General features: G+C 37.9%; 8 protein-coding genes across 8 annotated transcripts; 5 read left to right on the forward strand and 3 right to left on the reverse strand.

The window, feature by feature from the left end:
* Positions 1 to 9,070: 9,070 nt before the first annotated feature.
* Positions 9,071 to 45,963, forward strand: LOC145779700 (phospholipid-transporting ATPase VD-like). The gene is made up of 27 exons (XM_082591337.1): positions 9,071 to 9,189; positions 9,599 to 9,997; positions 18,334 to 18,544; positions 19,518 to 19,603; positions 21,600 to 21,749; positions 22,977 to 23,068; positions 25,026 to 25,162; positions 27,219 to 27,471; positions 28,145 to 28,192; positions 29,042 to 29,141; positions 31,056 to 31,176; positions 31,511 to 31,660; positions 32,830 to 33,027; positions 35,265 to 35,425; positions 35,821 to 35,995; positions 36,549 to 36,693; positions 36,985 to 37,118; positions 37,503 to 37,651; positions 38,438 to 38,600; positions 38,685 to 38,859; positions 39,260 to 39,436; positions 40,116 to 40,318; positions 40,964 to 41,164; positions 41,412 to 41,492; positions 42,320 to 42,424; positions 42,753 to 42,940; positions 43,501 to 45,963. The coding sequence occupies exons 1-27, from the start codon at positions 9,071 to 9,073 to the stop codon at positions 44,231 to 44,233; spliced, it is 4,854 nt and encodes a 1,617-aa protein (XP_082447463.1). The 3' UTR covers positions 44,234 to 45,963.
* A 1,096-nt stretch (positions 45,964 to 47,059) lies between these two features.
* Positions 47,060 to 53,396, reverse strand: LOC145780119 (uncharacterized). The gene is made up of 5 exons (XM_082591830.1): positions 53,268 to 53,396; positions 51,632 to 51,834; positions 50,797 to 50,938; positions 48,677 to 48,876; positions 47,060 to 47,700 (listed from the first exon to the last, which is right to left on the reverse strand). The coding sequence occupies exons 1-5, from the start codon at positions 53,393 to 53,395 to the stop codon at positions 47,150 to 47,152; spliced, it is 1,224 nt and encodes a 407-aa protein (XP_082447956.1). The 5' UTR covers position 53,396; the 3' UTR covers positions 47,060 to 47,149.
* A 5,697-nt stretch (positions 53,397 to 59,093) lies between these two features.
* Positions 59,094 to 62,771, reverse strand: LOC145779701 (uncharacterized). Its single transcript, XM_082591338.1, has 6 exons — positions 62,407 to 62,771; positions 61,321 to 61,622; positions 60,778 to 60,964; positions 60,230 to 60,365; positions 59,673 to 59,878; positions 59,094 to 59,230 (listed from the first exon to the last, which is right to left on the reverse strand). Exons 1-6 carry the CDS (start codon positions 62,769 to 62,771, stop codon positions 59,128 to 59,130), a joined length of 1,299 nt encoding a protein of 432 aa, XP_082447464.1. The 3' UTR covers positions 59,094 to 59,127.
* Positions 62,772 to 65,787: 3,016 nt separating this feature from the next.
* LOC145779702 (uncharacterized) lies at positions 65,788 to 95,598 on the forward strand. Its single transcript, XM_082591339.1, has 14 exons — positions 65,788 to 65,965; positions 76,864 to 76,993; positions 80,832 to 81,161; positions 81,721 to 81,903; positions 82,237 to 82,347; positions 84,226 to 84,294; positions 85,415 to 85,643; positions 85,941 to 86,213; positions 87,010 to 87,141; positions 89,078 to 89,242; positions 89,905 to 90,210; positions 90,773 to 91,125; positions 93,447 to 93,652; positions 94,305 to 95,598. Exons 1-14 carry the CDS (start codon positions 65,788 to 65,790, stop codon positions 94,598 to 94,600), a joined length of 2,961 nt encoding a protein of 986 aa, XP_082447465.1. The 3' UTR covers positions 94,601 to 95,598.
* Positions 95,599 to 98,396: 2,798 nt separating this feature from the next.
* On the forward strand, positions 98,397 to 104,183 carry LOC145780050 (fatty acid hydroxylase domain-containing protein 2-like). Its single transcript, XM_082591757.1, has 6 exons — positions 98,397 to 98,528; positions 99,524 to 99,645; positions 100,334 to 100,536; positions 101,224 to 101,329; positions 102,102 to 102,268; positions 102,971 to 104,183. Exons 1-6 carry the CDS (start codon positions 98,432 to 98,434, stop codon positions 103,125 to 103,127), a joined length of 852 nt encoding a protein of 283 aa, XP_082447883.1. The 5' UTR covers positions 98,397 to 98,431; the 3' UTR covers positions 103,128 to 104,183.
* Positions 104,184 to 108,053: 3,870 nt separating this feature from the next.
* LOC145779953 (fatty acid hydroxylase domain-containing protein 2-like) lies at positions 108,054 to 113,469 on the forward strand. The gene is made up of 6 exons (XM_082591646.1): positions 108,054 to 108,256; positions 108,970 to 109,091; positions 109,540 to 109,742; positions 111,242 to 111,347; positions 112,093 to 112,259; positions 112,995 to 113,469. The coding sequence occupies exons 1-6, from the start codon at positions 108,121 to 108,123 to the stop codon at positions 113,149 to 113,151; spliced, it is 891 nt and encodes a 296-aa protein (XP_082447772.1). The 5' UTR covers positions 108,054 to 108,120; the 3' UTR covers positions 113,152 to 113,469.
* An 8,772-nt stretch (positions 113,470 to 122,241) lies between these two features.
* On the forward strand, positions 122,242 to 141,476 carry LOC145779704 (uncharacterized). Its single transcript, XM_082591341.1, has 13 exons — positions 122,242 to 122,597; positions 122,833 to 122,962; positions 123,255 to 123,332; positions 129,173 to 129,333; positions 130,021 to 130,108; positions 137,693 to 137,888; positions 138,314 to 138,491; positions 138,661 to 139,195; positions 139,456 to 139,642; positions 139,874 to 140,116; positions 140,310 to 140,481; positions 140,624 to 140,772; positions 140,982 to 141,476. The coding sequence occupies exons 1-13, from the start codon at positions 122,371 to 122,373 to the stop codon at positions 141,176 to 141,178; spliced, it is 2,541 nt and encodes an 846-aa protein (XP_082447467.1). The 5' UTR covers positions 122,242 to 122,370; the 3' UTR covers positions 141,179 to 141,476.
* An 85-nt stretch (positions 141,477 to 141,561) lies between these two features.
* LOC145779594 (uncharacterized) lies at positions 141,562 to 142,909 on the reverse strand. Its single transcript, XM_082591222.1, has 2 exons — positions 142,433 to 142,909; positions 141,562 to 141,955 (listed from the first exon to the last, which is right to left on the reverse strand). Exons 1-2 carry the CDS (start codon positions 142,639 to 142,641, stop codon positions 141,562 to 141,564), a joined length of 603 nt encoding a protein of 200 aa, XP_082447348.1. The 5' UTR covers positions 142,642 to 142,909.
* Between the last annotated feature and the right edge of the window lie 1,270 nt (positions 142,910 to 144,179).

Consider the following 144,179-nt stretch of genomic DNA (forward strand, 5'->3'; position numbering starts at 1 on the left):
AATTAGGTCGCATCTCCAGGTGGCTATGGTTGGAATAACATCGCTATTGGTCAGGGTGTTGTGTGAACAAAAGTAATACCGAAACGATGATTTATTGATCTGAAATATGCTATTAACCTGAACAAACAGCTCGGCTTTGTTATGACTATAGTAAGTTGTATCATAAGTTGTATTTTGTTGTAATTTCAGCTGTGTTTTACTTCAATAATCCCAATGTTAAGATGCGACATACGTTTTATGCCCTGATGTTACTAAAGAGATTCTATTTGAATAAGCTTAACTGAAGATGATCTAGCTACTAGCTGATCGGAATCGATTTTTAGCTATTTTTGATTGAACCGACTCGTGTAAGGATTAATTCCTTTGCATTACAAGACATGTAACCGAGTCGTTCATATCAAGCATTGTTGTGGGTTTGACACCTGTCAGAAGATATTTCATTTTCTTGATACTGTAGATTCCATTGTCAATATTTAGCTGCAACATAAAGAACAGCAGGAGTGAGATTATGCCTTTTCTTAAATAATCCTGTATATTCTTGTTTCGCTTTCTTGCACGTTTTGCATAATTCAATTCAATTTATTTTTCTTTGTCGGAAAACAACAGCAATGATAAAGTTACAAATAGTGAACGGGAACAAAACCAACAAAAGGAAAAGGTGGCAAAACTACAAAAGTTTAAAACGTGCATGCGATGCAAATTTAAAGGTTACGTACACGAAAGTAAATTAAGCACGGCCACCAAACCTAGCAGTTTAAAGTAGATCAATTAGTTGGAAGAACCAGTTGGCTCCACATACCTAAAGCAACTGAAGGTGTGCCAGTTGATGAAACCATGCGGGGACGACTGAACCTTACAACCAATATAAAAAAATAGAATACAAGAATACACTGTGAAATAAAAAAGAAAAATCAACAACACGAGCATTTAAGAATTAACAATGAACATACGGCATATTGTTACATATTAAACATATTACATATTATTTATATATTAAACATATTACATAATATACAAAATACTATGTACACTGTACAGTGCATCGTTTTAAGTAAAATGGAGTGTTCGCAGCAACGACAGTGGTGTGATGTTGAATAGGAATTGATAACTGATGGGTACAGGAATTTAGATTAATTAACTTATTATTTGAGCATGATATTAAACTGATGTTCATGAATGATGGTTGGCATTAGCAAATTGCTAATCGAAACTTTTTGCTGTCGAATTCCAAAATTGAAATAGGTGAAAGAAGATAAAGCCTTGGAAAAATATTTCATGCAGGTCTCTGTGGTTTTAAAAAGCTAGACATATGTTGGGTGGCAGAGAGCTACTCCTGCCCACGATTGTACTAGCCCACGATAAATAATTAATGAACATATTGTCTAAAAGCTTCTATTCAAGACTAAAGAGCTACTACCAGACTTTATGTCCAATATCATTATTGTTTTTCTTTTTTTACATTTCTTACGTCCGTATTTGTATTTGATTTTTTTATCTGTTTTTTTTCTTTTTCTTCTTCTTTTCCTTCTTCTTCTTCCCCCAATTTGCTATTTAAAAAAGCAATACTTGCTTTCCTATAACTGTTTGAATGAGATAGTGCAGACTCGACGACCTCCTACGCCTTCAGGGCTACGGTCTTTCGCACTCTCTCATTGGATGCACACTTTACCTTTTTGATTTATGTACGTTTTGTTTTGTGTTGCATCCACACAAAAAAAATTGAATGAAAGATTAATGTAGCTAACTGCTTTTGATTAAATAACGTAGCTATAGAAAGAAACTTTTATGGAGTCAAAAGCAGCTGTTTGGGGAAGCAAACATCATTCAACATAAATTAAAATGCTGTTATGGTATTAACACATTTTGATTGGGGAGTGGGGGAGATGAGAAGATAAAATTTGGGGGACGATTGCCGCCCAAGCCTCGCGGTAGCTACGTTACTGTTTCGATTATTTGTACAAGTTTACAAGCGATCATTTTGATGCTGAATTTAAGAAAAACCTGCATCTGTCATGGAGCACAGCATAGCTAAAAATTAGCAAGTTTTATCTACCAGTGCTTCTGAATATTGAAAACCTCACGAGCTTTGCACCCCCAAAATGTTTTTTTTTTCTCCTACGGTTATGATTGCAAAGACCAGATTGTAAGTGTAAACAGAAAAATAAAAATAGAAACTCACATTCTCATTCGATTTTCTGCAGATTCAATAGTTTCTCTGTTAGTTTTGAAAAGTTTTGTCGGTTATTGATGGATGATGATTTTTGATTGTTGCCCCAGCCTTAGGCTGCCTCGACTGCCATGGCAACAGACACATTACGAAGAGGAAGCCGACGAAGACTTGGAGCCCGACGCGCAACTGCACGCCCGAAAGCGCAAACGACGACGAATTATCTTCCCCAAGTCGAAGTACCAATTGTTGACGTCACAGGACAGCTACGACAACTACCTTTATGACGTTTCCTCTGAAACAACAACTAATTCTAACCATGGGTCCAACCCAAACGAATTTGTATCATTTAAGCGCCTTACCGATGCTTACAGTAAACAATATGAAAACAAATCAAAAACCTATAAAAAAAACAAGATTAGGACTACAAAATACACTTTTTTGTCTTTTTTTCCCAAGAACTTGTTTGAACAATTCCACCGTTTTGCCAATTTTTATTTTTTGATAATCATCGGTTTGAACTTTGTTCCCCAAATAAATGCGTTTGGCAAAGAAGTCAGCATGCTCCCTTTACTGGCTGTACTTATTATCCAAGGCCTTAAAGATGCGTTTGAAGATTTTTCACGCCGCAGAAGCGATAAACGAATCAATAATTCAACCATCGGAGTCTTCAAGTGGTAAGTCCTTTGTTGTTTCACTGAATCTTTTACTGTTTTACTGATGATTTAAACTTATTTTTGTTCTGCATTATGATCTTTGCTCGTTTGCGTTTTTCTCGCTGAATCGTGAGAGTGCGGGAACAGATTTTGCTTCTTCTTTTAAACATTGTGTTTTGTTGCCAAACCAGTCTTCATGGTTAGTCTTCAGTTGAAAAAAAGGACAAAGGAAAATTACCGAATTTTTTTTTTCAACTGCAGAAATTTCTTGCACGCTACAGTAAAACACCGAAATCCTGAGATCTTGTAAACAAAGTCAATGTTGTTGAGATGTACTGTCATAAAAGTTATTTGATTGACCCCAACAGCCTACTCGGCACCATATCTAGGAACAGACTTTGGGCATCATCAAGACGAGTTGTCGTACTGAAAGTTAGTTGTCCACTGCACAGGCCAGAGATTTTCAAGCATTTTTTGGTGCGACGCAGTTTGAAGAATTTTTGAATTCGCGACGTACTTATGACAATTAATGACATAGATGTGCATTGACTCAGTTATGTCATAAGGAGATAAGCTATGTGTAGACACACAGGACTAAAAACTAATAATATGTAGGCTATGGCTATGCTAATTCAATGTCTTCTGCAAGTTTTATCAAAATTTAATGTGAAAACCTTCGACCTTAAACAAGGGATTTTTCACTCTTTGCATTTGTAGGCTAATCAGTGTCATTGCAATTACAGTCATAGCAAATCTGTGAGCTGCTGCTGACTGACGTTTGCGCTCTTAAATGAAGCATTGATCAACAACCGTCTGCCACAAAAGGAATGAAGTTAAACATACATTGCCTATATTAAAAAAATTAGCTTTTTTATAAGCTTATTTTTAGTCAGGAACCAAGCCGTTGTGCGACGCCCTTTTCAAATTACAAACGACGAATCGGGGCGTCGCAATGTAGGCCTACAGTTCGAGAACCACTTGCGGAGGCCGTAGACGATTAGACGTCGCTATAATAACATCTGGACTGTAAGCCAAACGCTGCCGTCCAAGATGAGGCCGAAAAAGGATTGCCATTTTGGCGGTTTTAACGCCAAATTTCTGGACGGCAACGTTTGAATTCGTCCAGATGCTATTATAGTGACGTTCACGCATAGGCGTACGAGCCAGGAGAGCAATTGCCCCATTTGTTGTCAAACAGCATCGTAAATTTAAACAAGCTGGGCTCGGGAAATAAGCAAAAACTGCTGTTGCCTACAAAACGCCGTAAAATTGTATCAGTTAGAAATATGACAAGTCGCACAAGGTAACTTATGTAGGCCTACTGCTGTAGAGTTTTCATTTGGCACACTCATAATGATGTGGTCATTGTTTTGTATAGGAAGTAGGCTATAAAATTAAGCTCTGGGACGACACTTCAAAGGACGTCAGTTCGACACCGCTCAAGAGCATGCGGCTGTGTCTTTGGCAACACACTTAAAAGCATCCCTGAAGGTAGACACTTCTTTGCGTTCTCGTCCACTAAATCTGAATCGCCAACCACCTGGCGTACGCTAGGTGCGCTAGATTTTAACAATCAAATTTTCTAATTTAGATTTAAATTCCAAGAATTTTCGATCCTAAAATCTTAAAACTTTCTTTCTTTTTTGCTAATTTCGAGTGCTAGATTATTTGATTTCAACTCTTAAAAGAACTACTTCAAAAAAGGTCATAAACTCCGGAAAACTTGTATGAAGACATAAACATTAATTATTGAATCTATATTTGTAGAGAAAGCAAATCCAACTAAGTCATTTGTCAACATTAATTCAACGTCTGTTGATGTTGAATCAATGCATAAAAAATTAAAAATAACTTGTTTTCTTGCAAGAAGAACGTATGTTTTAAGCTTTTGAGTAGTTTGCCAACAAAGTCAGAAGGGCATTCCTCGTGCATGCTTGCTTTTTCAAAAAAAAATCCACCAGCATTGTTCAAAGCAGCCTTTTTTTAAATCCGAAAAAAGAAAGTTATTTTAAAGACAATGGAAACAATTTTTACGAAGCTCGAAATAAAACAAAAAAACTGCGGTATTTTTAAATATACATTGTATCCTGAATAGACTGCCACCACTGCGGATACTATGAAAGAAAATTATTTCCGCTTTCAGGCGCTAGTGACTTGCTTTATAGTTTTGTACCACAGTCACTACTGTTGTATCACTATCCGAATGATTTTTAGGTTTTACTTTGCCATAGAGTGTCTGTTTTATTATAGAAAATAATACAGTAGTTTTACTTTAAAAAAATAGTGGAATTCCGTGTTGGTTAAAATAGATTTTTTAGAGGTATAGTGTGTTGTCTCAATGTATTCATCTGCTTTATTTTTCAAAAGTTACATTCCATACTCATTACTTTAATCTAAGCTGTTTTATTTTGAAACAAGGAAGCGAGCAAAAATTGCTGTTTAATTGTGGGATGAACCATTTTGATATACTGTATATTATGCTTTAGCTGTGGCATAAATTAAAGCCTTTAATTTTTTGTTGTAAACAAAGTATCCACAACCTCACGTCTGGCAACACTCTACGCGTTGCAAGGAGAAAAGGAAAGCTGTCACCAAGAATGCTTTGCTTTCATTCATTGTGTTGTCATTGTCAGTCCAACTCGAACGTGTAGGGTATAGACTGGAATGACTGTTTTCGCGACGGTTGAGTTAGAATTTGCTCAAGTGCTGTTTGTTGTATGATTATTATGCAATCTTTGGACACAACACACCATTAAAGGCTTATAAACTTGTTGATTATTTCAGAAGCTAAATGAGTTTAGTGCAGATTGAAGTCGTAATAGTAGACTAGCCTACCGGTATAGCCTATTATGTTAGACTACATATGAAAACCAATAGTCTAACGATTTAAATTTTGTGAAAAGTTGTGACAATAAGATTTCAACAATCTTAGAATAAAAAAAGGTTTTTAGGACGACCTAGACTTAGTTCCAGTGAAAGCCTAGTGTGTGTAGAAAACATGACTAGGCACTAAAATGTCACCATGGAATTACGCTATGGTATATATAATACACTTTTTGTGCTATTTTTAGCTTAAAGCTGCTATTCTGAGTTCTGGTAGCTGATTGTAATATGGTAGACTGGATCAGTGATTTGTGTGTCATTATAGGTACAGCATAATGTTTGCATATAAAACAGCTAAACTTGCAGTTAGGTCAGGTTATGTTAAAGAAATTACTTGATATATTCTATTATCTGTAGATAAACATTATCTGTGAATTTTAAACTGCTGTGTGCACCATTTCAAAAGTATTTTAAGCAATGTACTATTACTGAGAGTAGGATATCTACAAAAACAATTGATGGACATTTGCAATACGCCTATTCAAATTTCATTTTATGGTGCACAGTTATCAAAAATAAAAACAAGTCTGATATTTATCCTGTGAAATTAAAACTGGTTGTTTTTATTGAATGGTTGTTTTTGTTGAGAAACTTTGGCTGACATTGAGTTTTTGTAGTTTATAAATGCTAAGAACGGAACTTGTTTCATCAGCACTAGAACTTTTATGTAATACTTTCAAGTACTGTACGTTAGGGCGGTCCTTATTTGGGGCTAAAAAATTTTTTTTATAATCTTTCAAGTCTCACCCCCCAAAAAGGTTCCATTTACCACAAAAAACCCTGTGTAAAAAATTTTTTAAAAAATATTAACATTTAGAGGTTCCTCGAGGCCTCTGAAAACTTCACGTTTTTATGCATGTATATATGTCATACCTCTGTAAGCTTGGTTTTGCCATGCGGATTTGAAATGCACAAGTGTTATGGCTTGTTTTCATCAGCATGGCATAAATAATAACCCAGTTTGGTATACCTAAGACAAAAGTTCTTTTTTGTGATCTTGATGATAAATATTATTATATTAATAAAAAAAAATGATAATGTTCACATGTTTGAAAGTGATGAAGCAAATTTAATTGCTTCGAAATATTGCGCAACAAACAGTGTAAAGCAATAGCTATGAGTGAGCCTTTAGTTGCAATAAAAATAACAATACACGCTGAATAGATATAATTATATTGGATGTGTAACTTAGAAAAATTGGGATTCATGCGATATTGCGGTCCTGTTAAAACAAACTTGCTAAATGCAAATTAATAGTCATTGGTTAATGGTTATAATGGTCAACGCCTCAAAAATGGTAAAATGTCACATCAAAGCCTTTTTAAGTGGTTCAGAAATGCATTTTTGATGTTGTGAAACTACTTGAAGAAGATAATGCAACTGTTTCTCATCTTTAGTGAGGCGCCCAGAAAAGTTTTAGATAAGTGCTATAGCTCTTTCTGCATGATCATTGGTCACAGCTAGAGATTTACATAGTTCTCGAGCAGTCTGATAAGCACTGTTTTCTTCCCACTCTGATGCAGGAAGATGGAGAAAAGAATCTGGAAGGCTTAATTTTTTGAACAACAACTTTGTGTTTGTACTGGCAAATGAAGATAGTGTCTTAGTTTTTAAGCTGTTTATTGTCATGGTGACTCTTTTATTGGGTGCTTTCAAATTTTCTTCTCCAATTCTCATCACTTCCACTATTTCTTCTTTGATGTTTGCTGCAACATCATCATCAAACAGAGAAAGGGCAACAAGCTCTTCCGAAAGATACCACAGATCACCACCCATCTTTTCAGTTGTTGCTTCTGAGATACCTTTGTTAACAGTTTTATAAGCTTCCAATTCTTTATATCAGGACAAATCGTTGTTGGGAGCTTTTATAGCCAAAGGAGCTGTTATCCACGCCTTGATATAGATACGTGTAAAAAACACACATAGGTCATGGAGACCGTTTGCTCACGGCCCGTCAGGTGAAACTGACTTCGAAATAACCACACCTTAAAGGTGTATATCACTTTCATCATCCACCGTGCATGATGGCTTGCACCAGGTGCTTTAAAATTAGCTTGCCCCAGTGTAGTATCTCCAAGAAAAAGCAATAAGATTTCCATTAGTTCACGATAATCATCTCGAGGTTGCTTTTCCTTGGCCAATACTACATGAATGAACTGAATAAGGTCATCCTTAATATCTTTAACACCCGCTGCAGCTTCTTCATCAGTGGAAGAATCTTCATAATTCTCTTGAGCTATGTACTCTTACTGCTCGTTGAATATAACCGATTTAGAAGGTACTTCCTGCAAACATCACATGCTGTGACGGCGGAAATGTCCGCCATGCATTTCGAGGCCTGCTATTGTGTCTTCTAATTATACAACTGTGTTTTGTGAGAATTGTGCAATACACAATTACACATTTATGTCGTAGAGTGGAACAATTATGTCTTTTGAGAATTAAGCAATACAAATTTGTGTCTTAGAGTGGAACAATTGTGTCTTGTGATTGCTGTTAAAATACTGTGATTAAGAGTGCTTTCAGGTGTTTTCATGTCTGCACAAAGTTGTTTAGAGGGGTTTCAAAAAATTTATTTCATACCGCATCACACCCCCTATACATAGTGTATGGGGAAATTTCTAGGGCCTTGAGGAACCTCTAAACATTAATATTTTTCAAAAATACTTCACACAGGGTGTTTTTATCCAAAATGGAACCTTTTGGGAGGGTGAGACCTAAAAATTTCAAAAGTCAAAAAATAAGGACCACCCTACTGTACGTTAAGCAGACATAGCAGTATGTAAGTATAGTACAGACCACTAAAAGGATACATGCAACAGTTTGAAATCCACTGATATAAATTAATAGAGTCATATCTAGGCTTTAAAAAAATAGAAAGTATATATGAATAAAAACAGTTCAAAAAATGACTACTTTTGTTGCTTAATTTTTACTTTAGATTAATACAATGGTTTTTACAGATGAGTTGGACTTCAAGTTTTAAATACTTTTCTTGAATAATATGCAAAGTTATTATGAAATGACAGTTTAAGGCTTTACGCATTCATTGTTTTTAAATGTGGATTCATTTAAAAACAGTTATTTTTATTTGATTGTTATCTGGCTTATAAATGCAAATGTTAGGGGACATACTATAATAGGCCTATTTTATTGTGCAAAATTTCCAGTACAAATTAAAGAATGGTTGAAGTGAGTCTTTTCAAATCACTCTGAATACTGTATTTTCTACTGATTTTAGTTTGTTTGCCCTAATGATGAAATGTATTTACTGAAAATACAGAGCCATTAAAAGCATGTGCTAACTAGGTATATATATGAATTGTATCTGGATACCAAGTTGATTTTTTTTTAAATTTTACACATGACTTCCACATCAAATGGAGGCGTTTCAAGCCCAAGTTCTCGAACAAATAGTTCCCATAGTGAAAGAAACTCAACAGTTCTAGCAAGTTTTCAAGATTTCTTGCAGTTTAAAAAAAGGTTTGTCGTTTAAAAATTTTGTTGTTTTCATTGCTTTTGCATAAAACATGCGGAGCGGCTTCGTGTTCTTACTTTGCTGCGATTTGATTTCTTAGATCCCATTAAATCCTATTTGATGCAAATTTGTCAAATAATAAACATAAACAAATGATACTTGTTATATATAATATTTGTATGATTTTGAACTTATGTGCCATACCACAGATTTAATATTTATGTCTAGTGTCCTTCAGCCATATGGACTGAAGATGCACTATTTTATGGATTAGTAAGGTAGACAGGATTAGTAAATATGATATCGTAAGATTTTGCCTATTTGATGCAGCCAAGCTTATTTTTGTCTGCTGCAAGTTTGTAAAATTAAAAAAAAAAAATATATATATACCGGTATATACTTTTGTATTTTCAGGCGAATCCATGGTCAGCAGACTGTACGCACGCTATTGCCTCGGCATCTTTTAGAAGATGAACAATTGCAGCAGTGTTCTGAAACTGAAGAGAATTTACAAAAAATACGAAAATATCACAAACATTATTCCAAAAATAAAATTCGTACAACCAAATACACAATTTTGTCATTTATTCCCAAAAATCTTTTTGAACAATTTCATCGCTTTGCCAATTGTTACTTTGTATTTGTCATTTTATTGAACTTCATACCCCAAATTGGTGCAATTCAACCTTTTCTATCTATGGCTCCCGTTATTGTAATATTATTAGTTCAAGCAATCAAAGATTTATTTGAAGATTATGGAAGGTATAAAAACGACTCTGAAGTCAACAATGCATTATCTGAACTTCATTTAAGGTACATGGCAGTTTCACTGTTCTAAGTTGTGTCATTTGAAGCTATTCAGTAATTTGAATTTTATCATTATCAAGCTTCCAGTGAATCTATTTTAGCATCAAGTTATAATATTACAAAGAAAAATGAGCTAACTTTCCATTTCTTTATTTGCAAGATATCATTTAAGTATTTTTGTGCATAGCAGGCCATAGTTTTTGTTAAATATAAACAAAACAATATGTTTTGTTGATTATTATTTATATATATATAAAATTAATGCAAAAAAGAAGACTCTTAAGCAATTATAAAATATTGTGTTTTTTGAAAAGCAGCTTTAGGTGCATGCGACAATAGATTCCACTATGGTATGCAGTGGTTATCCTGTGGTTAAAACTGTGGCGGTTAACAGTTTTTAAAACAGTGGTGAACCTTTGGCTCAGTGGTTATCGCCTTCGGCTCTGGTGCTGGTGGCCCTGGGTTCGATTCCAGGTCGGGTCATACCAAAGACTTTAAAAAGGGTACCGATTGTGTTCTTTCTTGCATAACGCAGTGAGGATAAATCGGGTAACAATCTGGTGACATATCACCCTCTTCCAATCTGCCTTGAGCCAGCATGGAAGCAGTACGGCTCATAAAATCACATGGAATCCTGTTAAATAACCCATGTTGATGCACAATCTGCTGCAAGCGGAGATAGCGAATGATTACACTGGTCTACACGATTTTTGCTCTATGAACTTTGAAAACTGATTTAGAGTAATTTTTGGGTGCTGAATCCGAATCTGACCTCGGATTTATGCTATCACGTCAGGTTTGTGAGATATGATAACAGCATATTGTTACTTTTGTCAAAAGTGGAAGATTTGACGTTGCGTTTATTGCACATACACATTGTGCAAGATCCAGAAATCCAGGCCATGTGGTGCATAAGTAGCTGAAATACACCTACCAATCATAATTTTGATACCAATTTGTTTTCTAAGCAACATTATTAACAAGGCAATAATAACAAGCTAAAAGGGAGGCTATAAGTGTAACTGACCCCCTCCCCCGGTCAATGTTTTGCATGAAACCACAAAGATTTAATCAAGCCTATGACAATGCTTGTTCAGTAACCATATTTAGGCTGTTTTGGCCTGTCTAACACTAACCTTTCGCTACAGCACTGCATATGTTGGTGGTAAACGCAACGCCAAATCTTCCACTTTTGACGAAAGTAACAATTTGTTGTTATCATATTTCACAAACCTTACGTGATAGGATAAATCTGAGGTCAGATTCGGATTCAGCACCCCAAAATTACTCTAAATCAGTCTTTAAAGTTCATGGAGCAAAAAAAAATTCTTTTTTTGTAGACCAGTGTTATATATTATTAATATTATTATGGTATGCAGTATGCACTGATGGTCACCCTAGGTTTTGGGATAACTAGGTTGGTTTGTATATAACTGCCATAAAAGTTGCAGTGTGGTGTGTTTCTTTTATAATGGCACTTATAGGCTACTAAGTGGAAGTTATCCAGAAGACAATTTCGATTACCTTGTCAGTAAGAAAATAATTGTTTTCTGTAAGCTATATCTATACTGTGCTGAGTTTACAACCATTGTGTTAGTTTTATGGTTAAATTACCTCATTTTGCATTGTTCCCAGTTTAATCAACTTTCTATAAGATTTCTTACTTGTAGTATTATATACTAATTTAGTTTTGTGGCTTGAAGAGTAAATTGTGTTGTGGTCGATTTAATTGCATGTAAATTTACATAATTTTTCGGCAGTCGATTATAGCAAGAATTGACAGAGTTGTTTCATTTCACTGTCTTGTGTCAAACCAACATCCCTTTTGTTAGTTTGTTATAGATTCATTTTCGTCTCTGAATGTGAGAAACCAATAGAATATGAAGTGATTGGAATTCCTTGTTATTTTGAAGTAGCTACCTTGGTCTGTTTACAACAGCACACAATTGACTATCTGATTGCACGTATACTTTTAGTGAATATGTTTTTGAGTGCAGCCTTGAGTGTTTCTATGCAAAATCTTAAAAGCTTGTTTAATAATTTGCATACTTTTTCATAAGTTTTATTGCAAGTTCAATTAATTCATCGGCGTTATATTTAGATTTTGACTGACACTACACTTAAAATACCAACCGCTATGGCTGTGGAGCTTTTTCGTTTCCATTTGAACCTTGCCGGCCATATGCTGGTGCCTTTTCGTTTGCCATTTCCTGTGCTGCTCTGTACATGGTTCTTGCGATTGAAAAGAGCTTCGCTGATAATATCTTATGTCATAAAGGGTTAACAAAAACATCTGTGTTGACTTGTCACCCAGTCTTGACAACGTGACTATTAGTAACACAAACAGCGTGATGAAATATCTTAAGGTAAGGTATTAGGTAAAGGTATGCATGTCGTTGTTGGGCTTAGGGGTTATTTGCAATATATATATATATATACGGTTTCTTGTAAATTTACAAATCGGCTCAATTGTTCTATTTTTGAAAAGGATTTCTAAGATTTACATAAATCTTCATAAGTTTTCTACAGAAATGAAAAACGTTCCATGTATTGTTTTGTTAAATTAAAACCCAATTCTACTGTTTAAACTATGTGGTGGTGTTCATGCAATGGTTAAACGTTTTCATAGTGACTAATTTTTTGTTTTTATCATGTTTACTTGGAAGGAAAGGAAGTAAAAAAAAAGAAATTGACATAATGATTTCCGCAGTACAAGCAGCACGAACATACGGAATAGTTGGCGATTTTGCGTTTGAACAAATATATACAATGTGTATTCTAGACTCTTATCATGTTCCAAGGGCGTTAACTTTAATCTTAAAAGCGTTTATTCTACCAACGTAGGCTGGTGACTTTTTACATTGTAGTGTTATGTTTTTTCAGGCACACATTGGTTGGTACTTGAAAATTATTAACTAGGATCTGTGCGTTATTGGTTTTTCGCCACTACGTGGGTAGCTCGATATTTCCTAACCCTGATGCTCGGAGTATTGTGGTTGGTATCCGCTGTGATACTGTATTTTTAAATTATTGAGTTCTTATTTTGCATTGTAAACGAGTTTGTAATCCTTTAGTTCTAGTCATTTCTGCTTGATGTTAAGGCACCAAACTAGCTAGCAAAATTGTTCTTGTTACATTGATTTTACCTTTTCATACATTGAATTGGTGTAAAAATGAGGAATTTCGTTGGCTAGGAGTTAAACGCTTCAGATGATTTGTTAAAATGATCATTTTCGTGCACTGTGCTATTGTATGAAAGCTACAGTCGGTCGAATCAACTCATGTAGAATTTTTTTTCATAATACACGTCCTATAATTAATCTATATATACTATAGCTTTCAGTCTGTTTAGCCCAACACCCACTTTTACTGACATTTTTATCGCACCGTAAGATATGGCGCAAAAAGGAAAAGAATGAAAAGTCGAAAACACAGACCAATGTCTCGTTTTTTCCAGTAACTGGAGTCATTGAACTTTGCAACTGAAGCAATTTTGCATGAATTCCTATCATGTTTAAAATGATGGGCATTGGGCACATTATTTTGTTCAGGCGAATAGAAAGTTCCCTCATATTGACTATGATTGTCTGCCTACTCGCGAACCTCGCCCCTCTGGATTGCGACTTTCTTTTTAGTATATATCTGATAAATCAACGAACTGAAACTGACGTATGGTTTAGTTTTGAAAACGCCTCATCATCTGTCAAGTTCTTTGGACAATATTCACTCACAGTTTGCCTTGTCATTGTTGTTTGAGAGTACAGTGTTTCACAACAGTTTGGTTTGCTGAAAGTGGGTTTAATGGCCGTCGTATACTTTATGGAATAACGACAACACTTTTCGTCATGTTTGTTTCATCCTGCACTAAAACTGAAAGAACTTGTTGCTCAGTGCCATTTTAGAAGAATGTTGCCTGCTTGTTTTGTGTGACGTAACAAAACCTGGCTGATCGCCATTAACTTGTCTGGGTGCTCAGATGAACATCTTTGTTTTGCGATGACACCATGACAAGCCAAGTTCAAGTGCAAAAAATCAAATCATTAGTTTGAAGTTTGAGCCCACTGCGCTATAGCAGGCATTGCTTACCACAGTCAACCGATGCTGTGAGCTTTGGACTTCCAGCGTTATGATCAGCAGGTTGGATTTTGTAGGCTGTCGATGTTTTGTACGACTAAACGTGTATGACTGTATGTATATAATAACTGCTGTTATGAAAACATCGGCATTGCTATGGTGTGTTTTTTCGGTTTATCAGCCAAATTGAACGCTTGAAGAACAGTGTTTTTGATTTGTGATGTAAACACACGTTGTTTCATGCCATGTACAGGTACAGCAGATGTTTGCACAATATGTTTTTTCGAACACTATATCACGTTGCTGTTTGCTTTTCATGAAAATTTTCTGAATGCTTTGCTACCGTACCGGTTCTGTAGCACCAAGCACACTGCCAAGTTAATGCACTTTAACTCGATTCATATCTTAAACGCTTCTGAGTTAAAGCTCAGGTTATGCATTAATTAAAAATATGATGGAATTCCGTTTCGCTTAATTTTATGCTTTTCATTGACAATCTTTTCCAAACGGAACATTTTTCACATTTCAGGGTTAGAAATGTCACTTTCAAAGGGTCGTTCACATAGTTAAGTGCATTTCTCATCCCAACCCTTCAAAGGGATAGGGTTGTGATACATGCTTTCTTGGCTTTTGTTTGACTGATTTCTTGTTGCTCTATGTCTCTTAATTTACCATCTCAGCGATGGCCAACACAAGTAGACAGAACAAACTATTTCCATTGCAGTCACATCAGTGAAATGCCACACAAAGAAGCGTATTTGGCTTGAATGTAGTTTTCTCCTTTTGTCTGCTCCATTTGACTTTCTTTGGTTTGTCACACCCTTTTATTGGAACAGCGCTGTCCTGTTATTTTTACCAAAATCCTTATGTTATTCTTCAACGTGACGTAGATTACTTTTCATGAACTTGTCACGCATGGCCAATCAGCTTGGTGGCTCACTTTACGTTTCTATTTTAAGTTATTTATCTATATAATCACGTGGTTTCGTTTTAACGTATCGCCGTGTAGCGTGACCAGTGGATACTAAGGTGTTATCGAACCTTGACCATATCGCCTATCAGTGGTTCTTAACATTTTGCGTTGTTAGCACAACCTTGGATTACCAACCATTTCTTGAACCCCCTCTTAGAATTGCTAAAACGTAACAGTCGCCTGCAGATCAAAATGTTTGTTGAAATCTGGTAAAGCAACTTTGCTTACGTCATATCGTAACTAACCTTAATAATCCAGCATCTCAGCACCGCCTACAAACAAGCCTCACACCCCTGGTTACGAACCACTGGTCTATCTGGAGATTTAAACGCAGTAAAAACTGAGGAACGTGATAATATTCTACCTTGCTTTGTTTAGCCAAATTTGGTGGTCGCTTCGAAAAACGTTTTGTGGGCTCCTTTCGGGTAACTCATTCTCCGTTTTTTTGTGACATCTAAAAATCTGGTGTTGAATATTTCTGAATAAATCTTGCAGCAAAAAGATATTTTTTTGGTTCTTAGCCTGGTCACGTTTTGTGTTCTCATTATCAGCTACGGCAGAAAGTTGACCGGAATTTCCATCTGCTGATCATCATAATGTGTCACTGTGCAGCAAACGTGATAGGCCTGTATCAACCATACACAAACAATGCAGTGCATTGGTTTGGATTTTAAACGCATTCGTAGGACGGATGCAACAAATCGTCTCAAAGGCCAACAGTCGCTCATTCCGTTTGTAGTTGCTAAAAATGCAAGCGGCAGGATAGCTTTGGTTTGTGTTTGTGTGGTTGTGACCTCAGAATGTATTGCTGGAGATTATTTCTTCTGTGAAATGACGCATTAAAGTTGAATTGTAACTATCCAATCATAATTGTTTAATTGACCCATCAAGTATCACATGAACAACCATTACAGTAATACTATGGTCATATTTTAAACAGTTAACATATAACATATAATGCGAAATCTCTCGTCCTTTGGGAAATCAATAGTTTCGAAGCATCTACTATTCTACTGAAAAGCTTTTCCATGAACTTGATATACATGGCCTTGTTGATTGAAGAAAACGTACAGTTAAGCAAAATCACCTTTCTGTTGGGCAAGCTGGTTCTTATTTACGTTGATTCAACTATTGTAGGCATTGAAGCTATGTCAAAAAGTCTTATTTGCTAGCAGAGCAATTTTCTTGACCGAAAAAAGCAAAAATTGTTCACGTTGCTCAAACGATTTTTTACCCATAAGACTTATTGTTCTTTTTTTACCAATTCGGCGTTGGCAGCAAGTTGACAAAGATCGGTTGCGATGTTTATGCCGACATTGCACACAATATTTATGTCGTTGCCTGTAAATGTGAAGTGTGACCCGTGGGGTTGGCACGCTGCTGGTTTTAGGGGCAATTTTATTTCTTCAGCTCTCCCCTACAAAAATGTCGATAAACTAACTGAGCGATGGCACGAAAATTCTTTATGTAACTGTTCATAACTTCCGCTATTGTGTCAAGAAACGTGTTATACTGCTTTGTCATGTCACTTGGTTTATTTATGTTAAATTTCTTGGCTTCTGTTTCCGATGACGTAGTTACATTTTTAGAAAATTGAAAAACAGTTGAACAATCTCAGGTTGACATCTTCTTGCATGTTGAGAAAAGTAATCCCGAAGAATGGTGTGAAACGTCATTGACTTGTTAGTAAGGTGTAAACTCTAACTGTTTGGCTTTGTCAGTACCGTAGTCACTTTTAATGCTGGTTGGAGTTTCCTGGTTTACGCTGAAATTCGGCTTCTGCACTACAGGATGCTTATCAGGCTTGCGCGATATTGCACGTTGATTTTTCTTGATTTCAGTGATGGCTATTTTTTTTTAATTCACAGCTTTTGATTTTTTAAGTCATTATAAGCATTTTGTATTTAACTCTCCTTCATTTGTTGTAATTATATATATTACCTTTATGCCACAGATCCAAATGACCTTCATGCGTGACGCGAGCAGTCATTGCAGTCGTGTTCGTTTGTAATTTTAACTCTAAATTGCAGTTTGAACTGCTTATTTGCAATCTACGACGAGCACATGCAGCTTTATAAAAATAAACCTGCATGAAAACCATATTTTGCGTTTTCCATTGTTTCGGTCATCAAACAACCAAGCACATTGTTGGGCCTATATGACGGAGGGACGACTGTTGCATTACCAACTTAGCGTTCATTTCAGTGTTTTCTGCCAACGTTAAATCGATGTAAAAGCAATGACTTGTGGGCCGGGCTGTGATTGAGCCTCACCAGTCTATAAGAAGTGCATTGCGACGAAAACGTTGTAAACACCTTCAGACTAGTCCCTGTTATACGTTTGGTTTCTTGAATGATATCATGATGATTGCCTGAAGAGCGTTGTTACGTTTATGCTTAATAAAGCGCCAGCGTGGCCTGACCTACAGGCATAACGATTTCCGTTTGTAAACCAAAATTCTTAATGATTCATTAATTTTTTGCTGTCGAAACTGAAGCAGTATGATAACATTGAGCTGGGATTGTATTGGTCATATGAGCATCAAGAGCGTTTGCCTCAGGCGTTCCTACTTGCATAAAATATTTTCAAATCCCATGACTTTTACATGAAGTACAGGTTCACGTTCTGTCAAGGCAAACATGATACAATATGGCATTGCTTTCCATTGCTTCTGATTCGCTTTTTATGAAGATAACTATTGTATGTCGAAAGATATTGAATCGACGCGAAGTTATTTGAATTCCTTAGTCATCCTATAGGGAACTTTTTTGTTGTTTCTAGTCTCAGCAGTATTGAATTGCTGTGAAAGGTGTAACCTGACTCGATTATGTTGCTTAGAGGAGATCACTTAAAGAAAGTTTTATGCTAGCTTTCTCAGCAGCATATTTGACAAAACATCGTTTGGTATTCACAATATGAATATCGAAAATTTATAGCAAACCGTATCTAAATATTTCACCACAACGAAAAACCTGCATTCGTTGATTCATATACCCATTTGTCAAACGAATCTAGTCAAGTTATTAATCGTAGAAACTCTGTAGCTTGTTCACTGTTCAGCCCTAGAGAATGCTAGAAATCCTTTGTAAGTAACATTACTGTTGAAAAGCTGAGTTGTCCGTTACGTGTATTCACTTTGCTGGCACTGCTCGATGAGTTAAGGAAGACATTGCTATATTGGAAAAAAAACTATTTTATAAATTTTTTCATTCATTATTTATTTTCTCAGACTGCCAAGTCTCATTGACGACCTAACGTTTAGGAAGATTTCTATAAACAATGTTTTGTTTTGCAGCGAGGATAAGAAGTATCATACTGTGCCATGGTCGGAACTTCAGGTTGGGGACATTGTGCGGGTGGTTTGCAACAGTGTGATACCGGCTGATGTGCTGCTTCTTCATTCGTCGGACGTTGATGGGAGATGTTTTATTGAAACTTCGAACATTGATGGGGAAAGTAACTTGAAACAGAGAACGGTGGTAAAAAGGCACTGGGGACTTCAAAACGTGAGTTCACAAGTGCCATTGCATTGCTTTGGACATTGGTAGATTTTAAGATGAATTCAAAACTTTATCCGAACTTTTGTATTCAAGAAGAAGGTTGAGAGACGTTGATAGTTATGAGTCATGGTTGACTGGAAGGGTCTTACCTGCCACACATTGTTGCAGTAAATAAAGCAGCATTGCTCAAGACGTTTCTCAATTCAAGCCACAAAAGTGCATGCTTAGTAGGTATAGAATGGTTGTGACCAATATGATATTTACTTAATTGCCGCAACTGCATTTGTATAATTTGTATAGTGTTGTGATGTCACTGCTTCACGCCAAGTTGACTTTTTTCTATGTATTCCGTAGTTTTTTTTCGGTCAAGCTATTTTCATTTTTCTGGGTTTACTTTTCACCATTAGCATAACAATACATATATTTTACTAGTTTGAATCAAATAAATATCGATTTATATCTACACTGATGTTGTGATGCGTATGATGTGATATGATGACGGCTGTGATGCGTATGATGTGATATGATGACGGCTGTGATGTGTATTGATTTTTGTCGAGGATTGATTTTTGAACAGACTTTGTTGCCGATGTGTTATTGACGCAATTTGTCTGGCGCCCTTGTCAGCGTCTTAAAGTCGTTCAGATCACCCCCTTCCGCTGAGCGGTGAGCGTATGGAGTGCTTGCTCGATGTCGATCGGAAGGATGCCGGTCGGACACCTACCGAGAGCGCTCGGTTGTATCTTTGGCAGGGCACTTAAAAGGCATGCTTGAAAGTGGACACGAAGATTGCCTTCCTTGCCTTCCCGTCCACTTCATCTAAATTGCCAACCACTATGCATTAGTCCAGATGCAACAAAAATTAGCACTGTGTATGGAGATGTCATGCAAATGAAAGGAACAAAACCTTCGGTTTGTGACGTCATATCTTTACGTCATTTGCCTGGTGAGTTGTTGAAACTTGTCATTCTTGTTTCAGCCCAACGAATTTCTACCAAGTGAGTTTAAAAGCATAATCGAATGCCAGACACCCAACAATGAAATCTACAAGTTCCACGGAAACATGTGAGTATTCCATTTAACTCATCCTATAGAGCTTTTCGTACCTGTAATTTTCATTGTTTCTGGCATTGAACCATAGGATGGAAGTGGAACATATACAACTACACAATAACATTCAAGACTGTTGTTAGTTATAGTTGTTTTCTGGATTTCTATCTGTAGTCATGAGGTGTTGCATCACATTTCATTTATGTGGTTTCGATTATCTTGTAATATATAAATTACATTTCCAATTGCACAGAACTATTTGTACGACTTAGTAATTTGACGTTTGTTACAACCCCAGCCTGCATGTCTGCTTAACATTTCGTTCTTATCGGGAAACATTCTCCTCATTTGCAAGGCTTGATCGCATCCCACAGAATCCATCTTTTTTTCATTGATTTAACGTTTGCAGACTCTGACGGGTTTTACTGCCTGGAATGTTATCAATGATTTTAATTGTTGTTGAACAATGTATGATTGTGTTTTGTGTCGACTACATCGCCGCACTACGAAAACTACAATCATAGTGCACAAGTCGTGTTAGTTAAAACATGATGTGGTTGAATGGCTGGCTTTGTAATCTTTTATGTTTCAACTTTTCACTGTACCGGTAATTCATAGAGAAGTAGACAGTAAATGTCATGATGCAAGACAATTGCACATGAGAACTCTTATCGCGCCAAGCCAGATACGTCCAACTTTGGTAACGAAATAATCACATTAATTAGCTTTGCTTTTTTTTATATATACTAATATAAATCTTCTGCGTTTAGTGCTTTTTATTTAGTGTAAGTTTTGGTAAATTTTTTAGCATGAATCATGATTTGAAAATCTATTTTAGTAAGGTTAACTTGACTGGTGTGAGCATAGTCGATTTATTATTTCTAGTTATTCTTGCTCCCAATCTTACAAAATAGATCAAAAGTATCTTGCTTTACAGTTAAGCTTAAAGATTGGTCTTGTTTGCTCAAAGTCAATCATTAACATGGATGCTATTGTCTTTCTGTGTGTACTGAGTGCCATTGGCCGTTTCCAAACGAACCAGGAGAAAACGATTGCTATTTAAAGTTTATTTTTTTATTCTAATTAATTGTGACGTAGAGGTCACATGTGTGGCTGCCTCATGTTCAATTGCGAACTGTTACAGCCACAATGTAATACAAACAAGTTACTTCATCGAAGTTTTGTGTAGAAACTCCCCACTTGAGACTTCGCCGTCATGAAATTGATTTTTTTACCATGTTAAAATGTACACATTGTTTCCTAGTTACGACCCTATTAATAAACAGCATCAATTTCATGAATATAATAGGCTACTGGTTTTCACATCTGAAACTTGACTGCTCTATCTACAAATTTAAATCTTTTAAAATCGCTAAAACGAAAGTGGTTTTGCGGTGAATCTAGTAAACGTTGGAGGTCTTTTTATTGGCATTTTGGACATTTTATATAGTTTTGTTCTCGCGAAATTTAGCAATAAACCGTCAAGGCGAGATTTCTAGATGGTAAAAAGCTTTGTATGTCATTGCCAACGTATTAGCGAAGTACGTTTTCGTAGTTTTTTTTTCTTTTTTATCTACATGAGGGTGGCAGGTGACTTCGTTGACCCTGTGGTCTTGCGCTGTCATCCCAGTACTAGCACCACATTCAATGTATTTATTTCTGTATCTATATATGTATTAATTGATGTATACGTGCTGTAGTGCTAAACCAAATAAAAAAGAGTCTGAATGCTGTGACTCTTGACTCAAGACTTTGTTTTCAACGCGTAGACCAACAAGCCTATGGGCTGCACCAGTGCACCACAGACATTGCGACAACACCATTAAACTGTGGAGCTACTCGTAAGGGAAGCAATATTTTGTACTGCACACGCAGTGCTGGGATCCGAAATTAGTGCTTAAAATCAATGGCCACTTTTTACTTTAAAAGGTTTTCAAACCCCCCCACAAAGTCGCTCATGTACTCAAAAGAACTAATAATTTATTTCAATAATCCCACCTTTTCACTTCAGCATTCCTCCCGATAATGGAGACAAAATCCCAATCAACAACAACAATCTTCTATTACGTGGTTGCGTTATTCGCAACACTGACTATGTCGAAGGAATTGTCATCTATGCAGGCCACGAAACCAAAGCTATGCTCAACAATAATGGACCAAGGTATTGTAAAGAGTTATACTTCAAATGGACCTCAACAGCTTGCCGACTTGTTTGTTGTCATGGATCTACGTTAAGTCTCTATGCTGTTCACCTGTGCCGTGCTGTTCACTGGCAACAAATTTCATCTTTCATACTCACCTTGAAAATACTACATACCTGCATGCTGTATTATTTGTTCCCATGAATGTTTGATACTTATGTGCACACACCAGGGTTGTCGGTATTTTACCCGACCCAAAAAACCCGGGTGGGTTTTTAAAAAAAAAAATACTTAAAAAAACCCAAAAAAAAACATAAAAAAAAACAGAGCATCATATTTGTCCAATTTTTATCAAAAGATTGAAAAAATGAACCAACGTACTACAAGGTACTTAAAACAAACTTCAAATTAGGACTTAAGGATGTGATTGTGAAGGAAATTTCCAAGGATAAATTGAAAACACCGCGGATATTTCTGTACACAAAAATCAAGTAATGTCACTTTGTACTACACTAAAACTCATTTATATATATATGCAAGAAGGCCTCATAGTTAAACAGCCCTAGTGCATTATTTTATTGAGTTATGCCAGCATGTGCTGTGAGTGAGAGGCACTTCATTGGTAAAAAGTAGTATTTGAGGTGAAATAAGCATGAATTTACCTTTTTTGCATCTTTTTTAAATAAAACCCAAAAAAACCCGGGTTTTTCTCAACTCTGACACACACACTACTTCATAGTGTGCCGGGAGTGTGATGCAATTGTAACCTAACACATTGTTTTCTGTGTATAAAGTGTCAGTGCCACCATTAATCGTGGTGCTATTTAAGTTTACTGCGAGTTCTTCTTTGCTGAAATTGATGTTATTGTTTCGCGTCGCTGCTAGACCAGATGTTAATATTCGCATATATATACAACAACGTCAGATGTATAACTTAATATAACGTTGTATAGCCTATTTCTACTCCTATTTATTCTCTGTGCCGATGTTGATCGAAATCTATTTGCAGTTGGAACGAAAAGTTAGGATTTCTGATTGTGCTGTTGGCATGATCGGACAATCGGACATTGTAAATCATTTAATCCCAAAACTGTAACTTAAAACTTAATAATAAATCTCCAAATGTCAACTATGCACCGCAACTCAGCCGGCAAATTTCGATTTTTTTACAATACAAAAAACAAATAAGTTGCTGACTTCAAGGAAAGATTTTCTTATTTTCTGTTCAACTCTTTTTATTGTTTCAGACACAAACGTAGCAAGCTGGAGCGGCGGATGAATACTGATGTATTGTACTGTGTGGTGTTGCTCTGTGTCATGTGCATCATTGGAGCTATAGGTGGGTTACCGGCTGGGACGTGAATTTGTTGTGAACTACTTGCAAGATCAAGAGCAGCACGAGATAACAATCTGATCCGTCATATCATTTTAGTTTTCCTCATTAGCAATATTTGCATACAGCTTCATTTCGTACCGTTTTCTCAGAATATAATTTCGCTTCGACCAAAGAAAATTCGTTTCGAACATTCTTGTTGTTCACCTCTTTTACACGAAAACAAAATGAAAGTAATACATCTTTATTTCCTTGAGTTAAAGTAAAGTTGCTTAGCTGCGCCTCATGGCACTGATGGAGCTAGTGAATACACAAAGTTATCAGAGTACATGTTGGGTGGTAAAACGATAGACTATCATCCGCAGAGTCTTAAACGACCACAACTAGAAGGATATTCACCTATAGTGACGTATGCAACCGCTTGAAGCAACGGTGTTGCCAAAGAACAAATGAACGGACATTGGTGGCAACGTGCACTTCACAATTACAGAACTATAACTTTTTCTTTAAAATTTAAATTTTACGAACAACAAATTTGTTTTATGTAAAACAACTTCCGTTTTCCTGCCACCATGTACTGGAAAAAGTACTTATGGCTTTCTTGAACACAGCAGACTATCTTGCCAACGACATCCGCTTCTAAAACACTTGGCTACGTTGCAACTTGTGCAATACCTTTCATCAGTTTCTGCCGTCACTTGACTCACTTCTCAACTGTCATACTTTTTTATAATGTCTACAAACGTTAAATTAATGCCAAAAACAGATTTTTGCTAGCCGACGTGCCCGCCTCTTGCTTAAAAACGGTCAGGCTTGCTTTTTTCTCATACTGAATATTAGAAATTGTTGTCTAGAGCAGGGACTCGAACCGAACCCGAACCGGATTTTTGTAAACCGGTTTTGGTGCGATTTTGTCTGAACCTTAACCGGAACTGAACCGAAAATTTGAGTTAGCTTAAACCCTAACCGAACCCGAACCGGTTGAAAAAAGCGGTTCACTCCAGCATTACGTCATTGTTCGCATTGTGGTAAGTGAAGTTGTACGTAGCATGTTGTTATCTTGGAGGCCACATTGTACGGATGAATTATAGCCTATTCCGTAACACACGATCCACTATCATCGATGCTTTGGAGAGGAATTTTTTGAGGTAAACAACTTCTGTTCTGTGACATCATAGACAATATAGTTTGATTGTAACTTGTGCAACAAACAACAAAGGCAAGTTAATTGAGCAAAGCAGTGTTGAGTCAGTGTTGCCAACCTTGCGGTTTTCACGCCCAATTTGGCTAGTTAGTAGTTGGGCAATAGTAGGCCTAGGCCTAATTTTATCGAACCCGAACCGGAACTTATAAAACCAGTTTTAAGTTTCTTCGAACCTGAACCGGAACTGAACCAAATTTTGAAACAATCTTTGAACCAGAACCGGACCCGAACCGGAAAAATCAAACGGTTCGACTCCCTGGTCTAGAGTAAATATTGTATCTATCTTCATATCTTCTTCAGGTAGAAAAGTAAGAATATTATGTACTTAAAAAAGTTATTTTAAAAATCAATATTTTGTGTGTGTATGGTTTCTATATGGCAACTCTTTGTCATCAATATTTCATAAAACAAATAGCAGCATCCACTGACTCCTAGTTTGTGTTATACTGTTTCAACGTCAACTAATAACACCGAACGGATCTAAACGCATTGGACACTCGCAGACGACCCTTATGTCACATAAGAACATGACGTCCCTGTGCGTTAGAGCTCAGTGACATCATAATTTTTTGAAACGCCCAGAATGGTAAAAATTTTTTATAGCAAATATTTGTCCAGTTCTTTGCTGCAATAACACAACATTCAGAGCAGAAGATAGCGACGTGTGGATACAATTGACATGCAACCTTTGGCTCGGAGATGGCACAAAATGATGAATAAAACATTAAAACAAAACATTTTTCATTTTCTCTTCCACAGGCAACAGCGTGTGGGCGGCTAACCAAAACTCCATAAATCAAAGCGAACTTTACATTCCACGAGAAAATAATGGAGAATTTCTTGATCCTGCTCTTTCTGGGTTCTACATGTTTTGGACAATGGTTATTTTACTTCAAGTACGTCTGATAATGCTTTTTTATGTTTGAAGTAAAAAAACTGTTCGAAATGACTTTTTTCAGTTTAGTCTTCCAAGGACACGACCATCGAAAACAAGGTTGCTTATTCATATGGTTGTTAGATTCTGCGCAACGTAAACAGCTTGAAATTTACTTTCTACAACTAAAAGAAGCATTCAGAGGCTCAAACATAGCCCATTCGACGTTTGTATGCTTCAAAACTATAAGTTCAGTTCAGTTGTTTTTATTTCTGACCATCATATCAAAAACAATACACGTCAACATAGCAAAGGTCGAGAAAAAGGTAGAAGCGACAAAACGCGAACGTTAAAACGTGCTTGTGACCAAAGTAAGTTATTGAGTTGAAAAAAATTTGGCACGGTCGCAACACCTTCAGAAAAATTTAAGATGTAAAGGGAAAATAAAAAAATAAAATAAGTGAATGACTGAATGTGTTTTAAGATAGTTTAGTTTTGCTCTGCGTTTGAAAGACACAAATAGTAAACTGTTCGAAAATCCCAAATGCAGTTTAAAAGATATAACACGTTATGATGTGACATAGTCGGCTACCGAGACGACTAGTGACAACCCTGGTACGACCTTTGAAACGGTGCCAGTTTAACACCGCTTAAGAGCACGCGGATGTGCCTTAGAAAGAAAGGCATGGTTGAAGGTGTACACGAAGATTGGCTTTCTTGCTGTCCCGTTCACTTAATCTAAATCTTCAATTACCGGGCATAAGCCTGGATATGACAAAAAATGTTCATGCAGTTAAAATGTTATTGGCTACAATCACTCACCTGCTAGGATAGACTTGAAAGATATCGTTAGTCGTACCTTTCTCAACCAACAGGCTGTTACCGCTGGTGAACCACGATTGCCGTGAACTTTGTATGAGCATCTGATAGGTTGTTACAACGTCTAAGTGTGGCGCCACAGACCAGACAGTAGATCATGTCGTCCATGACTGCCCAATTCATCAACCACCACATGGAACGCTTGGACTGAAAGCCCTGGATGACGAGACTGTCGAGTGGCTGATGACATCATGCCCAAACATATAGTCCGGAAGAACAGCTCATACGACGAAGAAGAACGTCTAAGCATCTGATTTGAGTCTTTTACATTTGATTTGAAATTTTTGAACCGTCTCAGTCCAATCTATGAAAACTAGTTTCTCGGTTACCACATTTAAACAAACAATGAAGTGGAATATCATAATTCATCCCAATTCCAATGAACCGCCTACAAACTTTTGTCTTTGTACGTTTTGACAACTGGTCTGGTACTTTTGATTCAGCTAGCTGCTAGCTGAAGAACGCTTTTTCCTATTCCTTTTTTCCTGTTCGTATACTTCAAGAGTTAATTTGTGGTGCAGAACTTGAATATTGCGAGGAGAAAGTTTGCCGTTGCTCGAAGTTGCAGTAAATTTTGCCAGACTCTCTTCAGGAGCTATAAATACCTCATCACATTTAGGTGGCCACCTAAAGATACGGCCTGATTTGTCACATTTTGCAGAAATTTCCAGGTTTTTCTAACTTTGGGCGAACGTTTAAATAAATTTTTCTAAAAATTAGATTTTTACGCTTTCTTTACTCTTTTCCCCAGATGACACAATAGGTTTTAACATCCTCACATGATGAAAAACAAAGAAAATTTGATTTCGAAGATTTTAGTCAGACTGCTAATTTTTCAATAACAGTCTGATTTTGCGTTTTTCAGCTTACTTTTTCTCATTTGCTACTGCTTCCCCAAGGCAACAAAAAAGTTTTATGTCATTAGGAAACCGCAAAAAGTAAAAACATCTCAAAAAATGTCAGTTAAGCACTAGCAGTAGCTGTAATCAAAATCTGCAAAATGTGACAAATCAGGCCGCATCTCCAGGTGGCCATGGTGGACTTTGTTCTGATGACAAGCTTATGAAGAGAGTCAAACAAAAAGCTGCAGCTCCGAGCAACGAAAAACTTTCTCTTCGCCACGTATTCAAGTTCCGTACACTTCGCCACATGTTGAAGTCGTTACTTGATTGCAACTATAACGCCTTGCTGTTTTCCAGGTGCTTATTCCAATCAGCTTGTACGTTTCCATAGAGATGGTGAAGACTGCGCAAGTTTACATGATCAACTATGATCACGACTTGTATCACGAAGAAACCGACACTCCAATAAAGTGTAGGGCTTTGAACATCACCGAAGATCTGGGACAAATCCAGTATGTTTTCTCCGACAAGACAGGAACACTCACCGAAAATCAAATGGTTTTTAGGCGGTGTGCCGTAGGGGGTGTGGACTATCCCCATGCTGCTAACGGTAAGATAAGTGACTGTAGCAACTCCTATAATTCTTATTTCACAAATGTTTACAAACGACCTGTTTTAGCCTGATGCTGCGAGTTCGCTGTGGCAGTAGCGGTTTGCACTACCTTTCGGAACACAGTTTTCTAATCATGGGCTATTACGACATTCTTACTTGTTTTGCCATGTTTCTTTTACAATTTTGTTTATTAAAGGATTAATTGATAAATAAAATACGTAATTACCGTTGATGCAGCTTATAATTTGCTTATTTTATTGACATGTGTGTTTGATTTTTAGGCAAATCACTTAGTTACTAGCCAGTTTTGATAATTTTGATAGATAAGTTTCCAATCCGTTGATAGCAAACGTTATGACACGGTGTGCAAACTTGGATTGTGTTAACCTGGTGTTAAAGGCGTGCCACATCTAGAAACTCTCAGTGCATAGCCTCAAGTTTCACTTGTGGCAGTAACGTAAGGCACTCGCTATTTTTAATTCCGAACCTTGATTTGAACACAATCGAATTTTTTTAGATAAGAACATGGCCTACAGTAGTCGAATAGTTTTTTTATGCTTATTAATTTTGGAGTAGAAGGGTTGTTTTAGATTTTTAAGATCATAAATTACACTAACTTGACATTATTTAACATTGCATTAACCATTAATTTGATGTTTTTGATAACCAGCTGCTCGCATAGAAAACATGGAACCGACTCCTGCAGAGATTAACCCGAGTAAGTAGCAACTATTTGGTTTGATTTTGAATCTTTATCCTCGGACTGACAAAGCCTTGATAAATTTTATTCCTGATAGTTTTGTATACTTGTAGAGGCTCTTGACGCAGGGCCGGTTACCGAGATTGACAGAGTGAAGTTTTCCGATTGTTGGAGTGTTGTTGCCAGGGAATTATTCCATCCATTAGGTGCCGTTGAATGGAGAGCAGTCCTGAAATGTGTTGCTCAAGCGCACACCTCGAGAGTCGAACCAGCGCCGCGTGATCTTGAGCCTGGCGCGTAACCACCGAGCTAACGGGGTTAACTTGACTATTTATTGGTGTTGACTGGGATACCGTGTTCATAATAATTCATTCTGCATGGTTCCTGCAGTGTTCTTGACCCAACCTTACAAGTTAAGTCAGCCCTTTGAGCGTTTCAGTACGTCAGCGATATTTTCCAACCTTCGTTATTTTGGTTTACTTTGAGGCACGGTAAAGGAAATGCGTTATGACAAGTTTCGCATGGATTGTTGTGTCATTCAACGTTAAAAGTATATGATATTGACAATTTTATGGGGTTTTGTTGTTGGTTTGATGTGGAGCATTTTAAGTCTGAATGCAAAATACAAATAAAATAGATCAAAAAATAAATTGGTGTAACTGTAACATTACATGTTCGTTATGCTATTGTAATAATAACGTGTGTTTTTGTATAGCGCTGTAACAATTACGGACATCCAGTTTTAGATCATTCATTTTTTTAATTCTGTAAATAAACAAATTCGCCCCCATGATGTCATTAAGAGTCATTGTGACTCAAACAATGCGGTTCTTTCTTTCACTCGACTCACCATCGGTCGTCTTCCAGGTCAGCAGGTGAAGCACCCGGAAGGGTTTCCGGCAAGAGAGGACTCGTCACGTCAGAGCTATAGAAGACCGGCCAGTGGTTCAATCAAACCCCACCACAGGTTGGCGCAGTGCAGTGATCTCTATTCCTAAAATTATTGGCTTGAGGATTCCTTTGTTTTCAAGGAAGTGCATGATAAATAGCATTTCGCATTCGGTCGGAGGATTCCCAGATTTTTCTCTTGGGAACTCTGTAGGCCCTCTGGGCCCTTGTAGAAACCAATGGTTTAGTGGATTATGCTTTGTACATCTAAGTCATGAACGGTTGGAAACTTTCAACACGACTTTTACGTTGTGTATCAATCGCACCAGTCTTATGTCAATGATCTATATTTACATTACCCCACATCAAATGACCCTCTTCTACAACTGGGTTGGCCGAGAAGCGATACTTCTAAAGTTAAAGTCACACCACGGTGTGATGCAAAGATTCATGGCATCGACAGTTTTTATTTAAAGCGAGTCTGACTTTAAATTGTGTGCGCATAATATGCTGCTGACTATATTGTGAGTTGTTTTATAGTCAGATAATTTATATTATCACTTATTGCCATGTAGTGATGGTGATGTTGCTGCTGTAACGGACAGTGAACTGTAAGTATCACTGACCATACAAATAACAATCAAAGATTATAAATTAATCTCTAATTCAGTAACAGAAATATTTTTCATCTCGTGCAACATTTTTGCGATAAGAAAATTATAAGAACTTTTATAATTCTTTAATTCCTGCAATGAAAAAAACATTTCCTTGCAAAATGGTTGAAAAGTGAACTTACAGTATATGATCGTTTGATGTAAAATTTATTTTACTGGCTTTTGATGATTACTGATTTTAAATTAAGGAATACGAAACTACATTTGTTTTTGGATTATCTGCCACACTAGAAGAGTTACTTTTTTAGCTTACAAAATGTTATACTTTTTACAGGCTATAAAGGAGTAGTGAAGTTAGTTATAAAGCAATTTAAGGTTTCTTGTACAAAACAAACTTGCAACGAGACGTAAAAACTTTTTCAAATTGAGAATTAACTCCAATAGTGTGGTCGGAAAACCAAAGTTCTGCATTCCTTGGTGTAATATTCTATTCATGAAGCGGTTTGAGAATCCTCGTAAAATGTAAATGTAACATCAAATGATTTATCATCAGCAGCACAAGTTTTTCAATTAACCGAAGATTTTTGCCATGACGTGTCCCAAAGCAACTGTGCGGTTTCCAATTATAAAATTGTTGAAATTGAAACTATGAAATGGTTCAAACCCGACGTGCTGAAATCTTATCTCCTCATCATCTCATCAGCATGTAACTAACCAGCATCATTCTTCCAATGAAATTTCTGCAATCTAAAGATAATTAACTTCGTTGATTTATTTGATACTGTTTGATTTTATTTGTCAAGATTTAAGTAGAATAACAACACTTAGCTTATCATGCACGCATCTCGTGCGTTGTATGCCACAAGGTGTTCGGAAGGATGCCTGTTCGACACCCAGGGTGAACAGCCGGCTCTGTCGGCAAAACGTGTTGGTGTTCCTTAAGGGGTCATAAATGGTGCAATACAAATCTTTAGAAAATGTTTTACGAAGTGTTTTCCACAACTATTTAACGAGTTGCATTTTTGGGTTAATATGTAAAATAGTTTTTGATCACAGGTGTGTTACCGGTGCCATAATAAATTGTTATTTTCTTATCTACTATAGTTCGGTCAACCAGCATCGGTCAACCAGCATCAGTTAATTGCTTAACCTCGATTCCTCATGAATCACGATTGTCACTCAATTGTTCACCTTCAAGTTGTTTGAAACTGAGAATATGTTTCGTATGCTTAGTGGCTAACTGTTTGTACCTTTCACTTCGCACTTTTTCTGAACATATCAGCTTCTGATTTTGGCCAGCAATCCAGCTGCTGAAATAAAAGTAAAACTTCCAGGAAATGCATCTCCAGTGATGTACTAATCATCCTCATTGTCTTCAGGAGAAATTTAAGCACCGTGTCCAAGCATCTTGACGATGGGATAGATAATACAGAGGATAGAGCTCATCATGTCATTAGTCGATCTGCACCAACTTCTCCTGGAATGTCCAGAAAGAACAAGGTAGCTAGGCGAGAGATATTGACGTGTCGATTATTGCAACTATCACCTTAAGAGAATTGCATCTTACATTACTTGTATTTTAAAGTTTTTGGAATATTTGTCAGGGAGCCTGGCCAGGTTTGCACACGAGTGCAGGCTTTGGACCACTGATGCAGTCTTCGGGTTTTCAAGGTTGAAAGTGCGAAATTTTGACTTATTGCTCAACTTTATTACACCTGTTGCTCTAAACACATTACACATCTACACTTTCTATCCACCAGCTTCTTTCAACAAAGAACTGTTTTTTCGTTGATTCCATGTTAAAATACGTTAATTTTTTATACTTGTTGGTTAGGCTAGCACCAGGAGACCGGCCGCCCATCACAGACGCAACATCAGTTCCGTGTCCGCAAAGGAGGTTAGTGCAACCATTGCTCACGAACCAGCAGAAGTACCAATAGAACCACAAGAACCATACGACGAACCAGCAGTCAACGACGATTTGGTACGAGAGTAAATTTATTGACATTTTTAAATTTTACACATTCTATCATTCCCTTTTGCAGTGGTGGAACGAGTATGCAAAAATAAGGAAGAAATAGCGACACATTTATTGGCAATGGCATATATTACCTTGTAGAGAGATCTTACTGCTTGCTTGCCTCAAGCTGAGTGGCAGCAAGCGCATCGATCATGCGCCTCGCTAATCATTCATGGTGTGTTGTGGCGAAATGATTACTGTTGCACTGTTGTTAGAGCCACACTGCACTGACTAACGTGCGACGGTAACTCTAAAATTTTGATCCGCTTTAATCTAAGAACATTTCGGTGATGTCACAATGCATCTAATTGTGATGTCACAATAACCGCGTTGTCACAAGGAAAACCTTTCTGTTTGGTCAAGGTTTGTTGCCTATCGTCACATCCGCGGTTTATAAGAAAATCGGCAACCATTACGACGTAATAACCTCACATCATGATATCGGCAGCGCTCTCTGTGAAGTACAAGCCGCTATCTTTTCGTATTGTTTGATTGGGGAATGAATTCGAACGATTGGAACGGCTGTGTTCCTTTCTCCTTAATTGTCCGCAAAGCTCGGTGCGCCTGTGTTTCGTTTCTTTGTTTACAATGGTTTGATTTAGATGGAAACTTACGGTGAATAGATTCCGACTTGAATGACCAGTCCAGTGTTTTGTAACCACCTATCCCATTCATGATCCAAGAAACTTGTAATTCCATAGCAACTGTTCAATATCACTCAAGTGTAACATGCCGCTCTATGTTCAGTAACTAATTCAATGCTCAATAAGAATACAACGTACAGTTGGTAAAGCTTTCGCTTTTGCTTGCGCTTTCGTTCCTCAGTATCTAAAATACATAAGTCGATAGATAAAGTTGAGATCACTTGTTACAATTTTTATTTTACATTCCGCTTTGATTAAAACAAATTTTGTACGCGCCTACCCAGACAGAAAAACCCGTCATTTTTGCATTGATTTAATGTCTGCAGACATTATTGCAACGTGCAAACATGTGGCTTTGAGGTGGCGTAAAGATGAAGCATTGTTCTGTTTGCGTGTGAATTTGATCCATTTGTATTGTTTATGTTCATTATTTTGTTTTCAATATTTAGTGACCATGTCCGTTGTTAAACAACGTTCATCTCTTTCTAGGAAACCGACGTGACCCCCGACCCTGTGCTCTTCGCTCAGCTCCAGTCCATACAGAACCCCATGCACCACATAGGCGACGCTAGCATGCAGCTTTCTGTTAAGAAAGAAAGAATATTAGATTTCTTCATTAATTTGGCAATATGCAACACAGTCATCATATCCAGTGACGTCATGGAAAACCACGAAGCAAACAAAAAGGTAGCAAGTTTGTTTTCAACATTAGTTTTCTTTTAATGTGTTGCTGTTTTTAACTTCATCACAGACTTAGTTTGTATTTTGTAGCATAGTAGTTGACGTATTTACAGGTTTATGTCTACGGTAAGGGCAAACTTAATTGACTTAGCCCAGTTAGGAGATGCCCCTGGCCCTTTACGATCTGTCAATTGAACCCCTGAGTATGACCTCTTGTAGCTTAAGCTCGATAGAGAAACAACGCAACTGAAGCGACGCGAGAAATTTAACGTCATTTTTAGCATTTCTGTGTTGCATTGACACGCAATTCATTTTCATAGGCCTACTTCTCTACGCAAAAATGTGATTGCATTGCTCATGAACATATTACTCAGACAAGGATGCTGCTCAGTTTACTTGAGTTGGTCGTTCTACAATGTCACGTTGCTACCCCTGAGTTCAGTGACATAACAAATGTGACTTTCTGTAGTTCTTCTGATTGAAATCATGTAGATCACAATAGATTGTCAAAAACTTGAAAAAATGAAATTAAGCTGATGAAATAATATTAACCCAGGCAGGCCCGAGTAAGCCTTCTCAGACGTCTATAGTCTCGCTTCCACAAGTCTTCAAGAAAATATCTTCAAAAGTAACGCTTGTGTGTTCCAATTGACGCTTTGGCTTACAAAATCTGTCATTTCACTACAAACTGGAGTGGGGTAGCTGATCTTCTAAGCCGGGTTGTGCATGGTTTTTAGCACGGAAAATTTGTTAATTCTTTTGCTTTACAAGCGTGTCTTTTGTGAAGTTTCCACACACACACTTTAAGTTTTCAGTTATTGCCACTTTGTTGTATATTTAATTGCTATTCTAAAAATGTTTCAAGATTTATTTTTGTGAATCATTTTTTCCCAGTAATTTAAACCCTCAATCGTTTCACATTGGGCCGTGATTCTAAAACTATTTATTTGTGGACTTAAAGACCATTTGTGGAATATTGAAAAGCCGAGACTTGTTTCAACCATGTTTGTAATTGCTTCAAGTTTGCTCGTTTGCTGTGCTTCAGAAAGAGGAACCGAATTTTGATGCTATTCGTCACCATAAGCGCAAGATATTTTCACTTCGAAAGTGCTTGTACTTACAAAGTAATTGCACTTGTCAACATGGTTTCGATGGATTGGTCGCTGGGTTGAATTGAGGCGACACCTTGTCGCTTTAGTTCGTTTTTGCTTGTTTGCTTGTTGATTGATATCAAATCAACCAAACTTACTTTGTTCCATTTCCGTTGCATTAGAACTTTAGTATTTGATGCATTTTATGCGGTTTGTTTCGGCCAGCAGCACAGTGCTGAGTGCTCAGCTTACGACTGGCCAATGACCATCCATGAAGCTATGAAGACTGCATTGCTTCTTTGTTGCGAGCTGACAGTCAATAAGCACTTTTTGTATTCTGTGGAATTGGTACATCTGGCATTTATTTTTGAAATTGATCTTCGAAGAATGATACACTTGTGTCGCCGAATGGCTACGAGCCTGTTTTTTTCTCGCCGTCACTTCTGGGACTTTTTACCTCTTAACTTCTGACTTATCGTTACAGTCCCATTGCCACATATTTATATGCAGATCGATTTTATTGTTTAGGAAAGTAAAATAATTGTTCAAATGACTAAGTTATAACTTTCATGCTGATTCCCCAAGTGACGTTTAAATAGAAATCCAGCAATTTGTTGCTTTGTTCTCGGTTGCTCGGAGACGATGGCCATTGCGTGAAGGCGATTGTCTGATTGAAACTTCCCTTCTCCAATTCATTGATTGGTCATTTGTGATGTAAGCTTCCTGTGATGGCATGTTGTCATCCCTTTGGCCTGTCATCGAATGATATATTAATGTGCAGTTGCGTTGAAATTACGTTTACACTTTTGATAGTACTCGGTTTTCGTGACATAATTGCAGAGTTTGCATTGCTTCTCATATTTTCTTCCCCTGTATGTTTGAAGACTGCTTGGAATATCGTGTTTTCCGCACAATTTTGGTCACCATGCCACGTGTGATTGGAAAAGTAACAGTTCCGGAAACTTCATGCTTGACATCAGACTTCGTGCTGCAATGTTTTCTATTTTTGGCTTGTGCATTTGTTTTGGCTCTTGAATATTAAACTTCACTTTTTACCTTTGGATGTTATTTTATACTAAGATGGAAGTTATTCTCAATCTTTTAAGACCATTCAATTTATTCCATGTTTGTCATTTCATTTCCTTCCGACAGCTCTCCTTGCCTTCCGGCGACAGATACGCAACAATGTCATCTGGCGGTTCCACTCCAGAGCTTCCCCGTCAAAAAAATGAACACGCAGAAAAAGTGGTTCACTTTGAAAATACCAACAGTAATAATTCAGCTGATGTCGACGATTCTTCTGGAAATAGAAGGTAACTTTTAGCACGTTTGCATTCATGGTATTCATGATCCCCTTTATTGGTTTGATCCCATTATTCGGCGATAAACATAGTTTTTTGGGATTTAAAGGATTTGATTTGATGCTGTGAAATCACAATCGAAGTGTATCACCTCATATTGTATGTAGTTGGTCTCAGATTAATGCACTCAGCAATATAAGTATTGTACCACCACAGTTTTTTTTACATTTTTGTGTTTTCATTGTCGAATCTATTGAAACGATGACAAGGAATGTCGTGATATCTACGCTTGCCATGCAACCAGTGACGATGTTGTGTGGGCGTTAGGTTATTGCTGCTTTAACGCCTTGTCGTGTTGATTAAACGTACAATAGGAAATCAAAACCAACCTATTGCCTCCATCTCAGGTTCACCAGTGAGGAGTTAAGTAACCTGAGATACGAAGCAGAATCCCCCGACGAAGCCGCCTTGGTCTACGCCGCCCATGCTTATGGCTGTGTTCTGGCACACAGGTCGTCTTCTGGCGGTGAGGAATCCGTCACTATCACTCTGCCCCGTGGAGAGGGTACTATGAGCTTCCAGGTGGGAATTTTGCCCTTTTTCAATACATCTGTCGTTTGATAATTTTTGGAATGTGTTATAATACCTTGGTTTTGTTGTGAAATTAATATATTTGATTTTAAAATACAAATATTTCGTTTCCTTCTCGTAATCCAAACATACCTCGTTGAGCCCGCGCAGAAGCAAGCTAATCCCAGACACCTAGAGCAGAGTGCTCAGTAGGGTGGGTAAAAAAAACTTTTCTTTCAAAACATGGCGGCAACCTCCTCAAATTATGAGGTTGGTCCTAGAAACTCCCCCCCAAAAAAATGAGCAGGTTTGTTCAAGTATTCGCCAAGCAATGGCCTTTTTAAATTTTCTGTATAGGAACATGATAGCTGCACACTGTGCTCAGCGATTGCGAACGACGTTGGGTATAGAAACCCACTTCTATGCCGAATGCCAAGCAGGGATAAAATGTAGTACCATTTTTAATTTCTTTTGGTCTGACCGGATGGGGAATCGAACCCTCATGTGCCGACGCAGAGGCGAGCACTCTTACCGCTAAACCATTTTGCTGCTGGTGTTGTTGCAGGTTCTCCACAAGTTGCCTTTCGATTCCGCCCGCAAACGAATGTCCGTGATCGTTCGCAATCCCATTACCGGCCAGGTGACCCTCTACTGTAAAGGGGCAGACAGCGCCATTTTGTCTCAGCTTGCCGAACCGAGCGTGGAATTTAGTGAGTGATTATTAATAAGACTAAATATTAGAAAACTTTATTGCTGAAATAACAAGTTCTCTTGCATCTTGAGGTTATATGCAAATTTCATTCAAGCTCTGTAAACCTATCTAGGTTTTTAGAAGGAAAGATGCCTATTGTCTGCGTATAATAATGTACACACGATATACCTCCACATCCACATGATGGTATTCCAGTTTCGTTGATAAAGATTCTCATTGAGTCATATTGCGCATTGGAGATTGTTTACGATTTGGCATCATCGTTCAAATAACGTGATTTTGTTTGCAGATCTCTCTGCCGATTCGTACGCCTCAGACATATCAAAGAAACCCAGCAATTCCTACGACGTTGTGGAAATGACCAAGAAATATCTCGACGCCTACGCCCGCACCGGGCTGCGCACTTTGTGCATATCCAAGAGGGTGAGGCATTGTTTGGCGAACAATGACATGTTATTTCTGCATTGTTACATTTCTAGACAACACAATGGCTAGAGAAGCAACAACCAATATTTGATATAGATGATCACCCAACCTTGAACAAAGCATATAGCTATGAAGATAAAAAAAATAGTGAATGTATTTTGACCATCATCTGCTCGAAGTTGTCCAGTCCATAGCAACTAGCGGCCATTGCGTCTATTATTATCTCACAATTTAGATTGGACCCAATGCAATCACATACTTATCGACTTTAGAATTGCTTTGTAGTTTTGTTCTTTATGAATAAAGTTACTCCTTGGCTTAAACAATTTCGTTTTCACAATCAACTTGATGACGTCTCACATTTTTCAATTCACGTCACAGGTGCTGAGTGACGTGGAGTACGCTGAATGGCTGAGCGAGTACAAAGAAGCCGACCGTGCGCTAGAAAACAGAGACCAGCGGATCACGGATTTGTTTTACAAGATGGAGACCGACTTGGAACTGCTGGGCGCTACTGGAATTGAAGACAGGTAACCACCAAACCTACAAAAGAAAGAGAAACAAGAAAACTTTTATTTCGTGGTTGTAAAATAGGCCTACAATCAACACTTGCAAGTGTAACAATGGGCGATGTAACATAAAAGAAATTCATAAAGTGACAAGTTTCTCAAAGTTTTTACTTTGACAGTCTCGCATTCAAAAACTTCTTTGTGATGTCATAAAAGACTCGGAAAGGTAAAAATTGCAGGAAACCGGCTCAGTGTGACCGTGCGGATTCAAATTCAAAACATCCAAATTCATTATTGAGATATTTTTGTGTTGAAGGCCGTTTTCAATATTTGGCGTAGTTGCTGCAGGAAAGGCCGCTTAAAGAAAGGAACCACCCACCCCACTCTCATTAGTGCCGAAAGTGCAATGAGAGCCCAATCTTTCCCAATATTAATCAAGAAATTTTGTTTTGAACCTTAACATTAGCAAGCTTACTTCGGCCATGGGATACCGGTGACCCATGTCTGATCAAGCAGTTTGTAGCTTTGCTGTTGCTCGTGCCAATCTTTGTCTCATGTTGTACTTCCGGACAACTGCGGAGATTGAAAAGCGTTGACAGAAAGTCACTTTTGTGATTGGTACAGCGCTAGATTAAAGTAAACACTATTATTGTGCCTGGTTTTATATTTGCTCATATGTAAAACCAAAGAACTAATTAAACATAATACAGCTCATAGTTTGCGTGAAGAGCTTTTGCCACTCACATTGTTTGCAGTAAATCCTTAATCAAATAAAAAGTTCTACCAATCCCGTCTGTGATTATCCAGGCTGCAAGAGGGTGTGCCAGAGACTATCGAGGCGCTCCGGCAAGCAGGCATTCAAGTATGGGTGGTCACTGGAGACAAGCAGGAGACCGCCATCAACATCGGCTACTCTTGCCGCCTCATTCACCAACGGGATGAGGTCATCACGCTTAACGCTGAAAGCAAGGTCAGTTATACACGAACAATGACCTATTGTTTTAACTGACATAAAACAGTTTGTTGTCACAATGACGCATGTGTTACGTCACAGGACGCGTTCGTGGAATTACTTGAACTCCATATCAAGGAGCAGGATACAAAGCGAGGCAAGCATCCCGACTACGACCAGCCAACTCCAACTCTTTTGAACTCTTTCAGCATCTCTTTCATCCTGCCAAACGCCACAAGCTACCCGACGATAGATGACAAGGACCATCCAGCACTCGGTAATAACAATTTGCAATTTCTGACATCCATGAGCAAATAACTGCTTCCGGCGAGAATACCTCACCGGAGGTTTTCTCAACTAGAGTTATTTGAGATATCTTGAATTTTAATATGTCTTGATGCTTCTGCATTCTTTGTCATTTTTATAACTTAAAAACTAACAATAAAGTCATCATCATAATCCATCGTCGGTTTGTTCCCCACTAGTGGGGGTGGCCGATTGTTTCCGCGCAGCAATTGTCTTAATCCCTTTTCTCCATTTCACCCTGTCCCTTGCATCTTCCTCCTTCAGTCCGACTTTTTTAAACTCATCCTTCACTTGTTGTTTCCACGTTCTTTGTTCTTATTTAAATGTTTCCTTGTTCTTATTTAAAGTGACAGCTTTAAATATTCTTTCAGTGCTTGTCATTGACGGTAAGACTCTGGCGTTTGCCCTGCAGAAGGACGTCCAGAAGAGATTTGTTTGTCTTGCCCGCCGCTGCAGGTCTGTCCTGTGTTGTCGGGCCACACCGCTTCAGAAGGGAGAGGTGGTCAAACTTATTAGAGATGAACTGAAAGTTATGACCTTGGCTGTCGGTAAGTAGAGTTGGCTTTAGAATATTAATTCTGTTTGAATTGTGGTTTTAACAAAACAACATCTGAAAACATTTCATTTTTTAGTCAGTTTTTGTGAAACATTATTTTTGAGATAATGAACAACTGTAAAAGAGCCAGATACGCTTAATCATTTTTTTTTCGAAAAAAAAAAATGATTTAATAAATTCTCGTGAGGGCAAAAGAAATAGTTTCGCCTACAATAAATTTTAATATTTAACAATTCAACAAATGTTTGCTGTTACACCCCTTTTTTTTCTTTTAGTTTTTATACGTATTTGTGCTTCTAGTATCCAATTTCTTGAATTTTGGATCCATCTCAGGTGATTGTTATGCCCTAGCTTAGCGACAAATTCTTGCCTTTCAAGTTTTTATTTTTAACAAATTCAAACGACTTCTCAGCACAACTTTTCTGACAAAATCATACCTCCTAAGTGGCGGAAAAATTATGTTTTTCTGGCGTCCGAAATAAAAAAGTAAAACGATTCTTAATGAGCTTGTCGATCATTATTGAAAACCATTATCTCATCTGAAACTTCTACGCAAGCCAAGACAACTCACTACTCTCATTTCACTGCAGTGAGAAGACCCGTGTACTTTAGAGGTGACTGATATTTTACTCGTTTATTCAAAAGAGTCACCAAATCTACTCCTCCTGCAGGTGATGGAGCAAATGACGTGAGCATGATCCAAGTGGCGGATGTTGGGATCGGATTGAGCGGACAGGAGGGGATGCAGGCGGTGATGAGCAGTGACTACGCCATCGCTCAATTCCGCTTCCTCCGCAAGCTCCTCCTGGTTCACGGACACTGGAACTACGCCAGGTTGGCATCCATGGTGCTATATTTCTTCTACAAGAACGCGGTAAGCCCAGTTTCATTACTTGATGCGTCAGTGCAAACGAACCGAATTGTCTTTATGTTGTTATAAAAAGCAGAGAAAGCTCAAAAGCTCAGTATTTTTAAACAAGATCATGGTGATACCGAAACTACCCAATTGAGCAGCGTGAGCACTTTTAACAATTAATTCAGGAAGTTTTTCTTTTGATTTTGACTTTGCAACGTTAGTTTGAAGCACTCACCACGGTAGAACTACTTTCATCGATGTCTGATCTTATAAAAAAAAAGCCAAATAATTTATACATAAGTAGCCCATACGTAAGTAGTTCACATTAATATCGTTATTGCTTTTTTTTCACACTATTGTTGATGTGACTCGTACACCATTACCAACTTTCGGAGTGATCGTACATTAAAGAACTTCTTGAAGCAGGTAGCCGAGTCAACCCACAAATAATTCTCTTTACCTCACTGTTCGTAGCCTGCCACAATGGGAGAGGTCGTTCCAATGTTCTGTCCAATACTAGCAAGCCAACCATGCCATGAAGGTTGCTTAAATATTAGGAAAACCACTTTATTAGCAACCTCGCCATTAAGCGTGTGTTTGGTCTCTATGAAAGTCCAACTTTTAGTTGATCTCCATCAATAACCTCTTAACTTGTTGTTTCAGGCTTTCATATTTCTCATATTTTGGTATCAAATCTTCTGCGGATTCTCCGGGAGCAACATGATAGAGCAGTGGTATCTCATTCTGTTCAACTTGATTTTCACAAGCATTCCACCTCTTATCAATGGAGTTCTTGATAAAGATCTAAGTGAGGAGACTCTTCTTAAGAAGCCCTCTCTTTACATGCAAGGCATCACAGACCAGGTATGTCATCGACCTTTTGAACAGCTCATTTACTGGATTATTTATCATATTTTCAGTGTAAAATATCTGTGGAAGAACGTATACTGCTAGCTGTGATCAGCACGACCATGACGAGGAAAGCCGTACTTTTTAATAGCTGCGTGTTATTGTCCGATCTCTAATTTGTTCAGTTACTCTGCTGAACTTAGGGCACTAGTCTATATGCTGTCCATTGCGCATTTAACAGTCATTCCTCATGTGATTTTAGTTATACCTTCGACGAAGCTTTTGGATCAACATTATCGATGCTTTGTACCAAAGTGTTATTATATTTTTCTTCATATATTTGGTAAGTAAAGATCACTTGTAGCTACATCTTGGTTAATGCATTTGTTATTCTAAGCTTTATTTTTCGACCACGTCATGTTTCAGATGGCCGACAGACGAATTTTTGTTCCAATGTTCTTGGTCTGCCTAGTACAGTTTTTGCTATGTTAAGATGTATGTATGTATGTATGTGGTTATATCAATTTGGCGCGAGCTTGCTTGCATTGATAAACTCATGCTCTGACGTCATGCCTATGACGCAGGCATATGAGCCTCGCTATTATGACGTGTGAACCTCTCATTGTCATGAGCTCGCGCCACTGCCCTCTTTCAATGTTGACCATCTCTAGAGGACAAAACGTTGAAATGCCATTGATGTTGGGATAGGCAATAGAACATCATAAAATAATAATTATCTGCACATAACACTAAATGCACATGATACAGCATATTGACATAATTTAATACCAACACAAAATGAGTTTTCAATGCCAAGGGCAATGTTGAACAGAGAAAATTCAAGTAAACAAAATCACTATTATCAAGAAACCTTGATTCAAAGTTAACCTCTGGAATTCCCACTGACACAGGTTGATAATACTTGATGATGATAATAGTGATTTCATTTGCTGATGTAGCAACGCAATAGGCTTATGAAGGATTTTAAAGCCTTTTCCGTGTGCATGGCGGATCCGGGTTATTGGGGTGATCGCCCCCTCTAAAACAACCCCCTCCCCCATAAAAGTTACTTGCTTGATCCGCCCCTGTTCATGTAAATGCTATTACGTAAAAGCATATAAAAATTTAATTTCTGAAATGACTTAACCGAATCCTGATTTTGGTTGACAGGTCTACGAGGACAGTGACGTAGGCATCATCGAGTGGGGTACAGTGGTGACGTCAGCGGCTGTGTTTGTCATTCTCATCCATCTGGGGATTGAGACTAAAACTTGGGTGGGTTTGATTGAACATTATGGTTATTGTGGACTGGTTGCGCTTTGTAATCTTAACACTTGAGCTCTTATAATTACCAAATAGCTGTTGCACCAATTTAAGATTTTCATGCCTATCAACTACACAAAAATGTTTAATGTCTCCGCTGAAGATAAAAGCAGTTGAGTTTTAGAAACCTTTGCTGGGTCGTGAGTTTTGTGTCTACATTTTCGTTTGTGTACTTTTTAATTAGATTTTCCAAGCGCTCATTCAACCATTCATCCCAATTTGTCTTATCAAAGAGACATGGTACTTTCTCATCAGTCGCTAACCGTCGTTTGCATTACAGACTTGGATCCATTGGTTGTGCCAGATTCTCAGCATTGTCGTATTCTTCGCGTTCGCCCTCATCTACAACATCATATGTACCGCCTGTAGTCCTCCATCGAATCCTTACTTCATCATGGAGAGGGTCATCCAGACTGGCCGCTTCTGGTTTTCTATCCTCCTCGTTACCGTCGTTGCACTCTTTCCCAGGTACTTGCTGTTGCTAGGCGACGATGACGTCACGTTTGATGACGAAAGATTGAGCGAGTGGGCATTTTGTGTCGAAGTTGTTCTGTTGCAGTCATTAGAGTCACAATAGTTGTCGCGAATAACTTCTTCCATCATTCCAGTTTAAACTTCCGCATAGGTTTCTTTATTGGGAAAATTCACTTTCTAAAAAATGATTGGCTGAATCCTGACATAGATAATTTCGTGGAACTGCCAATATCTCGTAGTACGTAGTTATGAATGATTATGTATACGGTTGTATGCATTGTTGTTTAACAATGCATCGGTTGAACTCTTATGTACATTATATGCTTTTTGGTCAACTCATTTTCTGCTCCGAGTTTGCTCAGGGATTTGGTTGTTGAACGGATTTTGAAGTTTAGTTTTGGTCTGAATAATTCACTTCTTTTTACTTGAAACATATGAACTAATGCAACCTACATGTGGTGTTGTATGGCTTTGTATCTTCGTCTTACAAAAATATCAAACTGTTTCAAGCTCTTTCTTTGGATTTTTGTTTAACCAATTTATTCCATCTTCAGGTACACAATTCGTGCTGTGCAGTCGAACCTCTTTCCAACAGAGTGCCAACGAGAGAGGGTCTTGGAGAAGTCGAGGAAGGAAAAGACTACACCTGTGGCCACATCAATGGCTCATTTATCCTCAGCCAGCAACAGCAGCACTTATCAGAACCCAGCGTTTCAAACGCGGACTGCGAATGCTTCTGTGCCACGGTCCACCCACCTCGAACCCATGCAAAGACCCAACAAGCTCTCCTACAGCCAAAAGAAAGGACATGAACCTGGGTTTCTGCATTACGGGGGCTCCACCCCCGATTTGTCAACCTCAGCCCCCTATTACGGGGCTCACAATTCGAACAATTCTTCCAACCGACCTCAACAAATTCCCCAAGACTATGCAAAGGCGAGCGACGCCTACAATAGTTACGTCAACAATGTCTATTACGGCCTGCACGACGAATCCGACATGGAATCGGATACCGGGGAGAGCAGACCTTCAGCGACATCTAGCGCTCTTAGAAGACGTAGTTTAAAATACGCTTTTGGCGAAGTTGAGCCTTATCCGACAGCGATGGCCTCGGATCTAACATCTCCACCTTTAAACTCGACATTTCAACCTGAAGTGCAAGTTACGAGTGAAAGTCGGACAAAAATGACGTCAGAACTTGGTAGTGACGTCAGCGTTGCGTCATCGAGCAACGGCGGGCCGCGAACCGCAGATAAGATTTCTTTTATTTCCAACATTCCAGTATAGTGATTTTTTTTATTTTAGAGCCCGTAGGACGAAGTATTATAGTATGACGTAGCATTGACGTCGTTGCCCGCGTTGACCTGACGTGACGACAGTGACGTGTTTGTGAACGCTTTACGGTTTTTGTTGACATTTATGATTTCAGCTATGTTGTTGGTGGTATTGCTTTATCTGGGTCGCAAAACTAACGTTTAGCAAACGTAATTCATAGCAAGCATTACTAGTTGATGAGGTAATCCTCTATGGCCTTGCAATAACTACTCACCCTCATACGTTTCAGCTCTATGCAAACACGTAACCATTTTCTCTAGACAGTGAGATAGGGAATTTTAGTTTGTATCTTGACGTTAAAACACGCTTTTGTTTTATAGGCTGGGTGTAGATTAAAAATTATTTGAAGTCAGCGATATCTTTAGGATGGTTGAATTAAGCGCAAACCTCTTTGTTGAAATGCACAACTATTTATTCGATTCGTTGTTTCTTCGTCAATTTTACTTCGTGTACTTCTTGTTCCGCTTCACTTGTGTTGTGACGTCATAGTCTACATCGAATCATCACCGGCCATCCAATGCAAGCGCTCGTGGGCCACGTTTTCCTTTCTGTTACGTTGTTCGTTGCCCGCTTTGAGTGGCGGTGCAGCACAGAAACATCGCGTCGTTTTAAAATGTCTAACTGTCACTCTTTTGTCCGACTGCTGCTCTGATGATTTAGATTTTAGAACAATCACAGAAGAACAAGGCGAGTGTTGCCGGAACATCAACAATAGAAAGCGTCTTCTATTCGTTAGGGCGTGAGGCTCTATATGGCGTTATCCGGTTTTCTGTATCTTTATCCGTTTTTCTGTCGTTATTCAAGTTTGTGAAACAACAGAGCAAACTTTTGTTCCAGCATTCCATTCCAGAAGTTAACGTTGAGGCTTGTGACACGTTTTGACGTCATGTCTGATGACGTAAGCATATGATGACGTCACACGCGCGTTGTTGTTTGCTGCGCGAGATTACCAGCAAAATGAAGCTATTGATGTAGAACTAGACTCCTATCATTGCACTATAATGCGTTAAGCCTTAGTTAATTGCGGTTAAATATTGTTCTTTTGCGTTGAAACAGCGTCCAACTCGCCCATCTCGGACGAGTATATTAGTTCATATTCCCGTGCCTTTTTTACTCTTGGTGAAGTCGTGACGACTTTCTTGCACTGACTTTGACGTAACATTTCCTTCCAACTTCGCCCGATCACTTCTGAATAAGCATCTTCCGCTTGGGTCGCGACTCGGGGGCACAACGAAACATTCTTCTATATCTTACGTGCATTATGTCAATACTAAGTTTATATAGTTTTTGTTTGAAAAACGTCGTTTAGAGTTTTAAAGTTCTGGAATGGAACCTTTTCAACCGACAATCGCATTTCTATTGTCGAACCCACGGTGCAAACTATTCCTGGGCTCCTAGGTCACAAACCGCTCTTCTCTATTTCTCTGGTTCTAATTTTTTTAGTTGGATTTTAATTTTTACTGGTCATTCTGCATTTGTTCGAGCACATCAGTAACGACCAGCTAAAATGAGCTATCTCCGAGCGACATGGTTGAAACAAATTTTAATTTTTTTTTCTGTTTTGTCTTTTCACCCTGGCGCTTAGTGATGTGATTCCAACGTCACTGTGACGTCATTCGTGTGGTTCACCATTACCAATGCAATTGCGTCATATGTAATTGAATATACCGTTGAGTCGCTGACAAGAATCTTGAGTTAACAAATTAAAGAAGGAAAGGCGGAAAAGAATTGGCGGAATAAAATATCCGCTCAAGCAGATAGGTAAAAGCTTATTTGGTAACTCTGCGAGGCTCAAAATGTGGTAGACTGTCTGCAAGTGTATCAAGAAGCAAGTTGACTTTAGTAGACGTTTATACGACATCCAATGACATAAAAATTAACGTTATATGATTTATAACATAATGACGTAATAATTGTCAAGCTTCGATCAATAAGCTATATTCAATGTGTTAGCTAGAAATGGGCTACCATACGGACTCCGGTAAACTTCAGCCAATAGCTTTGTTGCGCAAACTTGTTAGCCACAACCAGGTTTGAGCTGTTTGGTTGGTTTAAATCTTTATCCTTGGACTGGCAAAGCTTTGATTGGTTATTCCTGATAGTTTTGCATTTTTGAACCACTGATGCAGGGACGGTCACCGAGATTGACAGAGTGAAGTTTTCCTATTGTTGAAGTGTTGTCGCCTGGGAATTATTCTATCCATTAGTTGCCACTGGATAGAGAGCAGTCCTAAAGTGCGTTGCTCAAGTGCATATCCCGAGAGTTGAACCAGCGCTGCGTGATGTTGAAGCTTCTTCATGTACATGGTCGGGTGTTTAACCAACGAGCTTACTGCAGCGACAAGAGCCTGGACAATTGGGCATCATCATGGCTGTCTGCAGCGATGCGTCGTCCGTTGTTCTCTGTTGTTGGCGTCACCGATAGTTGGTTGGTTTTGAATCTTTATCCTCGGTCTGACAAAGCCTTGATAGGTTATTCCTGGTAGCTTTTCATACTTGTAGAGGCTCTTGACGCATGGCCGGTTACCGAGATTTGCAGATTGAAGTTTTCCAATTGTTGAAGTGTTGTTGCCAGGAAATTATTTCATCCATTAAGTGCCGCTAAATGGAGAGCAGTCCTGAAATGTGTTGCTCAAGCGCACACCCCGAGAGTCGAACCAGCGCCTCGTGAACTTGAGCCGGGCGCGTAACCACTGAGCTAACGGGCGGACAGTATGGTGGAACTCAGTCTGTAACAATTATTGTTCACATCCTCCAATACAGTCGAAGTTGAGATGTTTGCAATTCGTTTATTTTCCAACAGTAAATTAATTGACAGAAATTTTACAAAAAAAACGCTGTTTTGTTGTCTTTCCATACAACTATCAACTATACAACATCGGAGCAACAATAGAGCCACGAAATGAAAGACAATACTGAGCTTTTCAAGTCAGAAATAGCGACGCACAGAAGAAACGAATTGACGATTTCAGAAAGAATCGGAAGAACGTCGACAAAGACCAGTGTCGCTTCATCAACGGTCGCTTCGTCACTGTGATGTAAGGTTATGCTTACGCTTATGCTGACAACATAGGCAGCCCCACTGCCAGCAACGAATATTACAGCTATCAACACAAGAAACAATAAGTTTCGTTTGAGACGATTCAAAAGAAAAACGTTCATATAAACTTTGTTAAAGTCGTTTCTTTCATTCTCTGCCGTTGCTTCCTTCTTAGCTTCAACGCCTGTCGTGTCGTTTGGTGAGGATTTTTTCAAGACTGAACTTTTCTGCAAAGATATCTTGTACTCCGACGTAATGGTAGCGTATTTGAAAAATGCTCTGGACAGCAGAAAGATGTTGAGAATGATGAGAAGAATCCACAAAATGGTGATGGTTGTGTTAGTGTAGTCACTGCTTGGCGCCCAGAAAACGTTGCATGCTAAATTTATGAAAACACAGCAGTAATTACAATAAGAAATGATTGATGTTCTTCTAGAAATGCAATAGCGTATTCAAGAAGTGCCATTGGGCCACGCCCCTCTTATTGTTTTACACAGATAAGTTTAGTACAAATACTGTATAGACTCGAAACACAGTAAGCACGACGCTAAACGGTTAGTTTCTACAACACTATCTACAGTGCAAACCTTTGTAACAAACACAAATTTTTCACAACAAAAACGCATGCAACATATTTATCAACCGGAATAAAAGCAGATTGTCGCTTTATACATCTTGTGATAGTTTAGCTTAACTTGCACCAGTAGAACGCATCATGTCATTTAACTAAATGCCTGGTGAACAGCCTCATTCAATTTTCAACAGTTCTTGTTGCTTTATTCCTTTTAAAGATCAACATGCAGGGCCGTTGAAAAAATAATTTGGGCCCGGTACCAATGCGATTCTCAGACCACAAGTTAAGACACTGCTAAGAAAAACGTAGCCTACCCTATCCAAACGTACCCTATCTATTGGTTTCTTCAAATTTCTCTCTTCTTGAAAGGTTGCAAACCCCTAAAATTATTCCTGACCCGGATCTAAAAGTAGGCTACCTCTGGAAACCCCTGGCAACGTAAATGCCACGTATAACCTAATGCAGCGGTTCTTAACATTTTTGCCTTGTCGGCACTACCTTGAAATTACCAACCAGTTTTTGCAGCCCCTCTTAGGATTGGCTGAAAAGTAATAGACGCCTACAGTTCGAAATTTTTGTTGAAACCTGGTAAAAACAACTTTGCTTATTACGTCTTATTATAACAAACCTTGATAATTCAGCATCCCCGCTCCGCCTAGGCACAGGTCTCGCACCCCTTAGTGGTGCGTGCACCCCTAGTTAAGAACCCCTGGCCTAGTGTGTGTAGTTATACCGCACATTCTTTATCCTCGACAGTAAATATGGACCAAGAATGGCTTACTTGTCCTGTTGGTTGGGCAGGCGCGTTCATTTACATTGGATTTCAAAGGCACGTATTCAAACAGACAAATGCAATTCTCCAAGCAATCCGTGTCACGGAAGGTAGTCACCATGGCAAAGAAAACCGGAATAAACCAGTTTAAGAAAATGAGAAGTTTTGTATTCCGCTTTTGCAAAACAATCAAGATCCAAGATTGCAATCTAGAAGAAAGCAATACAACAGAGCTTTGGTAGAAAGTTCACTCAGTTGTAGCCTATCACTGACATATAAAAGCTATTAACTTTGAAGAACGTTGTATTCTAGCACAGCGTGGTCCAACTACAGGCTCGTGGGCCGCATGCGGCCCGCGGATAGAGTTTTTGCGGCCCGCGAGCTTTCACAGTATTGATTTAATTTGTATTTATGTTACAGAAAGTAATTTCAATTATAACAAGTATATATATAGCCTATAGCATTTGGATAAAAAGTGTCAAAAATTTAATTCAAACTTGTAGACAGCAGGGCTTATACTGTTTCAACCTAATCAGGCCTCGTCAGTACAACTGGACTTCTTAAAGGCTGATATGTACCTAGTGTTCCGGACGTTTTTGTTTCCTTTAAATATTCATTTCTTTGGTCTTCGGAAGGAAATACTATTATTTTTTCAAACAGAACAATTGGGTGAAACACAAATGTACGAAACTCAGTTATGCGACAAAAACTTCCTGTGCAATCTTGCTTTCCTTACAGACAAGACAATGCACTTCAATATGTTAAACCTAAATTTGCAGGGGCGAAAGCAAACTATTTCAAATTTAGTTGGACACATTGAAGCTTTCCAGAGGAAACTGCGCCTTTTTGCTATATGCTTGAAAAATAACGATCTTTCACACTTTGATTCTTTGCATGCACTTGTGGTAGATGATTATGAAGTAGAATGCTCCCGGTTTGTGAAAGATATTAAGGATTTATCTTGTGAATTTGAGAATAGATTTAAAGATTTTGATAGATTAAAATCTAATCTCCATTTGTATAACAATCCTATGGATGTTAATATGGAAACACAGCTACCAGAACTTCAGCTCGAACTCTGCGAGCTTCAGTGCAACCAATTCTTGCTGTCAAGGAAAAATGAAACCTCAGAGTGCTTCTGGAAATTAGTCAGCAAGGATAGATTTCCCAAACTGAAAAACTTTGCATTAACAATGCACTCAATGTTTGGAAGCACATATATGCGTGAGAATACATTTTCTAAAATGAAGCAAGTCAAGTCTAAAAACAGAAATCGAATGATAGACAAAACACTGGAAGATAGTCTCTAACTTGCTACCACTAACCTTGAAATTGATGTAGAAACGATAGTATCAGAGAAACTTCGACCACAGGCATCTCACTGATAGAGATTTGCAATAAATTTCTATTTGCTATTGTTTAACAATTTCGATTACGCACTCACTATCATTTTATTGGAAATGGTCCGCAGTTGTCACGTTTTTGTCAAGTGGTCCGTAGCCTAAGTCAAAAGTAGTTGGACCACGCTGTTCGAGCACACAATCACAGATTAGTTGTTAGGTTGCTGGTTTGAATTTTTATCCTTGGTTTTCTCAGTTTGAGGCTGAAAATTCAAACCAACAGCCGATTGTTGTTTCTTAATGTCAGCAGCTAAACCCTTTTTATTTACTGAAGTAGTGTGCCTGCTTCTGCACACCCGCGTGTACGAAGTATCAACGTCAAAGGTTTCAACAGTGAAAAAGGTCATCATCATCATCAGAATAATAATAAATCATCATCATCATCATAAAGGTCAAACAATAACAAAGGTTTAGTTTAAAAGTTGGTACTTTTTCAAATCATTTGGGTGTCATTTGACAAAGGAAATCTGCATACGGTGGCATCACTTATGGTTTGCGTTAGGAGTGATCAAATAAAATTTGGACCACAAATAGTATTTGTGATGTAAAAGTTGGTTTGACAGCCTATAAGTTACTTTGACGCCAGATATACTGTAGCCTACATGCCAGTTAGTTTTCTACAAGGAGGTGTGTCTCTGACTCTCTTAGCCACGCTCTTTGCTACAGTCTATTCATTGGAATTAAAGATGGCGCAGGATACTGTAAAACTTTTTTTTTCAGATTACTCACCTTTTAAGATGGTTTCTCTTTACATTTTTGCTGCATCTTCTGTTTCCTATCGTAGTGTTACTCAGTCCTGACACATTGCGGTGGATTTGAAACAGGCTTCTTTGTAGTGACTGGATCAATAAGCCAATGCTCAGAGGAATCACTGCAAGTGTTCTAAAAGTTAGTCCAATAATGAGCCACAAACAACAACCATCAATAGATAAATTACTACACTTTGAAAATTCATTGAAAAAAGCAAAACTTTACCAAAACTATCAAATGTTTCTCGGCAGCCGATTTGTAGCAAGAACTGACAGCGATGTTTCGCTCATGAAGCTGGGCTCGTCAGTATCACACCGTATTCTTGCCATTATTTTGTATTACTGCTCGCTGTACTAGTGAGTTCTCAGCAGTGCTGTATTCGAGGGTATATGACGGTATACGCAGTATACTTTCTGCTTTTTCGAGCAACTATAGTAGCCTATGCCCTCTGGTTTTCCAGAGAGAGTGCTTATGTTATCCTTACTGATTCTTGACAATTACTAACTAACTACTTAACCATTTCAGGACCAATGGTATACAGGTGTACCATGAACTTAATTCCGTACCGAGGTACAAAAACAGGTACAAAAACAATTTTGTTCCTCTCGTCCAATTTTGATGTTGATAATTCATGTTATAGTAGAATAAAGATTAGTGTTTTGCAAGTTGTGTATTATTTATCATTTTGGCAAATGTGACAGTATACCCTGTGCTTTTTTTACGAATACAGCACTGGTTCTCAGCCTTGTGCTGAGAGCCGGGAAGAACGCTCCTTTCTTCACAAATGCATAAATATTGCTAATTTACCACTCACCCAGAAACATAATTTCATAAATGTTTCTCAGCGCAAACCAGACGTAGAAAGCATTAGCACCGTCATTGTAATTGTATGAACTTATAGGTGAGTGGCCAATTAGTCCTGTTGTTGAGATGATTAGTCGAATTGTGTTTGAGACGAAGTGTGCAATTACAACATTGACGGCGAAAATGTTGGTAACTTTTCGGCGCAAATTTGCCCTTCAAAATACAAAAATTGTAGTTAATTGGACTTGAAAAGACAAGTTGCCAAGGATAAAGTCGGTTTTGACTAGAGGAATGCATTAATAAACAGACAAACAGCACTACCACAGTACCACAGGCTATTACTATAGTTGTTTACACAAAGACTATCTACAGCATATTGCAATCGCTCATAGGCCTACTGCCGGACATTTTCAGTAAAAAGAAAATAATAAACTCCATCGTCATTTTTTTAAGCCCATTTTGAAAGATTGCATTATTCAGGTTCTTTTTTCCCGTTAAATACAGTGTACCTCCAAGTTATAAAACAATAGGCTATATCCTCAGTAGCTTAAGCTAACACCTAAAACCATCATTTTAACCTGACACATAATAAAGCAGTAGGCCTAATACAGTATATTGACTAACTCGTAAACATAATGAAGCAGAGTTTATTGGTATATCATTTTAAACGTTCAATGACTTTCAATAGCAGGATCACGAATATAACCAGCACTTCATAACAGTAGGACTATTTATAAACTTTAGTGTTAAAGCTGTGTCTGTGTATTGCAAATAAGTTTCTCAATCCAGCAGTGGGAACCTATTGGACAAGCACACGGGTAGTCTAAGTCTTGCTCCACGTGTACCCCTAAGAATATCTCTGGAAATCTTCTTGTAAACCCCTGAGGGTTTGCGCACTCCAGGTTGAGAACCTCTGCTTTAGGAGACTAGCTCCACACCATATTGCGAGGCGGCAGAAGTGTACGTACTTATTTGATTAAACCTGTTGGGTCTTAACCTACTTGGTCCCAACAAAGCTAAATACGAAGAAGGGTTTGTCGACTCCATTCCAGTTTGCACGAGTGGACTATGTCTCCTTCAACGCCTTGCTAAGGTGCCTGGAAGAACAACCTGCTAACCATAACATCTTTTACTTCCTTGTCCATAAGGCACCAAGCAGGTGCATGGTATGTCCACAGCACAAAGCTACCTTTATCTGGCTTACCATGACCAGCCCTAACCTTTGAAAATCTGTCTCCTGCAATAATAGGAAAAGGATTCTGGTAACTATCGCTGACTTTCACTTTATTCAAATCTTTTCAAGAAAGAGCACACTTTTTCGACGAAACGTCGCTTTACACAATGGTCAATCCGCCGAAAAGCACCGTCAGTTTTTCGTCGTTGTGGGCGGCACGACTCGATTAATTCATCGTTTTGAGCTTCGAGCGCTGTCCAGTAAATACTTAGTCTGTGCACTCGAATTAAGTTAGCCTACTAGAAATCGAAGACTCGGTGGCTTCATCTTGAATGCTCCGCCGCTTTTGCCACATCTTAACAGTTTTTTTTTCTTGTAGATTTAATCAGAAGGGACTTAAAAGCTGAACAGAGTTTGTTCATGTCGACATGTCTATTATTGTAATTCATAAACCACATCCTTAACCGTTTACCTGTACAGAAACATAGCCAAGCACAAAAATCCATGCAGTGGAAGGCATACTATTGCAAGTATAAACGTCACTATTCTGTGGGTGCTCTGGTCCAACTCACACTGATAAGGTTCAACAGACCTATTCATTTTTCACCTGGTGAACAGCCTCATTCAATTTTCAGCATCATCAGAAAAAAATATGGCAATGACCTATTCATTTTTAGTTTTTTAAAAGTTATGTCACTGCAATTCAATTGGCGCAAACATGTAGGGAACGATAAAGTAAACACACGAATTTTACACCAACAAAAGTAAAGATGACAAAACCAAAAAGTTTAAAATATGCATCGATAAAACAGTGTTTGAAAAACATAATCTTAAAAATGCACAGCCACCAAACACTGCAAAGCTAATTATTCATCAGTGGCGAACGGTGACCATTTTTTTTTTGGATATTCAATTTTCGTCATCAGGCTTTAAACACACTTGGTTTGCAGTTTGCTCAATAGCTGTTTAGACCATATCAAAATAAACTAATGTAAAACAAAGAATCACTGTGAAAATCATGGATGTGTTTGAAAGTTTCTAAAAAATGTGAACACCCAAAAAAATGATCACTATATGCCACTGGTATTCATAAGTAAGATGGTAGAGCTGCAGTTACATAGGTTACAGGGATTAGGTGAAATGGTTGTTCATAAACAAGCAGCAGAAGCACTAGCAGCTAGAGAAAGAGGACAAATATAAAATGTTCAGTTTTTGTGCTAATGACTTAATTTAACGGCATAGGCTATAGAAGGGGTTCCCAACCTGGGGGTCATGGCCCCCTAGTGGGCCATGAGCCTTTTTCAAGGGGGCCTAGGAAAAATTAAAAAATAATAATTTTTTTAATTTATTATCTCTAAGTCCACTCCAACACTATATAACAAAAGAAATAAATTAAAATTTAATAAAAAACTAGTCGGCTACATTTTTCCCAAATCTTCATAAAATGGTCTTTAATTCCCGGTTGTTTCAAAAATAATAACATAAGATTTCTATGTAAAGTTGTAAACAGTTGCAGCTGCTGTGAGTCTAATAAACTTCACTGAACTTCTGAAGACAAAGCAGCGCAGTGTCTTGGATATTTAATATGGCATGCGACTTGCTCGTTCCACCACCAAACCAGCCATTAAAACAGTGGCAGCAAAGGAAAGCTCAACCATCACATTAACTGCATAGGCTATGCAATAACCAATTAATGTAGCCTACTATCATGTTTAGTGTGTGTTGTATTTATATCATTCTAACTACCGGTTACGGTAAAAACAATTTTTTTAAATTAAAATGACGTTTCTTAATCTTTTTAAAAGGTTAAAAAAAATAGGGGGCCATTGATTTTTCAACATTTTTAAAGGGGGCCACGGTGTGAAAAAGGTTGGGAACCCCTGGGCTATAGGCTACTTGAAGATGGGCACAGATATTAGCATCTTTAATACTTTCGACCCACTGTATTTATTGTGAGCTAAATTTTCTACCACAGAGCATAAATCTGGATACCACAAAATGCAAGAAGGTTCGTGTATCAAATTTTAAAAGTTTTTTTTACCCTTCACTAAAGTATTTTACTTTCCCTTGCTTAGCCGATGCAATACATGAGTTTAAGCTGCTTGGAGATTTCCTTAAACGAACATTTCCTGGTTTGTGAGCCTACAGTAGGTCTTTACTCTTTATAAACTTGTTTTTGCAGTGACCTAATTTTCTCAAATCGTTTTACGTCTTTCCACCGTCTTATAGTTTCCACTAATGATTTTTCTCTGCATCCCAGCATTATAATGGGAGTAGAAGGCCATTATATTTTCATTATAAGTAAATTTGAAAAAAAATTCTGTAAATTTAAAATAGTGGATTTATATTATTATAAGTGGATTTGAAACATTTTCAAAATAGAAACAGAAAGTAATTGTCAGAGTTTATTTAAAAAGTATATTCAATATAAATGCAAAACAAAGCTTTTAAATTATTTATTTAGACAGCATAGGATTATATCAGAAACTATGTTCAATCTGGGTTCATTGTTGTATGAAAATAAACCAAAGCGACCGGAAGGTGAATTAAAGGTAGCCTGCTAAATATTTGCCGTTTTTTATTTAACCTTTCTGATCCTATTCAAATACTATATTTTGATTCCATTGGAATGAGCAGTCCAATGTTTACACAACCAGATGCGGTTAGTCAAACTGTCGAAGAGAAGCCACACGACTTCTTTCGCACAGAACCACAGATCTCAACCACCTGCTGCATTTCCAGCTCTAAGAGTTAGCAAGCAACTTGTGACATGAAATGGAGACGCCCATTTATGCCAACCACGCAAACCATCACGAAAACTGTGCAGACCAAACCAAAGAGCTTATTACTGAAAGTGCTTATACAGTAAGTCACATTTGAATAAAATAAATTCACAACATTTTGAAAGTGATTACTGAAACAACAACTGAATACTGAAAATTGTGAGAAAGGAGAGCGTTCGTTCTGGCTATCAGCACAAGGCTGAGTAAGCTATTTACTAGTAAAGCGAGCAATTGCGATTCAATAAACTTAAGTTTGGGTGGTCATTGGGATTATTATCTTCTCCAGCAAAGTGTCGCTCACCATGACAAAACGCTTCCTCAGAGCGAATAACATACAAATTAATATTTACTGACATTGTGTTACATATTCAAATGACATTTCATAAATATTTGGTTGCATTCAGTGGCTATATATTTTAAACAAACTCTTTATTTCAAATGTTGAAATATTTTCCCCCCTCCCCAACAGTTGCTTTTTCTCTCCTATTTTATTTTTCTACCTCCGTTACTGACCAAAACGATGGAAATATGCTACCGACACAGTAGGCTAAACATTTTCACCATCTTGATGGGCTGGCTTCATGCCAATTTTAGCACAGTTGAAAACGTTCCTGCAGGCTAATTCAATTTCCTAAACCCTACCACAATATAGCTATTTATTGCTCATGGCTACAACAGCACTGGCTACCAACCGCTTTTCCAACTTTCATACATCTTGTTGATACTTGTGTGTTGTCCCTATTAACAAGGTTGCCAATTTATCGAACTTTTATTATTGTGTAGACTTGTTTAGAACTTAAACTATATAATCTACGAACGTTTTCGGCCATATACATGTTAGCCCTTTTCAAGTAACGAAAAACAGTTTCTTTAGCCTATTTAAAAAGGGCTAACAGGTGTATGGCCGAAAACGTTCGTAGTTTATAGTTTATGTTCAGTTTAATGTATTATGTTAAATGCCGTGTGGTTGCTTGGTTTTGTCTGTGTACGGTTGAAGAAAGTCACCTCTTTACCAGAATTGTTTGGAACTTTATACTGAAATTTCATGACCAGAAACTTGTGGAATAATGTCATGGCCAAGCAACGGTGTTTTAAACTCTCGCTGTGAAGTCAAGCAACACGTGGGTGACGTGGCAAGGCAGCTCTTCAATGACAAACACCAAGTGTGTAAAATAGCATGAACCCTTCGCTTGTCTCTCTGTAGACTGCGTCAGTCTTAAAACGTAAATATCAGGGGTCTCCACTCCCCAACCACCGGGTCGAGAGAAGGTTGCTACCCGGTCGCACGAACACTCGATCAAAATGGCGGTCAAGGTTGCAGATTGGTTGAAAGTATGTCCTTAGTCATAAAAAATTCATTACAGTGGAACCAACTGCAATCATTCCCTTACATTCTTAAAACGTATGAATCTTACCCATGATCTGCGGTATATCTATCAAAGCAGTGACGGATCCAGGGAGAGGGCACTTAGTCACATGCTCCCCAAAAACAAGTAAAAAACACGTAAAAAATTGTCCAGACTCCACAGCCTTAGTAAAATTTCTAGCTCGCTTCACTCGCTCCATCATCTGTTGTTAACCTCACTACTGGTGGCACTGACAATGCGCGGTTTCGGCAATGAGTTGAAGGAATATAGTAGCCAACCGGTGAAGTTATTAAGGGTCTCCCAAAAATCAAGATACTGATAACTTGAAGTATGTTTAAACCGCTATAAAAGATAAACCCATAGCCTAAGTAAATGTCAAGCATCGTTTTTCCTATTACCGGTCCGTGAAGCTACTTTCATTTTTAAACCTATCCGTAATAGAAACAGGTTGGGGACCGGTGGTCTATATGACCTCATCTTGTTTAACTGACTTCCGTTTTTTTTTGCTACGTAAATGTCTGTTTGGTGAGATCGAATAAGAAATGTGTTGAAAGGCAGCCGGTTTGCTGGACTTATGTCGGATAGAAGAATAGTTTCATTAATTACAAAAGCTCTGATTAACGAAGTTCGTTTGAAGAACTACGGACAAGGAATCAATTTACAAAAAAAAAATCCGTAAGAACAATAATGATAAAAATCGATTAAAAATAACAAAATAAAAATGAACATCAAAAGCTGATACTCCAACTTGCTAACAAAGAATAGCAACGCGAGATGCGATTGTCCAAATACCACGTCGTAATTGTACTTTCGTTACATAAATATAAAAAGTTATTCATTTTTAAAGCATTTGCATTTTAAAGACATAGGCTATAGTTTTATTTGCACCATTGTTTGTAACCAGGTTTCTACCATAAGTACGGCTCCGATAACAACGATTTCAACAAAGATGATCCATTTGAAAAACTAGGCTTTTCAAAAAAAGCTTCTATGTTTGTTACTGCCATACTATGACATAACTGTACCAGGCCGATCCTAAATACTTCGTACGTTGGAGCTTCTGTAGAGAGTTTGTCTTGTTGAACCATAGGCATACGAAGCCGAGCAACGTGATCACGTTTCACATAATCAAGTTTATTACATTTACAGAAACACAAAACTACGCAGCAAATTAAGCATTCTACATCACAACAACATATATACAAATTAACTACGGTACATCTGAATAAAATACAATGGTTTACTAAATCTATAAACAGGAAAAAACATAAACTGAACAGTAGGCCTACTTCTGACTAGCTCAAACTCAACAATATAGGCTCTACGAGAACTATGTAGTTTTGTGTTTCTGTAAATATAATGAACTTGAATATGTTAAACTTGATCACGTTGCTCGGCGTCGTATGCCTATGTTGAACTTCATGCGTTGCAGTACACAAAATTGTAAGCAATAGAAACCCACTGAACACCACGACGTCAACTAAACGTTGCACCCTGGCCACAAGTGTAAAAAACTCAAGAAGATTGGAAAAAGCCTCTATAAACGGTGGATAGATATCTTTGTTATAAAACACTTCATCGACGCAAAACTCTTCGTCTGTTTTGGATAGAGTAGTTCAAAGAAAATGTTATCTTGCTCCCCAAAAACTTGTTTTAATACCATTGCAATTCATGTTGAATGACGTTTTTCCCCATCGGTTACTTTTGCCCTTCAAAACTTTTTGTCTAGCTACGTCGCTGGAGTGGTCTCCGTGCAAGATAAACTGTAAAAGTGATACAAAAATTTGAATATAATCCTGAGGCTGATTGAATAATCTTTTTTCATCACTTAGCGATCATATGTCGTGCTGAAGAAAATATTTGAACAAAACAGTTGCCTATAGGTGTTTTTTACATGGTGCGGAAAAACGCTTTTCATACAAAACGTTAACTCTTTTTGTAACAAAACGTAAACATCTTGCTAAGGCAATACATACAGTAACCGTAAAAAGCAAATTTGCAGCAACACAACATATAAAATGGCGACAACAATTAGCTCGTCAGGACAATGCAAATCCGCATCACATCACATTTACATGAGAAAACAATGTAAAAAAAATACTAATTGTGTACGTAGGAATACCTAAGTTAATGCTTTTTTATCAAAAGTGTGGACACTTTGTTAGTGCAGAATACTGAAGCACTAGTTAGATGCAGCCGCATCTGCTTGTTTCCTGATAGAGTTTGGTGCTTTGGGGGATTTCTGTCTCTTGTACATATTCAGTAACATTGCCCGCAATGCTGAACTGCAAAACAACATTAAAATAATTGGTTCTATTATGGAAGATGAATAAAAAAAATTATCTTTTAGAATGTTTTCAGAGCAGCTAATACAACACGCGGGAGACTTTTAAAAATGTAGTACCTTGAACACATTTAAGACGAATTAGTTAATATTTTAGCGAGGCGAGATTAGTTTTGCTAAATATTTATACTATGTTATTTAGTAAAATTCATATTCACATGTTGCAATTATATGAAAAATTATATTCTTCTGTGCTATTTACAGCGGTAAGAACAAATGGGTGTTTATTTTTCATGAATGACCTTCACTTTAGTGTAGAACCTTTTTCGCTCCATTGAAATCTTTTCACAAAAATGACGGTTTGCCATGCAAGTTACTTGAGCTGAACTTTAAAGAGACTTTTCCAATTTAAGGAACCACAGTATAAGAATATCCCAACTCACCGAATTCCTGGGAGACATCCAGACAAGAGAAAAGGACAAATCCAGCAGTAAGCAAAGGGTACGCAGAGGCATCCGTTACCCAGAAGCATACTGGGGTTGGAATGGGACAGATAGTCAAACAGCAATAGAGCCATGACAGGAGCTGTGCTGACTACGAACAAGACCGTGATCCATATCAGATAGCGGAGACTGTTCAAGGTACGACCCTGGGAGAAGATGTTATGGTGATGTCACAATGCACAAAAAGCTATCTTATACACCACGTACTTTTTCTTTACAGCATTCAACCGAAATTCAAGCCAAAACTAATCTACTTTTTTGCAAAAAGTGCATTTTTAAATTTTTTAAAAACACTTGAAAACGCAAAGACAACAACTTGTGAGATTTTTTTAAAGTAACGCCCAGTCAAAACATTCAACTGTTATTTGGAAATTACACGTGACAAACATAATTAGTTTCGTTCTGACTGAGGCCGCCATAGAAGATTAGCATTTTTCCTTGCTGTTGCTCATTTCTCAAATTTCTTTCAAAAGCGACGAAACTTAAAGAATTCTTACCAAGACTTGATGAGACTTGACCAAAGAATTGTGACGTGGACTCTTGACGTATACTATTGCGTCATCGACGTCAGAACTGTGTGACGTAGTATCTTTTTCTATTTCCAGAGGAGCTGATGTGCTGCATCGTGACACCCTGAAATGATTAGAAGTTGTGAAAGTACTATTTACAATTTTGGTCAAGAGGTGACTTTCTTCAACCGTAAATAGATAAAACCAAACAACCACACGGCATTTAACATAATACATTAAAGTGAACATAAACTATAAACTACGAACGTTTTCGGCCATACACATGTTAGCCCTTTTCAATTAACGGAAAATAACTGATTTTACATATACATAATGTAGATGATGTAAAATCAGTTATTTTTCATCACTTGAAAAGGGCTAACATGTGTATGGCCGAAAACGTTCGTAGTTTAAAGTACGTTTTCCTAACAAAGATTAGTAGGCTCGGTGGCCATGGTAGGCTACATAACTTTTGCACTCGATGTGAGAGCTAAACCTTAACGACTATAAATGTCTTAAAGACTATAAACCCCCACCGGTTTTTGCAGAAAATGAAATGGCGTTTTGTGTCACGAATGGCTTTCCACAAAACAGCTATGACGGTTATGACGCAACACAGCCACGCGATGACGCCAACAAGCAGCCAGTCATAGCGCATTGGAGGCCAGACTCGGGAGCATTGACGCTCTTTAGGTAAGTCCAATTCCGACTTGTGGTAGCACCCTGTGAGATCACAGACAAAGGTTTGTTTGAAGTCACTGTTGCATAATTGTTTGAACGACGCGGCAAAGAAAACAATGTCACAAACAAACTGCATGAACTTTTATACAACAATGCAGTCGAGCATGTTTGCACTGCGTCTATGGTGGTGAATTATCTTTGTTACGCCACACCTATAAACCTTTAAACACAGTGGGGTAACCAAAGGGGAAGGCTTCTGATCTTGGGCGCCTTATTAGGAACACTAAGTTGATTGTTTTAAAGTTCAAAATTATCGATAAAGCATCATGCCTTACACTTCACCAGGAGCGCAAAATTTGTATCTGGGGCTGGAAACCTCGCTTGTATATGTTTCCCACCTGACAGGCAGTTGCAGAATGTGGCACAACTCCAACCCAAGGGTGCACTCAAAACGTAACAGAACGGAAGAAGCCACATCGCAAAGATGAGAAGCCATGCTCGACGATGACGTCGTTTCCGGTCAAAGCGAGACAACATCCGGGTTAGTTTGCGTCCATGGTTTGGTGAACAATCATTGTTTGTGGTCAGCTCCAAAGCACGGGACCCGAAAAGCAATGGACCGTGAGTGGTATCCTTAATGGCGGAAACCAGCACTCCAATGTTTGCGCACATCACTAGGAACATTGCTGTCAGCATCGCTCTGAAATGCAAAAAAAAGTTCATGTTTTTATTGCTATGGCAAGGAAATGAAAAAGCTTTGAACCACATAACCTACAATAAGACAGTAAACTTATTAACAGCATAATTCAAAAACAAATTGGTTATTTGATCATAATCAGCTGGACAAAACGGATATAGAAATCTCTGCATAAGCGGTCGCTCATTGGGAGACGTGCCTGTGGCAGACGGCGAACAACGTTTTATTAAATTTTTGACAAGATAGGCTACATCAATGGATATCCAAAAACTTTTCGGGACACTGCACAACACCGGGAAAGCTGGTGAAGATTACGAGCTCAGCATTTGGTTTGTCGAAAGCAAACACTCTCCTCCATAAACCTCTAATTATGCCACTGGGAGCAAGCCTGTTATTGTGAACATAATGAACACTATTTCAAAAGAAATGGTGTCATTATGTAGAGAAACATATAGTTGATTGGATGGTCTAAATAGCTAGGGCGGAAGCTACACCATTATGGTTAGCGAATCGCAACTGCTCGCTGCACTAGTGAGTGCTGAGGCTTGTGCTGATAGCCGGGAAGGACGCCCCTTTCTTCACAATTGCAAAAGAAGTTATGTTTTGCAATATCTTCAAGCATGGTAAACACCACGCTGGTTTAAAATTATATCAATGTTTGCTAAAACGAAATAAAAAAAAAAGTTTCAATGATGTGGGATTGAACAAGTATTCCAGATATAATAAAAGTTTAAATGAAACAACGAAAATTGTTTGGTTATAATAATAGTCTGAATGATTTTCCTACCTGTAAAACGCCCACCAGATCCTGATATCGTCTCTGATCATGCCATGTCTATTCGCATCTTTGTAGCTGTCCAAGGCCAGGTATAAGTTGAGAATTTGATAAAGAGACAGCAATGAAAAAATGACGTTTGTCAATAAAGTGTTTCCCACGTGATAATAGACGTTGTTCTGACGTAACTTGTGACGATTCAATATCAAAGCTACAAGAGTGATGACGTTAATAAAGATGGACACAGTTGGGAGGATTGAGAAAACGAGGAAGGTGGAAGTTCTTCTGTCTTGGCATTCTTCAGTTGTATTCACCCAAACTGATGTAGAACTTGAATTTAACGGAAAGAGAGACACACCAATCGTAGTCAATTCCATAATGTCGACTTAGCAGCAAACCTTTCTTTACAAAAATATTGATATCTTATTAGACTTTCATCTTGTACTAAATAAAAGGCATGCACTCATACAGCCTATATTTTACATCTCATTTCACTTTCAAGAAATTAAATTTATTCTTAGATTGGTATTGTTTGTCTGCATCTATTTCTTTAGTTGAATTATTTTAGCTTCGCACATTGATGCCTTGTACATCATGGTAGTGCAGTGGTCTGCAGTTTTTGCTTTGTAATTTTACACTTGTTTACAGCAGATAGTCTCATTCTTATAACAGCCTGTTGGGAAGTGTCAGCTTATAAACATAAAGCAAGGTCTAAATAGCTTGTCAGGCCAATTCATCTACAGTATGAGCAACTCAATTAACCCTAATCTAGCACTTCCTGATGAGCGTGCTGTGACACCTTCATTCTATTTTCCTCGTTAGCTTTTACTTGTTTATTCTACAATTTCCAGTTACGCAAACATGCTCTTGTGGCTTGTTTTAGTGATGAACTATTATGAGGTGAGTTGTTCCATGTATTTTATTTTTTATTTTTTTAGAAATTGAAAAGGTCGAGGCCTATTTTCAGCCATTAAACGATGTCATATTTACGTTGCTTCAAGGTCAGAAGCATGTTGAAACTTTGTCGGTAAGTTGTGCTCTCTGGGCAGGAGAGCGTCTGACTGAGAAGACCGGCTCGATGGTTTAGTGGCTAATGTGTCCATCTCTGAACCGGTAGGAAGGGGTTCGATACCCTGTCGGGTCATACCAAAGACTTTTTAAATGTAGTACTGAATCTTATTTCTGCTGGGCACTAGGCAAAAAGGGGAGATTTATGATAATAACGTACTCAGTTGCGCCTCTATGCGTCTGCTCTGACGCAGTTAGCGCTGAGGAGCAACGCATCTATGCGATGGATGCAGCGTTTTTTTAAAGCACACATTGTTATTATTAAGAAACAAATGGTGCAGTGGACCATCTAAAACATAAGTAACTTCACCCACCATCTTATTACATGTTGGAATCAACGCGTAGTCTTTCTGTGATCCATTGCTTACACAGTAAAATTGCCATGTACGTTTTATCTCTCTCAGAGGTAAGGTGTAGCCAGGTCGTTATATTAAAATATAAAGATGGTCCCATACTTGATTTAAGTGCCGACACTTGTATGAGAAGATAAGGTTCTCATTGTACTAAGCCTTCGGCACTAAGGAAATTAGGGTGGCTAGCTCCTTTCTGTCGGCCGCCTTTCCTACAGCAATTATGTCCACCCACTTTATTACACCCTGGGTAGAGGTGAGGGGTGCTTTCAACAACCAGCTGAAGCCTGGAGTCGAACCAGGTTCGCCATCCCACCACTCGGTTATATAAAGGGGTACTTAATTCGCAAGGAGAAGGTAAAAACCTAAAAATATAAGCATAAATTGAAAACACATTTGTTAAATCAATCACTGTTGTTTTTACAAGGAGAAAATCGGCGCCAATTGAAAGAAATGTTAAACTTTTTTGGGTATTTATAACATGATGACAAGAAGTATTTAAAATTTTCAAATATCTTTTTTAACTTCTTTCAACACTTTTGTGCGTTTGGAACATAGAAATGTGACAATTTATGGAAGTGAATATCTTATCCTTTATCATACCCTTTCCGATATATTGTGTGAAACGACTGTGTGAACCGGCATCTATAAACTTTAACCTTCATTGCATCAAAGAGCATTCTAATTTTTTAAAGATTGGATTACTTTTGAAATCGTTTTTGTTTAATTTTTGATCACATACAGTAAACTATAAATTGCTTGAACTTTCAGTTGTAAATATCATGGCATTAGTTGATAAAGAAATATCGGCTTAGTCATAGTCACACACCCAGACAGCAAAATCCGCCATTTTTTTACATTGATTTAACGTCTGCAGACGTTGATTCAATGTAAAAATGACGGATTTTGCTGTCTGGGACAACCCTTCAAATGGGGAAATATGATATAACTTTCGACAAAACAAGGTAGGCTACAATTAGTGCACTGGTGCTGGTTCGACTCTCGGGATGTGCTCTTGAGCACGTTAAGGACTGCTGCTCTCTTTTCAGCGGCATCGAGTGAATGAAGTAATTCGCAAACAACAATCGGAAACTTTACTCTGTTAAATTCGGTGACCGGGCCTAGTGGTTCAAAGCCTCTACAGTCTACAGGTATGCAAAACTGCCAGGAATCCTAAAGAAGCTTTCCCAGTCCGAGAATAAAGATTTCTACAATCTATAAAACTTTTCTGGAAGGCAGCCCTCCAAACTCCTGTTAAAAATTAGCTCGTTGGTCTGTTTCTCTACCTCATACATACATTTTGCAATGCTTCAACAAGCTTGTCTCTAAACCTACTTCTACTTTGTTGGCATACCATAGATACTTTAAAAATGGTTAGCTGTGTCTCTACACGCTGCTCTTATGATACGCAACTGCGTGTATAGTTTAAAAAATATATATATCTTCACAAACTGTCGTGAAGCATTAAGCCCGAATAGCCCACTTTAATTACAGAAAAGTTAAAAAAAAGCAAAAATTATCAAATGTATTATTGACAAACAACACAACTTGGTACTTTTCCAAACTATTCCACAAGCATAAGTTTAAACAATAATCCAGTGATTTTGCACATACACTCACATGCAATTTGCATGCAGCCCTGGCGACACTCCACTTGCGGTGGGATGGCGCAACGGATAAGACGTTGGCTTTCCAATTATGCAACCTGGTTCGACTCCCGGTTTCAGCTGGTTGTTGAAAACACCGTTCACCTCTACCCAGGGTGTAATAAATTGGGTGAGCGTAGTTGCTGAAGTAAAGGCGGCCGAGAGAAAGGAACTGGCCACCCTACTTTCCTTAGTGTCGAAGGCTTAGTACTGTACAATGAGAACTTTATCTTCTCATACCAGACACGTGAATCAAGTATGGGACCCTTTACCTTTACTTACCTGACGGAACTAATATTCTGTGCTTGTGACAGGTCGTTCATATAGGGATGGAAAGCGGCATTCGGGCTCGATTACTGTCTGGTTTCATGTCAAAAGCCATCACCACAATTGCAGCGAACAACAAAGTGTTTGTTTCTCATGTGAGCCGTGGATCGGCAACTAGAAGTTACCCCCAAGCACCACTTCCCAGCTTGCTTCCTGTAAATAACTTCATGCGCTTCTACTGTCAGCGGTAGAGTTTATGATTAAATTTTGAAGTAACTTGGTGAACGACAGAGCTTTTGGTAGAGAGTTTGTCTGGTTGTATCATGACCATGCAAAGCCGAATACCGTCACCAGACTTGACATATTTACGTTTATCTAACAATCAAAGAAAAAACTACATTAAAACAAATTTGATATCGAACGTTTTTAACACCTATGGTGTCCTTGTCAGAAATAACAATTACTGTATACTTGATTTCATTTTTAGTGCCGATGCAGTGTCAAGGCAAATCAATAAGGCCACAGTCTCCTCCAACAACTTAGCGCTAGCTGCATTCTTGCTCCCTTTTTGTTCCATTGGTGGCACAATTTATGACGCTGATGATTCAACGTAATTGAAACGTGCACAGTGCCACCCTGATACCAATTAACTAATTTACTGTGCCTCAGCTCACGAGCATGCGGCTACATCTTTGGCAAGCCACTTAGTGACACACCTAAAGGTGGACACGGATTGGCTTCCTTGCCTTCCCACCAACTTAATCTAAATCTTCAACTATCGGCATTAGCCTGAATACAAGAAAAAATAAGATGATAATTTGCCACATATGCATGTATTAATAAAATCACCTGCAACTTTTCTGCAATGTCTTGTTTATAAACCGCTGTTATAATAAATAAACAATGTTTGCATAGTAACAAGCTAATCACTAATCAGACTATGCTCTCAAAATAGTCATGTCACCTTGGCACTTCTGCTTAAAGTACAGTAGCTGTAACTAGAAAATTTCGCTTACTTTACTATTACGTCACCTGGTTACAATTTATTTTAATCTCTTTAATGTAACATAAGCTGATTTGTCCAAGCTGCTTTTTATGGTTCATCCGACTACCTCGAGTTAATTGCCTAATTTTTTTAGGCATTCACTAACAACGAAAGAGATCCGATTTGCCTCACAACTTTTCATAAATCTAATTCGATACGACAGGTATAAAATAAAAATAATTATACACTTTAAGGGCATTTAGGGATTATTTTTCAATTTAAAGCATAGCTTACTGTACCAATATTGTGATCAACATACCCAGTCAGCAAATCAGTTTTTTTTTTTAATTCAACGTCTGCAGATCTTGAATCAAAGCAAAAATTTCTGTAATTTCCTAGCGAAAGAATTGTTTTATTTCAAATTTAACTCTATTGTTACATCAAACCGTTTAACTACAACCTATAGATATCTAGATTTGATGATTACAGTCAAATGCACATTATGCGTCGCAAAAAAATCATTATTGCACCACAGAAAACGCAAAAGTAACCAAAAAAAAAGTTAAATTTGTCATTTTTTTCTGGGAGCTGTTGTGAATTGCCTTTAAACTTGCCTCTAATCTCCCAAACCAACCAAATAAATCATTTGAACTAAAACTTTGCATTATTTTTTTTCTGCAAATTTTTGTCTTGTCAGAATTCTCGTGCCCTCCAACTATTTTTCTAAATCCGCTACTACAAGTAAGTTGATTTGAATCTCATTTTTGTCACACCGATCAATTTGACTAATTGTTCCTAAAAACAACAAACATGCTTATCCAGAGGAAAAGATTCAATAGATTGCTTTGATGAAAACAGTCTACTTGTAGTCTGTGAAGACCCACGGCCAATAATTTAGCGACCCCTGCGTTAGAAACTGTTCAAAACCATATAAAATTGCTTGTGTTCCAAAATTTAATTTTATTATTGTTACTAAAAGACACATTTATTTAGGCGGTGTTTCTTTATCAGGAAATTGTAATAAGTTTGCACTGTGGATGTCTGCTGTTCCTGTTAGCTTCGGTAGAGAGTTTGCTTTGTTGTACCATAGACATACAATGTCTGTCCCTCTTATGCGGGCTAACCTTTTTTTCAAATTGACTTTAAGTTGTGAATCCCTGATCTACGGCTTATTCATCGTCTGAACACTTTAGAACAAAATCCAAAATATGAATAAGGATAAGGACCTTCTGATGAACCTCTTTTTACGGTGAAACAAGCTGTCGAAGATTTAGAGACTAATAACTATATTTGATTTAAAGAAACAGATGTTTGATAATTGTAATACGTTGCTTACCAGGATGTTCTCTCAGCTTTGATATACTTACATCATAGCACAGAATGTGAGCTGCTGTCAATCTAGTGCAACTAGAGTGTCATCCAACCTCAATTGCAAAGGAAGTTGCAGCTGTGGCATGTTTGTGAACATCCATTTTTACTTGCCGGGCTATTTTTGCGCGCCTTATTGTGACACAAGTCCACAGAGCGATCTTTGTTCAAGCGATCGGTCGAAGTGCATGCACTTCCTTCACCTGAATGGCGTGACAAACGCTTCCCGAAGAGGGAAACGCGTCGATGATGCGGCGTTCACGTTTACGCGATGCCGCTATTAAAAAAAATGAGTTTTAACGAACTGTTCCAGATACACAAAAACTGTTTGTTCCCAGCCACAAATTAGTTGTGAACTGATTTGTGGCTGGGTTTGCACTTTCGAGGACCACTCTCTTGTAGATGCAGGTATTTGCCAGATTCGCGCCTTCAGTACAAACTTTCCAGACAGCAAATCAAGCGTTTTTTACATTGACTCGACGTCTTCCGACGAATATTAAATACGGTTGATTTGGTGTCTGAGATTGGCATCTAAACTTTACGATTGAAAGCTTTCGCTTAAAGTTGTCTTATTGGTCTAGCCTAGCCTATCTAATAGACTATTTATCAACTCATTTTAGTTTTTGAGTGAATCTATTATCCAGAGACCAAACGGTCCTAGCGATCAAACGTGACATGGGTCAAGATTACATGGAGTAGGTTTCGAAGAACGGGTTGGTGAAAATATGTCCGCCCCGTTAGCTCAGTGGTTACGTGCCCTGCTCAAGATCACGCTGCACTGGTTCGACTCTCGGGGTGTGCGTTTGAACAACGCATTTCAGGACTGCTCTCCATTCAGCGGCAGCTAGTGAATGGAATAATTCCCCGGCAACAACACTTTAACAATCGGAAAATTTCACTATGCCAATCTCGGTAACCGGCCCTGGGTCAAAAGCCTCTACAAGTCTACAAGTATGCGAAACTACCTGTATTAACCTATCAAGGCTTTGTCAGTCCGAGGATAAAGAATCAAAACCAAACCAAAATAAATTGGTCGTGGTTGTTTATTTAGCAAAAAACTGCCCATTGTCTACAACTAGATACTCAACAAAAATGGATCTTTTTCATTGATTCAACGTTTGCAGACGTTAAATCAATGCAAAAAAGACCCACTCAATTTTACTGGTTGGGGCGCATGCTGCTGCGGTCATGGTTCATGATTTTATTCAGTTGATGACATCATTTGCATGATGTTCTCCTATAGGCTAAATTTATGTCAAACTTATAAATTATCCTTGGTACATAATCTAGACACAAAAATGCGGCGCCATTTTAATTCTCTAAGTTTAATTTAGAGCCTCATCCATCAAATCCAGGAGCAGACAAGTTTAAGGGTTTGCACTAAATCCAGTTTTAAATTATCATCAAATCCTACATCAAATCCAGGAGCACTCAAGGTTGCAATTTGATCATGAACGTTTTAAGTGCATTTTTGAAACGTTTTTGTCGGAATTTTGTAGGCTGCTTAGAAATCTTCTCGTTTTGAATTGGCTTCAACAACCTACAATTCCCAAATTATTTAGTTATTTTGAAAAGATAATTTTAAAAACAGGAAATACTCACTGGCAATTGAGTCAATGTCTACCCCGGGACGAAGAAAGCTTTCCAGAGAGCAAATTAGCCATTTTTGTCTGCAGACGTTGAATCAATGTACAGTATTATAATGACTGATTTGCTGTCTGTTTTGGAGTTTCCCTGTAACAAAATCGATATTTTTTAATCCGGGTCATCAAGAGGTCGGCATGGAACTACAAAACAGGGCGTAGCGAAAAAGTGCAACATGTCAGAAAAAATTTCGTTTTCGTTTCATCAAAAATATTTAAACGTTGAATTAATGTAGAAAAAAAAAGTAGGCTAATGGTAAGTCCCGTACTTTAATCCAAGCATCGGAGGATGAGAAGATAAATTTCTCATTATACTAAGCCATTCGCACTAACGAGAGTAGGGCGGCCAGTTCCTTTCTCTCGACCGCCTTTCCTGCAGCAACTACGCCCACCCAATTTATTGCACTCTGGGTAAAGGTGAGCGGTGTTTTCAACCAGCTGAAGCCGGGAGTCGAACCAGGTTTGCATGATTTGAAAGCGAGCGCCTTACCCGCTATGTAGAACAACAGCAAAAAACTCAAGTGTTATAAAATGAGATTAATCCTAGACAGCAAAATCCGCCATACGTTAAATCAATGTAAAAATAACGGATTTTGCCATGTGGAATGTCATAAGTGGACGGTCTGTTTGTCTGGGATGATAAAATCAATGACCGGCTGCTCTTTGCAGTATAGTTTCTTTCCAGTGTAGTCCGAAAGATTGTGAAGCTGGAGAGGTAAATAATTAACCCCCCGGTCCCAGTAGCTCAAACGACGATAAAAATGTTATAAAGTGTCGGATTAACATACTTATCAGATTTCCTCTCTCTTACAAGTGTACTGTACAGTATATGCAAAAGAGCGTGAATCATTTTACATTTGTACAAAAAGAAACAATCAGAAAATTAATGTAAAGAATATTGTTAAGTTTTCAAGCACCCAATAATTATTTCTTTCCATCACACTGGAAGTCGCCTCAACCTGATTTTAAAATTCAAGAAATCATGAGTAAAAAGGTTAGCACGAAATTTCATTTCTTGAATATTTGTAATTTCTGCTTTCAAAATTCAAGGTTAGTTTTTCAATTAAATTCCACAAAAGCAATAGCATGTAGCAAACTAAGCAAGCACAACCGAGCCAATCGGACGTATTTTGTATAGGCGAGTAATTATACTTATTGTGCATTATTTAGCGAAAACAAAAGTTTTCTGAATGAGAGCTTCCCGAGTGGTTTTGAGTGCTTATTTCCACGTATTTACGATTTGGTCTGAACACATCTTCTCCTATTGAAGCACTTGGACAACTGAACAAATAGGAATTGTGCTTCAGTCGGTAGCTCACAAATGACCATTATGACTGTGCAGAAAGGATACTCAGTGAGTTGAGTAAAAACCCATTTGTTTCTATGGGAATCTATAGACTACTTTTGATACAAAGAAACTGAGGCTTTTTGGTTCAGCAAATTTCAGGCTTTTTTTGAGTGAAATTAATTAGCCTATTTGAGTTACTTATTGCGAGCCTTGAGGTATACGGATGTTTACATTAATAAACTTACTTTGAGCCAAGATTAACAACCCCACAGAAGTTTACTAAGGTTGTCTACTAAACTGCTGACTGTCTGTTGAACTTTGTAGCTATTGTTGCATTATGTTGTCATAGTCAGTTATTTTTGATTTTATTTTTGAGAGTCTTATGCGATAGACTCAGACGCTGGCACGTAGCCCGAGTTATAGCCTACAGAAAGAAAACAAGAGAGGTTTATGTAATTCACTTTTGTTCAAGTAAATGCTAAAAACTTTTTTTTATAAAAGTAACATTTTTGTGTTTGAACAAGTATCGCATATGAAACCACCATGAAGGAGATTTTATTTGGCATTTGTGTTCTTGGAAGTGTCACGTTTGTACTCACTAAAAGTAAGTTGCTGGAAGATATGTTATCGTAGCGCATGATTAAAGTGCCTCTGACAGGTAAATAAATTCGCTAAATTTACCTAAGATACCAAAAAGATGACACTAACAAACTTCCCTGACCAGCAAATCGTAAAAAATATCAACAGGCTACTAAGTTACACGCTTGCAAACTTTCGTTGACATCGGCGAATCTGGCACTCATTCAATTGCGAAAATAAAAATGGCAACACCGCTGTGACGTCACAGTAAGCGGGGAAGGATACATTCTTTCTCTGTGATGACTTGGTGAAGTATGGTACGGCTACTGCAAAACGTGAATGTGTGGGGCTCTGTTGGTCTAAAGCATGTGCAAATTAAGAATTATCGAAATGAAAAAGTGAACTTATTATAACTATCAGGTTTCGATCAAATAGGTTGAGTTTACTTTTATCAAACAGCATCTCAATTCAATTAAAATTGCAGTTTCATAGGGCTACAATTTTCATACTTATTTATTTGTCCTAATCTGGCTATAGCCATTTGCAGTGTAACAACAGTATCTCACAAACAGCACCTTTAATTTATGGTTGAGGCAATGCCTACAAATTGCTGTTTATGTGGCATTGTCAGTGACAAAGACCGTGTGCTTTCTTTTCCCACTTTCCCACAAAACAAGCTACTGAGAAGAAAATGATTAAAGTTTTCTTCAAGTGTTCGAAAGTGGGATGGGCCATACAAAACTAGTCGTATATGTTCACTTCACTGAAGATGATTTTGTTAATACCACTAAAGTAAAAATGCCTACAGGCATGTGTTGGAGTGTATACTACAAGGTGATGCTCTCGGAACCAACAATCGGATTGTGATGCCGTCATGCATTGTTTGGCGAATCCGAAACAATTTTCCAGATCCAGATGGCCGTTACACAGGATTTCAATGGCCAACTGAAGGCACATTATGAGAGAGAGAGAGAACTTTTATTTATTTTTGAATAGTGATGATGAATTAAATATGAATGATGATTCGTACGATTTCTTCATTTTTCACTTAAAGTATACTTTAGGTTTTGTAGGAACGTATCCAGTACAGTTTTATTAAACTGCAAAAAACAATAAATCTTCGAAAAAAGCAACCGCTTGTACCAACTCCGACCAAACTGTGATCCACCAATTACATCTAGGAAGCGTTTGTTTCATCCGTTGCGAACGACGTCCACTTAGGATGACGTAATACCACCAAAGTCGTCCCAGAGCGGTGAAATATGGAGTTTCGCCTGTGGTGGCGCTGCGGAGCAGTCGTTTGATTAAATTACGCCCTAACCAGTCGAGCTACGAGGTTAAGATTAAAAAGTTCGCTAAGTATAATTCTGCGCTAGAAAATGCTTTAAAAAGTTACTATACTTGGATCCAACCTGTCAGGGGCACTTTAACCGCGCAGTCGACTCTATTTCACATATTATTTTGTGAAGCAAAATTTCCTGTTTGTACAATTAATCGCTAACCACAAGGGACAAATTATTGAATTGAAAACAGTAGTCTTGTGATGATAAAATCGACAATCTGTCATAAACTCACATATTCTGATCTAATGACTTTCTTTTGAATTTTGAAACTTCACTCAGTCAATCTCGGTAACCGTCCATGCGTCAAAAGCCTCTACAAGTATGCGAATCTACCAGGAATAACCGATCAAGGCTTTGTCAGTCTAAGGATAAAGATTCAAAACCAACCAATCAACCTTAAGGCATCTTAGGAAATGTGCATCCATATTTGGAGCATATGTACAGTAAATTACCATGTGAACATATTGTCACTCCGACTTATATCCACTGCTTTAAGCAAGACAACACACAATCTGTCTTGAACTTTTTGGAATGATCCGACCTGGAATTGCACCTGGACCTACCAGAACCAGTAGAAAAACCACTAACCAGCTGACAACGCAGCTGGTGATTTCCAAAGTACAAAGCTTTGTCTTCTTATTGAGTTGTATCATCATGTTGGTTGTGACCACGTTATAATACCGCGCATTTATCTTTTCTGCAAGCAAGAAGACGATCGCTTTTGCTGGAAGGCAAAAAAAAAACATCTCTCTTTTTCTCCCTAGAATCATTTTTTTTATAAAGCTTTTAGTATGACCCAGGTGGTGGGATGGCGCAGCGGATAAGGCGCTCGCTTTCCAATTATGCAATCCTGGTTCCCGGCTTAAGCTGGTTGGTGAAAAACACCGCTCACCTTTACCCAGGGTGTAATAAATTGGGTGGACGTAGTTGCTGAAGGAAAGGCGGCCGAGAGAAAGGAACTGGCCACCCTACTCTCGTTAGTGCCGAAGGCTTAGTATAATGAAAACCTTATCTTCTCATCCCCCGGTGCTTGGATTCAAGTATGGGACTCACCCTTTTAAGTATGACCCAACCTGGAAATCAGATCGAATTGAATCCTGACCTCAAAACTCTAAAACCGAAGGCGCCAACCCACGCCACCGACGCGTTGGTCGCCTTCCTGTTGCACATGCTCCACAGACAATTGTCGCCAAATAAAGCAATCGCTTTTGGCTAAGCTTTCAATTACAATTGGATCAATTCAACAACGTAACTTAGGGCAATCCAGTTGAAAGCAACAAGAAGATAAACCGGCTCTAGAACAGATTAACTCTTTTATTTATTGTCAGTGCGTACAGTCAATGCGTGACAGTGGGCTATTTTATTTGAAAGTTTTTAAAAGCTGAATAAATACTAATACAAATTAGTCCTTTTTGCAAACCCTTTTTTGTATACGCACGGTGTTGTTCTATCGGCACCAACGAGAGTTGGTTTGCCGATTTATTTCTCTGCCACCTTTCCTACAGCAACTACGCCCATCTAATTTATTACACGTCGGCTACATAGCCGAGTGGTAAGAGCTTTGAAACGGCAATCGAAAGGGCGCCAGTTCGACACGCCAGTTCGATCGCTCAAGAGCATGCAGCTGTGTCTTTAGCAGGACACTTAAAGACATGCCTGAAGGTGGACACGAAGATTGGCTTCCTTGCCTTCCCGTCCACTTAATAAATCTTCAACCACTGGGTGTAAGCCTGGATGCGACAAACAATAAAAACGTTCATTACACTCTGTGCAAAGGTGAGCGATGTTCTTCAACAATCGGTAATATCCCCAGGTCCACACGATTTCTTACACCCTTGGTAAAAGTGAGCAGTGCTTTCCAACAATAAGCTTAAGCCGGGTGTCGAACCAAGATCGCATGATTGGAAAGCTAGCGCCTTATCCGCTCCATTGGATACGCTACTGTCAGGACACGACCAAGGCGAGATGTATGCGATGATTTCGTTGGTGTTTGAGGCGAGGTTATTTTTACACTGTGAGAGTGAAATAGATGTTGTTTAATGTTTATTATTGGAGGCTTTTGAATGTGCTGGATTACCGTAATACCATGAAACAACTCATTCTTTTAAAAATGTCTGTTATTTGAAGTTTTTATTGATTTTGTTTTTTGCCGTCACATACTAGAATATGTTAGCTTCGACCATGCCACGAAAAGTTAGTCACGTGATCGTATAGCCTAACCATTGGTTTGCTTAAAGTGCCCCTGACAGGTTGGATCCAAGTATAGTAACTTTTTAAAGCATTTCCTAGCGCAGAATTATACTTAGCGAACTTTTTAATCTTAACCTCGTAGCTCGACTGGTTAGGGCGTAATTTAATCAAACGACTGCTCCGCAGCGCCACCACAGGCGAAACTTCATATTTCACTGCTCTGGGACGACTTTGGTGGTATTACGTCATCCTAAGTGGACGTCGTTCGCAACGGATGAAACAAACGCTTCCTAGATGTAATTAGTGGATCACAGTTTGGTCGGAGTTGGTACAAGCGGTTGCTTTTTTCGAAGATTTATTGTTTTTTGCAGTTTAATAAAACTGTACTGGATACGTTCCTACAAAACCTAAAATATACTTTAAGTGAAAAATGAAGAAATCGTACGAATCATCATTCATATTTAATTCATCATCACTATTCAAAAATAAATAAAAGTTCCCTCTCTCTCTCATAATGTGCCTTCAGTTGGCCATTGAAATCCTGTGTAACGGCCATCTGGATCTGGAAAATTGTTTCGGATTCGCCAAACAATGCATGACGGCATCACAATCCGATTGTTGGTTCCGAGAGCATCACCTTGTAGTATACACTCCAACACATGCCTGTAGGCATTTTTACTTTAGTGGTATTAACAAAATCATCTTCAGTGAAGTGAACATATACGACTAGTTTTGTATGGCCCATCCCACTTTCGAACACTTGAAGAAAACTTTAATCATTTTCTTCTCAGTAGCTTGTTTTGTGGGAAAGTGGGAAAAGAAAGCACACGGTCTTTGTCACTGACAATGTCACATAAACAGCAATTTGTAGGCATTGCCTCAACCATAAATTAAAGGTGCTGTTTGTGAGATACTGTTGTTACACTGCAAATGGCTATAGCCAGATTAGGACAAATAAAAAAGTATGAAAATTGTAGCCCTATGAAACTGCAATTTCAATTGAATTGAAATGCTGTTTGATAAAAGTAAACTCAACCTATTTGATCGAAACCTGATAGTAATAATAAGTTCACTTTTTCATTTCGGTAATTCTTAATTTGCACATGCTTTAGACCAACAGAGCCCCACACATTCACGTTTTGCAGTAGCCGTACCATACTTCACCAAGTCATCACAGAGAAAGAATGTATCCTTCCCGCTTACTGTGACGTCACAGCGGTGTTGCCATTTTTATTTTCGCAATTGAATGAGTGCCAGATTCGCCGATGTCAACGAAAGTTTGCAAGCGTGTAACTTAGTAGCCTGTTGATATTTTTTACGATTTGTTGATCAGGGAAGTTTGTTAGTGTCATCTTTTTGGTATCTTAGGTAAATTTAGCGAATTTATTTACCTGTCAGAGGCACTTTAAGTGGTGTAAGCTCGACTTCTGAAGAGAGCACGTGTTTTTTTTTGGAAAATACTTAATCACATAATTTAAAGTGAAGACAAAGATTCCTTGCTTCTCTGTACATTTGACACAATGTTTTACCAGCCCGGCAGTAGACTGGACACGAAAAAATAAAAAATAAAAAAAATAAAATATAGTCATTACTATCTAAACCCTTGACAGCCTGTTTCACCTAAAAGGAGGATCATCAGAAGGTCCTTATTCAAATAGAATCTTTGCTTTTTGCTTGACATTGAGCACTTTTTATAGTATTAATAGTTTTCATTGTTTGAAATCAAAATAACGTATTTTCAGGTTATATTTGTGACAATGGAGAAGACATTCCTCACTATCACTTTTGTGACACTCACAAAGACTGCGGCGATGGTAGCGATGAGAGGGTGGTGATCGGGAGCTGTGACAATTGCTCTTCCGACGAAATCAGGTAAAACATTGGAATGACGGACTGATGCTAATGGGATAACTATATAAACACAAACACTTTTTAACACGATAACTGTAAAAGTTGTTAAAAGTTAGCTATTCCTAATAATTTTTTGTCTGATGATTCAATTTATAATTGTAGTTCTAATAGTGTAAGTTTAGTTCATGATATGTCAATGGCCGTGAAATAAAACAAAAAAAAGAAAGTTTTATATTATGAATGATACTAATGCCAACATACAACACAAGAAGAATAATAGAAGTAGTAATAACGCTTTACATAGCAGATGGTGTCAGGTAGTGGCGCAAAGGCACATCCGAGTATTTATTATTCGTGATTTTATCATCATGGAACTACTGGCAGAAAGCTAATGTATTACTTTAAACCAGGGGTGTGCAATCTTGCAGCACTGTGGTCCGCGGGTCACAGCTGTGACAAGAATGACAGCAAAATACATAAGTAGCCTTAACGTAGGCAAAGTCCGTTAACATATCATTAGCACCAGTGGCGCGGGAACTACTTTTTTCTAGGGGGGGCTGAAGCTGTCGTAGTGTTGTCAGCTTCTGGGGGGCTTCGCCCCCCAGACCCCCTTACATGGGGGTACAATTACAACTGGTACTGGGCATTCGGTCTCCTCCTGTGTAAATAAAACGACGCTAAAACACACACATTGCAAATTGTAACAAATGAAGAACGGCAAACAGCAAAGCAGCTGTTCAGAAAATTAAAATGAAAACGAACAAATTAGAAAGTTATATGAAAACGACAGTTTGTAGAAATGAGCTCTCACACGCTTCCGAAGATTGATTTTTGCTCAGGTGTTTTCTCTATAAACTGTGTCATAAGTTCTTTGACATCCACAGTGTCCAAAATGTTTTGGTGGACAAGCATCAACGCAAGATGAGTACCGTAAGTCGTTTTTGTGTCACTGAGCTTCTCAACCACGTTTTCAGGCGTCTTAGAGCAGAAAAAGAACGTTGTGATGATGCAACCGAAACCGAGAGGCAAAAGCAGAGCTCCACGAATTTTCGCGTTTCTTTGAAAAGATTTAGTGTTTGAGGGTTTAGTTGCAATAGTATCTCAGCAACCTTTTGAACGGAGTTTGCGGTTTTTCCACTTACAACATCGCTGAGCAAAGTAAGTTCCGTTTTAGGCGATATTTTCTGATGGCATAGGGGTAAGCTGATCTCAGTATCAGATCTTTCCTCACCGTTTGCACAGATCAAAAGGACCTTCTCTCTGTTGGCTGCTGTAAGCAGATCCGCCTGGTCGAATCTTCGATCAAGCTCAGCTTGAACCAAATCAAGGGCTTCGATGTATTGCCGTTTCTACGCTCCTTCTCCCGCAGACGACAAAGCATCCGATTCCTCTGTGTTTCGAAATCTTGCTGGAGTTTTTCTCACTCGGGGATCCTTTGGCGTCTTTAGGTTATTGACAGACGCAAAGACGTTCGCTACTTCCATAAGCTTGGAAACGGGTTCATCTTTTCTGAGATTTTTGATCCGTTCGCGGAGAGTGGTGATTGATTTCAAAGCTGAAGAAGCAAAGATCTTGTTTTGGAGCTGTCTTGCGACGGCTTCTGCAGGCTGAAAAACTTCCCCGCTGCAGGTAATCGCAAAATAAAGCCGCGTCGTGCGTGCTTGTTTTACCAAGCCGAATATGTTTGCACGTGCGTCTCCTCTCATTGCACTACGGTATCTTCTGTCATGTCGGTCAGACTTGACAAAGCAATATCATGTATTATTGTAATGTTCAGAAGTACGCATGAAATGTAAATATTGCAGAACGATGTCCGATAAACGATGTACCGCCGTGTTAGTAGGGAAGGTGGCTAGCACCGCCACTGAGAGGTATAGCTCCCTGTGATTGACGACTCTTTATAGCAAATGATGAGCGCGACACGTAACAGGAACTCGATTCATCGTAGCAAGTAGTGTTCGAAAAAATTTCTGAAATTATGTTATGTAGGCCTACCTTAAATTGTCAGAATTTTCTAGGGGGGCTCAAGCAATTATTAAAAATTCCAGGGGGGCTGAATTTTCTCTAGGGGGGGCTGCAGCCCCTTGAGCACCCCTACTTCCCGCGCCCTTGATTAGCACCGTCACATCTAGGCTCTACTGTATCCTTGAAAGGAACAATACTATTGTACTATTAAGTGCTTTTACTTGATTTCACTGGAAGTATCTATTGCTATCTATATTATAACGATTGTGCAGGCCATTAAAGTGCCCCTGACAGGTTGGATCCAAGTATAGTAACTTTTTAAAGCATTTCCTAGCGCAGAATTATACTTAGCGAACTTTTTAATCTTAACCTCGTAGCTCGACTGGTTAGGGCGTAATTTAATCAAACGACTGCTCCGCAGCGCCACCACAGGCGAAACTTCATATTTCACTGCTCTGGGACGACTTTGGTGGTATTACGTCATCCTAAGTGGACGTCGTTCGCAACGGATGAAACAAACGCTTCCTAGATGTAATTAGTGGATCACAGTTTGGTCGGAGTTGGTACAAGCGGTTGCTTTTTTCGAAGATTTATTGTTTTTTGCAGTTTAATAAAACTGTACTGGATACGTTCCTACAAAACCTAAAATATACTTTAAGTGAAAAATGAAGAAATCGTACGAATCATCATTCATATTTAATTCATCATCACTATTCAAAAATAAATAAAAGTTCCCTCTCTCTCTCATAATGTGCCTTCAGTTGGCCATTGAAATCCTGTGTAACGGCCATCTGGATCTGGAAAATTGTTTCGGATTCGCCAAACAATGCATGACGGCATCACAATCCGATTGTTGGTTCCGAGAGCATCACCTTGTAGTATACACTCCAACACATGCCTGTAGGCATTTTTACTTTAGTGGTATTAACAAAATCATCTTCAGTGAAGTGAACATATACGACTAGTTTTGTATGGCCCATCCCACTTTCGAACACTTGAAGAAAACTTTAATCATTTTCTTCTCAGTAGCTTGTTTTGTGGGAAAGTGGGAAAAGAAAGCACACGGTCTTTGTCACTGACAATGTCACATAAACAGCAATTTGTAGGCATTGCCTCAACCATAAATTAAAGGTGCTGTTTGTGAGATACTGTTGTTACACTGCAAATGGCTATAGCCAGATTAGGACAAATAAAAAAGTATGAAAATTGTAGCCCTATGAAACTGCAATTTCAATTGAATTGAAATGCTGTTTGATAAAAGTAAACTCAACCTATTTGATCGAAACCTGATAGTAATAATAAGTTCACTTTTTCATTTCGGTAATTCTTAATTTGCACATGCTTTAGACCAACAGAGCCCCACACATTCACGTTTTGCAGTAGCCGTACCATACTTCACCAAGTCATCACAGAGAAAGAATGTATCCTTCCCGCTTACTGTGACGTCACAGCGGTGTTGCCATTTTTATTTTCGCAATTGAATGAGTGCCAGATTCGCCGATGTCAACGAAAGTTTGCAAGCGTGTAACTTAGTAGCCTGTTGATATTTTTTACGATTTGTTGATCAGGGAAGTTTGTTAGTGTCATCTTTTTGGTATCTTAGGTAAATTTAGCGAATTTATTTACCTGTCAGAGGCACTTTAATGACCACGCATATACCTCACACTTAGGTAGCCTAATTTCACACTGGTTGAACGTGTGGGGTTGCCAAACAAAAAATAACGTCTACTAAACGTTGTAAACTTGAGACATAAATGAAAATCGTCTAGCGGGCCACACATTATTTAAATTTCGGAGACCTTTCCCCGCCAAAAACCTTTAAGCTCGCGGTCCACATTTGACCCGCGGGCCAGGGTTTGCAAAGCCCTGCTTTAAACTACTGAATGTTTTTCAGGTGTAACCCTGTGGACAATCCTTTCCATCTGACCTGCGTCGTCCATAAAGATTATCTTTGCAACGGCACAATAACGTGCCAGGACGTCACGCCGTGTGACGTCAACTGCTCGGCGTATTATCGATGCGCCAATACGTCACAATGTTCGTTGCGATCGTCGCTCTGTGACGGCGACAGCTGCAACGGATGCGATGAAGACACAGAATGGGCAACCGGGATCGGCTTCAAGTGCGTAAGAAACGGAAGGGATTGCCTGCTTCCTCAGCAGCTCCTCCAAGATAACATCAAAGATTGTGACAATTCAGAAGACCTTTGTTTTATCACAAACGGGTACGACAAGAAGTAAAAGTTTAGCAGTTACAATAATAACGTCACGTCCGTTCTCGTTTTCTGCTTTGAAAATGTTGGTTTCGGTCGTTATGTAGCCTATTCGGTTATATTTTGAATATTTCGTTTTAAATATTTCATACTACTGTATTTATTTTACGCTTTATTGATGCTTTTTGACTGCCATTTTACATTTTTTTCACTTGACTCGTTAAACATACAAAATCTGGCAACTTAAAAATTCTCGACCATATCTAACAATTGTATGCCACTTAGGTTAAAAGGCAGAACACCTACAAAACATTTTTACTTTGAAGAGAACAAGTCCAAATAAACAAGATCAGTTACTTTTGAATAGCTTTACACGTAGGAAAAATAGCAAGGACTTCCCAGTAGTTTTAAGTTAAAATTACAAATTGTATTAGTGGTTGATCTGTGAATATGCATAATCCTTTGCTATCAATCTTTAAGAGAAACTGGCTAGAAAGCGTTATTTCAAGAATTTCTTCAACAATTATGGTCTATTATGTTATTGACAATTTTCTTTCAATTTTCTGTTCAGAACTGACAGGTCCATGAATCAGAGTCGCTGCTTTCAATGCCTTGGTAGTGACATCATCATTCCGCGTTTAAAGATTTGCGATGACGTCATTGACTGTCCAGACTTGTCTGACGAATGCTTGTGCGAGGGGAAAGTCCCGAAAGTATGCTCTGACGTCACCATGTTTTACAACAACAATCAGAAGTGAATTTTGTTGCTTTTATGTTTTGTGATTTTGTTATTGTTGATTGTTTGTGTTTGGGAATTCATCTTGTGTTGGTGAAACAGCAACAGATTACAACGAACAAAAAAACTAAGTTTACCTGAAATCTAGTAAGTTGGAGATTGAGGCACTTTCATTCAAATTTCAAAATTTCAGTATCCCACAATATGCCGATGCTGTGTCATGGATTTAGAAGTTGAACCGATCATTGTGAACTGTTGAAAAAGACATTTTATAATATTGTATGACGTATCCAAGAGTGTGACATCATAATATTGTAGCTGATCTTCGAAGTTTATGTTTTATTTCTGCAGCACCTCGGCGGGATGCTCAGTCGGGGAGGTGTCGTGTGGAGAGGGGGTCTGCATCAACAGAACGTCTGTTTGTGACGGAACAATGGATTGCATCGACGCCCGAGATGAATTGTAAGCAAAGAATAGCGAACTGATTATGGTGTATTAACAATTCATCATGCTGGTAACTCAATATATGATGATGATGATTGTGTGCCTGATCTGATGCAGATGTTGGCGATCATGGTCTTCCAAACTTCTCTGTCATAAAAAAGCAAAACAAAGTAACCTAAGAGGGTTTAGCATTTGTTTTGCTTGTCTATGGTTCAAAAAAGCAAACTCTTTACCAAAGCTTTATACTTTTCTGTCATTTAACATCCATACAAAATCGTTAGTATTGATTATTGTGTTTGTGACCCATTGGTTCAAGCTGTTTAAATATGTTAATCTTTGCCGATCTCTGCTTCTTTTTTCTTGTATCATGCTCAATGGTGCTATTTTTTCCAAATCTCCGTGTCTGTGATTATTCGCTACAAACTCCATCTGGCGCCTTCTAACTTTTTTTATCCTTTCTGTTTTTTTTGCCAATTCCAGAACTTTGTCATTACATTTCTTCTGTCTAAGAGATCTTTACATTCTTCTGAGAAACCACATCTCAGCAGCCTCTTATCTTTTCTTCATTTCATTACTTATATCGTCCAGCATTTGCATCTAAGTTATAAGTTAAACTAGATTCTACATGTGATTTTAAAACTTTAATTTTGGTTTTTATTGTTATGTTGCGATTTTTAAGACTGTGCTTAGTTTACTCAAAGGGTGCTTTGCTATAGCGATTCTTTTTTTAATTCTTTTTGATACAGTCATATGCATTCTTTAACTCTGAACTCACTGCTTTATTTTTATTGACAACTTAATTTGATAAGTCCTGTAGATTGTTTGCTTTTCTGCAATCAAGACTGTATCATCAGCGTATATCAAGTTTGTTGTATTTTGTCCCCCCAACCTTTACTTCATTTATATCTTCGATGTCTCAAAATCATCTCACTGTAAACGTTGAAGAAGTCGGGAGATAGGACACATCCTTGTCTGACGCCCCGTCGTATTGGTTTGAATTTGCTTAGATCGCTATTCATACGTATATTGCAGTCGTTTGTTCCCAGTAGAGGTTTCGTATAATTCTGAGATCTTTTCCGTCGATATCGAAAAATGCAACGTATAGACAACACATTTATCATTTGATTGGAGACAGCTCAAAATATTGATAACATGTCCTGCTATTGCTGTTCCCAGGCTCGAACCTTTGTAACATTTAATTTGAAAAGCTATTAATCAGCAATTACATAACCAAGATGAGGGAAATACTAGATTTGCAATCTTCGTTTTACGAATCTTGCTCCATCGGTTCAAGGGTCAAGGACCTACACTTTTACCACCATTGAGATGTGATTGACAATCTTGTAGCGGGAAATCAAACAATGCTTTCATAGACTATAACAAAGGAGACTCATAAAATATTCTTTAAAGAACAAAATACTCTTTGTTTTTACTATTTGTCAACTTCTTGTGTTGTTCTATATCACTATGTTATTTTCTATGACACCATAGTCGATTAAACGTTGCTTACGATTGGTTCGAATTTCTTCAACCGTGGATTTGAATTTTTAAATTTAAATTGTATCTTAGAAAATGATGTAGATCCAATGGTACATGTATCTCGGTCGATAACATGTTATACCAGTACGTTGCAACTGATGTTTGTATTTGCTCATGTACTTAGTGTTGTAACAAGGTGACAGCTGACTTTGTTCACTCATTTTTGCGCCATTCTAATATCAGCACAATGCTCAGCATCATACGTATTTTTCTTTTTAAATGACAGAATATGAGGTAAACATACAGTATCATAGACTACTGTACAACACGGAGGACAAGATGTGAGAATAAAACATTAATTTTGATAGTCATGTCTATATTATCGCTTTAGATTAAACTTGCTTGTATTATTTACAGATTTGAGTTTTGTAAAGGAACTCTCCGCTGTGCTGACGGCAATTTCGAATTAGCAAATGAAACTTGTCGGTAAGTTTTCTAACAAAACTAAAAGTGAACAAAACTTCAAGAAGTTGAAATGCTAGAAGCTATCATGAAGTAGTTTTGAAGTCACTACATAAAGCTGCAGATGCGAATAATTTGCTGCCTGCTTTCGGACAGGATTGGCACATTACAGATAACTTTAGATTGGTGTCTTTAAACTGAAGTCAATCTTGTTGTAATACTTAAAACTGTATTCCAATACAAAATACAGCACCCAAACTCAACTTCAAAGTTATTTGCATTATACAGTATAAAAACTTTTAACTATGATTTAGTAGTTTTCTCAGTTCTCAATCTTATTGCAGTGCTTCCTTGTGGGAGTAAAAGAATTCATTAAGGATCAAACCTAATAAAACATAAAGGTTTATAGTAGTGGTTCTCAACCTTTTGTCTTGGCGGATTTCTTTTAATGCCCTCGAAGCAAATTTTATCTGAAATTTGGGTCATATATAGCCATGTTTTTCATTTGTAGTCAATATTTCATTTATAATCACAGTCATGGTAAATCTGCTCGAGTGCTAATTCTTTAGAATAGCCAGTTGTTAAAATTGGTACTTACAATAAACTTATGGCAATGGTTTAAAATGCAATGGTTAAATTTCACATGGCAGGAAGAGAGCTAAATCGCCCTGGGTCCCAAAGTATCCCCTGCTCATCCCCCCACTGTCAATGCTACTGACAGTAGGTTAAATTATGTCACAATCAGAATGGTAGCAAAAGCTCACAGGCGGTCATCTAGTCAGCCATCATCCTGTCACTAAATTTAATTGCACACTCAAGCACTCAAGTGTGCATATACATGCAAATTGCACAAATGCACATTGCACAATTGCACATGCACATTGCTCAATTGCACATGCACATTACGTCAATTGTCAAAACCATTCGCAAGTGAGAGCACGTCATTATGTTTTGCAGAAATCTCCCCCTAAAACTATTTTCTAGATTCGCCCCCATGGGGGATACGATGTATGCAACAAATTGGTACGATGTAGCCCAGTCTACATAAGGGGAGAACTAGTGGTTTGATCGGATATTAAATAACATACAACTAAAACTAATTTTAAGAATTCAAACGAAGACATTCAAAGAATGCACTTTTTAGCTGCGATACTCACTGCTTTCGAACATACGGAGTCATGTGCGACGGAGTAGGAGACTGTCCTCCAGAAGACATAGAAGGAGCAGAATGGGAGGAGGAACCAGGATTCCCAGATGATGAGTGCAGGAGCGCTTGTTATCATCCCAGTGTTCCATACTTTCCATGCACTACTCCGTTTGTAAAGTTTAACTGGGATCATGCTCGTATTGGATCAATTTCGTGTGAAGCAGAGGTTAGAAAAGATACGCTTTTATTGATGACCATAGTTATAACAACACTTTAAAGTAAACAAACAGAATAATAATAATAATAATTAACTATTTTCATTGTCATAATTATATTATTAATAATAATATTGATGTTAAATATACAGTAACAATAATTAATAAGTAAAATTGATAGTAGTAGAGTAAACAAGAAAAGGTCGGTGGTTTGGGTCGACCCCCCTCCCATCACTGGGCTACTGATTTCGATATACATGACATCAGGTATGAGCAACATTTTTTAGTTTAAATCTTTTGGTTTACAGATAACTCATAATGATACCGATCTTCCATCTTTCATTGAGCATCGCGTGATCACTAGCGATCAATGGTGTGATGGTATCATCGATTGTCCGCTCACAATGGAAGACGAATCAGAAGACAGGTGCCCAAAGCGCTTCCGATGCAAAGCAGGTCACCTGATCAGCATTGACCAATCAAAAGTATGCGATGGTGTTCCTGATTGCGATGACGTTTCAGATGAGGTCAACGACACGTGCTCCGATAGATTCTACTGCCTCGTGCTGGGAGGCACAAAGGTGAGACCTTTGAAGACAATCACTATGTTATCAATGAATTATTACTTAGACAAATCAAATTGTGAAATCATACAACTTAAAAATGTAGGCGTGTAGAACTCGATATGGAACATATCGAAAAGGACTTTATGTTGTCATTAGTGGTGATATGCAGTAGCTATTGGTATGTTTGTTATCACCATTATAATAATTCATGATATTCATCGAAAACGATTATTATAGTTTTGTGTAAATCTGCATTTCATACTATCTTTTCAACTTGTATTCAATCGTTGTATGAACTGAAACGAATTCTTTATTTCTCAATACAAGCGTCTGTTTTTGGCTCTTGGAAATGCTTTTAATAATCACATTAACACTTCGTAGCACATCATTTGATATTTTGGCTATGTGTCTTTACGGTACAAGGTACATTCTATAGCTAGCATAATATTTTCAATTACTATCAGTTCTTTTCCATCTCATTTTCATTTCGAAGTTTCGGTAATTTGACCATTCTACTTTACTTTGCTAAATTTACTTGTGGCTGGTAAGATTGTAACAAATATGGTGATTTATTAGTCACTGCCATTCATTGGCGTCCTAAAAACCTTGGTTCGAACCCAGGGAACGGCAGTGGATTAAAACAATTAATAAAAAATTTGGGATTTGGTTGTCATCCACTTAATTAGAATATTTCATCAATAGCTTTCCATAGTTCACAGCCAAAAAACACCATCTCCATGCATTTCTCATTTTATCATTAAATTTTATAAAAATTGAGAATTTCATCTAGATTTATTGTTTTTCTTTGTAGATTTCTATTGAAAGGAGATTTGTTTGTGACTTCAACATTAATTGTGATGATGGCAGTGACGAAATGAACTGCCACGATGACGATCGCTTTTATTGCGAAGAAGGGAAGCCTTTGTTTATAGCAGGAAGGCTGGTAAGTGATACATCATTGAAATGTATGATAGTATTGTAATGCCAGGTCGCAACAGTGGCCGCATTGATACGTCATAAAACAGTTTGGCATTGTAAATATTACCTTAGTGTGAAATATAATTGTCGATGCTATCGTTGAATGCAACTAAACGTTTGTAAAATTAAAATGTTTGGTTTGGAATCTTTATCCTCGGACTGACAAAGCCTTGATAGGTTATTCCTGGTAGTTTCGCATACTTGTAGCAGGCCCGCAACCAGCAAATATTTTCGGGGGGGGCATTTAATTTTTATCAAAGAACAAACATTAAAATAATGCATTGTGACATTTTTATGTTAATGTCCACGCCCATTGATAGAGTGTGTGGCACTACCATGCTACGGTTCAGTGGTCATAACTTATGTCAATCACGTTTTTGTTTAGTACAGCATTAAAGGAAACTAGCCTTTGTAACCTTTTCTCATTTAGCTATGATTACCCAAGGAAGAAAATTACAATATCACAGTAATGTGTTCAGTCGGTTACAAATAAAATACAACATCTGTAGGCTACGAACTGCATTGGCACGAGTGGAGTCATAAATTAATCAATAACATATATTTACATCAACATAAACAAACAGATACATATGAATAAACTCAACACGGTAATTACAAATTACAATCCTGAAACGTTTTGTTGGGTCAACAAGTTTTTATGTTTGTAGGCCCAAAGAAGTTGACTTTGCAAATGCAAAATGACATTTTAATTTAGAGCATAATGTCTAACTTTCTACTTGATTTGGCAAGTTCGTTTAACACCAATTCCGCGCTTGGAATTTGAGTACGATGGATTTGCATGAGAGCTAGTCCAGAAAGCCTGTCCTGCCCCATAGTGCTTCTAAGGTAACTTTTCAAGCGTCGTAGACAGCTAAATGTTCTTTCTGCAGAAGCAATTGTGATTGGAAGTGTAGCCAAAATTATCAAGAGTTTGTAAATGTTTGGATAAAACTCTTTTTGGGATTCTATTGCTGACACCGCATCAAGCGCACTTGCTGGCCTTTCACTTTCAAGAATTCATTTAAAATCAGATTTACAAATGCTTAAGCCCAACTGAGTAGCTTATTCACCACGCTATCGCAGCTGCTTTTGATCTCGAATTATTTAGTTGTTTTTAAACGCTTTTTATGGTGATGATGGTTGCTGACATTATGTATACGCTAGCGAAACAGATAATGAGGATGCCAGCCTAATTTATCGAACAAAATTGTTAGCATAGCTTCCAACCAGCGTAGCCTACTTTCGGTTTCGATAGTCTACACTCTACAGTACGTGCACGGACGTTTTGCCGAAAGACATTTTGCCGAAAGACATTTTGCCGAAACTCATTTTGCCGACAGGACTAATTACCGAATTCTATAATTTCGCCAATTTGTCTAATCGGCATTTAGTCCTTTCGGCAATTAGTCTTTCCGCAAAATGAGTTTCGAAAAAATGTCTATTCGGCAAAATGTCTTTCGGCGAAATGTCCTTTCGGCAAAATGTCCTTTCGACAAAATATCCGGGTACCCTACAGTATGGCTGTACGTGTACGACGTATAGTAGGGCCTACATTTCATACTGCATAAAACGCTTAAAAATTTTTCAAAAAATTTCGGGGGGGGCAAATGCCCTCAATGCCCCCCCTGGTTGCGGGCTTGTGTAGAGGCTCTTGACGCAGGGCTGGTTACCGAGATTGGCAGAGTGAAGCTTTCCGAATGTTGAAGTGTTGTTGCCGGGGAATTATTCCATTCAGTAGGTGCCGCTGAATGGAGAGCAGTCCTGAAATGCGTTGCTTAACCGCACGCCCCGAAAGTCGAACTTGCGCCGCGTGATCCTGAGTCGGGCGCGTATCCACCCAACTATAGGGGCAGACTATCCACTGAGCTATATAACTTGCCTTTATCCATTTATCCTTCTAGATGTTTGACGGCAGGGGAGATTGCTTAGATTGGAGTGATGAATGCCCGACAAAAACGAAACCACCAGACTACAATATCTTTTCATCTAAGTACGAACTCATTGGGAATCCTGTGTTCCGAATACTCGTTTGGATTATGGGAGGAGTTGCAATTGCTGGAAACTTTGTAAGTATACAGATCAAACTACGATGGTTCCGCTTTTGGGGTGTGTGCTTGAACAATGTATTTCAAAGACACCTTTCCATTCAGCGGCACTCAATGGACGGCATAATTCAAAACAACTGTATTTCAACAAGGCTTCACTCTGTCAAGCATACGAAACTGTCAGGAATAAGCTTGCAAATAAACTTCCTCTATTAGAGGATAAAATTTCCACAGTCAATCATAGTAGACTTTTGTTAATCTAATCATCTCTGTACTGCAGTCAAGTGGTAGCCTTAGCGGAGTTTTGTTTGTGACGTTTTATTTCGGTAGAGTGATGTTTTATTAAAGACCGTTCGGGTAGCTCACTTGGTACGGCTACCTACTTTGAGAACGAAGAAACGGCTGGTTCAGTTCTTGGGGTACGCGCTTTGACGACACACTTCAAGATATAACTGTCCATTCAGCGGCACCTAATACGTGAAATAACTAGTGGATGTCAATAGTTCAACTATTGGTGGAAAATTCACTTCATCAATATCTGTGACCGCATCAATATCTGTGAATCACTGAAAAACTAGCTTAAAGCACGTCGGATCAAGCACCATCTGGTGCTCAAGAAGCTATTACCATATTTAGTAATTAAGCAGCGGCCAAATCTAATGAATGACTCCATTTCTTTTCAGTGCGTCCTTGTAGGAGAGAGCCGTACTTTGCGTCGTCTTTACAAGAGAGTCGACGCGTCTGCTACTCTTCTAACAAACCACATGCTTGTGTTTAACTTAGCTCTGGCAGACCTCTTGATGGGGGTTTACCTCGTTATGCTGGGCATAACTGGGGCAGTGTACAGTGGAGTTTATTGCGCTTATAAAATAGAGTGGCTATCAAGCGACCTATGTTCTTTGATGGGGCTGCTTGTGATGATGTCATCTGAAACGTCGGTTATCACCATGGTTCTGCTGACCTCCTTTCGAGTTTACGCGGTGTTCAACGTAAGTTTTGTGACAAGATATTTATAAAACGTGTTCGATTTGAATACAATCCTCTGACAGTGTTGTCACAGGGCAATACGTTGCATGTTTTCTTCCCGATTTCTTGCATTGCTACTGAGTTGATTAGAATTATAATTACCATTTAAAGGGAAAGTGTAAAATTCTTCTGTGTGTTCTTTACCTAACCTTTTGTTAATGTACAAACTTACAAGAAAGCAAAAGTTTTGTTTTAAAACTGGTTTGATGAAACAAGTCTTGATAAATGGCTAACTTGAGAAACGCATACATAGGCTAAGTTGATTTTAGGTGATTTTCAGCGACAACATAAACCTGGACAAATATGATCAGTTAGCTGTTGCTTACAGACATACTTGAGCATATTTATCTGGTGGTTCGCGAACTGTTTTTGGCACCACTGAAAATTTTTCTAAAATTATTCTCTCATAATGTGAGCAATTTTGAAAAAACTTTGAAAAATAAAATGGCACACAGGACATCGGAACGTAGGCCTAGCTTGAGAATAACAATTTTACTTTTTACGAGAAATACTTTTTAATTTTAGCCTTTCACATCTTCTTCCAAACCGAATCCCCGGTTGGTGGCAGTACTGATCACATGCGCATGGACGTTCTCTTTGCTCGTTTCACTGCTTCCCTTCTCCAACCATCTACAAGGCATCTTCGTCGACAAGGCTGTGTTGCGTGACAATCCATTTTTTGACAACATTGCCGTTGACTTTGATGCAGCGAAGTCGTTTGTTGAGAGGCTGTTGTTGTACGACTCAAAACCACTATCGAATTATTCTCAGTTTGTTTCAAGTGAAACGTTGCCTGCTGAGTCATGGGATGACTTGCATAATATTGTGTCACGTGATACCAATCACCCAGAATACCTTGTGACGTCACAATGGCTAGGGTGAGTTATTTCATTTGTAATATTATAGACTTGAGTTTAAGAGCTACTTCAGTCACGATTTTAAAGTTTTGAGTTAGAGCTGAATTTGTATTGTTTAGTGATGAAACCATTCTTTATGTGTAAAAGCTTATTTCCTAACCCGATTGATTTTGTTTTCACTAAACAATATTGTTTAGTACGTGATTTGCTATAGCTGCAGAAAACTTTTAGGCGTTTTTTCAAAAACTTTTTTTTGTGACTTAGCCTAAGTAGGCTAGCTTTTAAACTCAAGTCTCCAATTTGAACGGGTATATGATTAGTTGGTAATGCATTAAAGAATCACAATACGCAGGGAACGGTTTGTAATTCCAGAATGAAACTCTCCATCTCGGAATAGATTGAGTCGCCCTACCACTTTCCATCGTGTATTAGGAGGTTGTGACGTGATAATTTGCAACAGACAGCCATCATGACTACCGTACTGCTCTTGTTCTAGAAACGTGGGCGTCCGGACGCTATTAATAATGTGCTTTGAATGACTCATGTCTGATCTTAGATTAAATTTTCGATTGCGTTTTAGGTTAGATGAACTTGTTAGGCTATATTTGACAAAGTTTGAATAAGACCTCAAAGAATAACAAAAGTTCAGTTTATTTATTTTTTATAGCCTACTAGCAAATAAAAAATATATACACAACACAATAAACAAAATAATTAGCACAGCAAGAATGGCAGCGAAAGACCAAAATCAGCTGCCACCCGAATATACAAGCAAAACTTTGCCAAAAACTAAATGACAGAATTTGTGTTCACTCGTGCCACGGTTCACTTAAAACATTACGATATTCAGGGGCGCCGGAAGCGGGGGGGCAGGGGGGGCGAATGCCCCCCCTGCCCTTAATTTTTCTGCAGATGGAGGGGCAGGGGGGGCAATGGTGCCCTTTTAAAGTCATGTAAGCTACTGCACATTTTGCAATATAACAATTTCAGCTATTCGCTTTTAGCGTAGGCTAATTATAATCTTTCATTTTTGCCTCAAAATAATATTTACGGCACAAAATTTTGCAACACAGTACAGGCCTTAAAACTCGTTTTTATTTCGGCAGCCATCGTGGCCTACCGGGAGCTTCTTCTCGGCGGCCAAACCTGCGTGCTTGGAGGCCAAAATAAAAATAATGATAGCACAAGTAAATAGAATTAAACTTGCAACAATGCTAAAATGATCACTTAGCGTTGTTGAAGTCTGGGTCTGGGCGACGCCCTACAATAGAATCGTTGCACCACGCAATAACTGCTTTATCGGGATTGTAATCCAGTACTGCGGGACCATCTAACGACACTCGCACGAGTGTCTCTAATGTGGCTGATTTTAAAGAAGTTCGCCACTCCCCTAGAATTCTTTTTAGCAACGAAAAACAACGTTCGACATGTGTTGACGATGACGGCAAGGTAATAAAATAAGTATTTCAATGATGTAAAGGATATTACTGAAAGAAACATGATTTTTGCAAAATATGATCAAAAAATGTTTTCCTCTCGGATGTCAACTAACCTAGTTCCCCGTTTTGACAACGATTCAATGTCCGACAACATCGAATCGACATAAAAACGACAATATTGCCAGCCGATGTAAATTAGCACTTTGGATTAAGACTTAAAATAAACGTTAAAATAAATGTCGGGAATTACAAACAAGACTTACAGCGATGGTGATCGCACATGGATATATTCCATCAATAACAAACATTCCCGCACAATGCCACAGTGGCGATTATGACGCGCTGACCTAATTTTGCGTCACTCTTTGATACTACATATTTTCGACAGTTAATCCACGATCATTCTATTGCGAAATTAAATAATTGGCTAGAAGAGACCGGCGGCCAAACTTGGCCGATTGAGGAGGTAGCATCGGCGGTCATTCAAGCACTACTTAGCGGCCATGGCCGCAGGCTGCTTTAAGGCTTGACAGTAGGTTACATCATTAACATAGCATGATGCCCTTCTTTGTATACTGAACACTTGTAGGCTATCATTACTCAATAGGCTACATAGTGAGCTGATAGATTAGCATTATCGCTATATCTTATCTTGAAACTTGAAAAAAAATTGGCCTTTTAGTAAACAAAAGTGCTCTTTTTTCGTAATCTTGCCCCCCCAGTCAAAAATCGTTCCGGCGTCCCTGACGATATTGTGTGGTGTTAACCTAACTTGGTTTATATGCTTGTGGTAGGCTACAAAAAAAATCTACTTTCAACCAAAACTTTTATCAAAAACCTTTATCATGAGTGTACGAAAGTGTGTATGATTTGCTGTAAACCACAGTGGTTTATGTTTTACAGGTACTACAGCGCCAACAGTGTTTGCATTCCTAAATTATTTGTAACACTAGATGTCGACGCTTGGTCATTCTCATTTGCCTTGATCGTTTTCAACTTCGCAGCTTTCTTGTTTGTTTCTTCGGCTTATATCTTAATTTATATCAAGTCAAGGCAAGCTGCCGCTGTGCAAAAGCCAAGAAACTTAAGAAGTATGAAACTATCACAAGGTGAGTAACAAATGGTCAAAAGTGTTCTAATCACAAACTAGCCTACTTATCACTGGGCTAGCTTCTGTGAAGCAAGTCGATGCGCGTTGTTTTGTATAAAACTTTTTACAACACCAACACCATCAGCACATCTATTAGGTGTCATAAATGTTGAGAATCGTTTAGCTATTGCTGTTAGTTCACAGCTCAACATACTTTTTACATTTAATCTTTGCATTATATTTACTCAGCACTCTGTTTTCAGTGCCCACTGGGAAGTATTGTGAGAGGATTAAATTGCTACTCTGATCTTTTAACAGAGATTATTAATTTAAATAATAAAACGATAAAACAAGACGAGTTGATGCTTAACTACCTTCTAGGTAACGTTAAAGAAACACAGACTGGCTGCTCTAGTAACCTTCTAGCTTACTCTGAAAAAAAAAAAAAGGAACCAGAGGGGCGTAATCACGAAGAGGGGAGAGCTTAGGAGAACGGTCTCCCGACCAAAATTTTATTACTCATTATGAATAACATTTGCTCCCTCAACAATTGAATTTGCCCCCCCCCAAACATTTTCTTTCTATCTACGTCACTGTTCACAACCTGAAATTGCTTTGCTTTTCCATTGGCTGTCGATAGGTTCAATTTTTACAAAATTATGTTTCTACAGCTTTGCAGAGGAAAATCTTTCGGTTGATCGCATCAGATTTTTGTTGCTGGGTTCCCATTTCTGTGATGGCATTCATTAACATTGCTGGGGTCAAAGTGCCGGACATCGTCTACGTCATATCCGCTGTCGTGTTACTTCCGGTCAACAGCGCCCTAAATCCACTTTTATATTCCGGTTTCATGGACAAGTATGCCGAGAAAGCTTGGAGGCGGACTTCAGAATTTGGTTCCACGTTACGACTCAGCACTGCCACAACAATATCAACTAGAAGCCATGTGTCCACAACCAGGGTTTGATGATCATATAATAATCATGCAGTGATTATGTGAAGATCATACAATGATCATATTAACCTATTCCCTAGCATTATATTTGTCAAAAAGAAAATATGTCATTCCGCAATGGTGCACGGTTGAGTGAAAAGCGAAAAGTTTTTACGAAAACAATTAACCTATGTCGGATCTACGCCTGTCTCATAACGGCCAGACCGATAGGACGGGCGTCGGAGATGAAAGAAAGGGGCCTGGTGGTATATGATTTCTACTCAGACTGCTAACCAACTTTTTCGTGTCTTGGTGGGTACTGAGTAGGCCTACGTATTAACCGAGAAGCTACAGAAAATTTTAGGTTTAGCGCAATAAATGTTCTTTTTTGGTTATTTACGACCATAAATATATTTGGCAAGGGTAAAAGAAATATAGTTTCGGGAGAGAGTTTGCTTTTTTATACCAAAGGCAGGCAAGACACAACAATAACACAGGGTTGAGCATTACAACAGTATATTACATATTTACAATAGTTCAACATTCAAACGTTTTCGACTTAACTTAAGTCCTCATCAGGAATCTGTAAATATTTATAAACTACAATAAATTTCACTTCTTGACAGTGACTACCGTAACTAACTAACTAAACAACTAACTAAAAGCATCGAGAAACACGCAACGATTAAAAGCAATAGAGTGGAAAACATACAGACAGACGAAAAAATTACATTAAGAAAAGGCAACTGCATGACTAAGTTACAAAGGAATTTCCCTGGCATAACGCATTGCTACAGACTCACTTTACAGACCTATGTATGGCCTGAATGTATAGAAACTCAGTTGGTGTTTATTAGTGTGTAATATTTTTACTCGTCTCGATTTTTAAATTTTGTACGACAATCGCTTCTATTTATAAAGTGTAAGCAAGTGACAACCTATAATGTGAAATTAAACCGTTTTCCCTACGTGAACAGTTTTTATCACTTCCTGTGCAATATGTAGCCTACACAATACACTTGAGGTGAATGATGATGGCCCAATGCGTACAATCGTGCACTGTTTTATAGTGTGTGGTTTCAGGTGAGCATAAAAGTTATGTTCCAGTCAGGAATGTTTGTAAATATTCCCCCGGAAAATGCTCCTCCCGGAAAAATATCCCCTTGGAAAATATCCTCCAGATAAAAGGTCGGTCAACTTTCGGTCATTATATACTGGTGACGTAACATTATAAACGTGCGTGAAAACTGTCGTTTAATAAAATGCATTTATTTGTTACTTGCAAATTTCAGACATCTGCGTAAACCGGTTTGCTAGCTTCTTGTTTACATTACTTGTCTTTTGATAGCTTCACTCTGACGCGCACATAGGCCTACTCTTGAGTAGGCTATGCGCGTCACGCATTCGCTATTTTCGATCAAACTTACGAAAACGCATATTCTGTCCTCTGTGTTTGAATGCTCAACTCAAAGGAAAAATGCAAGGGAATGAGTGGAGACACAACATGTACCATTGTATTAGTTTTCAAAATGGAGGTTGCTATGAAGTCGATAGGAAGGTTTCTTGTTTAGTTTCAGTGTAAAATAATACAATTTTGGTAAAGAGGTCACTTTCTTCAACCACAGACATATACAACCAAGCAACCACACGGCATTTAACATAATTCATTAAAATTGACCCGAAAACGAATGGCCGAAAACGTTTGTAGCTTATAGTTTATGTTCAATTTTAATGAATTATGTTAAATGCCGTGTGGTTGCTTGGTTGTATATGTCTGTGTAAAATTTTACTTTGTTCAATTTGAGTTTGTTGCATATTCAGCTTGTTTACGTTTCTGGTTATCTCAGGAAAGCAATTGCATGCATGCAGGCCCCGTTAGTTCAATAGTTAAGCGCCTGGCTGGTTCAGCTCTCGAGGTATACACTTGAGAAACGCACTTCAGGAATGCTCGCCATTCAGCGGCACTTAGTGGATGGAATAATTCCCCGGTAAAAATATTTCAACAATCAGAAACTTCGCTCTGTCAATCTCGGTAACCGGTCCTGCGTCAAAAGTTTTTACAAGTATGCGAAATTACCAGGAATAACCTATCAAGGGCTTTGACAATCCAAGAATAAAGATTTAAAAACCAACCAATGGCATAAAGTAGGCTACTATAGAAATGGTAAAAACGACAGTTTTGTGTCTACTAGCAACAGCCTATTAGCCTGCAGATTGCAGTATTTGTTTCAGATCGAGCAGACTGTTTTTGATCCTCTGTCACTTTGGTGTGTACACAACTAGCACAAGGACTGATTTGTTAGCTAAGTATACTGTACAGCTGGGCAATGCATGTTGCAGTAGAAAGCATACAGTAGAAAGCTAGCAGCGTCAGCATACAGAACAAAATGTATGATAACCGAAACGATGCAGCTTTGCACCAAACTTGCAAAAGCTACTAGATCAGTTGCAGAGAGTTCAGTGCCTTCAGTTCAGATCTACAGCATTTGTAGGACTGAGTTCCATTTCAAGTCGGTCGTCGGACCACTCGGCATGCGAAAACTCGGCAAGTGCATTTCAGCTACTGCCAAGTCAGCACATGAGATTTACGTGTTCACGTCGGACTTGCTTGGTCATCGCTTGTCAAACTTATTTTGCTGACTTGTGTCTTTCCAAGTTTTGGCTTGCTCAGTTTTATCATTTACCAACTTTAGACACTTGCTGAAATGTTGCTAGCTCAGTTATCACTTGCTCAGTTGTCGCTTGCTCAGTTCACAACTGCTGACTTGTAGAAGACTCTTTCAAGTTGGGTCATATCTGACTTTAAAAATAGAGTTATCTGATGATGACTGACAGCCAATAGGGATATTTGTTCTAAAACAACAAAACGTTTTTGATTTAAAGAAAACTTCACTGCAAATCAGCAGCACAGTCGGAGATTTAAGTTGTGATTTCCACCGCAAAGAGTTGATAGATGGTACAAATTTCAAACGTTCTGCGAGTAGAAGGTTGCACACATCGCTCCAAGCTGCGGCTTCGAACCATTTGCAATCTTCTGCTCGCAATTTCCACTTCCCCTCTTGAGACTTGTGTGATAGTTGATCAAATAATTTCGTTTCTAGCAGTAATTGCAACGTTCAGATTAGGGACAGTGGAATACAGGGACGACTCCCTTTACTGATTTTTCTTGCGAAATGGACAGCTGGAGGGTTACTAAGAAGTTCAAAAAATAGACGAACTGCACAACGTTTTCTTTGCTTTTAGGTAAATTCATTCTCATCAAATGAATTGCTATATTTGGTTAAATTTTGGGTTCTGGAAAATCTGCAAAACCTTACTGCAGCAGTGTGAGGCTACCTACCGTTACCAGTGTTGTGTGAAATCTACCTCTGCATTATTATGTCTTGAATACTATTAAATAAACATGATATCACATATTTCCTACATTTATTTTGGCAATACACACTTTGTACTCATGTGGTCAGGTCATATAAACTGCACCTGAGTATGCGACATATGGCAGTAGACCTCAAGCTGTACTTGCATCAAATTTTGTCATAACATTATGACCCTCCAGTTGTCCACCTTACTTTTAAGTGAGCAATCCCCTACTTCTACCGTCCCTAGTTCAGATGAACATGTTAGAAAGGATACTTCAAGATGAAGACCTAAACTTTTCAGTATTCAATAATAATACCGCTCATTATTATAATTGATTCAATCATCATGATGTCACATACGTCTCAAGGATTGAGATGATATTACACAACTTCCTTTTAAATATGCTAATGCTGCAAATAACTCTTGTTACTAATATTTTCTTATTGCGTTGCACTAATATGCTGTACAGCAAAAAGTATCGTGACTGTGCTTTAGTCTGCAAACATGGAATATTTGAACGCAATTCATAATTATTTTGAAGATACCTGGGATACAGTTTTTGAAAAGTTTGGCCGTAATGAAAAGCTTATGTTCGTAGCAGGTAATTATTAATAGAACTGCATGCAATATTGGCATTTAGTTTTAGAAAGTCCACACCAGCCAGTGCTTCCAAGTATCCTAGTTTCACTTTATGTTTGATCTGTTTTCTACCGACATATAAATGAGGCAATAACTTTTTAGCCAGCAGTAGTTTCAATACTTTTTAGCCAACATCTGGGATCCACAGACTCTCACAAGAGTTCTTGAAAAAATCTCGAGGAATCTGTACTGTAAGTGCATTTGGTAAAGGCATAAGAACTAAATCTCGATCATTTTGAACTCACCTGATTTTCTTCACTAACCGCTACTCCATAAATGTTTATGTTCACTTTAGTTTATTTATTTTTCTGCTGGCGAATGAACAAACATATACACAACAAATTAATCAAAAATAATTCGCTCAGTAAGAATGACAGCGGGCAGCGAAAGACCAAAAGACCACCACAGCCAGCTGTAAGTCAGTCAAGTATGGTCCACACTATTGATTTAATGTTCCCGAAATGGTTTATGACTATGAAAAGGCTGAGAAGCTCTCGCACATGAGAAAACGATGACTCTAGCACCCTTCTTCTGAATTGGTTAAGACAGTTTACTGTAGTTCCCTTTATCTGTCGTTAATATCCTGCTACTGCGGTACATGCTGTTTCAATGTTGATTTGTGGTATGCATATAACTGTGTTGCGATGTACAGTATTTGACATTTCTTATCACTCCGGTTGAAAAACTTTTAGGGTCACCACTTTGATCGAACGTTTAGTTTGCTGTGATTTCCGGTTCGATACCCACAGAAGGCACGTAGCTTTCTTAGCAAGGCATTAATTTAATGTGCTGCTGAGACTGAGAGATTTGCTACATCTCTTTATCTTTCGAGCCTTCGCTATCAGGCATTGAGGATTGGAAACGAATGTAGAGAGAAAAGCTTCGTTACGTTAGAGTAATGTTAAAAAAAAGCGATTTTCTAACAAATTGTCTCCTAAAACATCTACATTTATTTAGGTACATCAATGGTGCTGTTCTTTTCCTTTTGTGGAATCAACCTAATGTTCACATCACTTGATGTTTTCGGAACCCCAAGATTTTTGCGGAAATACAAAGTTCAGAAAGATAAAAATATTCCAGTGAGTACGAAAAACACTTGAAGATTTGTGACGTTCAAACGTAAATGACAATTGTGTTATACTGTCCCTTCGTGTGTGTCCTATCAGGATACCTTGCTTTCGCATGCAAACAGCTGCTACATTCTCTCAAGGCTATAGCACTACATTGTTTGTTTGACAGGAATAACTTTTAACTAAATACCATCTGCCGGATTCTCAACTTGAATCATTCATCGACCAAGCTTCCGCCACTGTAAAAGCGGCTTCACAGTATCTTATTCAAATAAAAGTATCACTGAACTTGGCTGATCTTATTTACTAGCTGAATTATTTACTGTGCCGTACTTGATATGTTCATTGTTCAATCAAACGGTTCCATTTTAGTTGATGGATTTTTATGTAACTTATTGTTCGTCGTTCAAGAGGCCAAACAGAAGTAGAAAGACATTAGCTTGTACGGCATTACTATTCTTTGTAAACAATCATTTTTGTGAGAAACTAAACGTCAAACCTGATCATTTCAATAGGAACTTCTTCAGTCGTTGGCGCAACCCAATAGAACGATATGTAAAATATTTCTTGTGAGAGGACTTAGAGCTTAAGTGGTGGAACAATATTCTACTTTGAAAAACATTGAAATTTGTTTTCTACATTCTAAAAGACCCAAGATTTGTTTAAGACACATTCATGCTCTTATTTATGGTATCAGGTAGACCCAACGAGGTACTTGAACTGCGTCAAAGTATCTCTTAGCAACGAGCTGTTGACGTGTGGTTTGATATTTCTACTATATCCTGTCATGCGCAGTACCGGGATGTCTTGCCAGAATCCTCTACCGAGTATCTGGAAAGTTCCGTTTCAATTTTTTGCAAATCTTGTCTGTGCAGAAGTCGTATTTTATTATTCTCACAGGTGAGAGGGCTTGGATACTTTTTTGCAACTATCATGTATTAGCTTGACCGTTTGTTGTAACCAATTTGCTTAGGCATGATGACTTCTTTTCTTTTTCGTTATTCTTTTTAAGAATCTCCCCCTTAAGCTCATTTAAACTGCCAGCGCATAAATAAAGTTATGTTTTATTCCGGTACTGATACTTTGTGATGTATTGAACAATGATTGGTTATAATTTCCATTGCCAATAATTTAATTCAAGGGGATATCACAACATTCGTTTTGGTGAGTACATGTCACGCCCCGGTCAATCAAAAGAATACACGCTTGAATATGAGGCATACCAAACGTCGTTTGAATCACACATCAACAGTTTCATACTTTATTTTTCCGATCAGCAAAACGAAAAATATTTATTGCCATAGCAACGCAGGGTTGACAAAGGTAGAAGCGACAATACGTAAACGTTTAAGCGTGCTCGCAACCGAATTGATTTAATTAATTTAACATAATAGATATGACACGCTCAATACTTTGTTTGAATATAGTTATTTAAAATATCATGACTCTTCTTCATCAGAAAGGGGCAGCAGACTGCAACCTTGTGCTATTGCATTCAAAAAGTTAAATGGTGAAAGCAATTTTGTGGCAACAATAAATTGACGTTAGTGATAATCTTTATAATGCCTTTACTATTTTTTATGGCAGGTTGTTTCACTCCTCGTATCTATACAAGCACATTCATAAGAAGCACCATGAATGGATTGCTCCAATCAGCATAGCAGCATCTTATGCACATCCATTGGAGCACATTGTAAGTATCTCAACAACATGTCATCATTTTTTGGAGAAATAAAAACACTGAAAAAGTTTAACTTTTTAAAAATGTTATTTCTTTGAAATTAATAGTAATTGACAGGCAAACTAAAAGATATCTCTCGGTTTATCAAACATTTTTCATTGAACGCGGAACTACTTTGCCGAAGAAGAAAATAGGACTCAATATACAATAGGCCAATATACTACAGTAGAATATTATTGACTAATTTTTATATTGTGTTGTAGCCTACCATAATATAATTATATATATACGTTACTTTTTCTTTTTCTTCACTACTAGCCTATAACAATTCAATTATCCGCTTTTTTGCTTATTTGGTCAAATTTTTGAAACCGTAGTCCCAACTTGACTGGATAATCGAAGAAGCACTGTATTCATTTCCTTAACTGACTAATCGAACGTTAAAAACCGAGCAAAATCTTAGCAAACGAAAAACATTGAACAGAGCGATTAACTAAGGACCAGCGAAAATTGCTTACGGGTTCACGCTCATTTGCGGTGGTTGAAAATGTTGATAAAGTGAACTGAAAGGTAAGGAAGCTAGTCTTCGTGTTGATGTATTCAACGCTCATGTTTGTAACTGTTCTATTTTAAGTTGGTTAAAACTTTAGTAACATACATAGGTAACATTTTACCTGAGTCAGGCAGAGGCTCTCACCATGCACTCGCCTACTCAGTGGGTGGTTTCTAGGTTATAACATCTTATTTTTACACTTCTGAGTTAAGTTTATTCTATTTTGATCAGATATCAAATGCTCTTCCTATCTTGGTGGGACCTATCCTAACCGGATCTCATCTCTCTATTACGTGGTTGTGGCTTATGATGTCACAGATAGATACGTGTCTACATCACAGCAATTATCATCTTCCCTTTCTTTCATCACCACAATTTCATGACTATCACCACTTGAAGTAAGTTTATGTGTGACAGGAAACTCATGATCGTTCTCATGTATACCATTCCTTAGTGTTTCCAATTCAGAAGATATAGAAATAGATACTTTTGGGTAAAATTTATTATTTTAAAGCAAGATAAGTATGCGTTTGACACACCAAACAAGGTACAGTACATTGAGGTACCATCTCACATGTTTTATTTGTTGTTTTGTAATTGCAATAGGTTGATTTTCATGCTTAAAGTTATTTTTGCATCTGTGTGCTATCTTCCTTCAAGCTGGTGCCTGGGTATTTCAATGCGAGATGGTCTGGTCTGGGACGTTGCATTTTAAATAATTTGGTGAAATTACCATTTCCGCTTTGACAAGATTGTTTTTCATTTTTATCCTGTTGTGTTCTTTTATTATTATAAAGCTCCTTATATCTACTGACCAGGGCCGTTCAGAAAATATTTAGGGCTCGGTACCAATCAGATCTTCGGGCCCATAATCATGACATTTTTAAGAACAGCGCACCAAAACAAACCAAACACACAACAATATCCTAATATTACGCGGTGATTTCGTCAAGTTTTCGGCCCCCTGGAAAGGTTTAGGCCCCCTAAAATTATCCCGGGCACGGCTCAAAAAGTACCCCTGGAACCTCTTTGTCAACGCTAGTGTTACCGACTACTGTCACTTAAACTACTTCACATCACAACTGTAATTGTTTGCGTAGGTTTAACGAAAACTTTGGCTTCACTGGATGGTTGGACAGCTTCCATTCTACGAATGTCAGCTACAAGAAGGCAATACAATCAAAACGTCACATTACCTTTTATGACACGACGCCAATTACAGAAAAATTTCCAAGTTCGAATGCAAAAGAAAACTGAATGTTTTAGATTTTAGCAATATTTCCCTACCCTTAATTTTGCTTGTTACTTCTTTCTACAGATATAGCCTACAGTAGGATACAAATTAAATTGTTAGAAATTTGACAGATCACTTATGCAAAATAAGTTCAGGTTTTCATTCCAGCTCAATTTTTTGAATAAAAATCTTTTCCAATATAAAGCACTATTAAGTGAATGATTCTATGTTAACTACTATTAGTACAGTAGGCTACAGTGATAGTATTTTTGTATTGATTTTCAGATTGCATCTAAGATAAAGCAATTCTTCTTAGTGCTATTTGTGTTCTCTTTTATCACCAGCTCATTATGCAATATCGTATGTGCAAGTTTAACCTCAATATTTTTTCTTGGTGTAGTTTAATTTGCTGAATTGAAATATATCCCATTATGATGCGCCGCGTATTTGCTATTAGAGCTATTGCTTACAATATTCATAATCCAAGTATACCCGCAACCTCTTATGTTGTTCAGGTCTGTAATAATATGTTCACTCAAGGCTAAATATGTCTCGTGTTTAAACTAAAAACGTCCTATGTAAAAATAGTTACAGTTTTAATGATGTTCTTTAGCTGGGTTGTTGCGATGTGGTAATAACAACTTGTACAGTATGTTTTGGATACTGTTTTATAAATGGTAGGTAGGTCACCGTCCCAGCGATTTTTAGAAGTACTGTAGATATCCAAATACCTGCCAAGAAACTTTAGGATCTCATGCTCATGATTTAGATTTTAGACATCTTAGATCCAAATTTAAGATCTCCTATCACCATGTTATGGATCTTTTAAGGACAAGTTTCAGATCTGTTATGCATTGTTGTGGATATCCGATTTTCATGGGTTCGATCATCTAAGTCTATTTTGGGTCTTTTATGCCCATTAGAGTCAGGGGCCTTTAGAATATTAGAGTATAGTCTCAAACTATTTTTAGGAGTTTGTTACGACCAACTTATCTTTTTTTTGCATTGTCTGAAATATGTTACTGCGTAAAATTTTGCAAAAATTGAACAGTGTGAACAGGCCTGGATTAACCATTGTGCTAGGGTGTGCTAAAGCACAGGGGCCCCGCAGACAAAGGGCCCCACTTTTCCTAAAAATGAAATAAATAAAATAAAATAACAAAATTTTCCTGAATATGTGCCAGATAATAAAGAATGACAAAGTTGAAGCTGCTTTCCCTAATGTAGAAACAATTCTTAGATTGTTTTTTTGTATCATGGTCACTAACTGTTCTGGAGAAAGATCATTCTCTAAGCTGAAAAGAATCAAAAACGTACTTCGGTCTACAATGACACAAGAGCGGTTGGCTAATCAGAGCCTTCTCAGCATAGAGTGTGATAAATTGCGACTTCTTAATTTTGATGCTATCCTTACAGACTTTGCAGCAAAGAAAGCCAGAAAAAAGTCGTTCGACTGAATTTTATGTTAGTTTTCTAAACCCTATTGGTAGTTAGTAGTGAATGAAAGAGCAGTTTAGAATAGAAATTCAGAATAACCTTTCATTGCAATTTGCAGTGTAGTGTGCAGTACTAACAGTGGTCCCTTGCTACAATGTTTTCCCTTGCACGGTTTCGTTGATTTAATGTGTGTGATTTTGCATCCATTATAACGTAAACATTGTTGACTTAATTTGCACATGCTTATTTAATCATTGATCACGTGCGATTTCAAAGTTATCTAACCTACCTAAGCTCGGTTTCCTCTGCAAGCGAAACCAGTTTACTTCCATTACGCTCCACGTAAGCTGGTAAGGGCCCCATAAAATTCATTAGCACAGGGGCCCCATTTGACCTTAATCCGGGCCTGAGTGTGAAGAGGTTCCACATAATCATTCAAGTTTTCACTTAAAAAATAATGTGAACTACCGTACGTAGCTTCTAGAAAAAACTTTTATTTCAATTTGAAAAAAAAAATGATTTTAAAAAGCTGCCACATGGACTTAGAAATTATTTTCCAAAATTTTGGGGTAACCCCCTCCAACAGCTGTGCCACTCAGCCCAAAAGATCAAATAAAGGTCAAATTGCCATGTCGAAAACTACTTAAGCTGAAAGGGTCAAACAAAGCTCAAAATAAGCAGAAACACAAAATTTCCATCTGTCCTAAGAGCTCTTTTTATCCTAGTTGCACTACAAAATAAGTTGTTTAAAAAGAGAACGCTTTTTAAGCTGAATCGAGGTGTCAAAATCACACAAATTGTGAATATGCCTATAAAGTTCTATCAGTTCTGCTGAACAGTGCATTGTATTAATTTATGCTGCTCAGCCGTCTGTGATTGCCACAGGTCAAGGCTTATTGATTCTATAGGCTAAGTAAAATCGCAAAGCAAGGGTCCCACATATCACTAGGCCAGGCAGCCTAGCTTTTATCAATGTAGTAGCAGTAGCTAGCTTTTATCAATATAAATGTCATTTTTCCAAGATATAATAAACATTTACAACATTATTAGCAAATGCCACTACAATTAAAAGTCCATTTGTTACTTACGCCAACTAGGCCAGTAGCCTAACAACTTGATTTATCTGTTTCTCATTGATCATTCACGATGGCAATGAAGCACATAGGCTACTACTCTGAGAGGAGATCAGACTTACAATATTATACGAACATCTTCTGATAACTAAAATTATAATTCGAATAATAATTGTGTGGAAATAGTTTAATGGAGTTAGATAGTCAAATCAATTAGAATATCCACCAGGTAGACAGAATTTCAGTAGACAGCTAATTAATTTTTAAAATCTTAATGAAACCATCTTTGCACATAATATAAATAATAACCACAACTGCAACCGACAAGCAGGTCACACTCACCAGTGCTAAGTTTCCGCTTTCCGTTGAAGCGTTGTGGTACGCATGACGTTACGTAATGCTTCCGGGCTTAAAGTTTACGAACTCTCACAATTGTGCCTTGCGTGCTAATGCAAGCGCCTATCATTGCTTTCGCGTTGCACGCTTGGTTACTTGCTCAATGTGAGCAGAATATCCTTCAGCCCAAGCTATTATGTGCAGTGTGGTCAAGTGGTTTACAAGCGCATAAGAATACAGAATTAACTTTACTGGTATTGCTAAAAACCGAAGGGTAAACATCAGTGTCATAACATAATATGTTTTTTCAGAACAAACTAGCTTAGTTTACATCAGGTGAACGTAGGCTATCATGATATTTTACCAATATTGTTATTGCGAATAATGTGTCTTGAAAGTTACTGTATAGTTAAATCTAAAGTAGATTTATTAGAAAGCAGCCAGCAGGGTTCAACTTGTATGAATCCGCGGTCAACATTTTGTTCAAACACCTATAAGCAACAAGCTGGTTATTTTTTTATTGATTTAACGTATGCCGACGTTGAATTATAGTAAAAAAACACTGATTTGCTGGCTTGGGCAGGCTCGGATTTAGGGGGGGGCAGAGGGTGCAGGTGCCCCCGGCTTCCCGACTTTTGAAGGGCCCCCCTACGTGGAAAAAATGTGATTTTGTGTTATTTTTTCTTTCTTTCAGCTTTTAAAGTTTCTGAAAAATGCTGTGCAGTACTGGATTAATGCTACTGTAGACGTAGAGGTGGGTTGTCGCGCCGTAGGCGCGAAACATTTTTTTGCACGGGGGCTTCCCAATTTAAAAGTGCCCCGGGCCCCCCATCAGCTAAATCCGGCCCTGGGCTTGGGTAATTATTATCGCCGCGTCGTGAAGTTGCTCGGTCCTTGCAGAATGATTGCTGCAAAAAGTGCAATGAAAACGTCACAGCAAAGTTTATTTACGTTTCATGTCATCATGCCCTTGACTGAACATGAACGTTTGTTTGTTCAGTCAACTTGTGGCTGCAATGGAAACACTGAATACTATCTTGGTGGCTGATTCGGAAGCAAAACTACAAAATTTTTTGAACAAAGTAAATGAAAGAATTTGGAATGGAAATGAATGAAAAGAAAACGGAAACGATGGTAATCACAAAGAAAAAAGAAAGTGAAATTCCAATCTGTCAAATTAAAATGAATGGAACAACTATACTAGTAAAAAGTTTTCGATATCTTGGGACAACAATAAACTGGGACACAAAAGATAATATGGAGGTCAAGATACGTATTCCTCAAGCAAAAGCAGCTTTTCAGCAAATAAAATCAATATTATGTAACAAGTGGGCTACATAATATCTTTCTCAACCAGAACCAGATACAGAGTATTAAAGTGTGCATTTGTTCAATTTTTAAATATAATTCAGAAACCTGGACAATTACCAAAAAAATAAAAGAATAAAATGTGGGCATTCCGAAAAACACAGAGAATTTCCTGGACTGGCAGAAAAAGCAACCAAAATGTTTTAAATCAATTCAAACAAATCAACTTCAATTTTTAGGACACGTGCTGCGAAAATAAAAATTAGAACATCTCTCTCCCACAGGCAAAATTGAAAGAAGCGTGTCAATGGCAGACAAAGATTAACCTACTTAAACCAACAAACCGACAAAACCAACACCAACATACATCTAATACACACAGCAAACAACAGAGAATCTTGGAAACTTTTCTTGCAAGAGGCAACCAATGCTTGGAATCAAGTGCGACAATAAACGAAGAAGACTAGGGTTTACACCAGAAGGCAGGTTTTTTTATTGCATCTACTCAACGCTCACTTTCCATTAAGTCTTAGCAAAGGAGAGTTTGTTTCTTGTGTAAATTTAATCGTCTAAACTGTCCATTTTGTTTAACCAATAAAATATTATGAAAACGTTGTCAGAGAAGGTTAAAAAGTGACTAGTTTGGACATCACGAACTATGTGATACTAATTTTAAAAAGGAAAGGGAGTGTGTAGCACTGCAGATGAAAGCAATAGCATGTAGTTTTCAAAATACTTGATAAGTTAATCTGTACTTTATTACTTAGGGTTATTTGGGGTTATTTGTAGCCTATTAGTGTTGCAGAACATAAACAAATTTGTGTTGCCTTTAGCTAGCCTGGGTAGCAGTGCGATTTGTGCAATGGATTGGGTTATATTTGCTAGGGATTATGCATATGCTTTCGGTCAAGCGTTGTTGGTTCGTTTTGCATTGGAGGCAAGATGGGACAGAATTATGGAATTCTTTGGTAATGACGAGTATTGGATGCTAACAGCAGGTTAGTTTATTTTGTTTGTCGATTAATTTGTTAATTGACTCAATCAAGTATGAAAATTAAACTTATTCCAGCCCACTGAAATAAGTTAAAAAAGTTATAAGCTCCACTTTCTTCCTGCTTTATTAATCATCGTTTATCACCATCCCTGTTGTTTTCAAGTATCTTTAGACGTGGTTGTTTTCTTTTCTCATCCTCCTTCAAATCTAAAAATGACATTCTTCTCCAAACCGACCTTGCCGATTTCGTTCTTCATCTTTTTTTTCGTGCTTCTTCGGACTCACATGATTCTCCACTATTAGACGTATCGTTATTATTTTTGCAATCCAAGCAAACGAGAGATGGCGTTGTTCCATTCAGCTTAGAAGTTGAAGACCGGAGTTCAGTTCTTAGGCTGGTTAATGATATCCCTTTGGTTATATCCAGTGGTTTAGTAGACTAGGTAGTAGCTTTCCACCGAAGCTCACTATATCCCCGCTTTCCACGAAAGTATTCTTGCAATATGAAAGTGGATTGGTCCCACTACCATGATAAGTAGTCGATTTAAGCAGCTTTTTTGCTCAAAAAACTACTACTTTAGTTTTTAAATCTACAGTCTTTTGCAATAATGCCACAGTGATAAAATACACATTAGATTAGATTTGGAATAAAACAAATCCATTTATCGGATTTTATGCCAACAAAATGTAGACTAATCAGTATTTTGTTTTATGCAGGGACTTGTTTCTTTCTAATTATGTCGTTTCTGCTCGTAAACATTTTCTTCATTTCTTTGGATGTGACTGGCAAGCCACAATTTTTCATGAAATACAAAATCCAAAAGGACAAGAACATGCCGGTACCACACATTTCTACACGTTTTCAGCTTTGTTGATGTATAAATCAGTTTTCAAAATGCTTACCAAAATCTACATGTACCCTCAGTAGCTTTAGAGCACTTTTGGATTTTATGTAAAGTTAGATTTGGTCTAGGAAGCACTTTTTAATTTTTGGGACCCGAAGTCTTTCTGGAGGCCCGGAAAGTTAAAGAAACTTTGGGTATGTTTTTGTTGTAATGCATTTGTTCGGCGGTATCTTGTTTTGGAAGCCTGGCAATTTTATTGGTACTGTGCCCAAAGTAGCCTCTCAACGGGCCGGTGTAGGCTACTAGTACCCTATACTCGAAAATTTGCACAATAATTAGTTTAATTTATAAGTATGTCAATGTCATGTATAGGCGTCTGAGAGCATAACTTATCTAAATTGATGCATAATTGCATTCCTGAATGACATAACTTATTCTACAGGTGAATGTGTCAAGGTACATTCATTGTGTTAAAGTTTCGCTTTTCAACATGGCAATGACGTGTACAGCTGTTTTCCTGTTGTTTCCAGTGATGTCATGGCGTGGAATGGGATGGGAAAGACCATTGCCTTCCATTCCAAAATTTATCTTGGATTATTTCATTTGCGGTGTTCTTAATGAGTTCATTTTCTACTATGGACACAGGTGTGTAGCCTATGTGTAATGCCGTATATAAGATAAATATATGAAGCGTAACACGCACAAATAATACAGATATGCTAAAATAACCACATAATGGAAACCAAGATCTACCAAAAGAACTGGAGGAAGACCGAGAAGAAGATGGCGGGAGGACTTGTTAATTCCTTGAAGGACCTATTAAACAGTAACGTCCAAGATCTATTATACAATGAGTTAAGGCACTTGAAGAATTAACTTTTGTACGTTTTAAAAATAAAGCTTACTTTTCTAGCAACATTATATTACATGTACGCTCCAAAAGTCAATTCAACAAAAATAGTAAATTTTGGCTGTGGCGGAAAAGAGTTTAACACCTCCCTTCTGAAGACGCCTCTTACCCCGTTAAAGCTATTGATATAAGGCTAATTAATCTTACTTTGGCAATTGAAATGTTTATAGACACTAAATATTGTTATTTCACATTTTTATGTGCTTGTTTTTGCAATGAAAGTGAAAAACATGTTTTGTTTTTCAATGTTTGCTTGGGTATACTAGGTCCTTCAGAGGCAGGACCGATTATACACTCTTCAAAAAAGTTTGTATAAGCTTTAACCTCACAAAAATAAATTCGATTGTCAAGATATTTATACAGTCAATAAACATTGACCTTAGCCGTATTCGCTAAAAATTTTGTCTTATTTTGATATAAGCTGAAGAAATGAGAGCAAAAAAAATGTCTAATAGGTCCTGCATCTCCCCTAGTACAAAAAATAGTAAAATTGAGTATTTTGCTTATAAATATTTTTCAAGTAGTCATAGAATAAAAAGTGTTCTTAGAGCAGATATAAACATGCCACTTCTGCAGCTTTTGATGTAACGTTCATCTTTTTATCTCCAGTGGTTTTCGAAATATTATTTTTATGAAAATGGGTACCGTAACCATAGAAACGCCCAGCGCGACCGTGTGAATTAGTGATTATTTTCATTTTTTTTTCACCTTTGTGTTTGTAAAAGTCCACTACAAACTTTCAGAAAGTTAAGGAAAAATCCATGAACCTCGCCATTTTTTGGCACAGCCTACTGTGGAGGCCATCTGCCAGCACTGGCATGACTGGCTGATGATGATGATGCATAAAGCAATAGGCTATAGCCAAAAGTTTATCAAGACAGCTGTTTGTTGAGATTAATTTTATATCTACCTAACTGAACCATTCATCGGTTCGTTTTATTCACTCATGTATATGTGTAGCTAATGGTGCAATAGTGACTCGTTTGTGACGTCATTGAATGCAAAAAAAAAAATGTTACAACTAAAGCCTACCTTTGAAACCGCACGTGCTTTTGCAATATTGTCAAACTTGTTCTATTGTATCAACTTGAATGAAGAAATTTTATGGTTGCCGCACTATCACCACTGGCTGAAGTATGTTCGTGTGCAGAAAGCAGAATGAACACCAATCCAAATTCTTTTCGATTACAAATACTTTGCTGACGTTTATGCAACGTTATCGATTTCTTTTTAGAGCTATGCATTTGCCATGGCTTTACAAGCACTTTCATAAGATGCACCATGAATGGATTGCTCCCGTCAGTTGGTCTGCTATATACAATCATCCTATTGACCACATTGTAAGTAAACCTTTTTTATCTTTATGATAACGTCGTTAAAAATTACTTTTTCTTGTAAATCTCCGGTTTAGTTCACCGTTTGAATCACTGCCATATTTGGAAATTTAAAAAAAAATATTTTTTCCGCCTTGATGACTCAATAATATTAACTCTCGACGATGAGAAGGAAAAGATGGTAAGATTAAGTAGGCTAACGTACACGTATGCATCCAGAGGAGAGGGACGTTTGGATCAATCACTCCCTTCCTCTAAAACAAGGCAAGGAAACTTTAATCACGGTGAATTTGCAAGGTCAGGTTAAGGTGGACTTACAGATCATTGTGTCTTTTTTGAAATCGCCCCCCCTCAGGGGGCCCCAGTCTAAGACTACTTGCTGGATGCGCCCTTAACAGACGCTGAGCTTTGATCCATATTTTGGCGTATCTAATTAGGCAGGCAGTTTGTGGACAATTCTCTGTTCAGCGACAATTGAAAAATTGAATAACTTGCAGACAACAAAGCGGCAAGTAGCCTAGTGGCAAAAGTCATTGTCATTCTTGATAACCGGGCTCAAAGTTGTAGAAGATGTTGGTGCAGGAGAGGCGGTCGCTCATTTATTACAAAAAAAATATCGCAAATTTGAACAACAATATGAAGTTATTTGGGTAAATTAAAAAGAGATAATGGCTGCGTCTTTGAAGTTATTGTTTCAAATTTAAAATTAAGGCAAACTTTGCCCGCATCTCCAAAATTTTTTTCTGTGTAGATATGTCATATTCTTCCTCTGCTGGTACCCCCAATTCTTCTTGGGTCGCATATGCTCACCACATGGTCTTGGATTATCATATTTCAAATAGAAGCCTCAGTACATCACAGCAACTATCACTTCCCGTTCTTCTCATCTACACAGTTGCATGATTATCATCACCTGAAGTGAGTGATATTGAGATAGGCAAGTTATTGAAGAATTTATGGCTTTTATTACTTTGCTGTTACTGCTATGTTACGTATTGTAGTAAGGTAATCTGAGTAAACAAAATATTCTTAACGGCATTGCAAATTTACAACGCGAAATAATTACTTTCCAAACTGAATCCACAACATTACAGAAGACGAAAAACTACAATGATTAGCGTGGTTTAATTTCTGCTTCTCTGCAGAAACATTTTTTTTTATTGGTGACCGCATGCGTGTCAATATTTGAACAAGTACCTCCTCAAAGGTGCACTTGAAGTAAAAAAGATGGAAAACAATGTTGGTTGTAAAAATTAAACATATATCGACTTGTGGACAACCATAGAAGCAAACAAGTGGTTTTTGTTTAAGTTTTTATCAATCATTGACTGACATTTGCAGTCGCCAGCGTTTGAGATGGACCCAGACAGCCACTTTATTTGGCCCAGATCCGTAGGATTAAGTGGCTGTCGGAAAATCTAGTTTTCGGGTATGGCTAAACAAAACAATGTCTCTGCTAAAATATAGAATTACGGTTAAAGTGAGTTTACGAGTTAAATTATCGTTGAATTTTTTTGCGTAAAAATTGGTTAAAATACATTTGCTAAAACTCTCGCACACTTTTAACTTTCAATTAGTTTCCATACCACAGCTATATGTTAAAATTTTAAATTATCGTAGCCTATTCAATATTCATCCTTCATACGCATGCAGGTTTACGGAGAACTATGGCACACTTGGTTGGCTGGATGCCTTTCATAAGACGAACCCAACTTACGTCAAATCGATACAGGCAAAACGAAACATTTTGTTTTTTGATTCGGTTCCAGTTTGTCAGAAGTTTCCGAGCAAGAATCCAAAAGAACAATGAGCTTGAAGCGACCAATTTGTGTTAGGCCTACAGCCATAGCCTACGAAAATAGATGGCCTAGACACTGTGCACAACACCTACTCACCTAGTCTAAACACCGTTCAGAACTATAGGTTTGCGTTGGGTGTCTAGGCCATGTATTTTCGTAGGCTACCTCCACAGCCCATTCAAAACCATTTTAAAATTCCGAAACAGTTTGTCTCGTATCGACCCAAAATGTTTTGCCTCTGTTTCGAATTTAGCTTCTTATTGAAATGTTTAATTTTTGTTTCGCTGTCAACTCAAAACGGAATAAAACATGCGAGAATTTTGGAAGACAGAAAACGATTTGCCATGTTCCTTCAAGAATTAGCAGTTGTTCGGCTTATAGCCTATATAGCCTATAGCAAATTAGTTTAGCAAGTTATAGGCTTAGCTTAGCAAGTTATAGGCCTATAGCCTAATCGTAAAGTTCAACTCTACAAGTAGGCTTACTCGAAAGATAAAAGTTTTTGGGGGAGAATAACATACCAAATGACTTTTTAGAATTGAAAGTAATTTCTGTTCAATAGCATACGGTAGCCTACTTGTGGCAAACATCTAACGAAGATGGATGGCGCAGCAAATTTGGTATTGGTTTTTCAATTATGCAAACCTGGTTCGACTCCCCGCTTATGCTGGTTGTTGATAAACACCGCCCACCTCTACCCAGGGTGTAGCACATTGGGTGAGCATAGTTGCTGAAGGAAAGGCGGCTGAGAAGAAGAGTTGGCCACTCTTCTTTCTTTCGTGCCGATGGCCGAGTATACTATGAACCAGGGACGCCGGAATTTTTGACTAGGGAAGCAGGATTATGAAAAAGGACACTTTGTTGCTGAAAGGCCAATTTTTTTTAAAGTTTAAAGATAAGATATAGCAATATTGCTGGGCAGTTCTTTAATCGTTTTCCCCCTATTAGCCATATAAATCGAAATGTGAGACAGATGAAAATAATACAATCTTGGTAAAGAGGTCACTTTCTTCAACCACAGACATATACAACCAAGCAACCACACGGCATTTAACATAATCCATTAAAATTGAACATAAACTATAGCCTAAGCTACAAACGTTTTCGGCCATACACACGTCAGTCCTTATTAAGTAACAAAAAAATAAATAACTGCTTATCATATCGTCAGACTAATAAAATAATGGCGTAACTTACTTTTTGACGAAATTGAGATATTAGTGTTATGTCGGTCCCTAAAATGTAGCGCATCTGCTACATAATTTTCCAAGACCTACGTTAACGAGAACGTGGTATTTTCGTAAAAATGTCAAATGGCCTAACTCAAACGCATGACTTAGGCCAGTTTGCTGGAAATAAAGCTTTCCTCCAACAGAGCAGATGGTCAGAAGATGACGATCTAAATTGTACAGAAATAGAGCTTCCACTTCATCACAGGTAGAGAAATAAAACATAGTAACTTTAGCGGGTTTAGCATACTTTATTTCACACAAAATATAACATAATTAAATAAAATAAACTCAAACGTTTTCGACACGTACGTGTGTCCTCATCAGGAATTAAATCTGCAATACATAAAATGAAAAATCGTAAGATAAATTTGACTATGCACTGTAACTGTAACGACACTCTGGACTGAAAGCACAAACTGAACAAATGATACGAGAATGATTGCGAGTAAATTATGCCGTGGGAAACAGATCACGTGAGGTGTAGACTACAGGCATTGGACAAAACAATTTACTAATTTAAGTAAATAATCCATTATTTAAGTGTAAATTTGCAAAAATTTTCCGGGGGCGCATGCCCCGAACCCCCAAACAATAAGCGTGCCTTCGGCACGCTCTAACCCCCACCAGTTTTATTGCTTTCCTTGCTCAACCCACCAGGATACGCCACTGCACATCAGGTGGCAATGGCTTAATCAAACACTTTGTCGTTCTCATCATTTCATCAAATATTTGGCCCCCCCAAAAAAATTTTTCTGGCTACGCCACTGCATAGGGCTTTGTTTGGTCCAGGTCCAAATTGAGACAAAGACCATTCGCTTGTATGGTTGTTTAAGGTGGTCGTGATTACGCGAGGGCTATGCACACACTCTTGGCCAGCTCCATGTCCACTGCAGTCCAATAAGATCGAAACGTGAAGGTTCAGGGGAACTGGTTACAACGGCTGCCGGTGCTCTGTTCATACCACGTAAGGATAAGTGCGACGTGTGTGTTTCATTCAAACACAGTAATATTACCAAGGAACAATACGATGATCATATCAAGTTGAAGAATGAAGTTTGAGATGAGAAGATGAAAACAAAGAGTCCGCTAGCACAGTAAAATCCGTATGGACAATAGATTTACAGGCTGTACTTCTGTGTCCCAAAACTAAGGCAAGCAGTATGTACTATAAAACCAAGCTGCAGGTACACAATTTTACACTATTCAATCTTGAATCAAAAAATGCTTATTGCTCTATTTGGAATGAAACAGAAGGTGATTTACGCAGTGAAGTATTCGCTTTCTTGTAGTTTAATAATTTCGAAAGGGGTAATTTCTGGAAGCCCCGGTCTGAAGGAGATAGTTATGTGGAGTGATGGATGTGGATATCAAAATAGAAACTCTAATGTTTCTAGTGCCTACTGTGCCCTTGCATGGAAGCATGGCATCACTATTACTCAGAAGTACTTCGTGGCTGATCACACTCAAATGGAATGCGATATCATGCACAGTACTATCGAGCAAAAATTGATAAACAACATTTTTACGACGAGAGATTACGAAATTATCATCCAGAATGCCAGGATCAGACCGCATCTCAACAGTGTGCAGAGAATGCGACAGTGATTTTATGAAAATCGATGGAGGATGCTTGTTGAATATCAGGCCTGGAAAGAAAGCTGGAGATAACGCGGCTCATAATCTTAGAGGCCTGAATCATGAAAGCAGTGGAAAGGTATTGTACAAGGTCCTATTATGTGAGGATGCACAGTGAGAGGATCTACCACCAGCGGTCACAAACAAACTTAGGTGACACTACATGGATTCCTATTTTTTCAGGCCATCTTCCAATCAAATTGAGGAAATACAATGATCTCCAATCCATGAAACATGTCATGCCAACAGGGTGCCACTCCTTTTTTGATAATTTGCCTCATCACTGATAACACTGGTCAACAAAATGAGAAAAAATTTTTTTGGCAGAACATCTAAGAGTGTTTTCTGGGGTTTTCAAGGTCGCTGATTACGAATATGACATTGGTTTTGCCAGATTGACTCTAGTTTAGAAGATACCTATATCCCTAGATTAGCCCAAATTAGTGTATTTACCTGTATTTACCCCCTAAATATCTCACCAAGAAGGACGTAAATCTTATCAATTTTGTTTGATATAACATAATAATAATTAGTAACAAAAGCTAATTTAAAAATTACTATAAAGTCCTACATTCCGCACTCCCTTTTTCATTATTTATTGTGTATGGAGGTATGGGGGTGTTATGGGTATTGGGGTCTTATGGGGGTATCACCGTATCGCTGTAAGGATTGGCATCTCTTTATAGATAGCTCTAAAGCAAGCCCAAAATTGTACTATTGCACAACGAAAACAAATTTGTTCCTGTAGTCTACCAATTGAACATTTTACCAAGATGAAAGAGGAGCATGATGCCATCAAACTTGTCCTTGAAAAGCTTGACTACAATACCTATAAGTGGCTCATTTGTGTTGACGTAAAAATAGTATTGGTCAACAAAGTGGATATACCAAGTAGGCTATCCTTGCTTCCTGTGTCTGTGGGACAGCAGAGCGAGAACCCAGCACCTGGCGCAAGTGGAACCCAGCAGTGGCGCAAGAAAAAACTGGCCAGAACGCACCAGTCTTCAAGTTGGGACAGCCAATGTAATCAATGAACTTTTAGTTCCCAGAGATAGATTTGTATTTCCTCCTCTGCACATCAAATTATGGTTAATGAAGCAGTTCGTCAAAGCATTAAACAAGGAGGGGAATTGCTTCAAGTACTGTACATTTGCAGTCATTTTTCAGGACTCTCCGATGAAAAGCTTAAAGCTGGTGGCTTTGATGGAACTCAGATTCGAACGTTGATGAAAGATTCGGATTTCACCAGTCACATGAACAGCAATGAACTTACTGCATGGAACTCCTTCAAGGATGTAGTACAGGATAATACTTCTTGGGGAATCACAAAGCACGTAATTACAGACAATTAGTTCGGAAGATGTTATCTGCATTCGGAAAACTTGGAGCTAAGATGAACATTAAAGTTCACTTTCTATTCAGCCACCTTGACAGATTTCCTGACAATTTTGGTGATTACAGTGAGGAGCAGGGGGAAAGGTTCTACCATGAAATCAAGACAATGGAAGAAAGATATCAGGGCAGATGGAATGAGCACATGATGGCAGACTATCGCTGGAACCTGTTGAGAAACTGCCCAAAAGTTTCTCACAAGCGAAAATCTTACAAGAGACATTTTTTCGGTGCAAATAACTTAATAGTTTGAATCTTATTGAATTTCATACCATTGTTTTCAATTTACAATGAAAAAGATAATATGGTTCCTTTCATCTAAATTTTATGATACAAGGTTGATTAACTGATTTAATGCAAAATTTTTAGTGTTTTATTTACTTACACTAGTACTGTATATGATTGTGTATTTTGTGTATATGACATCGGTAACATCAAGTTTTGAACTATGACTAATCTAATATCCCTAAAAATTTCGAGATTTTGCTGTATTTAAACTTAAAGCTGTCTTTATTGTTCACAATTGACCATTAAATTGCGTTTCTGAAATATCTAATATGGTTAAACTGTTTTTTTTTTATCTAGCGCACAAGGCTCAAATATGGGATTTTGGTCAAAATGACCCTATGCGATATCTCTAAAACTAGAGCCAATTCGGAAAAACTAAGGCCATATTCGGAATCAGCGCCCTTCAAAACCCCTAAAAGCACTCTAACTTTGTCTGCCAAAAAAATTGTGTTGACCAGTAGGGGAGAGTGGGGAGGTTTGAGCCACTGGGAGGTTTGAACCATGGCTGTTATTGCGGATACCATAAAAGTAGAAATGACGTAACTATGTCTGTAGACAGAGGAAGTAAAGTGATTCCAAAGCATGTCTACGTTAGAGCGATAGCAGCAGCGATTTTAGCGCAAGCAGGTTAGAACTTGTTTTCCTTGCAAAAAGTAAATTTTAGGAATTTCAGTTTGTAGCTGCATGCCATCTTCGCTGTTTTACTTAGGCAATAGTTAATACTACCATGAGTAGTCCTATCTAAAAGGTGTTTAATGATGCTGGCAAATGCTCTGTAAGTGAAAGATTTAATAGCTGATTAGACAAGTTTCTTAAAATGGTGGCAACAGGGAGGTTTGAACCAGTTGATTCGGGAGGTTTGAACCGGTGGCTCAAACCTCCCAGAAGAAAATAAGTTTTAGTAGCTTCTTCTGAAATAGTTTGCGGTCTGTAGTAGTCAATGTATTGTAAGTCTAGTGCTTTAGTATGCATTTGGCTACTTATAAATAGGCTATACAGTCTATGTTAACTGTAGTAATATTGCGAATTGCTTACACAGGGTATTCCTATTGGCCACAGTAAATTACAAGCATTAGTTGAATTTAAGTTTTTATTTCCATCACTATGCCTCGCAAACATGTTAGAACTACAAGCCACGCATCAGCCACTCGTGAGGAGATGTTGCTTGCTTTGGAGGAAATAAAGAATGGAATGTCGATCAGAGAAGTTGCCAAAAGAAGACATATTAACAGGACCACTTTAGGTCGCTATTACAAAGAGTGCAATCGTCCTGGATCTGATAATGGTAGACTCTCAGAAAACATTGGCTATAATAGAACGAAGGTAAAAAGTCTGGTGTTTCCTTGGGAGTTGGAAAGTCTGCTCGCACAGCACATAAAAGACCTGGACGATAGATTTCACGGACTCACACGCACCAAATGCCGTGAGTTGGCTTTCAGTTTGGCTGACAAGAACAACATTCAGATGCCAAGTAACTGGGTGGTTTCTAAGATGGCAGGTTTGTTTTATTTTAAGCCTATGTTGTTTAAAAATTGAATGAGACTGTTCACCAGGCATTTAATTCAATAACATGATACGCTCTTCTGGTGTAAAATAAGCAAAACTATCACAAGGTGTTTTTAGTGATAATCTGCATTTATTTTCCGACGTTTCGTTAATCAGACACGATTAACTTGTTTATTAATTCTGTGTGGAAAATTGTGTACGGTAGCACATTGTAGATCACATTGGTTTGTTTTTTCGACATTACTCAACACACACCACCTCTCAATTCTTTCCCATAAACTTTTGCAGGAATTGACTGGTTTGAAGGTTTCAAGGAGAGACACCATCTGACATGTCGTAAACCAGAAGCGACGTCTTTAGGAAGAGCGACAGCTTTCAACAAAACAACTGTTGGGGAGTTTTTCGACAACCTTGGAAGAGTTATGGACAGGTCTCGTAACAATAGCCTAACATTGCTTTGTACTTAGCAATTCTTATGATCTGAAAAAGGCTTCATTGTATCGTTTTGTGTTTTAGGTACAACTTTGCTGCAAGTAGAATATACAACCTTGATGAAACAGGTGTCACAACCGTGCAAAGACCAAATCATATCGTGACAACGAAAGGAAAAAAACAAGTTGGTTCTGTGACATCTGCAGAGAGAGGAGAACTTGTAACAGTTGTATGTGCTGTCAGTGCTTCAGGTGTTGCCATTCCCCCCATGTTTATCTTTCCAAGAGTAAGATATAAGGAGGAATTTGTTAGACATGGACCAGCAGAATCCATTGGAGAAGGTACCAAATCTGGGTGGATTAACGAAGAAAAATTTTTGGTCTACTTGAAACATTTTGTGAAGCATAGTGGTTGTTCCCCCTCTCAACCTGTCCTCTTAATTCTCGACAACCATGAGTCTCACGTTTCTTGGGAGGCTGTGGAGTTTGCTGATAAAAGTGGCATTGAATTGCTGACTTTGCCTCCTCACACTTCTCACAAACTTCAACCGCTTGATAAATCAGTGTTTGGGCCATTTAAAGGCTATTACAACCAGGCTGTAGATGGATGGATGCGAACCTACAACAACAAAACTTTTCGGATTTATGACATTCCACAATGCGTTAAGGAGGCTTTTTTAAACGCTATGACGCCAAGGAACATCACTTCTGGCTTTGCCTCTACAGGAATATATCCTTTTAACAAAAGTATATTCACAGACACAGATTTTGCCCCATCACTTCTGAGTGATAGACCAAATCCCCAAACAAGTACCTCCCATCAACCTGAAGTGAATGAAGCTAATGTTATGGCCGCAGTTCCCAACACTATTGCTAACCGATCAACTGATAATGCTTATTTCTTTGAAGGTGCGACACATTTACCCGTATCTTCATTGCAAGATCTCGAGGAATATCACGCCTCAGAAAGCTTCATACCACCCAACGAAGTTATTCCATTACCATCAAGCAAAACCCCAAGAGTTCAACGCAAAAGGAAACGAGTAAAAAGTCGGGTTCTCACAGAGACTCCAGAAAAACAGGCAATAAAAATTCAGCACGAAGAAAGACGTGCAAAGCAGGAAAAATTGCTCAGAAGAAAACAAAAAATTATTAGACCAAAGCCAAAGAAACCCCCCACAAAACGTGTGCTAGCTCTTAATGAAAGCTCAAGTTCTGATGAGGATGATGCAGTTCCTTTGGACGATATGTCAGACACAGCATCAGAGAGTGGAAGTAGTGTAAATGAAGAGCAAAATCCCAAAGAACTTGCTGTAGGAGATTTTGTTGTTGTTAAATTTAATACCAAAGAGAACACACGTCATTAGGCTACATTGGCAAGATAGATGACGTGGGCACAATCGACGAGGAGCCTGAAGCTCGCTTCTTGCAAAAGGTTCCATCTACAAATAAGAGTGGAAAGCCATCATTTACATTCAAAGAAAATGATGAAGGGTCTTTTCCACGAAGCGACATAGTAAAAGTTTTACCCAATCCACAAAAAGCGGGAGGAACTGCAAGAAGGGAGAGCCATTTTATATTCAATTGTTGCCTGAAAGAGTTCAATTTGGAATGATAACATATTGATGTTGACAATGCTTAATTACTCTTACGAGACAGTTGATTGACAGTTACTGGTCGTTGTTTGTGTTGCATGTTTTTTATTATTTTTGTACTTATACCGCTGTAAATGTTTGAGACATCTTTTTCATTGATTATTTGTGAAACAATGTGTATTTATCCAACTTTGAAAAGGTGGGTTAAATTACCCCAGTGTGGTTCAAATCACCCTTTTGAGTGGTTCAAATCACCCCAACCCAAGGGTGATTTGAACCACTTGAGAACTTTCTGAAAATACTTTATATTTTTCGTTGTAATAAATTTCATTTGCAAATTCACTTTGGGCTTGCTCAAGTACATCCTAGACTTGGATGTCATGCAAAAAAATTGCTGAAAAATTGAATCCTGAAGCAGACATTAGGAATATTGAGAAAAGTGGTTCAAACCACCCCACCCTCCCCTATAACAGTTTATTCAGCTTGTCTTGCCAACTCTGAACTGTTTTTGGGCAAAATATGCAGTCTAGCATGAAATATAACTCCTATCGCTAGATTGGAGTTGCTACTGGGGATTTTCCTGTTAATTCTAGTCGTGTTGTGAAGAAAGGCGTTCTTCCCGGCTATCAGCACAAGGCTGATTACTCACTAGCACAGCGAGCAGCAGTAACGCTTCGCTAACCAGAACGGTGTAGCTTCCACGCTAGCCATTGAGACCTCCAATTAAACGTTTAAAGGGCTAGGGACATGATTTTTTTGATTGAGGTTTTTTGGATTATTCTTGTAGGGAATAGTATCATGAACAACCCCTATCAACAAAATTGGTTAAAACAAGCTGAAAGTGTGTGTTTTTATTTTTTGAAATCACGAATCCAACACATAAGGTTTTTGTAGCCCCTTTCCGAAAATGTCTTCGGGAAATTCCCTTTCTACGTCACACCGGTGAATTGATGAACGATTGTAGTTTTTCACTGTTCAGTTCAGTTCAGTTGTTTTTATTTCTAACCTTCACAGCAAAGACAATTACACGACAACATAAAGACATATACTGCATTAAGACAGCTGAAAGCGACGTTTCATTTGCTTAGTTGAGGTTTAGGCTACAAAGTAAACTGTTAATTCATTTGTAAAAGTTATTTGTTGGAGCAAAAATGCCTGGAAGATGTGTTGTTTGGGGATGCAGCAATAATCCGAAGCCTGGGATAAGTGTTCATCAGTTTCCCAAAGATCCAAACCTGTTTAAAAAATGGCAGAAATTTGTTCAACAAAACCGAAAGTATTGGAAGGCTAAAGCAAGCTCACAAATTTGTTCCGTACACTTTGACAGTAACCAATTTGAAGAATCGAGTCTACAAGTACAATTGGGGTTTTCAGGCAGGTAAGTTTCTACAGCCTAGCCTGGGTTAGACTGCATTTCCAATAGTGCTCATTGCTGCATTGCTATACTAAACTACCATAGTGTTATTAAGCTAGACTACCACTGTCACACATTAATTGGGTTAGTCTAATGTCGTTATTTCAAAGTTGATCTTTGATAAGGTTTACAGCAGGACAAGAAAGTTTTTTTTTTTAAATAATCTTGAGAGTTAACTGTAAGATAATTAAACTTTCAGTAAAAGGATTCTCAAGAAACGTGCAGTTCCATCAATTCTTAGCCTGCGGCAAAACGTAGCTTGTACGTCTACGGCTGAACCACATGCAAAGACAGAGAGGAGTGCTGTCAGAAAGCGCCGAGTTCAACAAGTAAATTAGCTACCATAGCTAGCCTATAAATTGCAAACCTACTAGTTATATTCTCTCATACTATTCAGGTTTTGTGTTTATACTACGTGAAGGTTAGTAAATTATCTCGTAGCCTACATATAAAGGTGTTAATGATCAATTTTCTTTTCTACTCATAAGACTGCCTTTAAGTACCGTACTTTTTCTTTAATTAACACATATGTTAAGTTCTATACTGGCATGTCAAGTGCACTGCTGTATTAGTCTACTTAGAGAGTATTTTATGTGGTACTGATGCCAAAAAATATTTCAGCTTTTGCAACATGAAGTAACTACAGTGCATTCGAAAGAAACCCAAAATATTGGTAGCAGCCTTGTAGATCAACAAGTGGTGGGTGCTCTTCCACAAGACGCCCTGTTGGTCAACCAGACAAAATGATGACGTCACACATTGGAATATACTATTATAAAGGAGAAAGTGCGGGGTGGAAATGGAACGAAATACACCAGAAGGAAATTGTCTCCCATTCATTCATTTCTTGTTCAATTTCAACAAATTTGCTATTGTTGGAAAGCACAAGCATAGATCTAACCAACTAAATTAGTACCAAGTCCCAAAATACTACTAGCTCCATCTGGTGGCCACCTAAACTTGACCAAATTCAAACCATTATCAAAAGTTTATTTGCAATGATAAAAACATTAAACGACAACCAATTAAAAGAACTTGTTACTGTTTATTGAAGTGATAACTTTCATTTTTATACCTTATTTAATATATGAGCAATCGTGGCCACCTAAACTTGACCAAATTCAAACCATCACCAAAACTTCATTTTAAATGATAAACAATCTAAATCAAATCCAATTAAACGTCTTCCAGTTCACGCCCTGCATGTTCACGATAATTAATTGTCTCCCATTTATTCATTTCTTGCTCAATTTCAACAGATTTGCTATCGTTGAAAAGCACAAGCATAGATCTAACCAACTAAGTTAATACCAAGTCCCAAAATGCTAATAGCTCCATCTAGTGGCCACCTAAACTTGACCACATGCAAACCATCACCAAAACTTCATTTTGAATGATAAACAATTTAAATTAAATCCAATTAAAAGAACATGTTACTGTTTATTGAAGTGCTAACTTTCATTTTTGTATCTTATTCAATATGCGCGCAATCGTTGTTCGAAGACAGCCCCCCAACGAAGCTTTTGCCCAATGCATTTCAATGGCGAATCGATCGTCTTCCAGTTCACGCCCTGCATGTTCACGATAATTAATTGCCTCCCATTTATTCATTTTTTGCTCAATTTCAACAGATTTGCTATCGTTAAAAAGCACAAGCATAGATCTAACCAACTAAATTAATACCAAGTCCCAAAATACTACTAGCTCCATCTGGTGGCCACCTAAACTTGACCAAATTCAAACCATTATCAAAAGTTTATTTGGAAGGATAGGAACACTAAACGACAGCCATTTAAAAGAACATGTTACTGTTTATTGAAGTGCTAACTTTCATTTTTGTATCTTATTCAATATGCGCGCAATCGTTGTTCGAAGACAGCCCCCCAACGAAGCTTTTGCCCAATGCATTTCAATAGCGAATCGATCCTCTTCCAGTTCACGCCCTGCATGTTCACGATAATTAATTGTCTCCCATTTATTCATTTCTTGCTCAATTTCAACAGATTTGCTATCGTTGAAAAGCACAAGCATAGATCTAACCAACTAAGTTAATACCAAGTCCCAAAATGCTAATAGCTCCATCTAGTGGCCACCTAAACTTGACCACATGCAAACCATCACCAAAACTTCATTTTAAATGATAAACAATTTAAATTAAATCCAATTAAAAGAACATGTTACTGTTTATTGAAGTGCTAACTTTCATTTTTGTATCTTATTCAATATGCGCGCAATCGTTGTTCGAAGACAGCCCCCCAACGAAGCTTTTGCCCAATGCATTTCAATGGCGAATCGATCGTCTTCCAGTTCACGCCCTGCATGTTCACGATAATTAATTGTCTCCCATTTATTCATTTCTTGCTCAATTTCAACAGATTTGCTATCGTTGAAAAGCACAAGCATAGATCTAACCAACTAAATTAATACCAAGTCCCAAAATACTACTAGCTCCATCTCGTGGCCACCTAAACTTGACCAAATTCAAACCATTATCAAAAGTTTATTTGCAATGATAAAAACATTAAACGACAACCAATTAAAAGAACATGTTATTGTTTATTGAAGTGCTAACTTTCATTTTTATATCTTATTCAATATGCGCGCAATCGTTGTTCGAAGACAGCCCCCCAACGAAGCTTTTGCCCAATGCATTTCAATGGTGAATCGATCGTTTTCTAGTTCACGCCCTGCGTGATCACGATAATTAATTGTCTCCCATTTATTCATTTCTTGCTCAATTTCAACAGATTTGCTATCGTTGAAAAGCACAAGCATAGATCTAACCAACTAAGTTAATACCAAGTCCCAATATACTACTAGCTCTATCTGGTAGCCACCTAAACTTGACCAAATTCAAACCATTATCAAAAGTTTATTTGCAATGATAAAAACATTAAACGACAACCAATTAAAAGGACATGTTACTGTTTATTGAAGAGCTAACTTTCATTTTTATACCTTATTTAATATATGAGCAATCGTTGTTCGAAGACAGCCCCCCAACGAAGCTTTTGCCCAATGCATTTCAATGGCGAATCGATCGTCTTCCAGTTCACGCCCTGCGTGATCAATGGCGAATCGATCGTCTTCCAGTTCACGCCCTGCATGATCACGATAATTAATTGTCTTCCATTTATTCATTTCTTGCTCAATTTCAACAGATTTGCTATCGTTGAAAAGCACAAGCATAGATCTAACCAACTAAATTAATACCAAGTCCCAAAATACTACTAGCTCCATCTTGTGGCCACCTAAACCTGACCAAATTCAAACAATTATCAAAAGTTTATTTGCAATGATAAAAACATTAAACGACAGCCAATTAAAAGAACATGTTACTGTTTATTGAAGGGCTAACTTTCATTTTTATACCTTATTTAATATATGAGCAATCGTTGTTCGAAAACAGCCCCCCAACGAAGCTTTTGCCCAATGCATTTCAATGGCGAATCGATTGTCTTCCAGTTCACGCCCTGCGTGATCAATGGCTAATCGATCGTCTTCCAGTTCACGCCCTGCATGATCACGATAATTAATTGTCTTCCATTTATTCATTTCTAGCTCAATTTCAACAGATTTGCTATCGTTGAAAAGCACAAGCATAGATCTAACCAACTAAATTAATACCAAGTCCCAAAATACTACTAGCTCCATCTGGTGGCCACCTAAACTTGACCAAATTCAAACCATTATCAAAAGTTTATTTGCAATGATAAAAACATTAAACGACAACCAATTAAAAGAACATGTTACTGTTTATTGAAGGGCTAACTTTCATTTTTATACCTTATTTAATATATGAGCAATCGTTGTTCGAAGACAGCCCCCCAACAAAGCTTTTGCCCAATGCATTTCAATGGCGAATCGATCGTCTTCCAGTTCACGCCCTGCGTGATCACGATAATTAATTGTCTCCCATTTATTCATTTCTTGCTCAATTTCAACAGATTTGCTATCGTTGAAAAGCACAAGCATAGATCTAACCAACTAAGTTAATACCAAGTCCCAAAATACTACTAGCTCCATCTGGTGGCCACCTAAACTTGACCAAATTCAAACCATTATTTAAAGTTTATTTGCAATGATAAAAACATTAAACGACAACCAATTAAAAGGACATGTTACTGTTTATTGAAGGGCTAACTGTCATTTTTATACCTTATTTAATATATGAGCAATCGTTGTTCGAAGATAGCCCCCCAACGAAGCTTTTGCCCAATGCATTTCAATGGCGAATCGATTGTCTTCCAGTTCACGCCCTGCATGATCACGATAATTAATTGTCTTCCATTTATTCATTTCTAGCTCAATTTCAACAGATTTGCTATCGTTGAAAAGCACAAGCATAGATCTAACCAACTAAATTAATACCAAGTCCCAAAATACTACTAGCTCCATCTGGTGGCCACCTAAACTTGACCAAATTCAAACCATTATCAAAAGTTTATTTGCAATGATAAAAACATTAAACGACAACCAATTAAAAGAACATGTTACTGTTTATTGAAGGGCTAACTTTCATTTTTATACCTTATTTAATATATGAGCAATCGTTGTTCGAAGACAGCCCCCCAACAAAGCTTTTGCCCAATGCATTTCAATGGTGAATCGATCGTCTTCCAGTTCACGCCCTGCGTGATCACGATAATTAATTGTCTCCCATTTATTCATTTCTTGCTCAATTTCAACAGATTTGCTATCGTTGAAAAGCACAAGCATAGATCTAACCAACTAAGTTAATACCAAGTCCCAAAATACTACTAGCTCCATCTGGTGGCCACCTAAACTTGACCAAATTCAAACCATTATCAAAAGTTTATTTGCAATGATAAAAACATTAAACGACAACCAATTAAAAGGACGTGTTACTGTTTATTGAAGGGCTAACTTTCATTTTTATACCTTATTTAATATATGAGCAATCGTTGTTCGAAGACAGCCCCCCAACGAAGCTTTTGCCCAATGCATTTCAATGGCGAATCGATCGTTTTCCAGTTCACGCCCTGCGTGTTCAATGGCGAATCGATCGTTTTCCAGTTCACGCCCTGCATGTTCACGATAATTAATTGTCTCCCATTTATTCATTTCTTGCTCAATTTCAACAGATTTGCTATCGTTGAAAAGCACAAGCATAGATCTAACCAACTAAATTAATACCAAGTCCCAAAATACTACTAGCTCCATCTGGTGGCCACCTAAACTTAACCAAATTCAGACCATTATCAAAAGAAAAGTTTTCAGTAGGGGTACGAAGAGTCATTCCGGGCCCCCTCTCACTCCGGGCCCTCTTTGTTTTTGGCAAAGCGCGTGATTTTGCTTAGGCGTATTGCACACCATACAACATTTTACTGCAGAATTGGTCATCTGTGCGCAATAATAGCATCAGGCTGCAATAAAACTATTATTTAGTGTTTTGTGTTGTGCATAGCCTATCATCTGATCTGTCCCTCGCCAATTTGCGTAGGCTGTCCTGCATTGAATTCGTGTGTCAGTTGTTGATGCCGGTGCTGTTGAGAGGTGTCGCTTGTAGCTTACAGCTTTAATGCAAAATTTTCAAATTTTTTCATTTATTTCTCTTAGATGTAGCCTATAATCAGTCCTGATGAGGACACTATGATTTGGTGTCGAAAACGTTGGATTTAGTAGTTTTTTTCTTGTTTTTTTGTGTGTTAATAAAAAAATGTTAAATCCACTAACGTTACTGAGTGTTATATGTATCTGGTACTACAAGTCAAGCTCTCTACCAAGGCTCAAACATAACATCTTGTCAAAACATCATCAAATTAATCGTCTGACCGATAAGCTTTCTTCATTAACTTTTGTATTTACCACATGCCTAGCAGAGGTGAACGAAGTTACTTTTTTTTGACTCGGTTCCGTTCCTGCTCCGAAAGTATTGACTCCGGCTCTTGCTCCAACTCCAAAATTCATTTTGAAGTGAAATAAGCGTGAAACTATCTTTTTCAAATAATTTTTAAAAAACACAAAAAAGCCCAAAAACACCCGAGCTTTTTAAAAAAAGCCAGGGTGTTTCTCAACCCTGCTTTTGCTTTCCTATGTCCTCCTCCCCCGAACAGGAGAAAAACCAACTTTTACGATTTAATTTTGGGTGCTTTAAAACGGAACATTTTTGCACGTAAAGCAATAAATCACCACTTTGGGCCCCTAATTTGCGCGCAATGCACTCAATTACTTTTCCTGGCCCTTTTGCTACATTACGGGCCCCCCAGAACTAAAGGATAACAACTTTTATGCTTGAATTTAGTCGTTTAGGGTGGTTTTAACCATCATTTTTTCGCGTAAAGTATAAAATCACAATATCGGGCCTCATAACAATCACAGGCCTGGGCCCTCAAGGGTACGCCGTACCCTCAGTACCCCCCTCTCATAGGCCCTGGGTCTCCAAGCAAAATATTCAAACACAAACGGTTTTGGAACAACAAATATTCGTGCTTGTACGAAAAGCATACTATGTGGCTTCAGGCCACACCATCACTATTGATAAACACGAATATTCGCCATTTGTTGATAACGTACAGATTTGTTCGGAGGATTTGTTGAGGAATCAGCATCGAATCGGTGGACCTGGCCACATCGTCGCTATCGATGAGTCCTTGGTGGCCAGACGAAAACGAGGAAATTCACAAGGGCGCCCAGTGCCACAGCAGTGGATTTTTGGCGGGATTGACACCACAACAAAGTAAGTTATGTATTATGTGCATGTTTACGCACTACAACTATACCTACGCCTAGTCAACTACGTTCGAGCAGGTGAGCAATATCACTTGGGCTTGGGATTTGAAGGAATATTTGACAACACTTTTATTTAACCCACCCTCCTTAGGGCACGTTCTTTTGCTTCTCAATGCCTGTAGATGTCCCTAGTAAAATTGTGCTATTAGAGAATGCTTCATCGTAATGGTATCGCGGCGGGACAGGGCTACACTGGAGGCAGAAATTCTACGCCACATCGCACCAGGAACAGAGATTCATTTCGATGAATGGGGAGGATACTCCAACTTGTCTAGTGAGTGTTTCTTGTAGTTCTATTTTAAAATGATATACACTAACATGTAAACACTTAACGTAGATTATGTTAAACATTAAATGGATTGGATGAAGTACATAAAGTGCATGTAGATTAAACATTTGTGTAGACTAGGTGTACTGAGAGTAAAAATGTGTAGGGGAGATGTGGCACCTATGAGACGAATACGACATTATTTCTAATAAACGTTATTTTAAAGCAAACCATAAACTAAAGCAATTTTATTGCAAAGTTTAGTCATTGTTTCATAACATAAAATTAAAACAGTGATGACTGTAGGCTAATATTCTTTATTGTTTTTTTTTCATTATTAAAAAGTGTCAGATAACTGTCCCATAGGTTGCTTACATGCATGATCAATGGGACAAGGGGCTATGTCCCAGGGGACACTTTGCTAGATACATCAATTGATTGTCAAGGCTCAAGGGTATGATGAAATGAAAGAGACTCAAGAGAAAAAGAAGCAGAACTTGTTTTCTTGGTTTTCATCAATAAATAGACCCGCTTTTCTTTTCAGACATGATAAAATAAGACACTTTAAAGGTTCAATGAATTGAAATCTAAAAAGGTAGCCTATATACTTTTGCCATGATCTATAGCAAAGTGTAGTGTAATAAGGCTTTTCAAGATTGTACAAAATAAAGCAGTAGCTCTTATCTACATCCCTAGTGAAAAATACTTTTTAAGTGAAAAAAATTCCTTTCAGCCTTAAAATAACGTAGGAATGTAGGAATATGTCCCAAAAGTGATTGCTTGCACAGCCCATTGGTCATTCAAACACCAGTTTGTGTTTAGCTTGTCTGAAGACATATCACAGTACAATATGTACTTTTCTGTTGTGATAGCATCAGACCCAACCATATGGCTTAAACTGTCATGCCAGGTCCCACTTGATACAACTTATTCATAGTGTAAAAACTGTTAACAACAGTTAACCATTTAAAGTTACTTTGGGAGCAGAAAAAACAATCAACTGACCTCGCCACTTAACTGCACAGCTCCTTTTCAAAAAGCACGATGGCTCATGTCAAAAGAATTATGTATCCATTAAAAATAAATTTACCAATTTAACATGTTTTTGTTATTTCTATTTGGAAACCGTTGCAGCAAGCATTTTACGCTGAAATTTATTTAAAGTTGCTTTCGTATTTTTTTAGATCTTGGATATCGCCACCAAACGGTCAACCATCACCATCATTATGTTTCGGCCACAGGGGTTCATACAAGCCACATTGAAAACCTTTGGCTGAATTGTAAACGGAAATTTAAAAGAATGGGTGGCACCACAAGGCACATGATACCTGGGTATCTTGATGAATTTATGTGGCGACATCAGTTTCCACGGGGACGACATTTTCCTGAAATTCTATGCGCCATAAGGGAGTCCTACCCCTTACTGTAGCCGCCACATCGTCCATTTGCCAAAAAAAAAAACAGCCCTTTTCAGGGCTACCTAATGATAAAAAAGAGTTGCTATCCACATACTTTGTGATATTTATTCTATAACAAACAAACTAGGCTAACAAAAGTGCAATGTCAGATGAAACAAAATAATTTTTTTAACTTACGTTTGTAACATGATTTTTGTGTGTCAACGTTTAAAATTTGGACCTGTGAATCATTTTGTTTACACACACGGATGCCTTTGGGAAAATGACTTCGTGTGGTAAAGAAAGAACACGAGAATGCAAGCCCAAGTCATTTCATTACGGTTTCGTTACTTTCCTTTGATCCATATTTAAGCCTAGGTTTATTAGGCTTAGCCTATGTGTTGTGAAAAAATTTCTAAGCATTGAACAAAACATAAGGATCCGCACCCACTGTCTCGCTGGTTGTTGTTGCTTTTTATTATTTGCAGAGGTTTCTCCATCCAAATAGGAACAATTTTCTGGCTCCTGCACTTGGAGCTGACATCACTTGCTTCCTCAACCGAGCTTTTCCAGTTGATGTCGACTGAGGGCCGAGTGACAAAATTCTCCCACGACCTCCCAAAGGATCAAAGTTCTACACCGCTCTAGAGCACACATCGCTTTCCTATTGATCAGTGTTTGTTACATTACTTCATTCGGACAAGCCATTACACCACCAATTAGGCTATTTGTGTGCCTGATCCTAATCCTTTTTATGACTTTAGCATTTTTTCAATATAAATGGGAGACAATTAATCATCGCGATCACGCAATGTGAATCCAGAAAGACGATCGATTTGTCATTGAAATGCATTGTGCAAAAGCTTCGTTGGGGGGCTGTCTTCGAACAACAATTGCTCGTATATTAAATAAGATATAAAAATGAAAGTTAGCTCTTCAATAAACAGTAACATGTTCTTTTAATTGGCTGTCGTTTAATGTTTTTATCATTGCAAATGAACTTTTGATAATGGTTTGAATTTGATCAAGTTTAATTGGCCACCAGATGGAGCTAGTAGTATTTTGGGACTTGGTATTAACTTAGTTGGTTAGATCTAAGCTTGTGCTTTTCAACGATAGCAAATCTGTTGAAATTGAGCAAGAAATGAATAAATGGGAGACAATTAATTATCGTGATCATGCAGGGCGTGAACTGGAAAACGATCGATTCGCCATTGAAATGCATTGGGCAAAAGCTTCGTTGGGGGGCTGTCTTCGAACAATGATTGCTCATATATTGAATAAGGTATAAAAATGAAAGTTAGCACTTCAATAAACAATAACATGTTCTTTTAATTGGCTGTCGTTTAATGTTTTTATCATTGCAAATGAACTTTTGATAATGATTTGAATTTGGTCAAGTTTAGGTAGCCACCAGATGGAGCTAGTAGTATTTTAGGACTTGGTATTAATTTAGTTGGTTAGATCTATGCTTGTGCTTTTCAACGATAGCAAATCTGTTGAAATTGAGCAAGAAATGAATAAATGGAAGACAATTAATTATCGTGAACATGCAGGGCGTGAACTGGAAGACGATCGACTCGCCATTGATCTCGCAGGGCGTGAACTGGAAGACAATCGATTCGCCATTGAAATGCATTGGGCAAAAGCTTCGTTGGGGGGCTGTCTTCGAACAACGATTGCTCATATATTCAATAAGGTATAAAAATGAAAGTTAGCCCTTCAATAAACAGTAACATGTCCTTTTAATTGGTTGTCGTTTAATGTTTTTAGCATTGCAAATAAACTTTTGATAATGGTTTGAATTTGGTCAAGTTTAGGTGGCCACCAGATGGAGCTAGTAGTATTTTGGGACTTGGTATTAACTTAGTTGGTTAGATCTATGCTTGTGCTTTTCAACGATAGCAAATCTGTTGAAATTGAGCAAGAAATGAATAAATGGGAGACAATTAATTATCGTGATCACGCAGGGCGTGAACTAGAAAACGATCGATTCGCCATTGAAATGCATTGGGCAAAAGCTTCGTTGGGGGGCTGTCTTCGAACAACGATTGCGCGCATATTGAATAAGATATAAAAATGAAAGTTAGCACTTCAATAAACAATAACATGTTCTTTTAATTGGTTGTCGTTTAATGTTTTTATCATTGCAAATAAACTTTTGATAATGGTTTGAATTTGGTCAAGTTTAGGTGGCCACCAGATGAAGCTAGTAGTATTTTGGGACTTGGTATTAACTTAGTTGGTTAGATCTAAGCTTGTGCTTTTCAACGATAGTAAATCTGTTGAAATTGAGCAAGAAATGAATAAATGGGAGACAATTAATTATCGTGATCACGCAGGGCGTGAACTGGAAAACGATCGATTCGCCATTGAAATGCATTGGGCAAAAGCTTCGTTGGGGGGCTGTCTTCGAACAACGATTGCGCGCATATTGAATAAGATATAAAAATGAAAGTTAGCACTTCAATAAACAATAACATGTTCTTTTAATTGGTTGTCGTTTAATGTTTTTATCATTGCAAATAAACTTTTGATAATGGTTTGAATTTGGTCAAGTTTAGGTGGCCACCAGATGGAGCTAGTAGTATTTTGGGACTTGGTATTAATTTAGTTGGTTAGATCTATGCTTGTGCTTTTTAACGATAGCAAATCTGTTGAAATTGAGCAAGAAATGAATAAATGGGAGACAATTAATTATCGTGATCACGCAGGGCGTGAACTAGAAAACGATCGATTCGCCATTGAAATGCATTGGGCAAAAGCTTCGTTGGGGGGCTGTCTTCAAACAACGATTGCGCGTATATTGAATAAGATATAAAAATGAAAGTTAGCACTTCAATAAACAATAACATGTTTGTTTAATTGGTTGTCGTTTAATGTTTTTATCATTGCAAATGAACTTTTGATAATGGTTTGAATTTGGTCAAGTTTAAGTGGCCACCAGATGGAGCTAGTAGTATTTTGGGACTTGGTATTAACTTAGTTGGTTAGATCTAAGCTTGTGCTTTTCAACGATAGTAAATCTGTTGAAATTGAGCAAGAAATGAATAAATGGGAGACAATTAATTATCGTGATCACGCAGGGCGTGAACTGGAAAACGATCGATTCGCCATTGAAATGCATTGGGCAAAAGCTTCGTTGGGGGGCTGTCTTCGAACAACGATTGCGCGCATATTGAATAAGATATAAAAATGAAAGTTAGCACTTCAATAAACAATAACATGTTCTTTTAATTGGCTGTCGTTTAATGTTTTTATCATTGCAAATAAACTTTTGATAATGGTTTGAATTTGGTCAAGTTTAGGTAGCCACCAGATGGAGCTAGTAGTATTTTGGGACTTGGTTATAACTTAGTTGGTTAGATCTATGCTTGTGCTTTTCAACGATAGCAAATCTGTTGAAATTGAGCAAGAAATGAATGAATGGGAGACAATTAATTATCGTGAACATGCAGGGCTTGAACTGGAAGACGATCGATTCGCCATTGATCACGCAGGGCGTGAACTGGAAGAGGATCGATTCGCCATTGAAATGCATTGGGCAAAAGCTTCGTTGGGGGGCTGTCTTCGAACAACGATTGCTCATATATTAAATAAGGTATAAAAATGAAAGTTATCACTTCAATAAACAGTAACATGTTCTTTTAATTGTTTGTCGTTTAATGTTTTTATCATTGCAAATAAACTTTTGATAATGGTTTGAATTTGGTCAAGTTTAGGTGGCCACCAGATGGAGCTAGTAGTATTTTGGGACTTAGTATTAATTTAGTTGGTTAGATCTATGCTTGTGCTTTTCAACGATAGCAAATCTGTTGAAATTGAGCAAGAAATGAATAAGTGGGAGACAATTAATTATCGTGAACACGCAGGGCGTGAACTGGAAGAGGATCGATTCGCGATTGAAATGCATTGGGCAAAATCTTCGTTGGGGGGCTGTCTTCGAACAACGATTGCGCGCATATTAAATAAGATATAACAATGAAAGTTAGCACTTCAATCAACAGTAACATGTTCTTTTAATTGGATTTAATTTAGATTGTTTATCATTTAAAATGAAGTTTTGGTGATGGTTTGAATTTGGTCAAGTTTAGGTGGCCACCAGATGGAGCTAGTAGTATTTTGGGACTTGGTATTAATTTAGTTGGTTAGATCTATGCTTGTGCTTTTTAACGATAGCAAATCTGTTGAAATTGAGCAAGAAATGAATAAATGGGAGACAATTAATTATCGTGAACATGCAGGGCGTGAACTGGAAGACGATCGATTCGCCATTGAAATGCATTGGGCAAAAGCTTCGTTGGGGGGCTGTCTTCGAACAACGATTGCGCGCATATTGAATAAGATACAAAAATGAAAGTTAGCACTTCAATAAACAGTAACATGTTCTTTTAATTGGATTTAATTTAGATTGTTTATCATTTAAAATGAAGTTTTGGTGATGGTTTGCATGTGGTCAAGTTTAGGTGGCCACTAGATGGAGCTATTAGCATTTTGGGACTTGGTATTAACTTAGTTGGTTAGATCTATGCTTGTGCTTTTCAACGATAGCAAATCTGTTGAAATTGAGCAAGAAATGAATGAATGGGAGACAATTAATTATCGTGAACATGCAGGGCTTGAACTGGAAGACGATCGATTCGCTATTGATCACGCAGGGCGTGAACTGGAAGACGAACGATTCGCCATTGAAATGCATTGGGCAAAAGCTTCGTTGGGGGACTGTCTTCGAACAACGATTGCTCATATATTAATTAAGGTATAAAAATGAAAGTTAGCACTTCAATAAACAGTAACATGTTCTTTTAATTGGTTGTCGTTTAATGTTTTTATCATTGCAAATAAACTTTTGATAATGGTTTGATTTTGGTCAAGTTTAGGTGGCCACCAGATGGAGCTAGTAGTATTTTGGGACTTGGTTATAACTTAGTTGGTTAGATCCCTGCTTGTGCTTTTCAACGATAGCAAATCTGTTGAAATTGAGCAAGAAATGAATAAATGGGAGACAATTAATTATCGTGAACATGCAGGGCGTGAACTGGAAGACGATCGATTCACCATTGATCACGCAGGGCGTGAACTGGAAGAGGATCGATTCGCCATTGAAATGCATTGGGCAAAAGCTTCGTTGGGGGGCTGTCTTCGAACAACGATTGCTCATATATTAAATAAGGTATAAAAATGAAAGTTATCACTTCAATAAACAGTAACAAGTTCTTTTAATTGGTTGTCGTTTAATGTTTTTATCATTGCAAATAAACTTTTGATAATGGTTTGAATTTGGTCAAGTTTAGGTGGCCACCAGATGGAGCTAGTAGTATTTTGGGACTTGGTATTAATTTAGTTGGTTAGATCTATGCTTGTGCTTTTTAACGATAGCAAATCTGTTAAAATTGAGCAAGAAATGAATAAATGGGAGACAATTAATTATCGTGATCATGCAGGGCGTGAATTGGAAGACGATCGATTCGCCATTGAAATGCATTGGGCAAAAGCTTCGTTGGGGGGCTGTCTTCGAACAACGATTGCGCGCATATTGAATAAGATATAACAATGAAAGTTAGCACTTCAATAAACAGTAACATGTTCTTTTAATTAGATTTGATTTAGATTGTTTATCATTTAAAATGAAGTTTTGGTGATGGTTTGAATTTGGTCAAGTTTAGGTGGCCACCAGATGGAGCTAGTAGTATTTTGGGACTTGGTATTAATTTAGTTGGTTAGATCTATGCTTGTGCTTTTCAACGATATTAAATCTGTTGAAATTGAGCAAGAAATGAATAAATGGGAGACAATTAATTATCGTGAACATGCAGGGCGTGAACTGGAAGACGATCGATTCGCCATTGAAATGCATAGGGCAAAAGCTTCGTTGGGGGGCTGTCTTCGAACAACGATTGCGCGCATATTCAATAAGATATAACAATGAAAGTTAGCACTTCAATAAACAGTAACATGTTCTTTTAATTAGATTTGATTTAGATTGTTTATCATTTAAAATGAAGTTTTGGTGATGGTTTGAATTTGGTCAAGTTTAGGTGGCCACCAGATGGAGCTAGTAGTATTTTGGGACTTGGTATTAATTTAGTTGGTTAGATCTATGCTTGTGCTTTTCAACGATACTAAATCTGTTGAAATTGAGCAAGAAATGAATAAATGGGAGACAATTAATTATCGTGAACATGCAGGGCGTGAACTGGAAGACGATCGATTCGCCATTGAAATGCATAGGGCAAAAGCTTCGTTGGGGGGCTGTCTTCGAACAACGATTGCGCGCATATTCAATAAGATATAACAATGAAAGTTAGCACTTCAATAAACAGTAACATGTTCTTTTAATTAGATTTGATTTAGATTGTTTATCATTTAAAATGAAGTTTTGGTGATGGTTTGAATTTGGTCAAGTTTAGGTGGCCACCAGATGGAGCTAGTAGTATTTTAGGACTTGGTATTAATTTAGTTGGTTAGATCTATGCTTGTGCTTTCCAACAATAGCAAATTTGTTGAAATTGAACAAGAAATGAATGAATGGGAGACAATTTCCTTCTGGTGTATTTCGTTCCATTTCCACCCCGCACTTCCTCCTTCATAATAGTCCATTCCAATGTGTGACGTCATCATTTTGTCTGGTTGACCAACAGGGCGTCTTGTGGAAGAGCACCCAAGTGGTGTCTGTGGAAACAGAGTTAATTGCTGGTCAAAACTCTACTAGTATAACAAAAGAAGCAATTGATGAACAGGAACAGCCTTTGATGATTTATGAAGCCATGTTTATAAATCCACAATGCAAAGTTGCAATGACCCAAACCGTTAATGTTTCCAATACCAGAAGTATAGGTAATAAACTTGTTAAATAGGTTACTAGATGCTAGCCTATCGATGTTAGTCGATTTCATAATCATGCTACACTGCCCAAGGTTTAAAATAAATTATTTTTTCCTTCTTCATCAAGTTGTAAATAACTTATTGTACTGCAGTGAAATATATTGTATGTAGGCTACTGGTAAATTGTTACACAATCCACATGTGCTAAAAGTTTTCAATGATCCACTAAAGTTATTGTAGTGTCATCTAATAGTTAACATTGCATTAAAAGTATCAAAGATTAATGTTAGTGTTACAATGAAAAAAAGCAAATCCTTCATTGAGACAATACCACAGTCATAATACTACTGTAAACATTAGTTAACATAACATACATACTAGTTAACATAATTTATGACTAGCTGTATCAGCCACATTTAATTTCTGCAATGTTTTAGGCATCCAATGCAATGTACCGATAAGATGTAGTGATGCCGCAACTCAATGTGTAATACCGGTAATGGATTTTATTCAATCTTCTACTCCCATCCATAGTGAAAATGAAGAAGACATGCATGAATGTTTGGATGAAGATTACAATGAATCTTATGATTCCATTTCTTTCGAATGTAATGAGTAAGTGATGCATAATATTCTGGCTTGTGTTGACACTTGGAATGTCTAACTGGAGTTCATAGCTGCCTATTGAGCTGGAGTAGGTCAGGTCTTTATTGGCAGAATGCCTCAATTTGTCCAGCTACATCCACTTTGAAACATGTATTGATATTTTCTTTGTATTTTCCAGATCAGAAGCTAATCAAAAATCAATACCGGAAAATAAATATGTGATTTTCCATAGCATGCTCATGAGTTTGTTTTTAATCTGTCAATTATGTGGTAAGGCAGGAGCAACAACTTCCAGTACATGCAAGGGAACACTGTTGGCAGTTAAACAAATCTGCCATCACTGCCGTCAGTCTTACAAATGGTTTAGTCAGCCATTTGTGGGTGGAATACCAGAAGGAAATATTTCGTTAAGTTCCTCTATTTTGTTCAGTGGAGCACTACCTACAAAAACTTTACGTTTTTTGCGCTTTTGGGGTGTTCAGTGTTACGAAAAGCGTACCTTTTTTCGACATCAAAAAAAGTTTTTAATACCTGCTGTCAACCATGTCTGGAGTATGAAGCAACAGAATGTACTGCAAGAAGCAAAGAAGGATGTTAATCTTATTTGTGGTGGTGATGCAAGATGTGACTCTATGGGTCACTCTGCTAAATACGGAAGCTATACTCTGATGGATGTGAAGCAAAACCGTATTTTAAGCATGGAAATTGTCCAGGTAAGTTTACATGTTCTTACGATGCTACTTGCTACAAAATCGTGTCCTGAATTATGTTATGTTGTATTTTCATCTTTCAAAGGAATATATATAATATTGAATGGAGTTACCCACAATTCTGATGTCGTAATTTTGCTATTTCCGCAAATCACAAATGTAATGGAAAGCTCCCCAAAAGTTACATGAGTATTGTATACAACGAATACATGTTTTCCCTCAGTAGTTACTACTGTTCTACCTAATGTAAGACGTGTGTTTAGAGTAATGAGGTCAAGGGAAGTTACCACATGGAATTAGAGGGATTGAAAAGGTGTCTCCATACCCTTTCTAGTGCTGGAGTCAACATATGCACATTGATTACGGACAGACACCTGCAGATACAGAAGTGGATTAGGGAGGATCATGAAGAAATGACGCATTACTTTGATATATGGCATGTTGCAAAAGGTAAGCGCTAAACATTGAAGCAAAGAAAACCATAAAACGATTAACGATCTAAACAACAAGTTTAACTCTATTAGTTTACTCATTTTTCATGTAGTTTAGTTTGTGCCAAAAAAGATCTTGCTAAATGCATTAGTTATTGCAATGTGAATGGAGCATTTAGTGATCTAGTCATTCGTAAACCATTTTATACTGCAGGCAACTCGCTAATTCTGTAAATTTCCTTTGGTTAAGGTCTTTCGAAAAAACTTGTTGCTGTAGAAAAGAAGAAGGGATTTGAGCTTGTTGCGAAATGGCGACAAAGCATTATAAACCATCTGTATTGGTGTGGTTTGACAAGTGATGGAAATGGTGATTTAGCTTTAGCTAAATGGGACTCTCTGCCAAATCACATATGTGACATCCACACTGGACACAGTGAGTTATTTCCTTCGTGCTTACATCTGCCACTTGCGAAAAGGAAGTACTTCACAGCAGGTTTGTTCTGTACTTATTGTCTTTATTAACCTCAAGTGTGATTGCAGTAACATAAAAGAAGGCTGTTTCAAAAGCATGCTAACTGCTTATATTCGCTCAGTGTTGGATAAAGTACCTTGTGCAATTTTCGACTTGGCTTTTAAGTGTTTTAAGTTGACATGTGAAGTTTAGTAGCAAGACTCTTTATTTTCAGGATCTGAATGTTATGAAGCTTTGACAGGATTGTTGGGAAGCAAGAATCTACGAAAAGATGTCACGAATTTGTCCCCGGAAGGGCAGACGTTTTCCATAGAGGCCTACCACAGTCTTGTCAATCAATTTGCACCCAAAATGTTTCACTTTGGTTATGCTGCCATGAAATGCAGGTAAGCCATTCAGCAACTATTCTGCCTAACCATTGTTAAAGAGGCTTTTAAGAATGTAATAAGCCTACAGAGTTATAATGCAATGAGATTGCTAAAAAACAGCTTGTCATCGTCAGTAATCAACGCTTATGTTTAACTTTAGATTGTTACTTGCGGCCCTTCATTACAATGAAAATAGCAGAAAGGAGCAAGCTAAAACAAAAGACGGAAATTTGCAGTTTTCTCTTTCCTTTCCAAAAGGCAAAGGAGGTTCTCACACGCTAAAAAAGATAATGCAAGAATGTACCTTCAGTAAGAATACATGTCTTCTAAAATTGAAATATGTGCTAAAGTCTACTTAAACAACCTAATAGTGCGTTTATTCGTTTCTAAAACTCATAAGCATTTGCTAGTCCCTAAACACTCAGCCAGCTATTCTTCGACAGTTGCAGCTGCTTGCTTCGGTTAAATTACGCGATGAACATTGACTAGAAATATATTTTATAACCCTTGCTTTGCAGGTTACGTTGCTGAACTTATAGCTGAAGTGACTTCAAGAGTTGAAGATGCTAGTAATGACATTCCAGAGGAGTTGTCATGGGAAACCCCTCCTCCTTTATGTCACAATCTCAAGCGTCCAGATAAACAGAGTGTCGTCAACAATCATATATCGCGTTTTCTTACAAGCGCACCAGTTAATAACAGTGAAAGTTCATAACCTTATAGATGTACTTCTGTGTTTTTTGAATGTACGCCGTACAGCATATTATTTCATATTTCGCTTTCGTTTGGGATTGGTGGTCGTATTAGTTTATCTTTCATTGATTTCATTTTTCACCATTGCCATTTCTTTGACTTATTGCTTAATACCATCGCGGACATACTTAACCGCTATAAAGTAACTTACAATGCAACATAAGTTAGTAGCCTATTGCACCATATTTGTATCAAACTAGATAACACACATTGGTGAGTCTTGTAAAAGTACTTTATTAAGGGGGCGAAACATTACGTATTAAACAATAATATCGATATAACCTAAGACTTGATATGGCTTCTTCAGAAGAAGCCATATCAAGTCTTAGGTTGTTCTTCAGGTATTTACAGTTGAAATCCAACGAAATCGTCCTCATTGTTTTGGAGCGAGAATTGGGTTCTTATACAAGTCACGGCGCATGCTGGAAGAACCACTCTAAGGTTTCGACCAAGGTACCCCCAACACCAACGGGCTAATTGCCTATATGCAATGTGCCTATGGCGCTTATGTTCAGGAGCCCCATGAACTCCATACTGCTGCTTGTACTGCAGCCAGGCAATTTCTAACACATCCACATTGAGACAGGCTGCCTGAAACCCAGGGTGCTCTGTTATGCACTTTATTTCGCAGCCATACGTCTCCCGTCCTTCTCTTACTTTTTGGGCAATGCACTCTATTTCGGTGCAACACCTGCATTCCGCTACTGTTGGAAGGATGGCGCAGTTGTCGCACTTGCACCTGTAATTTTATAAAAAAAAAATCAAATTGCAATAGCCATACGGCATGCATATCACTTGTGTACTGTGGTGTTAAAATAAACACTGTTTTGATATCAGTGTAAGGAAGTTTTCTTAGAAAGGCACTAGATCTAAAGGTGGATGGGAAGAGGAAACGCGGTCGTCCAAGAAGTGAAACCTGGTGGGTAACGCAGTCTACTACCGGTAGGCCTACTTATAGAAATGCTTGGGATGATTACCGTAATGGTCGCATCGATGAAAAGGAATGTTTATAGAAGGCCACATGTTGTTATATAATAACTTCAAAGTAAATTGAGTAGCCTAATATTGCGCAATGCTACACAGCAAAAAAGTTATTGCCTTTCCCACAGTTTAAGCCATTTATAGGCCGCAGACAAATGTTTGTTTACAATTGGTATCTATATTGTGTAATGCTAATTAAATTTAGTGTGTAAAAATACAAACGCTGACAACATACCAGTTTAAGCTGTTCGTTCGAAGCTCAATATCCGAATCCATTGCTTCACATACTTCAATCTCCTCTTCTGAGCTGCTTGCCAAAGGCTCGAACATGTACGGTTGAACATGGTCGTGATCAGATTGCATCGGAAGATGTTCATTTCCAAAGTCACAAAATACTTCAGCCTCTTCATCAGAACCGCTGCTAAAATCTTGTAATGTCTCCATACCACGTTATTGAAACAAAATAACTTCACTTGCTGCTTGTCCGAATTACTTATTTCTGCAGTGCGATCTGACATCGATGCGAGAGAATTCCCGGTGAAACGTCATCGCTCAACAATCGCCTTTACGCAGTGACGCGTGTCGGATCGTCAACTATCAGAAAGTGAAAATAAAAGGCCCTCAAAGCACCCCAAATACAGCTCAAAAAAACTTTTTTTTTTCAGGCATTCTTATTGACCACGTATAAAATCAGAAAATCACTTTTGTAGAAAATTTTTTTTTTCATGTCCCTAGCCCTATAGACAGCGATAGACACGTGTTTCGCCCATGAGGCTGGGCTCATCAGTATCGCACCGTATTCTTGCCACTTGAGTAATCGACCGCCGCTTTACCAGTCAGTTTAACTCTTATCTTGTTAAACACGTGTCTACTACAGTTAAACACGTGTCTATCGCTGTCTATTCGATGCTACAATCGGCTGCCAAAATAACTTAAACGTCTAGTCGTGTTATTACTGTTATTATGTCACCATTAAAAAACTCATATTGATAAACTCAAAATATCAAATGGCCTAAGTCATGTCTGTGCATTCGGAAAATGGCTTAAATGATCCCAGCACATTATGGGATGCAAAATGAAGTGAATCAAAGTATACATGCTCATTGTACTTGTGTCGACATGCTATTTTCGTTTAACTGTACAATAAATATGATAAAAACAACCGTGTAGACAGTTTTTATCGATTATCTCAAAACAAGAAAAAATGAGTTACGCCATTATTTTATTAGTCTGACGATATCTACAATGAAAATAAATATCTGATCTAAACACTGAATTGAAAAACGAAATGCAAAATGAAACGGCAGAGCATAGGAGAAAGGCACATCACATGGCGTTTAAATTACACGAGGCAAAGACGCATCATATGACGCATCAAGAAAAGACGTTGAGTAAATAAGAAGCGCCTGAGGCAAACAACTGTGTATTGAGGCGAGGATTGCATGAATTTAAACGTCAAGTGTAATTTAAACGCCATGTGATATGCCTTTCTCCTATATGCTCTGCCGTTTCATTTTGCATTTCGTTTTTCAATTCAGTGTTTAGATCAGTTATTCATTTTCATTGTAGATATGATAATCAGTTATTTTTTTTTGTTTGTTTCTTGATAAGGGCTGACGTGTGTATGGCCGAAAACGTTTGTAGCTTATAGTTTATGTTCAATTTTAATGGATTATGTTAAATGCCGTGTGGTTGCTTGGTTGTATATGTTTATGGTTGAAGATGAAAATAAATGATGAAATGCCTATATTGAAATTGCTTAAACAAGATAAAACAAATGATAAATTTCACGTTCATAGCAGCACAATCTGTTGCAAAGTATAAAATGTGTCCCCCGGATATTTTGTATACTGTAGGCCAGGCATGTGCAACCTTTTTCACTGGAGGGCCAAATACAAAATTTTGAATGATAACGCGGGCCACAAGGTTTTTTCAGAAAAAATTAGTATCATAAAACTACTTTCCTTTGAAAGTAGTTTATG

Source organism: Aplidium turbinatum, chromosome 11 (genome assembly GCF_918807975.1).
Source record: "Aplidium turbinatum chromosome 11, kaAplTurb1.1, whole genome shotgun sequence".
NCBI classification, from domain to species: domain Eukaryota; kingdom Metazoa; phylum Chordata; class Ascidiacea; order Aplousobranchia; family Polyclinidae; genus Aplidium; species Aplidium turbinatum.

What these genes read in the sequence shown, in the direction of transcription:
- LOC145780119 (XM_082591830.1), bottom strand. Translation starts at nt 53,395, where the DNA reads ATGAATAGGTCTGTTGAACCTTATCAGTGTGAGTTGGACCAGAGCACC. An exon ending in AAGAGAAACCATCTTAAAAG is followed by an intron (nt 48,877 to 50,796) that starts GTGAGTAATCTG and finishes GCTTTCTTCTAG; the next exon opens with ATTGCAATCTTGGATCTTGA. An exon ending in CTGCCCAACCAACAGGACAA is followed by an intron (nt 47,701 to 48,676) that starts GTAAGCCATTCT and finishes TCATAAATTTAG; the next exon opens with CATGCAACGTTTTCTGGGCG.
- LOC145779700 (XM_082591337.1), top strand. Translation starts at nt 9,071, where the DNA reads ATGACTTCCACATCAAATGGAGGCGTTTCAAGCCCAAGTTCTCGAACA. An exon ending in CTCAACAATAATGGACCAAG is followed by an intron (nt 21,750 to 22,976) that starts GTATTGTAAAGA and finishes TTATTGTTTCAG; the next exon opens with ACACAAACGTAGCAAGCTGG. An exon ending in GCTACTGGAATTGAAGACAG is followed by an intron (nt 37,652 to 38,437) that starts GTAACCACCAAA and finishes GTGATTATCCAG; the next exon opens with GCTGCAAGAGGGTGTGCCAG.
- LOC145779953 (XM_082591646.1), top strand. Translation starts at nt 108,121, where the DNA reads ATGGATTGGGTTATATTTGCTAGGGATTATGCATATGCTTTCGGTCAA. An exon ending in GTATTGGATGCTAACAGCAG is followed by an intron (nt 108,257 to 108,969) that starts GTTAGTTTATTT and finishes TGTTTTATGCAG; the next exon opens with GGACTTGTTTCTTTCTAATT. An exon ending in CATGATTATCATCACCTGAA is followed by an intron (nt 112,260 to 112,994) that starts GTGAGTGATATT and finishes ATACGCATGCAG; the next exon opens with GTTTACGGAGAACTATGGCA.
- LOC145779701 (XM_082591338.1), bottom strand. Translation starts at nt 62,771, where the DNA reads ATGGAATTGACTACGATTGGTGTGTCTCTCTTTCCGTTAAATTCAAGT. An exon ending in ATTCTGCAACTGCCTGTCAG is followed by an intron (nt 60,965 to 61,320) that starts GTGGGAAACATA and finishes GTGATCTCACAG; the next exon opens with GGTGCTACCACAAGTCGGAA. An exon ending in TCAAGTCTCATCAAGTCTTG is followed by an intron (nt 59,879 to 60,229) that starts GTAAGAATTCTT and finishes ATCTTCTCCCAG; the next exon opens with GGTCGTACCTTGAACAGTCT.
- LOC145779702 (XM_082591339.1), top strand. Translation starts at nt 65,788, where the DNA reads ATGGAAAGCGGCATTCGGGCTCGATTACTGTCTGGTTTCATGTCAAAA. An exon ending in ATCGACGCCCGAGATGAATT is followed by an intron (nt 82,348 to 84,225) that starts GTAAGCAAAGAA and finishes TATTATTTACAG; the next exon opens with ATTTGAGTTTTGTAAAGGAA. An exon ending in TTAGCAAATGAAACTTGTCG is followed by an intron (nt 84,295 to 85,414) that starts GTAAGTTTTCTA and finishes TGCACTTTTTAG; the next exon opens with CTGCGATACTCACTGCTTTC.
- LOC145779594 (XM_082591222.1), bottom strand. Translation starts at nt 142,641, where the DNA reads ATGGAGACATTACAAGATTTTAGCAGCGGTTCTGATGAAGAGGCTGAA. An exon ending in CGAACGAACAGCTTAAACTG is followed by an intron (nt 141,956 to 142,432) that starts GTATGTTGTCAG and finishes ATAAAATTACAG; the next exon opens with GTGCAAGTGCGACAACTGCG.
- LOC145780050 (XM_082591757.1), top strand. Translation starts at nt 98,432, where the DNA reads ATGGAATATTTGAACGCAATTCATAATTATTTTGAAGATACCTGGGAT. An exon ending in AAAGCTTATGTTCGTAGCAG is followed by an intron (nt 98,529 to 99,523) that starts GTAATTATTAAT and finishes ACATTTATTTAG; the next exon opens with GTACATCAATGGTGCTGTTC. An exon ending in CATGACTATCACCACTTGAA is followed by an intron (nt 102,269 to 102,970) that starts GTAAGTTTATGT and finishes TTGTTTGCGTAG; the next exon opens with GTTTAACGAAAACTTTGGCT.
- LOC145779704 (XM_082591341.1), top strand. Translation starts at nt 122,371, where the DNA reads ATGCCTGGAAGATGTGTTGTTTGGGGATGCAGCAATAATCCGAAGCCT. An exon ending in GGGATTGACACCACAACAAA is followed by an intron (nt 129,334 to 130,020) that starts GTAAGTTATGTA and finishes ACTGTCCCATAG; the next exon opens with GTTGCTTACATGCATGATCA. An exon ending in TAAGCATGGAAATTGTCCAG is followed by an intron (nt 139,196 to 139,455) that starts GTAAGTTTACAT and finishes ACGTGTGTTTAG; the next exon opens with AGTAATGAGGTCAAGGGAAG.